The sequence below is a fragment of the Lynx rufus genome, unplaced genomic scaffold (genome assembly GCF_022079265.1).
Source record: "Lynx rufus isolate CCGP_SWC_20201006 ecotype Redwood Valley unplaced genomic scaffold, mLynRuf1.p SCAF_2, whole genome shotgun sequence".
NCBI classification, from domain to species: Eukaryota; Metazoa; Chordata; class Mammalia; order Carnivora; family Felidae; genus Lynx; species Lynx rufus.
Genome location: NW_025814834.1, coordinates 204055485 through 204157981, shown reverse-complemented (window position 1 = coordinate 204157981; position 102497 = coordinate 204055485). Strand labels below are relative to the sequence as shown.

Below are 102497 nucleotides of genomic sequence, written 5' to 3'. Positions count from 1 at the left end.
GGATCATGAGCTGAGGCGAAACCAAGAGTCAGACGTTTAACCGACTGAGCCACCCAGGCGCAAATAAAAGAGAATTTGCTCTTTGTTCCTGTCCACTAAGGAACCATTATTTGGCTGCTTGATAGTGATTTGTGTGTTTGTATACTCATCTCCTTCACTAGATTATTGGGTTTCTGGAGGACGAGACCTGTGTATGATATCTTTTTCTTTTCTCAGTGCCCAGTGCCTGGCGTGGCACGCGGTAGGTGCCCGAGGAATTCTTCTGGACTGATCTGACTTGCCTTCAGGCGGGGTGGGCGCGGCTGAGCGTTGGCGCTGTGGGGACGGGGCCCTTTCTCTGGCTCTACTACGAGGCAGCTGTGCGGCCCATTCCCACGTCAACCTAACACGTCTGTCTCCCTTCAACCCCAAACCCTGCTCATCCATCGGGGGACTCTGCCCCCAACGTGTGACAAAGGGCTGCTTCGGGAGTCAAAGGGATTTGAGTTCAAGTCCTGGCTCTTTTATGTGGCACCTGAGTGAGGTGAGCCGAGTCACGGGGCTTCCTGGAGCCTCGGTTTCCTCAAAATAGCAAACACATAGTGCTCATTGGTGTGCTGGGCACTCTTCGAAGTGCTTCCCGTGTCCTCATGCTGTTTTCTTACCCACCCTGGGAGGCGTAGGTGCTCTCATCGTCCTCTTCTAGCGATGGGAAAACTGAGGCCCAGAGAGGGTAAGAGTTGCCGGAGGCCGCGGCCAGGCGGTGGCAGGGCTGGGGTTGGAACTCAGGCTGTCTGGCTCCAGAGTCAATGCTCCTCACGCTCAACTGTCCTGCCCCGTGCAAGATGGCGCTACTCCCAGAACCTTCTTCGTTAGGTCCTAGTGAGGCCCAGTCTTGGCACGATGCGTGTGGGAGATCCAGCCGAGCTGAGCACCGCTGTTACCAGTGGGTGTTCCGAGCCTGGCGGAGTCCAGTCGTCCCAGAGCATCCTTGATCTTGGGGTCCGGCTGCAGGGAGTGGGGCTGCGGCTGGTCCCGAACAGCAGCCGCTTGGCTCTGGCTACATTCTAAGGCTCTCTCTCCGCTTGGCAGACGGACCGCACTCATAATGCGCATTTGTCCAGACCGTGGTTCAGTGGCTTCTGCATTCTCTGCACGCGCTGCCCTGGGGCCCGGGAGGGACGGAGGGCAACAGGACAGGCTCCAGCCAGACGGGGGGAAGCTGCTGGAAATCAAGAGGGCCGGGGAGGCGGGAGAGCCTAGTTTTTAGAAACCCCAGCTCTGCCACGGTCTTGTTGTGAGAACTTGGGCAGACTGCATACTCTCACCCGGGCCTCAGTTCCTTCATCTGTGAAATGGGCACAGTAATGGTACCTACTTCGCCGGGTGGTATAAGGATGAGAAGATGACGTATTTTGCAATACCGCTGGGGGCTCTCTGTAAACGACAGTTAATTATTAGCTTTGTCCTGCTGTTTGCTCAGCCAGGCTGCCTGGGGGTCAGTCTTGCCTCTACCCCTTCCTAGCAATTTGACCTTGAGCATGTTACTCAACCTCTCTGTGCTCAGTTCCTCACTTCTACACTGGGGACAAGAACAAAACACTGATGAAACAACCCTCCGTCTGGGGCATTGAAAGCGCTCCCTAAGCTTTAGCGCTTGCTGTTACCCTCCGGCTGTAACATCTTGGGCGACAGCCTGCCCCTCCCCGTGCCTCAATTTTACCACTTGTTCAGCGAAGTTTGTTTATTTATTTATTTATTTATTTATTTTAATGTTTTATTTGAGTTTTGAGACAGAGAGAGAGAGACAGAGCATGAGCGGGGGAGGGGCAGAGAGAGAGAGAGAGAGAGAGAGAGAGAGGGAGACACAGAATCAGAAACAGGCTCCAGGCTCTGAGAGGTCAGCACAGAGCCCGACGCGGGGCTCGAACCCACGGACCGCGAGATCGTGACCTGAGCCGGAGTCGGACGCTCAACCCACGGAGCCACCCAGGCGCCCCGCAAAAATAAATCAACATTTAAATGTTTACTGAATTTATTTTTCTCACGAAACACCGGACGTAGCGCTTTTTTATGTGCCAGGCACTCTTCTGACTGCTTTACACAGATTAAAGCATTCACTCCTCACCGTCTTGGCGGGAGGGACTATTGTTACCGCCGTTTTGTTTTTGTTTTTTATAGATGAGGCAACTGAGGCAGAGAGTTGTGCCCGGGGAGTCAAACCCAGGTCATCTGGTTGCAGCTCCACCTTCTGACCTTCTCTGCCCCTGTCCCCTCTGTTCGGGAGTTGGGGTGCACAGTGGACCCCACTCATCCGTGGGCATCCATTACTCATCTCCTGGGACGGGGTTCTCCCACCTTTGGGGTGACGGGTGGGGGCTGGCGGTGGGATGCGGGGAACTGAGCAAGGAGCCTTAGCCTCTGCGGACGGCCTGCCAACACCTGCCACTCGGTCAAGTCCAAAAACGGCTCAGGCGCAGTTCACATCCTGTTGTTCTTCCGGAGCCTGGGAAGAGAACAGGAAAGGCCGAGAGGCCCGGCTTCGGGACTGCCTCTTGGGGAGGCGGGGTGAGCCGCCGAGTCGGGAAGGGCCAGGAGTGCCTTAGCTGGGTCTTCCTTCCTCGGACACTCCCTGCAAGAAGACTGGGCCCCGGAGCCAGAGGCCTGAATGCCAACACGCTCACAGACTTGGCAGGGCGAGAAATGCTAGATTAAGACCTGGCCGCGGCACTCCTCCGGGAAGATGAGGCTCTTTGCGTGGCCACGTACACCGATGGCCACCTCGGGTGTGAGCGGCACTGCCCTCTCCCTGCCCTCAGCCTCTCCCTGCCCGTGAGAGGAAGGCTTCTTGTGAGCAAAGGAGGGGAGACTTGTCACCGAAAATGGGAGCAGAGAAACGGAGCCTGAAGATAAAGGCAGCCTGTGTAGAGTCCCAGGGTTCCCGGGGCGGAAATGTTTGCTGGGCTTTTAAGAAGAAGGCTATTTTTTTTTTTTATTTAAAAAAAAATTTTTTTTTTAACATTTATTTATTTTTGAGACAGAAAGAGACAGAGCATGAATGGGGGAGGGTCAGAGAGAGAGGGAGACACAGAATCGGAAGCAGGCTCCAGGCTCTGAGCCATCAGCCCAGAGCCTGACGCGGGGCTCGAACTCACGGACCGCGAGATCGTGACCTGAGCCGAAGTCGGACGCTTAACCGACTGAGCCACCCAGGCGCCCCAGAAGAAGGCTATTTAACAATCAAACTTCAGCTGTTAAGTGGTGGCACCCCGCACTGTCACCGCTAACCCTCCAGACCGCCTGCCACACCCCAGCCTTCCCACCACTTTGTGGGCGGTGGTGTTCCACGACCGGAACTGGGGGTGTGGACAGCACCCCTGGGGCGCTAGACGTGTCTGGAGATGGCCAGTTCAGTGGATGCGGTCCTGGGAGGCCGATGAGACGGACTGCCTGTAACCTGCACGTCTCCTGGGCTTTTCTCCCCAGGCGGGCACTGGGGCTTTGAACCCTGCAGTTAAGACTGCAGACCATAGAGATAGATTATGCGGGTTTGACACACTTACTGCAAGTGTAAACTTAGGTCCTGTCATAGACTCTCTGAGCCTTGGTTTCATCTGTAAAATGGGAACAATAACATAAAGACTAAGTTTTTCATCACTTACTAGGTACTAGGCCCTGATACAGGTACTTTATGTGGATTGTCCTATTTTATTTTATTTTTTTAATTTTTTTTTTAACGTTTATTTATTTTTGAGACAGAGAGAGACAGAGCATGAACGGGGGAGGGTCAGAGAGAGAGGGAGACACAGAATCGGAAACAGGCTCCAGGCTCTGAGTGGTCAGCACAGAGCTGGACGCGGGGCTCGAAGTCACGGACCGCGAGATCATGACCTGAGCCAAAGTCGGACGCTCAACCGACTGAGCCACCCAGGCACCCCTGGATTGTCCTCTTTTAAACCTTACTACAACCCTATGAGGTAGGTGCTATTTTCAGATGAGGAAACTGAGGACTAGGAAGTGTAAGCAGCTGGCTAAGTTTATACAATCGGTAGCAGAGGTATGAAAACCCAGGAGGTCTCGGTCCAGAGACTGTGCTATTAGCTGTGACCCAGATCACATCTACTTATGAAGGTAGCTGTGAATGCTAAGTGATTTTCTGCATGCAGAGCTCTCAGAACAGTGCCTGATGCGTCGTAAGTGCTCGAGAAGTTCAATCTGAGCTCTTGTGGTGTGAGAAGTGATGTGGACACCCGACTCAAGCTTAAACATTAAGGTAATTTATTATTTCACCAACAGGAAGTCCCGGAGCATTCCTGGCCTCAGGATGGATTGATTCAGTGGTTCCACAGTGGCCTAAGGACCCAGGAGATTTCTGTCTCTGACTCTACACGTTGGATCCAGTCCAAGGTTAGCTACCTTCTTGATGACAAGATGGCTGCCCGCAGCCCCTAGACAAACATGCTTCCTTACTCTTCTGGCAAGAGGAAGAGGCTGTGCCCCTAAACCAGACATCCAAGGGCTTCCCTTCAGTCTGACTGGGCAAGCTGTGTCATGTGGTCATCCCTGGACCAGTAACGGCACTGAAACAATGCCAGGAGCTGGTTAGCTTTGCCTTCTCTGCCTGCATGCTTGGAACTGATACTGGGGCAAGCTTTCCCAGAATAAGGGGGATGGCCAGAGGAGGGATCTGCTGGGAACTCATAAAACGGTTGTGGACGCAACTTTAAAGAACTAGTGACCCCTGTCAACTGGAGGGTCTGGGGGGGATCCCTGGGTTACACAAATCATTTGAATACAATGTGTTCGTCCATTGTGCGGTGGTGCCGGATCCAGAGGAGGAAGAGGTTTATTTGGACTGAGGGTGGAGGTTTATTTGTGGGAGGATCCCTGGAGGCTTCGCCTCTGACTCCTGGAGTCTGAGGAAGATTTCCTCAGGCTGGAAAGCCTGAGAAGAGGGTCAGAGGGTACGGCATGAGCAAAGAGCTATACGCTTCTGGGAAGTTGGGGCTTAGGGGCAGATTAGCCTGGGAGGGAGGGAGGGCGTGTGGAGACATGGCCCTCAGAACACGGAACGGGCTCCTATCCACCTCACCTTCTGGCCGAGAGCACCGGAATGATAAAAGCATTGAGTGCATGCCGTGGGCAAGCACTACTCGGGCAGGAGAGAGAGGGAGATACAGAAACCTTAAGTGATCTGCCTAAGGTCACACAGCTGGCCAAGGGCACTCTGACCCCAAAGCCGGGGCTCGTAACACTCCTTGTACCTCCCTCACCGGGTCCCCATCCCAGCAGCGGGAGGAGGGAATGGCAGACCAAGGAGGGAAGTCAGGTTTTGTCTCTGGTGGGCAGGGAGGTGACCCCCCTCCTGAGGCCTGAGAGACAGGGAAAAGGTGGGGGCCCCGAAGTGTAAGGGGGCTCTGGAACCGGGAGATCTAGCGTCACAGGCCTAGTTCTCCCAGTCCTCGTTTTCTCGTCTGAAGTAATAATAATCTGCATGATTCCAAATATCATGCCATTGGGAGGGGGCAGCTGGGAGGGAAGGCGGAGTTCTTTTTACCATGCCTCAAAGGTTACTTGTTTTTCTTATTAAAGCAGAAATCCTGGGGTGATTGAAAACGTGAGCGGTGATTGCCTTTGCGGCTCAGCTTTTGCTCTGCTTTTCTCCTTTTTGTGTTTTTTCTCCCCCCATGTTCTTTACAATGAACATATTTTACTTTTTAATGGACTCCCCGCCACCACCAAAGAAGAACATTAAAATTCATTATTAAAATTCCTCCCTGGGACGCATCTACATAAACCTATGCATATATGCATAGAATGTCTTTGGAAGGCAGTCCAGAAAAATGGTCAAGCGCAGGGCTGGGGGGAGGGGAAATGAGAGACCAAGGTGGAGGGAGGGGGGTGCCTCTGGGCTTAGGCTCCATGGGACTGCTTGAATTATTATTTACTTATCTTACCATATGCTTGCATAACCTTTCCAAAAAAAGTGTTTTATGGGTTTTTTTTTTTTTAGATTTTTTTTTTTTTTAAGGTAATCTCTACACCCAACATGGGGCTCAAACTTAGAACCGAGATCAAGAGTCACATGCTTTACCAGCTGAGCCAGCCAGGGGCCCTCAGAAAGTTTTGCTTTGTTTCATTTTTAGTCAAGAATATCAACCAGACCCAAGCCCCAGATTTCCATTAGGTCCCACAGTTGCCATCTCAGGGACCCAGCTATGGGCTCCCCCTCTCATTCTCTATTCTGGTTCTTTTTTTTTTTTTTTTTTTTTTTAACATTTATTTATTTATTTTTACAGAGAGAGAGCAGGGGAGGGGCAGAGAGAGAATCCCAAGCAGGCTCTGCACTGTCAGCACGGAGCCCGACGCGGGGCTCGAACCCACAAACCGTGGGGTCATGACCTGAGCCAAAATCCAGAATCAGGCTCTTAACTGACTGAGCAACTGGCCCAGGTACCCCTGTTCTGGCTGTTTAGGTGACCCCCTTTTGGAGAGACCCCGGGTCCGACTAGGAGTCCCCCGGCCAGGTGGCTGTTTCTTTCAAAGTGGGCACCTACCAGCTCAGGGAGCAGAACCGTGGGGGTGCCCCCCTGCCCACTCCACTCAACCTGGAGGACCCCCACCAGGACAGGCAGCCTCTTCACCGGCTCCTCATTGCACCTCCACACCAAAGAGAAAGGCCACATCTCTTCGGACGGTAGAAAGTCCTCCCTGACCGGCCCTGCCCTACTGTCCAGACTCATCCTCTCCGCTTCCTCATCTCAGACTAATAGCTGGGAACCACAACGGCCTTCTCTCTCTCCCCTCGGGCCCACGCACAACCTGAACAGTCCTTCTCCCCAACTGCCCAGCTACTATCTACCCATGATGCAAACCTGATCTTCGATGGGCCCTCCTCCAAGAAGCCTTCCCTGATCAGTCCTGTCAGGGGCCTCCTCGGGGCTCCCGTAACACACTGGGGTCCCCTGGTTCAGAATCCCAGCTCTGCCCCTTTTGCAATGCCTCTAGCTTTGGGCTAATTACCTAACCTCTCGGAACCTCAGTTTTCTCATGTGTGAAAGAGTGCTAAGCTCAGAGTTGTTGTAAAAGATTATATGACTCAACACAGATAAAATGCTCAAAATAGTGCCTGGTACACGGTAAGCACTCGATAAGGCTTGGTTCTCATCACGTGATATTCGGAATTGCCTGTTTATCTGTCTCCCCCTCTAGACGGTTTTGAGCTTGAACGCCGCAGTTGGGCTATATCACCCTGATACCCACTCAGGGCCTAGTACACGTTAAAAACTTCTCAAGAGATTCTTGTTAAATAAACGAGATGATCCATTCAAACAAATACACACTTCTTGAGCATTTACAAAGCATGTAAAGTATTTAACACTCTGTCTTAAACACCGAGCACTTTTTTTTTTTTTAATACTTATTTATTTTTGAGAGAGAGAGGTCATGAGCAGGAGAGGAACAGAGAGAGAAAGGGAGACACAGAATCCGAAGCAGACTCCAGGCCCTGAACTGTCAGCACACAGCCTGATGCGGGGCTCGAACTCACCGACCGTGAGATCATGACCTGAGCTGATGTCGGATGCTTAACTGACTGAGCCACCCAGGAGCCCCTAAGCATTTTCTATACATGACTTCACTTAATCCTTGTGATGAGGGTGTGAGTGAGATACCTGTAGATACCCCATTTCACAGATGGGTAAACTTTCCATCCCCTTAACTTACTTTTTCATCACAGCACATGACCTCCTGACACGTTATGTATCTATTTGTCTCTTCCTAATAGAACCTGACTCCCCACTGGAATGGAAGTTCTGTGAGAGCTTCTGTTCTATTTTTATGGCATTCATGAGGCCTAGAGCAATGTCCGGCACATAGCAGGTGCTCAGTTTATATCTGTGTTAAACATCCTTGCGTCTGGGGGGTGCCTGGGTGGCTCAGTCGGTTAAGCGTCCGACTTCAGCTCAGGTCATGATCTCATAGTCCGTGAGTTCGAGCCCCGCGTCGGGCTCCGTGCTGACAGCTCAGAGCCTGGAGCCTGCTTTGGATTCTGTGTCTCCCTCTCTCTCTGCCCCTCCCCTGCTCACGCTCTGTCTCTCTCTGTCTCAAAAAGAAGTAACTGCTCACGCTCTGTCTCTCTCTGTCTCAAAAAGAAGTAAAAAACATTAAAAAAAAATTTTTTTTAAAAAAGGTGGTTTCTCGATCGGCTGATTCTCAGCCCCACTGGAGACAAAGGGAGGTGGGGTGCTAGGCTTCTGTCATCATGTGGAGGAATCATGTGCAGCCTTTTCTTTCTCCTTACTTTCCACGTGGGTCCCAGAGGCTCAGAATCTCTGCCTTTTCACTTTGGAATGACAGGGGGGTGTGCCTGTGCTCCCCATGCTTCTCACCTGGCCCACTTGGGAAGCCCAGCCCTTATGGCCAGACTTGGTGGTCCCAGTGGTAATGATCTAAGAGGGCTAGGGGCATCTGGGTGACTCAGCTGGTTAAGCATCTGGTTCTTGGTTTCGGCTCAGGCTGTGATCTCATGGTTTGTGGGTTCAAGCTGTCAGGTTCTGAGCTGACCATGCGGAGCCTGCTTGGAATTCTCTCTCTCTCTCTCTCTCTCTCTCTCTCTCTCTCTCCTTCTGCCTCTCTCTATCTCTCTCAAAATAAGTAAATAAACTTAAAAAAAAAAAAAAGAAAAAAGTCTTTAAGAGGGCTAGAGTGTTTTCCTGGCTCTTAGCAAAAGAGGAACCAACGAACCCACAAAAAGTCCTTCAAAGAGAGAAGTCATAGAATGTTCTGTTACTCAAAGAGGAGGGGGAAGAACTCCCTGGATTTCAATTGGGGATCCAACTTTTCCCCCCTCTGGACTCCTATGATGTTTATTTTAATTTAAAATAATTTCAGGGGCGCCTGGGTGGCTCAGTCGGTTAAGCGTCCGACTTCAGCTCAGTTCATGATCTCACAGTCGTGAGTTCGAGCCCTGCGTTGGGTTCTGTGCTGACTGCTCAGAGCCTGGATCCTGTTTCGGATTCTGTGTCTCCCTCTTTCTCTCTGACCCTCCCCCGTTCATGCTCTGTCTCTCTCTGTCTCAAAAATAAATAAACGTTAAAAAAATAAAAACAAAAAAAATAAAATAATTTCAAACTAACAGAAAAGTTGCAAGAATAATACAAAGAGCTCTTAAATACCCTTTACCTAGATTCACCTTTTTTTTTTTTTTTTTTTTTTTACATTTTGCCATGTTTATTCTCTCTCCCTCTGTCTCTCTCTTTTGATGATAGGTAAATAGAGACAGATAGATGGGTAGATATATAGACATATAGATAGATACATATAATTATGGAATACACATTATGGTTTCTGAACCATTTGAGAGCAGATTGCAGACATTGATGCCCCTTTCCCCTTTAACGCTTCAGTATGCGATTTTTTTTAGGTTTATTTATTTTGAGAGGGAGAGAGAGAGAGAGAGAGCACGAATGGGGAAGGAGCAGAGAGAGAGAGAGAATTGCAAGCAGGCTTGGCACTGTCTGCGTGGAGCCTGACGTGGGGCTCGAACCCGCGAACCGCGAGATCATGACCTGAGCCAAAACCAAGACCCAGAGAGTTAACCAACTGAGCCCCCCAGGCGCCCCATTATGTACTTCTAAAGAACAAAAATATCCTCTTACTCAACCACAGTACAGCTATGAAATCCAGAAAATGTAACATTGACATAATACTTTAATCTACTCTCCGTATTCCGATGCTGTCAGTTGACCCAGGAATGTTCTTTACGGTCTTCTTTTCCCTCCAGTACGAGATCTGGCCAAGTTCACGCATTGCATTTAGTTGCCTGACGTGTCTTTCTAATCTCCTTGAGTCAGGAACAGCAAGCCGCCTTGCCTTGCCTTTCACGACGCTGGTATTTGGAAGAATACAGACCAGTTATTTTATAGAATGTTGCTCGATTTGGGTCTCCTCTTGACTAGATTCAGGTTGCGCATTCTCAGCTGGAATATTTGCAAAACTGATACCATATGCATCACTTCCCCGCCCCCTCCCACCCCTTCCGCCCATGTCTGTCTGCCTGGAGAGAGTGGTGCTCAATTTGAGCAACAGTTAAGAGGTGGTCTGGTTTTTCTCCACCGTAGAAGTTACAATTTTCCTCCTTGCAAGCAATAAGCAATCTGTAGGGACACTTTAAGGTCATGTAAATATCCTGTTCCTGCTGATTCTTGTGTTTATTTCTGATCAGCAGGATGAGGCGCCCGGCCCCCTTTCACCTTCCTTGTTCTTGTCGCCCTCCCCTGTTGAGGGACTGGGATGGGGCCTATATCAGCATTCTGTGGGATTTGGACATGCCCACTCCTGTGGGAGCCCCGCTGGGTGAATCCAGGGGTTCTGGTCCTTGCCCTGGTGGGGTGTATCCAGCAGCTGAAGAGAATGGCAGGGGAAGAAAGGATTCCTTCCAGAATCTCACCTGAAAACTAAGAGGTAAACCAAATGGGAGAAGAAAATAGTATTGGGCTCATCCCTCAGGTCCCTGGCCGTGTATGTGATCAGCTCAGGCAAGGCTGTTGTCCTTCTGTTGGGGACCGTCCCCTGGGTGTCCAGACGTGGACATTACATTAGCTCTGTGTGCCAGCAGGTATCACCAAGCCTCCAGCAAGCGAGGAAGGTGGCCCCCCCAGGGTGTGGGATGCAGCTGCGAAAACATCAGCCTACTGCTTTTCCTTTTCCCCTTTTGCAGGGCTCCTCCGGCCACTGGCATTGAGCACGAGCACGAGCACGGCTCAGCACTGGGGAAGCGTGAAGGACACTTCTCAGCTTTGAAAAAAATACAGCTGACTGCTTGAATTTCAAATAGTTTAACGCCCCCTCTGCTACCTAGCTGTGATCTAAAGGACTGATTGTTCGGGCCTCAAAGTACCAAATAAATGAACTGTGAATGCCCAAGGATGGACAAGAGACGTCCTTATTCAAGTCCAAATGTATGGCTGGAGAGGACTGTCGACGTTTGCTCTTATGTAGCAAGGAAACAGCCGGGAAGTAGGCTACCCAGGCCTGGGATTCTCCCGGGGCAACCGCTTGGCATCCTCTGCACCTTCAGACAGTAGGAAATGAGCTGCTCATCTGACTCAGGGCCACAAAGCTCTGGGTGGAGACCCTCTGTGGTCAGAGCTGTTTGTCTATGTTGAAGATCGCAGCCATATTCTTGAGGCAAAGGGCAAAGGGCAGAGCAGGCGTTTAGGGAAAGACTGCTGAACACAGAGTACTGCCCATGGGATGGCGGTGGGTGGTGGGAGAAGGATGGACGGTGCAGCAAAGCACCATCTAGGGTCAGAAGAGCCTTGGGTTCAAATTGATTGATTGATTGATTGATTGATTTGGGCAAGTGATTTAATCTCTCTAAGCCTCAGTTTGTCCTCAGCAAAATGGGGAGCACTAATAATACTCAAACTCAGGGGCACCGGGCTGGCTCAGTTGGCAGGGCACGTGACTCTTGGTCTCGGGGTGGTGAGTTCGAGCCCCGCGGTGGGTGTAGAGATCGCTTAAAAGTAACATCTTAAATAAAAAAGAATACTCCACTCGTGTCGTAGGTATGGCAGGTCTTAAATGAGGTTGTAGGTATTAAATGAGACTGTATTTGTAACCCACTCAATCAGGCGCATATTGAGTGTCCCGTAAACCTCCCCAGATAGTGTCCTATCTAATAATAATAGTGATGATGACGATGGTGATGATCACTATTGTCATTTCTGAGCCTCCGGGCTGCTGTGTTAGGGTTGACTAGGAAATTGGAGCCAGGGTGAAGTAGGAGTGGGGTATGGGCTAAGAGAGTAGCCAGTGGCACTGAGCGGAGGCCAGAGGTATAGATAGAATGCCATCACCCCGGTGGCCAGACCCTGTCCGTGGATCTATTCTCAGCAACCCTCAACATCATTTTAATGACTGTGTATTATTCCATTCTATGGATGAACTATGTCTTATTTAAACAAACAATCATTTTTTAAAGTTTATTTATTTTGAGAGAGGTAGAGTGTGTGAGCAGGAGAGGGACAGAGGGAGAGGGAGAGAGAGAATCCCAAGCAGGCTCCACGTTGCCAGCGCGGAGCCTGACGTGGGGCTCGAACTCATGAACCACGAGATCGTGACCTTGAGCTGAAACCAAGCGTCCTGTGCTTAACTGACTGAGCCACCCAGCTGCCCTAAGCAAACAATCGTTTTAACAGCTGCAGAATAGTTCAATGATTAGATGGATCACATTTTAATGGGGAAGCCAAGTGGTATATTAGAATCAGAACAGACTTTGAAGATAGAGATCATCAACCACATAATCAGCACTTTTGTCAGCATCGACTCCGGGCCAGGCCCTGTGCTTTGTGCCAGGGTAAAGAGGACAGACATGGATGGGCCCTCACAATGCTCACGGGCTACAGGGGAGACAGGCATATAACCTGACCCGCATTCAAACCCCGGGCTGTGTGGGCTTAAGCAAGTCACATGTCTTCTCTGAGTCACGGTTTCCTCCTATTGAAAGCCCAATGTGCAGTGTTACAAGCATAGTACTCAGCTAAAAAATGCTACTTCTCTCTTCTAATGAGGAGTACTTTTACACGCACACACACACACACACACACACACACACACATAAACCATTCATTTGGGTGGAATGTGTGTGTGTGTGTGTGTATATATATATATATATATATATATATATGTATCATGTGTGTGTGTGGGGGGGTTATTTATCATCCTGGATGATTTCTGTTACCCAGCTAAAGAAAATTTTCTAAACCCTCTGCTAATCTTTAGGGTTCACTAGGCAGAGGAGTGGGTAAAAGCCACTGAATTGGTCAGCAAGCAAGTCACCAAACTGTCCAGACATGGGATTTCTTAGCTGCCTCTTTACCATTTCTCCAACACTCTGAGGAGATTCCTGCCTCAGTGCCTTTGTGCTTGCTGTTCTATCTGCCTAGAGCACTGTTTGCCCAGATATTGTCCTACCTCCTTCAGGTCTTTACTCAAACGCCATTTTATCAGCGAGGCTGTTCCTCCCTGCCCCCAGCACCCCTCCCCATCCCCTTACTCTGCTTTGTTCTTCATGGTAGCTCTTATTACCTCCTGACATGGGCAAATTGTCCTGGGTCTTGGCTTATTCTCTGTCTTCGCAAATAAAATGTAATCTTCGGGAAAGCCAAGATGCTGTCTGACCTGGGCCTGGAGCAGGTGCCTGACACATAGTAGGCCCTCAATAAAAATATGTGGCATAACTGAACGAAGAGATCAAAGGAGACTCCTCCTAACACGGCGGTTGCTAGTGCCTGGAAACAGTAAAAAGCTGCTCGAATGGAAAGGAGGATCATAATAATTGGAAACTTAATACAGGACCTTATTTGGGTGGTAGGCCACTGAAGATCTTGGCTGGGGCGTGTGCAAGTGGGGCCTGGGGTGAGGGAGGAAATATTTCCTCCCTGCCAAGCTGCAGCAAGAGGCTAATGGCCTCCACAGGGATCCAATCCAATTAAGGCCCTGGCTCCAAGTCAACTCGGGTTCCCTTCCTGGCTGCTGCGGCTTCCAAGTGACAAAATGAAACCTGTAACTTTCCCAAGACGAGACAGTCTCCAGGCCAGCAGGGCAGGAAGGGGCTGAGGGTAGGGTTTCTGTTCCCAGGGAAGCAGATGTGCATTGCACCCAAATGGTTTTAATACTGTGTGTGTGTGGGGAGAGAGAGAGAGAGAGAGAGAGAGAGAGAGAGAGAGCGTGCTGGGGCCAGGATCAGAGGCTAGATCACCACCCTCAAGATCAGTCCTTGCAGGGAGGGAGCTGGATGCAGACAGTGGAAAAGAGATGCGAAGCAAGGAGACGTGAGTTCTCCCACTGAACTGTGGCCGGGCTGGAAACCTAGACTGTGAAAGGGCGCGCCCTGCTCGAGGTCCCTACTGCAGAAGTGGAAAGGCAACTGTCCGCAAGTTTAGGCTTAATTGCACTCAGAATGCTCTTTCAACTATTTATTTCTTTCCAAAAGAAATTTTTGGGGCTCCTGGGTGGCTCTGTCGGTTGAGCTTCCGACTTCGGCTCAGGTCATGATCTCACAGTTTGTGGGTTTGCGGGTTCGGCCCCGCATCAGGCTCTGTGCTGACAGCTCGGAGCCTGGAGCCTGCTTCCTATACTGTGTCTCCCTCTCTCTCTGCCCCTCCCCCCACTTGTGCTCTTCTAGGCTGTTTTTCTCTGGAAGTAATGTTGAAGGCAGCCAACCCAGTAGATCCTGTGAGCATGTTAGTGAATTCTTTTCAATATGAATAATGGTCTCTCACATCTGTGTAAACTTTCCCTTCCTTCCCTGATTCAACATAAGCCTCTGACCCTTGGCAGAAGAAGAAACTGAGGCTCAATAAGGTGGAACTGTTTGCCTAAACTGGTAAGTGGCAGAGTTGGAATTTGAGCCAAGACCTATTATGCAACATCTTTTGACCTCAGGACCATGAGGCAAAGGAGAAATTGAGTTGAGGAGGGGTTTGTGCAGAAGAAGCAGAAGATGATAGTTTTTGAATGTCTACACCGTGCTAAAAACTTTATGTACCATCTTTTCTTCCCTTCGATTTGATTTTCTTTTTTTAAGTAATCTCTACATCCAACACGGGGGCTCAAACTCACAACCCCAAGATCAAGAGTCACATGCTCCACCGACCAGGCCAGCCAGGCGCCCCCTTTTTTAAACACCCTTAAGAACCTGAAGACCAGCATTATGAGCAGATGGTTGGCCAGGGTATGGGCAACATGGATAAAGAGATCTGGGTCTGATTATTGGCTTTGCCACTCATTGGCTGTGTGACCCTAGGCAAACTGCTTAACTTCTCTGAACTTCAGTTTTCTCCACGGTACCCTGGTTTCCAGTGGTACCTGGATGGTCCTTTTCCTAATGAAGGTCCATCTACTGGGGCTTGTGGCCAGGATGAACATGTCCGTCCTTGGACCCACACACTGGAACTCTATCCCTAGAGCCTGGAAAGGCCTGGAAAGGCTGTGTCCAGCTCCTGTGTTTGTGGAGTGACTTTGATGCCTCCAGGTGAACCCAGATCTATAGAGAGGCTGGACAGGTTGCTGCTCCTATGGACACAGCATTCAGGTTAAACTTTAGCCAGAATTATGGCTAAGTGGCAATTAGTGAGATTTTATAGGACCTAATTCACAGTATGGGGACATAGCTGAAATTCAAAGCTGCCTTGGGATTTTCCATAGCTGGGTTGATTGACATCACCGAAGAATAATTGAACACCTATTATACGTGCAGTGAGAGAAAGAACAATATGAACTTAGGAGGGGGGAAGTTAAAAAGCAATGTTTGAAATTTATGTGATTGATTCTTTCACTTAGTCTGATGATTATTATCCTACATCATATGCCAGGCACTGAGGGAATCAGAGCAGAGCATTCATAACCACTAGTGTTTACTGAGCACTTACTATTCGCCAGGCACTGTGTCAAATGGTTTACATTTATTAACCTGTATAATCTCCATAACAACCTTATGAGGTAGGTATTGTAATTATCTTCATTTTGCTTATTTATTTTTGAGAGAGAGAGAGAGAGAGAGAGACAGAGGAGAGAGAGAATCCCAAGCGACCTGGGGCTCGATCTCACGAACCAGAGATCATGAACTGAGCCGAAACCCAGAGTCGGATGTTTACCCGACTGAGCCACCCAGGTACCCCAATCGCTAACATTTCTTAAATGCTTCTTAACTAAATACTTTGCACCAATGTTGTCTCACCTAATCCTCACAGTGACTCTAGGAGTTAGGTTCTCTTATGTTGTCTGCTGTAGTGACGAGGGAACGTACTTGAGTAACTTACCCAAGTTGATTTTTAGGTCCATTTTACAGATGAGAAACTGAAGCGCAGAGAGATTAAATAAGTTATGCTGAGCTAGTCGACGACAAGGCAAGACTGGAAAGCGGACGGTCTGGCCCCAGAGTCCGCGTGCATAGCACCCCTGTCTACTGTCTAGAAAGTTATAGAAAGGGGGTTGAGCCCGTCAGTCAATAACGCCACATAATCAAGAGTGGGAGGAGGGAAGAGGAAGTCATTCGGGGAAGTTTTCTGGAGGCGCCATCTGGTCCTTTGGAAAACCTGACTCCTCGTCAAGTGGCAATCGTAACAAACACAGACCACCTGGCTTTTCAGGCTGGGCACACGCAGGACCCTGCAAAGGGTAAGCCAGGGGTACAGGAAACTGTAGATCAACTGGGCACACTCACTCATCCCATAAGTTTTTATTGCGTACCATGAGCAGTTCTACGAGCTGGAAATATAGCCATAAACAACATGGAACAAAAATCCCCGCTCTCATGGAGTTTATGGTCTAGTTGGGAGAGCCAGACAATATGCGAATAAGTGAGTGAAATATATGACCGAGGGTGGTAAGTGTTCCGGAGAGAAATGGCAGGGGGTAGGGTGAGATAGAACGGAACAGCTTGCACTGGCAAACAGGATGCTACTTGGGGAGATCTCTGAGCGGGTGACAGGTGATCAAAGGCCTGAAGGAGGCAAGGGAGTGGGAGTTGCGGGAATTCTGGGGGAAGAATGTCCCACAGAGGTAGAATAACAAGTGCAAAGGACCTGAGGCAAGAGTGCGTTTGGCTCGTTCAAGGGATAGCAAGGAGGTGGGTGTGGCTGGGGTAGAGAGAGCAAAGGGGAGAGCAGTTAAGATGAGGTCAGAAGGGTGTGGGGGGAGGTGGGAAAGAGAGCACATCTCCACCCGTCTTTAAGGTTTGTGTGTGTGCTACCAAAACAAACATGAGTACAGAATGCAAAATATGCATACATTTCACAGTTGGCAAACGAGACTTGAATACAATGTGCTCAGGGAGCCTCCCTGCAGAAACATCCCTACTCACCCCCTCTCTACCCATCCCTGTGAGCCTATGGGGTGGAAATGGGGCGGGGGGGGGGGCTGGAGTAGGAGTGACTATGACTGGGTTTCTAAGCACAGGCTCAGGGTCTGGGTCTTAGAGACTATCGCTGCCTCAGCGTCCCAAGGAGAAGAATGGTTTCCTTTCAGGTAAGAGCTGAGTGTAGTCAAGGAAGTCTAAAGAGCCCTGGTCTTCTCCTGCTTCCCCGCCTTCCCCATCTCCTTGTGTCCTGGTGCTAGGATGCCAGCACGTGACTTGCAACAGACACCACAGGGAATGTTCGCTGATTCAAACTGAATTCGACAAACCCTCAGGCACGCCTTAGAAAATAGGATGTCTTGAACTGTTCCTTGGCCCCAGGGACAGTTTGGGGCCTTCTTTGAAGTGCCATTTGATCCTTTTAGACTTGGAACTGCTTTGAACTGGAGGTCCATTTTGGTTGCTGTTCCAGCAGGGTGGAGGGGGGCGGCGGGAAGGGAACTTTGGTTCAGTTCATAATTTTGTGAAAAACTAACACTGGGTTCAGTTCAGAGTCCACACAGGCACTCCAGTTTGTTTTAGGTTCAAGTCCCTATCTCGGGGGCAGCCTCCTAGCATTTAGTCCTTTCCAACAAACGAGCTGGTCACGGAGGGAGTTGGGAGTTGAATATGACGCCATCCTTGCCCGCAGGGGGGAACAGGGACAGTATAAGGCCCAAGGCTCTGATAACAGCCACCGCTGACGGAGCAGCACACATGGAAAGGCAAAGACTGGTAACAGGGCCCCACCGCGCCATAGTGAAACTGAGGCTCTGACTCTAGAGCAGTGCTCCTAACCTCTGGGGTACACTGTCTCTTTAACAGAGTCCCTACAAGAACACTTGAGCAACTTGCTACGGGCTGGGAGAGGAAGAAGCTGCGGGTTTCACTATATTTTCATGCATACATTCAATTTGTTCCAACACCAACGTGTGTTAATACGCTAAGGGTGTAGAGAGACAAACCTCCCACGTCTGGCCTTCATCATTCAACTTAACCTGGTAAGTGAGAAGTAGTTGTGAGTCAAGCATTTCCTAAAGCCAGAAGAGGGAACAAGTAACTCTTTCCAGAGGGGGTGACATTTTCCCCAAGTGTTCAACAGTAGGAAACCTGGACTGGGTGCATACCTTCTGCCTGGCTCAAAGTATCACAGGGGCTCCTGGGTGGCTCAGTTGGTTAAGCGTCTGACTTCAGCTCAGGTCACGATCTCACGGTTTGTGATTTTGAGCCCCGTGTTGGGCTCTGTGCTGACAGCTCGGAGCCTGGAGTCTGTTTCGGATTCTGTGTCTCCCTCTCTCTCTACCCCTCCCCTGCTCGTGCTCTCTCTCCAAAAAAAAAAAAAAAAAAAGAAGTATCACAGTTTCTGTCTCCAGGGGCTTAAGTTTCCAGTTTGAGGACCACCTACATCAAAATTGTCCTGATGCTTGTTAAAATGTGAATTTCTCCCTTCCCCGGAGAAGGAGAATTGGATGGGTAAAGCAGGGCCAAGTGTAGCATCCAGGTGATTCTGATGCACTCCAGGTGAAGGGGGGTGAGAAATCAGTCCAGGCAGGAGGAACACAGACAATGGCTTGGGAATCCTTACTAGCCTTCCGGCACTGGGGTTGCAGTTCCAGACTGTAGATTCTAGGAGAGGGATCCTGTCCGTACTGTTCACCACCGGGGGCCTGGAACACACGAGGGCCTCATAAATATTTGTCAATATGCTGGCTCCCGAGATAGAAGTGACAGGAGAGTCAAAGGAAAAAGGAAGAAGTCGGAGGAGAAAAAAAAAAAAAAAAGGCGTTTCTAAGGGGATGAAAACTTTCCGAAAAGTTGTCCCTCCGGAAGGCAGCTCCGCCTAACAGAAAGACTTGGGGAGGTGGCCGCTGCGGGAAAGGGGGAAAGGGCTGTGAGTCGAGTGGGCTGCAGCGCGGGACAGAGCGGGAGGCGCCTCCTCGCCTCCCCAGGCCAGCCGAAGGCATGAGGTCACCTGGCAGAGCGCCAGCGGCAGCTGCGAGGACGCGCCCGCGCTGCGGCGGGAGGCGGTGTCAGGCTCCGACCCCCGGGGGAATTTCCCTCCCGCCCCCTCGGGAGGCGGGGCTCGGAGTCCCGCCCACCTACCCGCCGAGCCTGAGCTGCTTTACCGCCCCAGCCCCAGGCCACGCCCCCCAGCTCCCGCCGCTCTTTTCCTCCCGAGTCCGGAGGCGCCGGGCCTTGGCCCCGCCCCCGGCCCCGCCCCGCGGCTTGAAGCGGCTCGGGCTGGGGCCGCCTCCGAGTCGCTCGCGGGGCGTGGGGCGGTGCTGGGCATCGGCGGCTGAGGCGAGCTCGACGCCGGGACTGTCCAGGGAGGCGCAGCGCAGCGCGGCGGGAACCCTCAGTCGGAGTCACCCGGGAGCAGGAGCAGCCGCCGCCGCCGTCCGCTGAGCGCAGTCGAGCCGGCCATGGCGTTGTCGATGCCGCTGAACGGGCTGAAGGAGGAGGACAAAGAGCCCGTCATCGAGCTCTTCGTCAAGGTGAGCGCTCGCCCGCCGTCCCGCCGCGCCGAGCCCCCGGCGCCCGTCCGCCCGACCGCGGGGGGCGGCGTCCCTGCGCACCGGGCGCTCCCCGGCCGCGGAGCCCCCGCTGCGCCCCCGCGCGGCGCCCGCCTCCCGGGCCCACAGAGGCTGCTCCCGCGCCCCCAGCCCATTGTCTCGGGCCCACCCGCGCCTTCCCGCCGCCCAGGCCGGTCGGGGGAGCCGGGGCGGGACCGGGACCCCCGGCAGCCCGCACGCGGGGCGGCGGTCACCGCCTCCAGCTGCGCCGGCTCCGGCCGACGCCAGACCGTCGTCCCGCGTCCGGGTGGGAAAAGCGGCTGCGCTCCCGGCCCCGGGCGGGGGTGGGGCCCCGTCGGCCCCCAGCCCCGCTCCCGCCCTGGCGCCGGCCCGACCCCACCCCACCCTCGCTTCCAGGTCCCCCCAACCCGGGCCGGGGCCGCAGCCTCCCAGTCGGGAGATGATGGACCCAACTTCGTGGAACGCTTTCTCAAAGAGCATTTCGCTTCCCGCTGGCTTGAAACTGTAACTTTAATTTTCGATGCGGTCTTAAAAAAAAAAAAAAAAAAAAAAAAGCAGACATTCTTAGGCTTCCGGGAAAGACCGAGATTCCCAACTTGGGTTTTCCTGTCTTAGGTGTTTTACCACCATCTGGGTTTCTTGTTGCTCAAACTCGGAGTGGATTGTATGATGCAACATTTTGGCTGCTCCGCTCGGTGCTGCTGCCTCGGGAAAGATTGTGCTCTTTTGTTTTGAAAGAAAAACTGATGAGGGAGAGAGTTTATAACTTGCTTGGGCTTTAAAGGGTTGGTGTTCCCCTCTGGTCTTTTCAGTGTTTATATCCTACCACCACCTTACTTGCTTACAAATACTACCCCTGTCTCTTTCGTCTTTTCTTTTACTATTTTTCATTTTAGCAGAGGAGAGAGAGTAGAAGGTAGGAACATCTGGCTCCAGCTGCCTCCCTCAAAACTTAAATCCTTGAGATTCTCTTAGTCACTTACTTAAGCAGACTTCTTCAGAGCCAGGCTGTGAATTGGAAAGTTAATAGGAATCTAGAAGAATCTTGTTCCTTTTTTTGTTCCCTCGAGTTTTTATTTTAAAGAAGGGGACACTTCGAAGGGTGTGTTTGAGAGATGGGAGGGAAAAATGATCAGAACAGTGTTTGTTTTAGGATTTTCTTTCAGTGACAGGGTTAGAAGCATTTTGGTTTGGGGAACTGAAACAGCGGACCGGTATAGAACCCCCAGAATATCTTCAAAGATTCTGTTCGTTTGGGGGGCAGATCTAGAACTTTGAAGCACCGAGGATGTTGGAAGGAACCTGACATAAGACAAAGTAAGAGGGTGGAAGGCAGCATGGAGTGGGGAGAAGGGAGAAGGGTGGGTCGCAGATCAGTTCAGTGTTCAAAAAGTTTTCCTGAGCTAGGAATAGGAAGGAATTCCCATTGACTCCAAAAACAGTGTATCTGTTAAGTTCTAAAAAACCCCATGATACTTAACCTTGAAACTTTAAAATTTTTTTTTTTCAACGTTTTTTATTTATTTTTGGGACAGAGAGAGACAGAGCATGAACGGGGGAGGGGCAGAGAGAGGGAGACACAGAATCGGAAACAGGCTTCAGGCTCCGAGCCATCAGCCCAGAGCCTGACGCGGGGCTCGAACTCACGGACCGTGAGATCATGACCTGGCTGAAGTCGGACGCTCAACCGACTGCGCCACCCAGGCGCCCCAACCTTGAAACTTTAGAAGTAGCATTAAATTTAGAATCAGATAAGGATACTATCAGTGATGGTTTCTTTGTAGCTTTATACTGTAGGACCTAGCCAATACAACAAGACAAGAAAAAGAAATGAAGTGTATGAATTAGAGTGGAAGAGATCAAGGCTTCGTGCTCTGCCTGCTATTAATTTAACCCTTCAGTTAGGAGAGGGGCATGTCACTTTGTTTCTGGAACTGGAGTTACTTCCTTACTGCTCCCTGGTTGTCCATGTTTGTGTTGGACGTGTATTCTTGTTCACTAAAACTTGCAGTAACATCTGAAACGGTGGGTGAGGTGTGGTGATTATATTTCTTCTATGCATAACTATTAAAATAAAAAAGGTTGTGATCCACCTACAAGAGTTCAGCTTACCACTCATTGTCAGCCTGTCTCCCAGGACTTGGTGGCAGAGACCCAGGGTTCAAGTCATAGTTCTGCACTCACTGGGCAGTTGTTTTCCCAACTGGAAGTTGTTTACTTCCTTCATTTGTGAAGCAAGAGGTGAGCTGTTTTCTGCTGCCCTGTGATTCCGCGTAGGTAAAGCGGTGTACTGATATCAACCAGGATAGTTGTTTCAAAGGGGAAAAAAAGGGCCGGGTAAATGGTGGTAAAGAGTCTTCTTTTTCTTCTTTTTTGGTAAACAGTTCTCTTGATTTCTTCTTGAAACCTATATATGGGAAATGCAAATGGGGGAAGATACCCTTGTAAGTATAGTTATTTTGAAAGCAGTGAGGGGGCAGAGGCCAGGGTTGTTCAGCATGGTATGTGAAACAGCGTTAATTATTCTGCCAGGAGGTATCCGAGTGTGTAGGCAAAAACTGTTATCTACACTTCAGGCACATGAGTGAAAAGGATATTGAGCTTACCCGTTTAGGTAGATTTAAATTTAAGAGAAATAGGCCAGGACCTTCCCAGCTAGTGTGACTGGACTCACAGCTACATTTTCTTTCTGTTTTTGGAGTTGTCTGCCCCTGAGCCTAGAGGCTCCTCATCACCTGTATAAAATCACTTCTCCATTTGGGTTTGTTGACCTCAACACGCAGAGGATAGGACATCCTCCCAACTCTGGGAGGGCCTTCTTCCCCCACCAAGAGGGGCCTGGTGCATGTATATTTTGATGTACCAACACCAGTTGGGAACCACTAATCAACAGGAAGAAGTTCAGACCCTTTAGCAAAGGCATAAGGTCCCTTATAATTTGAATATAATGAAAATTTCTAATCCAATTTGTTCACTTACTAATTGTGTGTCTCAGGACACATTACTTAAAACTCTCTGTGCCTCATCTGTGCAGTTAGGATATTAATAGACCAAGCTCATAGGAATAAATTAGTTGATATATGGAGCATGTAATAAGCTTAGAACAGTATCTGATATGCAGAAAATAAATGCTAGTTGGGTGTCATTTTGTATGTGTGTATTTATATGCAGATCTCCCGTACTAGATAGAGCTTGTTTCTTTTTAAGATAAGGTCTGTATATTTATTATTCTAAGTGCCTGGAACATAAGACGGTTTGAATGTTTGAAATGAGATTGTTTCCTTTTTTTTCTTAGCACTTTGCTGTTTGTATACGTGTTGATGTGCTTTGGAATTGGGAACTACTTACTTAGATCCTCATAGTCTGAGTCTCAAACCTTGGTCCTTTGCCTCCAAAACCCTATGTGGTTTTATTCACTTTTCTTCCCCCTCCAGTTGGTAGTACTTCTAGTCTTTTCTTGTGTCTTCTGTGTTTTCCACCAGTATTTCTTCTTGGCCATGTTCAGAATTTGGGAACCAAGATTTCTGTATTAAGTAAAAATCTTAATTATTGAATCACGCAATGAGAGAAATTGAAAAGAGACTGGGTTTTTGTTTTTTTTCTTTGGCTTGTATAAGCCCAACTCCTATTGGCCCTGCTGTCTCCCCAGTCCCCACTGGTGGCTTTGGTTTGCTGTGATGGTAGTTCTGATCTCAGCGTAGAAGGAGTCCCTTTGTAGAGTTTAGTTTTGTGGGCTGGAATTTAAACTTGGTGTACGATTTTGAACTGGGACAGTCACTGTTGGCAATGGTCGCTAAACTGCTGGGATTGGGGTGGTGGTTGTAAAAAATTAATCTGGTGCAGGGTGACATAACACACAGGAATAACTGTTTCTTTTGAGCTATTTGGCAGGGTCTCCAGTGTGTGTGGACCCTGGAGCCAGACTGCTTGGCTTGAATCTGGCTTCTCGTAATGTATCAGGCAAGTTTCTTAAATTCTCAGTGCCTCAGTTTCCTGACCTCTAATATTAGGGTAATAATAACAACAATTTTATAGGGTTACTGAGGGGATTAACTGCTAATCTCTGCGTATTAATTAGGGTAGTCTGAGCTGCCTTCCTAATAATGTTTATTTATTTATTTTGAGAGAGCACGAGTGGGAGAGGGGCAGACACAGAGGGAGAGAGAGAATCCCAAGCAGGCTCCGCACTGTCAGCGCGGTTGATCTCATGAGCCATGAGATCATGACCTGAGCCAAAATTAAGAGAGACACTTAATCGACTGAGCCGAGCCACCCAGGCATCCACCCCAAGGATAGACTATTGAAACCTAATTTAGGTTTTTGCTCATAAAATTTCTCCAGCCTTGTTTATTTTTCCAACACTTCCCTATTTTTTGGATTGCTGTCTATTCACCAACTTCTCAGTGGCATTTGGGAGGGTGTAGTTGAGTATACAGACGGGTAAACTGTCAACTGTTTTGCCAATATAGAGTGAGTTCTTTATATTTTGTATCAAAGGCGGTCTTCAACCTCCTTTTTAAACGCACATCAAATATGTTTTCTGTAAGAAGTGATGCGGAGAACTTTGTTCTGATAATTGAGCAAAAACAAATTCAACATTAAGACGGTGTCACCTTGGATCTAACTGGTTTGCCATTCCTCTGAGGTTTCCAGAGGGGAAAATTCAGGAGATAGAAATGAATGAGAACTGTATTCTTTTTACATGTTGTGTGACCTGTTCCTGAAGACTGAACAGTGCTGCTCTCGGCAAAGGCCAAGGTCACGATTCTGGTTAACTGTAAAATTCTGAGAGAATGGGGCCCCAAATGGGGAAGAGACAGGAGACTGCTGAGGCAGGGGACTGGACACGTGAGAAGCTGTACGTAGTATGAATCATGATGGGAAGCAGGCAGTGGGGAGGACCTGGCTGTCACTGAAAGTTGGTTGGTTTGAAAGGATGCTTACAGAGATGCCTGGAAGCCAGTAAAAGGATGGTGAGCAAGACTTTCCCACTTCCTGTCTCATTAGTGTTGTGGATCCTCATGTCAGGTGTCTCCTGGATAGGGAATTAGTGAGTCCATAAAAGGGAAATGTGCGAGGCAGGATGGGAAGTGTGATTAAAGCCTTAATTAAGATTTTGATCAAGTTAGGGGTAAGTTAAGATGAGTTTGCTCATTTCAGAGGCTCTGGTAGAGAATGGAAAGGGAGTTTCTCAAGGAAAATAACACCAAGGTCATGATTACAAACCATCCAAGTATGAATTAACAGGAATCTAAATTTAATTCAGGGCATCGGTTTGTGAATTCTCTTGGAACTTTTAATCCTCTTGTCTATTGAGACTTGGCTTTTATCCCTCAGTGCTCAGTACTCAGTATTGGTATAAGGAATATCAATTAGCCTTGTTTGGTTTGTGGTCCCCCCCCACCTTTATTTAAAACCAGGAGACTGTATTCGTTTAAATTTATGAAAATAACAACTTAACATAGATAAGCAAGACAGTATTTGAAAGTTGTGCCAAAGGTGGACTAGGAGTATTTTAAACTTTAATGGTTAAAGTTTTGAAGAAGTAACAATATTAGAACCACGGCCAGATACCGAACTGAGTTCATCATGCATATATTTTGTCTCCTAGATTTTTTGTTTGTTTGTTTTTGCTTTTCTTGAAGTTGAAATACATTGTGGCCCTAAGTAAGGGGTATAACAAATTTCTCCCCCCGCTTCTCTTTTTGTGATCAAATCATTCCAGCTTTACATGTGCAATAACTCATCCTTACGAAAAGGATTTAGCTCTCATGATAGAGTTCTAAACATGTCAATCATCTGCAATAATTTGCACCATGCCACATAGCTATTTATTTGTATGAGTGAGAGAAGAAAGAGAATCTGAGCAAACGTTGGAGAATAGAACAGCAAGTAATTAGGTGAAAGCTGGAGTAATTAAGAACTTTTAAGGGTATGTGAGTTTTGCCACCTGTTTTCCTCTGCTAAGAACCGGTTCCTTTATTTTGGGGGTGGAGACCTGGTGGTAGGTGACAAGAGGGAAAGCTCTTTAAAAACTGAACACGAACTGAAGGAGGCTGTCGCGCTCCCAAGGAAGCTGGCAGCGTGGTGGGGTGTCCGTGACAGTGGACTGACAGAGAAAAGGAAGGTGTTCGGACTTTAGAAATGAAATTTTAGCCTCAGACATACAGATGCCCAAGACAGAATTGAAAAGTGTTCAAAGACACACGCTTAGGAAGAGTGTGCGGTTCTAATGCACAGCATGTTTTAGTTAACATGGGGATCCAGAATTTTGGCTTGAAAGTGTTTAGGGCTGTTGATCCTTCACTAAGTCGTGTAAAAACTGTGGCTAGCCATCAGTAACACAAGCTTTATTTACATTTTGTGGTTTTTGGCAGTACCCTTGGTTACAAATCCTGTTTTTTAATCACTTAGCATAAGTAGTATCTAACTTTTGTCTGCTTCAGTTTAAATATTGACCCAAAATTTGGAAAGTAATGCCATTTCCTTTCTGCTTCCTAGTATATTCGTTTTATACGTAATGCGCTCTTTGAAAAGTATGTGTTTTTTTTCGGGGCATCTAGGTGGCTCAGTCCATTTGAGCACCCAACTCTTGATTTTGGTTCAGGTCATGATCCCTGGATCATGAGATCGAGCCCCATGTCGATCTCATGCTTAAGATTCTCTCTCTCCCTCTGTCCCTCTCCTGCTTGCAGCACTCTCTCAAATTAAAAAAAAAAAAAAATGTGTTTTTTTCCCAATTATACAAACCATATGTGTTTACTGTAGACAACCTAGAAAACACAGGAAAGCACACATAAAATAAAATTACTAAATAAATAAAATTACTAAAAAAATTACCAAATAAAACCCTTCCTTCTGGAAATGGTTGCTGTTTCTATTTTGTTATATATCGTAGTCTTTTCCATAAACTTGCAAGAATTATTGATGAGAGCATTTTAATGTTCTTCATGACAGCAGAATACTCGGATGAATGAAAAATGGTATGTAACATGTATTGAGTTGTGAGTTGATTTAAAGGAAATATACTTTATTTAGTTTTTTTTTCCAAAGAAACTCAGATTGTATCTGGATTTATCCTTCTAATGACCCTAAAAGAGCATTTACTCTGATTTCTGCTGCAAGTAAGCAAGCCCTTTTTGTTGTGAAATTTGCCAATACCTAGAATTGCTCATAGAAAAGATACTGATTAAATGGCTTGAAGGTAGCCTGCCCCTTTGTGCTCTTTAGGAGAAATCTGTTCTGAAAATCCAAATTATATTTTAGTATTAATTTTCCTCTTTAATCTTGTAGTAGGTACCCATTGTACAGCTAGAGGATATAAGATAGAATCTTTGCCTGGAAATGGTCCAGCACAATATAGAGATATTAATAAAAGCAAACGTTAGTTGAATACATTCTCTGTAGTCAGTGCTGGAGACATAAAGGCGTGAGAGCAGGTTTCTGGTCTTTAAGGAGCTCCCAGTATCCCCTGATGGAGAGTTAGACGGTGAGTAAATGAGCCCTGGTTGATGATGGCATTTTCATATACAGTATAGTGACTTTTTGGCTTGTGCTTTTTTTTTTTTTTTTAATTTTAATTTTTTTTTTTAATTTTAATTTTTTTTTTCAACGTTTATTTATTTTTGGGACAGAGAGAGACAGAGCATGAATGGGCGAGGGGCAGAGAGAGAGGGAGACACAGAATCGGAAACAGGCTCCAGGCTCTGAGCCATCAGCCCAGAGCCTGACGCGGGGCTCGAACTCCCGGACCGCGAGATCGTGACCCGGCTGAAGTGGGACGCTTAACCGACTGCGCCACCCAGGCGCCCCTGGCTTGCGCTTTTTAAAGTGCAGTTGAATTAAGACCTTAAGAAATGATTTATTTGGTAACTAACTGACTTAGACACGAGTGACATGTTTATGTTGTGTGCTGACAGATGAAAGGTACTTAGTACTCTGGAACCTACTAAGTATGGTATGTTATTAGCTGTTTAAAGAAACTTGAATCTTTTCCCTCAGTAACTTAGTTATGTGTTAATATTCTGTAATTTTTATCTATCTAAAATGAAACTGATACTTCTTGCCTCAAACGTTAAATGGAGCCACTTTCTCTAGTTGTTTATTGAATTAGATACACCTCCTTGATCTGGCAGGCAGAGCCTTTCAGATCATGACCCAACTGGGTTTCCAGTCTTATCTCCCACAGCAGCTGTAAATTTACCCCAAATTCTAGCTAGACTCATCCTGAATATGCCCTGTACTTCTGTGTCTCCACTCAAGACTTTTGCTGGGGTTTCCTTCATTTGAAATATCTTTGACTTCTCCAGCCCCTACCCCACCTCCAATTTCTGCCTGCCCAGAGGAATAAATTGTTACTTTTTCATTCAGTCACTTTTTCATTCAGTCAACGTAACAGATAGTGAGGTCGTTGCTGTGGGGCCTTGGCTACATCAAGGAATTTCATGGTTTTCATATTCAGTTGGGGGAGGCAGACCATAAATTATGTCCACTAGTGTTAAGTGCTGGAAAGAAAACTCAAGTAGGGCACAGAGTACAGAATAGTAGGGGGTGCTATTTTTGATTTAACAGGACCTTTGGCTAGCCTTGTGGAGAATAGCCTAGAAGGAGGCATGGTCAGAAGCAGAGAGTCCAATTAGCTATTTAGTAATTCAGGCAGGAGATTGGTGGCTTGGGCTAAAGTGAGAAGTAGTCTGATTAGGAGATTTTTGTTCTGAAGAAATTACAGAATGACGAAGTTGCCACTGATTGAGACGGGGAAGGCTGCGGAGAGCTAGTTCTGACCGGGCGAAGATCAGGAGTGTCGTTTTTGACGTGATAAATTTTAAGACCTCCTGTAATCTTTTGTCTAGTGGGAGAAGCTTATGTTAAAGAAATACACAAACACAGACAGCATATAATTACATTAAAGACAAGAATAGGGCATTTCTTGAGAAGAAATGCCAGGAAATCTAATTTAGATGGAAGCTGAGTGGGGCCTTCTCTGAGAAATGACATGTAGGACGAATAGTAATTAAGAGAAGAATGAGGGGAATAGGATTCCAGGCTGGAAGAATTGATGCATGTAAAGGCTGGAAATACTCAACAAATTGAGAGTGTGACTGGAATAGAGGGAACAGAATTGAGGTGCAGAGTGAGATGGAGATGGGCTACATCATGGAGGTCTTTGTAGGTCATGTGACTTTTATCCTTAGTAAAAAGAGCAGTTCTCAAAACATTTTAAGCAACGGAGTGCCACGGTTTGATGTGCATTTTGATATGAGTAGTCTCCCCACTCTGGAAAATGAAATGCGGAGAGGCGAGAGTAGGAACAAGGCAACCTATTTGGAGGCCATTGTAGTCGAGACAGATGATGATGTGTGGGTGGTGATGGGGAGAAGAGAGTGGATTTGAGATACATTTTGGAGGTGGAGTCAGTAGGAAGCTAGCAAAGGAGTTGTATGTGAGTTTCTAATCAGATTCACTGGTTGAGAGCGGTGCTTTTTATTGGAGGAGGAGGAGCAGACAGTGTTCATGTTTTGCCTTCTTGAGTCTGGAATGACAGAGATGTCAAGTGGATATGTCTAGTAGAAAGTTGGATATACAGATCTCATGTTCTTTTTTTTTTTTTTTTTTTTTTTTTTTTTAAATTTTTCAACGTTTATTTATTTTTGGGACAGAGAGAGACAGAGCATGGACGGGGGAGGGGCAGAGAGAGAGGGAGACACAGAATCGGAAACAGGCTCCAGGCTCTGAGCCATCAGCCCAGAGCCCGACGCGGGGCTCGAACTCACGGACCGCGAGATCGTGACCTGGCTGAAGTCGGGCGCTTAACCGACTGCGCCACCCAGGCGCCCCACAGATCTCATGTTCTGAAAGAGGTCTAGGGGCACCTGGGCGGCTCAGTTGGTTGAGTGTGTGACTTTGGCTCAGATCATGATCTCTTGGTTCGTGGGTTCGAGCCCCGTGTCAGGCTCTGTGCTGACAGCTCAGAGCCTGGAGCCTGCTTTGGACTCTGTGTCTCCCTCTGTCTGCCCCTCCTCCGCTCGCCCTCTCTCTCTCTCGCTCTCTCTCTCTCTCTCTCTCTCTCCCCCACTCTTAAAAATAAATAAAATGTTAAAGCAAACAACCACAACCAGGAAGAGGTCTGGGGGTGGTAGTGCCTGGGTGGTTCAGTTGGTTAGGCATCCTACTGTTGATTTTGGCTCAGGTCATGATCTCACAGTTCATGGGTTCGAGCCCTGTGTTGGGTTCTGTGCTGACAATGCAGAGCTTGCTTGAGATTCTCTTTCTCCCTCTCTCTGCCCCTCCCCTACTCATGCATGCCCTCTCTCTCAAACTTAAAAAAAAAAAAAAAAAAGGTCTAGGCAGGGTAGAGAAAGTTGGGACTTGTTACATATAGCTGCTTATATAGTATTTAAAGTGTGAGACCATTCACTGGGTGAATGAGGAGCAGTAGGGAAAAATGCCCAGGACCAAGTTCTAAGAAACTCTCAACACTTAGGGGTTGTGTAATAGAGAAGCTGAAAAAGGAGAACAGGGAGGAGTTACAATAAGGCAGCGTGGGGAGAGGAAAGCTACAAGAGTGGGGTACCAAAGAAGCCAGGAGAGGCTTTTAAGAAGGAGGGAGTGACCATTTGTGTCAAGTAAGATGAATGTCTGTTTGATTTATTGCCTGGAAGTCGTTGGCAACACAGCAGCAGCCTTGGTGGAGTCCTGGTGGGAAAGCCATAGCAGAGTGGGTAGAAGAGAGAAAAGAAAAGTACCAGCAGAGCCCATGTGTAATGCCAGCTCTAACGCGAGACCTGGCTATGCGGAAGGAACAGGTTGGTAGTCAGAAGAGGAGACATTTTAAGGGGAGGCATTTCTAAAAATTATGTGCTGAAAGGGCTATAATGTTGGAAAGAACACTACATCATCATATTGGAGGGGAAAATAGTTCCCATGAGAGTCTCCTCATTCACCGACTGGGAGGCCTTTTTCAGTGAGGAAGGTCTGTTTTGTGTATATTTAGAATAGATGTGCTTATTACCACTGACTTATTTTTGGGTTGCATTTCCCAAATGCATGAGGTAGAATAAGTATGTAGAAGATTATTTCATATTTAATTGAAATAATATAAACATGTATGGGCGCTTTCTATGTGCCAGGCACTGGGCTAACTGCATTACTTGTGTTGACTCAATAAAATGTTTGCTGAAGGAGTATACAGAAGCTTCCTCCCCCTCCCCCCCAACCCCTGTGCTCAGGGTTGATTCCAGAGGAGGCTGGTGGGAAAAGAAGATATAAAATAGGTGATTGGGGAAAAGCAAATCCTTATGAAATTCACAGAAATTTTCAAACAAGAAGCCAGAGAAATAGACTGTGATGCAGATCACTGGGCTCAGTGCATTATGGCTGTTTTGATTTAGTGCCTCAGAATGACTCTTATTTTAGGTTGAAGTGAACAGATTTACTTTTTTCCCCTCATACAATAAAAAAGAGCGAGGGGAGAGTCCGTGACTGCGTCCTGGCCCTGAGTATGTGGCTTGACAGCCAGAGGGCTGAAGAGTCGCCATCACTGTCTCGATGACTGAGCAGGGACCCCTGTGCTAGATTATAGTGCTGCCTTTGGTGTTGCTTGTAAATGTTCTTTCTATCCTTGGTAATATTTGAGATTTGAGAGCCCAGAGTCAGAGCCAGGGGATGATTATCGACTTGAAGTTTCATTTGTATTTTCTATGTGGCACTAAATAGTCTATTTCAGAGTTGAAGATGGTTAGAATAAATATTGCAAGTAGGCAATTGAGTTGTCGATCGGAGGACTGGATCTTTATGTTGTCGTCGCATAGTGGTTAAGAGCATCATCTCTGGAACTCGTGGACTGTGTCGATATTGGTTCTGCCTTTTGCTAGCTGCCTTAGTGTCTCTACTAGGGTAATGGCATCTACTTCTTGGGCTTTTGTAAAGATTACAAGAATTAATACAAGGAAAACACTCAAGGTCTGGCATATACTAAGCATTATTTGCTTACTATTATTACATGGGCCTTTGGCATGCTGAGTTGAGACTCTACTGGCTCATGCTTGGTTTATTTGTTCAACACATGTGGTTTCAATCTCCGGGATGTTGCTAAGAGAAGCATCTGCCAGGCTGCTACTACAAATAAATAGGTGGAGAACTTTCCATTCTTTATCAGAAGAGCAGATATAATTAGAAAAAAAATTCAAGATTAGTCTCAAATTTATTCCTGAATTAAGTGAACCATGATCCTGTTGACACTTTCTAGATAACTAAAGGACATTCAGATTGGACTCGGCCATCTTAGACTCTGCCTCAGCAGCTGTTTCTGGACTAGTAGCTAAAGTTTTAAGAGTTTATTATTAGTAGGAGTGTCTTCCTCCCTCCCTCCCTCCCTTCCTTCCTTCCATTTTTTGTGAGAGCATAAAAGAAGTGGAGGAATAATCTGTGGCTTATTGAATCTGTCTAGTGGTTCTGTGAATTATGGATTTGGTATCATAGTGCCTTGTGCTACTACATTTTCACTTACAAAGTTGAACTGGTCGTACATTAACTGACATTTATCTAATGCTTTCTTTCTTTTTTTTTTTTTAATGTTTACTTATTTTTGAGAGAGAGAGGAAGAGAGAAAGCAAGCGTGAGGGAGGGAAGCGGAGGGAGAGTGAAGAATCTCAAGCAGGCTCTGCACTGTCAGCACAGAGCCTGACATGGGGCTCGATCCCACGAACCACGAGATCATGACCTGAGCCAAAGTCAGACGCTTAACTGACTGAGCCACCCAGGTGCCCCATTATCTAATGCTTTCTTTATGGGAGATACAGACATGTTTAGGAGAGATTAGGTTCTATTTAATTTGTAGCAGAAGAAATTGAGCTAGTGTAGATTGACAGGTTTTCTGCTTAGTAATTTTTAAGGGGGTAAGAGTAGAGAGAGTTGAAGTCTCCTAATTCTTAGTTTATTTCTAGACCCTAAGATTGTTATTGTTGTTGTTTTTTAATTCCACTTTAGACCACAATGGGATAATGATAAAACTTTAGCATGGCTGTAATTAATAGGTGATGTAAGGATCGTAAACTGATTTTAAAACCCTTCATTTTATGATAGTGTTTTAAGCTCCTTGAAACCACTTAATTTATTCCTGTATAAGAGTACACTGATACATGAAAATGAGCAGTAAGTTTTTGTTTTTCTGTTAAAGTCAGAATAAGAGGCATAAGATATTGGAGAGCAGTGTATATTTACTCTGGTCCAGGCACGGTGTGCCACACCCTTTACATGTTAGCGAATTTAATCCTCCTATAAACTCTGAAATAGGTACTATCAATACTGTTTTACACACGAAGCTTAGAGAGGCCATTGCTTGTGTGTGGCTGCAGGGCTAGTAAGTATTTGTACGGAGGTCTTTGTTATCCAGAGCCTGACTCTTAACCACTAAGAGCTTTTGTGTTTATATTTTTTCTTTATTTGAAACTTGAATGTTTACCTAACGTAGTTTTGTTTTCACTCTTTGCTGTATTCAGTCACCCTGAAAAATAAAAAAATAAAAGAAAACATTCTGAGAATGTTTAAGGGTATTTCTAAAACATACTGACAACCAGCAAGTCTAGATGGTTCGTTAAATGAGTTTGGTTTCTTTCAGTTCTCTTGGTTAAATTTGAAAGGAAACTAAAATTTCCATTACCTCACCTCTGTGCATTTTGGGGGCCTGGTTAATTAGTATTGTAAAGTTCTGTAAAGGGTTTATTCATAAACTTGTTAAGGAACTTGACTGGAACATCACATATTTGATTTTAGGATTGCTTTACAATTTAGATGTGTCCAAGCAGTCTGAGTTTAACAGAAGTAACATACCAAGTTGTTAATATTTTTCTTTGTGTTCTTCTTTTTTTTTTTTTTAACCTCCTCTCCCTTTAGAGGAGCCTACAGTAATCTTTGCATTGTTAATAGAAAAAAAAGCAAGGAAGTTTCTTTTTGTGGAGAGAGGAAATGACTGTTAGTTCGGGACTTTATCCATATTAGGTATAAACTAAATATAGAAGTGTAATCCAGGAGTGAAGTCACATCTATAAAGTTTCTTAAGCAAAGCTAATGAGATCAGCCAGTGCTTTTGGATTTGGGGTTTTTTGTTTGTTTCATTTGGTTTCGCTTTTTTTTTTTTTTTTTTTTTTGGCTCACTTAAAAGGCTATGAAACTGATTAATCCTGTGGTCTGTCTTCTTTTGTCCCTCAAAGAAAAACCAGACCATTTATAAGGAATCTTTCTTTAAAACACACACACACACACACACACACACACACACACACACATTCTGCTTTCTGTAGAAAGAATAGTTGCTTATATCTTTTTTGAGGGAGGTTGTAAATATGTTCGTTTCTTTAGTTTCTTGACCTTGTTGCCATTTTCCTATTCCCAATTCTTTTCTCTAATCTTCTCTTCTCTTCTCTTCTCTTCTCTTCTCTTCTCTTCTCTTCGGTGATTTTAACCTTAAGTCTTTTTCACATGTATTTTTACTGTGAGGCTAGACTCTTTCGTCTTTTTGTAAGAAGCGTCTGTCTTACATGGTATTTTCTTGGGTTTATTCGGTTTTTAACCATGAAGTCAGATCCCTGTGTGGTCAAGTGGTATTAGACTCTTCTGATTGGCTGGTGGCAGATATTGTAGAGCAGAATGAAGGAATAAATCTGTTTCTGGCCAGAGCACATGTTGTTCACAAATAAAGACTCTTAAAAGCCCCCCAAAACATTCTTACTGACAATAACTGTTTTCAGCTTCTGTGCTCCTCCTCAGAGCTCTTGGCAAGCATGCGGACGCATTCAGGCACTTAGGAATGTGCTGTGCTTCTGGAGAGAAGAACGATGCATGCACCTTTATGGTGTATTTCATTATAAATATTTTGGAGTACACCAAACTCTGTAAAAAGTGTAGCTTAACATATAATTTCAAGGGTTTTAGCTCCTGAAACCAAATGCCCTCCAAGGTTTAGCTCCTTCTCTCACCTTGTGCCTCCCTCAGCTGAGCTAATCCTTCCTCCTGTCTGTCTGGAACATTTGGTGTTTGTATGTTTCTGACCCTCATCTCAGTCATTTCTCATCATATCTTTGTTGCGGGCCAGAATGTGAATTCTAGGAGGTCGAGGATCAGGGACTGTTTACTTCATCTTTCATATTTTCCACCCAACACAATCTTTATATAGGGGAAAACTCACTAATTCAGTAAATATCTATGAGAGTTTTTGGGCAAATTGGTATGTGTAGTCTGGGGATAGATGAATGCAAGAGAATTTTAAATCTGTTTTTGGTGTTGGGTTCTGTGTTACCTCATAGTAAAATGGCAGAGATAAAAATAGTATTCAATTATTGAGCTTGAGACCTGTAATTTGGGTTTTATGATTAGGGCTCACTAGATAGCCATTGATCTAAACTTAATAACAGATGGGTTTAAAGGCCTAGAGTCTTCAAATTACATAACTGGAAGACCAGGTTCAAATGTTGTTCTCATCTGTAAAGTGGGTGTGTTTCTGACAACCGATGTCCAGTCTAGTCCAGATTTATTTTATATGCCAGAGTAGCCTTAGTCTTGGGTATTTAGGTCCAGACAGAAAGTTGAGACCTGAGATTTCAAAGTCTGATCCAGATAAGTGAATTCTCATAATTAGATGCAGTTTATCAGAAAACAAATACAAATGGAGCTAATAAAAATTCTCTTTAAATAAAAAATTCTCAGTGACAATGAGGGCAATTTGTCCGAGAAATGAAGAATATTTCATGAGTGAATTCTTTGACTAGAAGTATGTTCTATTTTCCAAATGAACTACCTGAAAATCAGCTACTTAAAAGATAAAGGGAAGGTTTTGTTTGTATGTCTAAAATAAGACAGATACAGAACTCTTGTAAGTTAGGATTTGCCTTTATCATGTTTAATGCACCTGTGTGTTGAAATAGCAAGTAAAAATTTCAGTAATAAACATGCTATCTTGTACTATTCAGATATTTGATATTGATTTTAGGCTAGCCAGGAAGATAGACAAGAATCCCAAATGTTCACTTTTGCAGCTACGGTACATTGTTGAATGATAATTTTATTTTTTTATTTGTAATTTTTTAAAAAATGTTTTATTTATTTTGAGAGAGAGAGCGTGAGCAGGGGAGGGTCAGAGAGAGAGAGGGGGACATAGGATCCGCAATGGGTTCCATGCTGACAGCAGAGTGAGCCCGATGTGGAGCTCAAACTCACACACCACAGGATCATGACCTGAGCCCGAGTCACATTCTCAACTGACTGAGCCACCCACGCACCCTGGGTATATATAATTTTAAAAATTTTATTTTGTAAGATATTTTAGTGAAAACTTTAAACACAGATAATCCCAAATAAAATACCAGAGAATGATTCATTCTTTCATATGTTTATTGACTGCTAATATTTTACGTTAAAATTCTGTAGCACTTTTATGAATGCGCTTTTTCATTGTTCATTGTTATTATTATTCCACTGTTCTTAGTCATTTACAGGTCCAAAATTTAGCTATTAAGCAGTACTGTGATGTATATCTTTATAGCCAATATCCTGTGCATAACCAACCGTATCATGTAAGTCTGTTGTTAAAGTCGCTCACATACCTTATGTATTCTCTGAATTCTTTATTTTTATTTTGTTTATCTAAAGTGTAATCTCTTAAAAAAGAACTTCATGGAGAATTCATATTTTTTACAAAGGGAGAAGTTGGATTTTTGACCCTACTTCCGAACTCTTACTGGAATTTCTAGGTCTGGGAACTTGTTGATGAAGAGAAATACCTCTCATCCACTAAAATCAGGTAGCTGCCATACACAGATGGGGGAGGAAGTTTTCTTTTACTCTCAGGACTCTTTCTGAATGTAGTTGATACTACAGCGTGTGTATTTTAAAGCCCTTAGTGAAAGTGGGCTGCTGGATTTTGACTAGCATAAGAATTTCACCCCTCCCTTCCCCGCTCCCCCCAACCCCAACATATTTGTCTTCAGCTGATAGAGGAAGACTCTGGAAGTTAGTGAATGTATCTTTGTTGTTTTTTGTTTGTTTGTTTGTTTGTTTTAAGTAGGCTTCACGCCCAGCATGGAGCCCAGCGAGGGGCTTGAACCCACAACCCTGAGATCAAGACCTGAGTTGAGATTAAAGAGTCGGACACCCAACTGACTGAGCCACCCAGGCGCCCCAGTGAATTTGTCTTTGTTTACAATATGTTAAAAGAATGAGTCTTACAATGAAAAAGGTGGAGATTCATTTTTTGTATGTGACCAAAGTGCGAATGACTAATTGTAAAGGGCACGTGTTTCTTTTTATAGTAATATAATCATGACAATATTAATAAGCACAAGTTAGTTTTCTATATTCCAGACATTCACTTATTTAAATGTCAGACATGCAAATTCTACATAGTTTTATCTGAAAATGCCTTGATTTTATTTCCATTCTTTAAAGATATTTTTGGTGGATATAAGATTTTGGGGTGATTTTTGTTGTTATTTTTATTTAAGCATTTAAAAAATGTTCCATATTTTCTGGCCTCTGTTATTTCTGATGAAAATTCCACTGTCATTCCAATCATTGTTTGTGTGCAGTGTGTTTTTTTTTTCCCAACTATTTTATTTTTTTTATTTTTTTATTTTTTTGCTTTTTAGCATTTTAATTGTGATTAACCTCGCTGTCACTTTCTTTATATTAATCTTGATGTTCATGAAATTTATTGCATCTGTAGATTTGTCTTTATTTGGGAAAAGTTTAGCCATTTTTTTCTTGAAAATTTTTATGCCTCATTCTTTTTCTTTCTCTCCTTCTGAGACTCTAATTAAAAATGTAGGCCTTTTGATATTTTCCCATGGGTCTTTGAGACTGTTGATATTTTCACCTTAAAAAAATTCTTCTGATTAATTTCTTGGATCTGTCTTCCCATTCATAAACCTTTCTCTTTCTTTTCTCTGTTCTATTGTTAAGCCCATGTAATGGTTTAAAAAATTTTCAGATAGTATATTTTGTAGTTCTTGAATTTCCATTTTCTTTTCAGTCTTTACTGAAATTTTTTATCTTCCTTTATGATGAACATCTATATTTTGTTAAGTTCTTGAGCATAGTGATAATAACCGCTTGAAAATCCTTGCCTACAAATTATACCATTTGGGTCAACAAAGGGTGTGTCCATGATTATGTGATTATTTTTTTCTCTTGAGAATGAGTTGTGTTTTCCTGTTTTCTTCCTGGGAATAATTTTGGATTGCATTCTGGATATTGTGAATGGCAAGTTGTAGAAGCTTCGGATTTGGTTATGTTCCTTTGAAGAGTATGGATTTTGCTTCTTCTTCTTTTTTTTAAAGCAGGAATGAACTGAACTCAAAGTGCAAAACTCTTTCCCCCATGATGGGTGGCAGCTCATATTTCAGTTCAGTTCTGTTAGCTGCTCTGCTTGGATTCTGTACTGTGCCTGTGTGTGCTGGGCATTAGCTAGAGATTTAGGCAGAGTTTTATGCGGATTTTAGGGCTCTGGTTCTCCCGCTATCTTTTTTATGGTGTTCTGCCTTATTTTCCAGTGGTGCTTTGAATGCTGTTCTTCAAGCCAGCAGAACCTTTTGGAGTTTAGCTGCCCTGCATGGCACAAGATTAAAAGATAAAAATTGGGGAAAATTGTGCAGCGTCTTTCCTTTCTTCCAAGTGTCAGCTCCCCTCCGATGTCTGCTGCTTTTGTTCACTCTCCAGTGCCCACAAGTGGTTGCTTTTTTTTTTATTTAAAAAAAAAATTCTTTTTTTTTTAACATTTATTGATTTTTTGAGAGACAGAGACAGAGCACAAGTTGGGGAGGGGCAGAGAGAGAAGGAGACACAGAATCCGAAGCAGCTCCAGGCTCCAAGCTGGTCAGCACAGAGCCCGATGTGGGGCTCGAACCCACGAACCGTGAGATCATGACCTGAACCGAGGTCGGCTGCTTAACCGACTGAGCCACCCAGGCGCCCCAACAAGTGGTTGCTTTTGTGTGGAAGTTATCATTGTTATCGGGGTAGAGGGTTGATTTGTGGGAACTATTTGACCATACCAGAAGCCTCAAACTGTTTTTTTTCTTTTTCTTTTCCTTTTCTTTCTTTTTTTTTTTTTTTTTAAAAAGGTTTATTTATTTATTTTGAGAGAGAGAGGGAGAGAGAGAGAGAATCCCAAGCAGGCTCCATGCTCTCAGCGCAGAGCCCAATGTGGGGCTCAAACCCACAAACTGTGAGATCAAGACCTGAGCCAAAATCAAGAGTTGGACACTTAGCCAACTGAGCCACCCAGGCACCCCTTCTTTTTATTTTTTAAAAGATTTTAAAGTAAACTCTATACCCATTGTGGGGCTTGAACTCATAACCCCAAGATCAAGAGTCACATGCTCTACTGACTGAGCCAGCCAGGCACCCCTCAGAAATTTTTTTTATGTTTATTTATTTTTGAGAAAGAGAAGTGGGGAGGGGAGAGATGGGGGAGGACAGAGGATCTGAAGCAGGCTCTGTGCTGAGAGCAGAGAGCCCAATGTTGGGATCGAACTCATGAACTGTGAGATCATGACTTGAGCTGAGGTTGGATACTTAACCAACTGAGCCACCCAGGCGCCCCTCAAATTGTTTTTTTCAAGGTAAGTTTATAATTTTAGGGTAGTTTTAGATTTATAGGAAAATTGCAAAGATGGTACAGAGAGTTTTCAAATTGATTTGTTTTTTTTAAAGTTTATTTGTTTTGAGTGAATGAGAGAGAGAGAGAGAGAGAACGAATCCCAAGCAGGCTCTGCACAGGCAGCACAGAGCCCAGTTTGGGGCTCGAACTCATGAACTGTGAGATCGTGACCTGAGCCAAAGTTGGATGCTTAACTGACTGAGCCACCCAGGTGTCCCTTAAAATGCTGAATTTAACTGCCACTTAATGCCAGCATTCTGATGAATTCCATAATGCTGCCATGTCCTGGGGAACTGTTGAGGTATGGAAGACTGTTTTTGCCTTTTTGCTAAGTGTCATCAACTGTTACGGTTTTTGAACCTAGATCTCCTTTTTATGTGTGCACGCCTGTGTGTATTTATGTTGTGTGTTTTCTGTTTCTTCCTTTGCCCGCTCAGCTGTGTTCATGCAGTCCATTTCCTTTACTTTTCTGTTGTCATCTGTTGTAGTTTGGTAAGTCAGGTAGACAAACTTGTTAAAATTTGTTTGGAATAAGAATAAATCATTTCTGAGAGCTTGAATGTTGATTTGATGAGTTCAGGTACATGACCTTTAGTATGTGGTCTTGGTGACCTTGGTGTTGGTTATTCAGAGGCTTTTTCTCTAGACATCTGCTGACCAGTGTGAGAGCCACTAGCCATATGTGGCTTTTGAGTGCTTGAAATGTGTTTCGTTTGAATTGAGATGTACTATAAAATATATACCAGAATTCAAAGATTGAGTACAAACAAAAGAATGTAATATTTTTTTGTGTCATTTACGTGTTGAAATAAGGTTTTAGATACATAGAATTAAGTAAGATTATTTAAAGTAGTTTCACGTGTTTCTTTTTTACTCTTTAAAATATGGCTTCTAGAAAATTTGAAATGAAATTTGTCAATTACATTGTATTGATTGTAAGTCAGGGGATTTATCTTGGTAGTAATGTGCATATGAGTGAGGTGGTGGTTGTACCCCAAAATCATGAGATTAAGCAGGTAGGAGTCCATCGTCTCTTTCTAACCTTGGTGTAAGAAATTATGAGAATGGTTAATAGCATGGACCTCAGCCATCAAACTCGGTTCTGCTACTCCTCAGTTGTAGGACCTAAGACGGGTTACTTAAGCTTCTCAAAATCTGTTTCCTTATCTGAAATATGAGGAAAATAATACCTAACTTCATATGGTTATTGTGAGAATTACTATATATAAAGCGTTTTCATAATAGTGCATCTCAAGTGAGAGAGAAGCTGCTAAATGAAACAGTAGCTTTTAGCTTGTTCGTAGGCCACTTGTGACGTTTCATTTGTTGTGTTTGATTCCTGTGGGGAGTAGAATCCACTTTGATCCAGATGGGAAAAGGGGTTCTACTTTTGGTCGTCTTTTTTTTTTTTTTTTTTTTTCCTGACTTGGCATTTAGTATTTTTAATTACATGTGGCATATAATTTTCTCTGAAGAGATAATAGACTTTGTTCCTCCTATCTTAGGCTTTTGATGGGTGAATGTAAATGAAACATTGCAGCAGAACTTGTTTTTGTTATAGTTTTGTTGTGCTTAGATGTAAAGTCTGGTCACTGTATATCTGACACTTTGTTTTAGCAAACGATTCTAGCTGAGACATTTCAGATTTGATTTGAGTATAGATTAGAACTTTTGTTTTCATTTTCAGCATATGTTTCCAATATGTAACAGAACAGATGTCCTCAATAGAATCTTTCTCAACTGTCATTAATTCCCGATTACTTTGCATTCAGCATTTTTTCAAGCATTATGAAGAATTCTAAAGAAGTTCTGTCATCTTTAAGCAGTTTAGTATGTTGGCAGTGGTTAAGGGACAGGAATAAAATGGGTAAACATTTTGAACATTTTCTTTTAGAATGTTCTTAAATCAAAAAAAAAAAAAAAAGGAGAAACCAAGCAGTGCAGAAGTGTATCAAGTCATAACCCTCCCCCCCCCCCCAAGTGTGTCCTGAGGTCAACAGGGTCAGTTTTGGTTTGTAGCCTTTCACACTTGAGAAATATTTCCAAGCCGTGGTGGTAGTTGTATGGTCATCTCTTGAGGGATTGCTCTGTCTTCCAGCAAAGTAAAGGCACACCCCCACCCCTATCTTGAGGCTTTCCTCTACCCAGTTCCTCAAACCAGAAATCTAGTTCTTTGATTTCTTTTTTGACTTCACTTCCCACATGCAGGTCATCCATCCACAAGTCTTTAGGGTTGTATCCTCTTGGTTCAGTTTAATCCACGCATTTCTCTCCAGCTCCATTGCCTTGAATCCAGGCCACATTCTAATTTTTTTTTTTTTAACGTTTATTCATTTTTTTGATAGAGCGTGAGTGGGGGAGGGGCAGAGAGAGAGGGAGACACAGAATCCGAAGCAGGCTCCAGGCTCCGAACCAACGGCACCGAGCCCGACGCGGGGCTCGAACCCACGGACCATGAGATCACGACCTGAGCTGAAGTTGGACGCTTAACCGACTGAGCCACCCAGGCGCCCCTAATCCAGGCTACATTCTGAATCTCCCAGTGTACGTTCTCCACCAGCTCCATGCCCCCAACCTGCTCTCCATATGGTAGCAAGTGTTACTTACTGTCCAAAAAGGAAGTTGGATGTTGCCCTCATATGCCCCTACCCTTCAGTGGTATCCCATTACCCTGCTCTCTGGCATTTCCCCCAAGCTCAGTGAAGTCTGGAAATTGTTCTCTACTTAGCACATACTTTGTTACTGAGCACTAACCAGATGCTGGGCAGTGTTTTAAGAGACTGTCATATTAACTCATTTAATCTCCTAACTATGAGGTAGTATTATTCCCCATTTGACATATAAGGAAACTGAGTCCCAGAGAGGTTAAGTAGTGTACCAATATCACACAGCAGGTTAAGCAGAAGGACCCATATATCAAACCAGACACTCTGCTTCCAGAGACCTTGCTGATGAACCATCGTGTGCAGTGGTTTCTTTCTGCGCGAGAGGCGCTGGGCCAGCATTTGTTACATGGGAGAATAAATTGTTCCCTTTGTAAACGTAAAATTCAGACTCCTTAATTTGGTCTAGAAACTCTCATGATCTGGCCCCTGCCAATACCACTTTCTGTCGTACTCATGCTGGCGCTTTGCATGGCGGACTCCTTGTCTTTCTTTAGCTCTAAGAGAGCTCTTAGGACCATCCAAAGTCGGAGCTCTAAGAGAGCTCTTAGGACCATCCAAAGTCGGTGCTCTTTACCCTTACTCTTAGTACTTTGCTTTCCTCTTGGCACTTACTGCAGTATACAGTTTTTCACTTGGTATATTAGCTGTTTATTCCACACAAATCTGCATTTCTCAGTTCTGCTCTTTTTTGGGGTTGGTTGCAGCCTCTGGCTACCGTCAGGTTGGCCACAGCAGCCAGAGGTTTCACATTCAAGGTTTCCTCTTCTGGTGTCTTTGTTTTAAGAGCAGGAAACTTTTCTCATGCGACTCTTGTCCACCAGAACTGGGGCTAGTCACCAGGTCTGCCACTAATCACTGGCAAGAGGAATGGAGCTACCATGACTGGCTTAGGATTAGTCAGGATTTATTCCTAGTATTGGGGATTGGGTCATCCTCCCCTGTGTCCCTTGGGGGAAGGACAGAATGGATACCTGATCAAAAATGGGAATTCTTTCTTTCTTTTTAAATGTTTAATGTTTCTTTTATTTTTGAGAGAGATAGAGAGACAGAGGGTGAGCAGGGGAGGGGCAGAGAGAGTGAGACACAGAATTTGAAGCAGGCTCCAGGCTCTGAATTGTGAGCACAGAGCCCAACGTGGGGCTTGAACTCAGAAACTTCGAGATCATGACCTGAGCTGAAGTCCAACACTTAACCAAATGAACCACCCAGGTGCCCCTCTTTTATTTTATTTGTATTTTATTTTATTTTTTAAATTAAAACTTTTTTTAAAAACGTTTATTCATTTTTGAGAGTCAGAGAGACAGAGCATGGGCAGGGGGAGGGACAGAGAGAGAGAGAGAGAGGGGGACACAGAATCCGAAGCAGGCTCCAGGCTCTGAGCTGTCAGCGCAGAACCCAACGCAGGGCTCAAACTCACAAACCGCGAGATCATGACCTGAGCTGAAGTCAGACGCTTAACCGCCTGAGCCACCCAGGTGCCCCACTCCCGTTTTATAAATGGGACTTCTATCAGCAATAAGAAGTAGGAGAATGGATACTGGGCAGGCAATTCTCAGAGTTTGCTATAGTGGCTTCTGTAATTTGCTAGCTGTGTTCCAAGTTCACTTGGAGAACTAATTTAAATTTTTGAGAAGCATTAATCAAGAAGATTTGACTTTAATAAATATATTTTTTTCTATGCTAATAACGTGGAGCACATTTTTTGTAACTCAGAGGCTTTCATTGTTAGCAATCAATGGAAAGCTAATAAATAGTAAAGCATCTGTAGCAGATGAGGTCCTATGGTAAGATGAAGAAAATGTATGCCATCTCAGTGAAGTTACAGGCTAGCTCAGGAGATAACTGTGCAGGGATATGAATAGGAAACTGATAATACACAGTAACAATTTAAGAGATCACAAGGCAACTCAGTATTCACTGTTAAGTAAGCGGCACAGGCTTGCTGTGCCCTTGGAATTTGTAAGAGATGGAGAATCTTGAGCCCTACCCCAGATCTCCTGGAGCCAAAGCTGCATTTTGACATGATCTTCTGATGATTTGTGTTGACATCAGAGTCTGAGAAGCCAGAGTAGAAGGTGAGAGGACAGGTAACTGGTTTGGGCTAGAGTGATCTAGAAAGATTTCTTAAAGGTGAGGCTTGAGCTTCACCTGAAGGACAGGTGTGGCAGTGGGCATTTTTGTGGAAGATGATGTGATTTGAGTCACAAAAGTGTCTGATTCACGTGGCCTTATTGTACAGGATGAACGGGAGGGGATAACGGAATCGTGGTGTGGGGTCCTCAGGGACACGGGTTGGTAAATCATCTTGAGGAAGAAGTGAGAACTGTGTCAAAGACCTCATTTTTAAAGACAATGGTACATGTTTACAGGCTTTTTTTTTATCTTAAGTTAAACTATCAGCTACATTGGATAATTGAATCGTAATGTGGTGATTTACTAAAGGAAATAAATAGCCTTAGAAACTACTGGAAAACGAATTGTTTGCCTTTCAACAGGTTTAACTCTCCATCGTTGTGGGTAGAAGAAGCAGCTTAAAAAAGGAAGATTTATCATTAAACCCTGACATGTAGCTAAAACAGTGGGCTGAATTGTGTATTTCAGTGATTTCCCCCAACTGCCTTCAAGTAACTTTGAATCTCGATGGCTTTAGTAATAACTGTAAATTTTAGAAGGTTATTTTAGATGGTAAAGTATGATAAATTTGTCTATTCTTCTACCTGCTCCCTCCTTTTTTTGTATTTGAGAATAAAGTGAAAAGACATGTTTTTGTGCAGTTTTGAATGCTTTCTCAGTTCAGTGATTCAGACTAAAGCAGAAGAACATCAAGTCTCCTGTTAAAAGCTGAATCACCAACGCAGAGGAGCAGCCATGGCAAAAGCCCGTAAAACTGAAACTCCCAGAACCGTGATTTATTGGGGGATGTTTATGACACTTTTGAGAAAATGTTGAAGTGCTATTTCAGTTGTGATAAGGTTGGGGAATGTATTTTGAGTTTCACTGTATCCTGTTTTGATTTTCATTTTTTAGTGTGTTCTAACATTCTTAAATTATTCACATTCAGCTCTGTAGACCATAGGTATTACAAATGTAGGGACAGTCTTTTCTTATCCAGCACCGGATCTCCAGGATTTAGTGTCGGTCCTCGTATGGTTGATGAATGATTAAAAAGCAAAAAAATTTAATTTAAAAAGATTGATTTTTATCTACCCTTGGAGATAATATATAAATGGTACATTAAAAATGAGTTATAGTTAGAAACTATTAGGACAGAAGTGGAAACTAAATGAATAACTTAAAAACCACTAATTTGGAAATAATTTCAAACTTTCAAGTTGCAGGAATAAGAACAGTACAAAGACCATCCTTTACCTGGTTTACCTATTAATATGTTACCCCATTTGCTTTATCATTTGCTCCTTTTCTTGAAGTTCCATACATTGTGCTCTCTAAGAGTAGGAATATATTCTTGTATCACAACCTTGTAGTTTCCAGCTTCTGTAACTCAGTCTCCACCCCCAAACCCCTACGCTAGGACTGCCCGTTACAAGAGAAAACTAAAGGCAAAGCCGTTAAGTGACTTGCCTAGTGTAAAGTTACATGGCGTCTAAGTGGAAAACCCAACCTGTTCTTCTTTTCTTTTAGTGTTTTTTATTTATTTTTGAGAGAGAGAGAGTGCACGCGTGCGTGCGAGCACATGAGTGGGGGAGGGGCAGAGAGAGAGGGAGACACAGAATCCAAAGCCGGCTCCAGGCTCTGAGCTGTCAGCACAGAGCCCGACGCGGGGCTCGAACTCATGGACTGCGAGATCACGACCTGAGCCAAAGTTGGATGCTTAACTGATTGAGCCACCCAGGCGCCCCCCCCCCCCCAATTCTGTTTTTCAATTCAGGTATTGGTCCTTGTCCCTAACATTATAGTAGAATCTTTTTTTTTTTTCCTCCTGAGAAGTCAAATCATCTAGTAATGTAATATAGTAATTACAATTATAGTTCTTTTAAACCAGATCTAACCATCCCACAGCATAAAGGACTTGATCTATAGAGGACTCCTGACACCATTATTTCCTCGACATTGTTTGGCTGTGAGACAAACCCTTAGAAACATTGTTGTTACCTTGTTTTGCTTCTGCTTAGTTTGTGTAAATAAGAATGTTCTTGGGGCACCTGGGTGGCTCAGTAGGTTAAGCATCTGACTCTTGGTTTTGCCTCAGGTCATGATCTCATGGTTTCATGAGTTTGAGCCCTGCATCAGCTCTGTGCTAGGGATTCTCTGTCTCCCTCTCTCTTTGTCCCTCTCTGTCTCTGTCTCTCTCAAAATAAATAAATAAACTTTTTTTTTTTTAAAGAATATTCTTGAATGTGAGTGTTTAGGTTTCTAAAAGGCTTTAGGTTTGGTTCGTTTAAGTCTTGATATGCCCTGGTTTGAGGCCAGATAGCGTAGTATTCCTTTAAAATATGGGAGGCGGCTGTTATGTACCCAAACTGCCTCTAACAAATAGTGACCAGGTTGCTGGCCTACAAAGAGCAGAGTCCAAAAGGCATCACGAGGAATTCAAATTCAAAGTCTAACTGTGGAGTAAACTTCCTTCCAGTCTTTATTTCTTGGCACATTTTTCTTCTGGGTCAGTGTTTACCAAAATGTGGTCTGCCCACCAAATGCATCAGAATTTGAATTGCTTGACGCACTTGTTAAAAATTGCAGATTCCTGGACCTCACCAGAGACCTACTGAATCTGAATGTCTGGAGGTGAGGCCTGGAAATCTGCATTTTAAACGCACTTCTTGTGGACTTTTCCGTAGCCTGAGATGTGAGAATGCTGCTCCTGTGCATTCTGTCACATCTCTGTCATTCATCTTCAGAACTTTTCCACGTTCATTCTGTAGCTTTTGTTTTACTTCATTTTCACATGTTTGGGGTGGAAGGCTTTTGTTTGCTTGCCTCTTTTTTTTTTAAACTTTCTTTATTAATTTTGAGAGCGTGAGTGGGGGATGCACAGAAAGGGAAAGACTCCTAAGCAGGCTCCGTGCTGCCAGCACAGAGCCCAGTGTGGGGATTGAACTCAGGAAACTGCGAGATCGTGATCTGAGCCGAAACCAAGAGTTGGATACTTAACCTACTGAGCCACCCTGGCACCCCCACCCTGGCACCCCGCCTTGCTTCTTTTTTTTTTTTTTAAGACGAAAAGATTCATGTGCATAGTACAAATATCAAAAAATTTGAGAGTGTAAAAGGTATGCAGTGAATAACTCCCTCCCAGTGTCTTGGCTTTAGAGCAGTTGTGCTGTTCTGAGCCCTTTGGTGTGTTGTCTCATTCAGTTCCCCTCAACAATCCAATGGTAGGTCCTGTTATTGTTTCCATTTTATGCCCGAGGAAGACTGGCCCAGAGAGGTTGAGTCACTTTTTCAAAGTCACACAGGAAGTGGTGGCTTTGTGTGAGTCTGGCTCTTAATTAACCACCGTCCTCTGCTGAATTAGAGAATGCAAGGATCAACTAGGTTTAATACATGTAAAGAGCTTGTTTTGGGAGAGTAGAGAGTTCATTTTCAGTAAGGTAAATGTTTTATGTGAACTCAGACAGCCTAGCCTGGAGTTTCATCTAACCCTGGTAGTTGGGTATCCTCATGTAATTTCACACGAATCAGTTCTTCTCTAAATTGCATGGTGGACTTCAGGAGTTGGTGATACTGAACAAGAAAATGGTAGCAACTGAGGTCTTTCCCAGGCCCTGCCATTGGCTGCTCTATTTACATCACCAGAGCTTGGGATACAGGAATTGTCCCACTCCATATCCTTTGGCTTTATTTGTAGACTTAGTTCTGTGATTCTTTTCCCTCTCTCATTTTCTGGAAGAATAAAGTGACTGGAGATTCTAATGACTAAGTGCTCCAACTTAAAAACCTGTTGTTAGGGCTTGAGTTCTGTGCATGAAGTGTCTTTAAAGTCAAGTAACATTTATTGGGGTGCCTGGGTGGCGCAGTCGGTTAAACGTCCGACTTCAGCCAGGTCACGATCTCGCGGTCCGTGAGTTCGAGCCCCGCGTCAGGCTCTGGGCTGATGGCTCGGAGCCTGGAGCCTGTTTCCGATTCTGTGTCTCCCTCTCTCTCTGCCCCTCCCCCGTTCATGCTCTGTCTCTCTCTGTCCCAAAAATAAATAAAAAGCGTTGAAAAAAAAATTTAAAAAAAAAAAAAAAAAAAAAAAAATAAAGTCAAGTAACATTTACTAAACTCTCACCATGTGCCAAGAACTGTGTGTACCCTAACAGACTTGACCCCCTAATAACATGGCATAGGAAGTCCAGTTTCACAGATGTTAAGTAACTTACTAAAGATTACACATCTAATAAGTAGTGAAGTCAGGATTCAAAATCCAGATGTCTGATTCTTTCTTTTAATTTATTAAAAAATTTTTTTAATGTTTATTTTTGAAGAGAGAGAGAGAGACACAGAGTGTGAGTGGGAGAGGGGCAGAGAGAGAGGGAGACACAGAATGGGAAGCAGGCTCCATCCTCCCAGCTGTCAGCACAAAGCCAGACGTGGGGCTCGAACCTGTGAACCATGAGATCGTGACCTGAGCCTCAGTCGGACGCTTAACCTACTGAGCCCCCCAGGCGCCCCAGATGTCTGATTCTGAACCCTGTTTCTGACATGCTCTGCAGACCCTATAGACGAGTGAAGGCTTGTTAAACCTCAGGACTCTAAACCTTGGTTCTAGCATGTGTTTAGGAAAATCTCTGAAGAAATGAATAATAGAAACCAGGTGACTTTGCCCATTTATCATGTTGTTTTGAGACTTTTAAGTTAATCTAAATCAAAGCAAGCCATTTAGTGTATTCAGATAGCAAATTTAGGTAGAATCCACAGTAAAGGTAAATGAAGCCTTAAGGTTTTTAAGTTTACTCTTTTAGCAGCATATTGTTATATACATTCCGTAGAAAGTATGTCAAGGAAAATAATTTAATGGTCAGGAGCACAGGTTTACCTTAAGTTCCTAGTTTGTCTTTCTTACCCTAGTCACCCCCTGCGGCCCCCCCCTTCCCCCCCCCAGTCCCTTGGTCACAAAGGAGGAATGGAGTTCAAACTTGCCTTCTTGGGTGTTTTAAAATGACTATTCTAACAACTGATTAAACTAGGTTTTCTAAGTGAGCCATTCCTTAACCTTGAATTAGTAAAACATTAAAATATTTATGGCATCTACCACTGACCCCTATTTAGCAATGTAGGAGTTAATATGGAAGTTTCTGATTAAATACTGGTATTAGGCAATTCAGGAATTACAACAGAGGCCTGGAGGGAGAAGGGTGAGCAATAGTGAGTGTGTAAGAGGAGCCCCAGATAGCAAGTTAAGCAGAACTGCTCCTTTTTTTTTTTTTTTTTAACGTTTTATTTATTTTTGAGACAGAGAGAGACAGAGCATGAACGGGGGAGGGGCAGAGAGAGAGGGAGACACAGAATCTGAAACAGGCTCCAGGCTCTGAGCTGTCAGCACAGAGCCCAACGCGGGGCTCGAACTCACAGACGTGAGATCATGACCTGAGCCGAAGTCGGACGCTTAACCGACCAAGCCACCCAGGCGCCCCAGAACTGCTCCTTTTGTAAGAACATTTGAAATGAATGTTTAGACCCAGCCTTTACCTGGAAAATTGGTGGTCATTTCTGTGTCAGTGGGATTATTCAAGTTTTTGCCTTATTTGGGTTTTCTGATTTTTGAGAAAACATGGACATGTTTGTTTTTTAATAAGAGATCATAATATTAGAACTATATATTCCAAGTTAACATTTATCTGGGATGTATATATTTATATTTGTAATTTGTGCCTGTGTATGTATTTAAATTTTTTTTAACGTTTATTTTTGAGAGAGCATGAGCGAGGGAAGGATGGGGGGGGTGGGGGACGGGATCGGAAGCAGGTAGAGCCTGATGTAGGGTTTGAACTCATGAACTGTGAGATCACGACCTGAGCCAAAGTCTGACACTTAACTGAGCTGCCCAGGTGCCCTTTGTGCCTGTATATTTAAAACCGCTTTTTTGAGATAATGATTCATATAGCATATAGTGCATCCATCTAAAGTATACAATTCAGTGATTTTTAGCATATTCACAGTGTTGTGCAGCCATCACCCCAGTCTAATTTTAGACTCAAGAAAAACATCCCTTTTTATCCAAACTTTCCTTCCTTCCTGCTCCACAGAAACCCTAGGTAGGTAACCACTAATCTACTTCCTGTCTCTCTACATTTGCCTGTTTTTTACATTTCATATACATGGAATTATACGCTACATGGTTTTTGGTGCCTGGCTCCTTTCAGTTAGCATAATTTTTCAAAGTTCATCCAATTTAGAGTGTGTATCAGTACCTTATTGCTTCTTCTTGTTGAATAATACTCCATTGTATGGATATACCACATTTTCTACATTTTTAATTTTGCCTTCTAATTTTAATACTTCTGAGAGACTTCTGCTTCTGGAAAGATAGAGTAGATAAATTGGTTTTTGTCTGTTTGTTTTTTGTTTTTTATTTTTTGTTTTCTGTCTCGATATATCCCAGACCCGGAGCTATAGGAGCCGGCAGCCTAGAAACACCAACAGGTGCAGACAAAAACCTTTCTAACAGAAGCCTGCTCTCCCTGGCCAAAGAACCAGGAATGGGCAGCCTAAGCTTAAGACGGAAAGTTTTTAGGGGTGCCTGGGTGACTCAGTCCGTTAAGCATCCGACTTCGGCTCGGGTCCTGATCTCACGGTCTGTTCGAGCCCTGCGTCGGGCTCTGCGCTGACAGCTTGGAGCCTGGAGCCTGCTTTGGATTCTGTGTCTCCCTCTCTCTGCCCTTCCCCGCTCGCTGTCTTTCTGTCTGTCTGTCTGTCTCTCTCTCTCTCTCTCTCTCTTAAAAAAAAAAAAAAAAAAAAAAAAAAAAGCTGTGACCTTGCCCCTACCCATAGCAGCAAAGGCCAAGCGGTTAGCCCAGACATCCCCTCTGGTGGTGGCCTATAACTTAACAAGTCCTTTATCGATCTGCATTGGGTGGTCTCCGGTGGGTGGCTGTTAAAAACAGTGCTTCATTGCTCCTCTGTCTCTGGGCATCTGTATACATGTTTCTACAGAATAAATTTATAGAAATGAAGCTGTTGGATTAATAGCATAAACGAAGCCTTCAAACATAACTGTTTGATGGATGGCATCAAAATATGGAAACATATAGGAAGTAGCACATTTTCAGTTTACGTTTTCTCTGTTCAGAGGGAGTGATTTCTGTTCAGCCTTTCTGTCCAGTGATTCTGTCCTCTGTGCCTTCCACTTGGCAGTTTAAGCTCATCCTTTGAGCTCTTTTCTTCTTTTCTTTTTTGGTTGCGAAATTTCCATCTCGTTCTTCTTTACACCTTCTACTTCTTGGCTGAGTCTGTGTTTTCACTTGTTTCAGGCTGGTCTTCATTGCTCCTTGAAGCACTTTTATTACGGCTGCTTTAAAATGTTTGTCAGCAAATTTTAACATCTCCGTCATCCTGATGTCCGCGTTGTTGGTTGCCTTTTTTCATTCAGTTTGATACAGTTCTTTGTATGACAAGCGATTCTTGCTTGAAACCGGTACCTTTTCATATTATGTTAGGAGACTCTGGCTCTTGTTTAAACTTCCCTAACACTCAGATAAGACTTCTGTGACACTGCTGTGGAGGGGGCTGGGAGGGGAGAAGGGCAACAACACTGCCTGGTTACTGTCAGAGACTGAATGTCTACAGTGGCCTCCCCTGATACCCCAGTGGGGTGGCCTCATTACCTCTGGTTGATGGTGAATGTCTGACTGCTCTGTACTGGGCCTCCTCTGACGTGCACCCGAGCAGGGGGGAGTAGGGCTTCCTCTTCCTGGCAGGGTTGGAAGCCCTGGCGCCCCCCTTGACCCTCTTGGCCACCATCCTGGCGAGGGCATGACAGCCTTCACAGGGTTGATTACATTACATTGGGAATAAAAATGCAGATTATAAAAAAGTTATGTAGGGTGCGATCACATATTTTTAAAAAAATTTTTAACGTTTATTTATTTTTGAGAGAGAGAGAGACAGAGACAGAGCACAAGCGGGGGGGGGGGGGAGGCAGAGACAGAGAGAGACACAGAGCACAAGTGGGGTGGGGGGGAGGCAGAGACGGAGGGAGACACAGAATCCGAAGCAGGCTCCAGGCTCCGAGCCCTCAGCAGAGCCTGACACGGGGCTCGAACTCATAGACCGTGAGATCATGACCTGAGCCAAAGTCAGACACTTAACCGACTGAATCCCAGGCGCCCCAGCAATCACATATTGGAAAAAGAAAAGTAGTATGTTCATAGAAAATAAAAATTCAGAAGAATAAGGAACAAACTAGTGAATGTTTCAAAGGTAGAGGAACTGACTTTCTGTAGTGTTTCAATTTTTATTTATCTTTAACATCATGAATATACTGTTAGAAGCAGTAAAAAGCAAAGTTTTTTTTTTTAAACACACTTTCTTAGATGCTATTGTTAGATATACCTATGTGTTAATTTTTATTATTATAATAAAGAACTGGGTATGGAATAAAGGTATCTTGATCTCCAGCATATAATGCATTCCACTATACCACAATGTCCTCCTCAGTCCATTGTACCAATAGGTTATGTTCAACGTAGTTCATATTGAAGAGTGTAATTTTGATCCTTTAACTTGAATGAATTTTATTGAAATGTTTAAATGGAATTTTATTACAACACGGATTAAAGGAGGAAGTCTTTGATTTGTGACTTCTAGAAATCCAAGTTTTTCCAGTTTCACTGTATGTATACTTGATGAAAACATCCTTTTAGTAGCTCCCAATCTTATGCTGTTAAAAGTTCAGAAAAACTTGTAGTTGGCAATATTTCTCATTTGAATTGTCCTGAGTTTTGGCCTTAGTTAATGAAAAGCAGTTTTTCAGATCTGCTTTAAAGAGCACACATACTTTTATTTGTGTTTGTATAGAAGAATCGTATAAGGAGCGCGGGATGCGTAACAAGCGTTAGACATGCCCGAGAGGGAAGTAGGTGCACGAAGGCAGAGGGGCATTCGTGTCCTGACTGGGTCTTCACGCAGCGTCCCCGTCCCAGGGTGCTTCTGTCTCTACTGTCGCATATGCTCTGTGGACTGTCATAGGGGTTATGGTGCGGTGTTTCTGATCTGTAGCCAATCGCTGTTTACATCCAGCTTGCCTTTGGTTGAATATCTTTCCAAGTGGCTCTATGTAACATCTTTATTACAACTTCTCTACCAATTTAATTATTTTACACTCCTATGGCAGACTTTTTGGGAAATTATAGTTCATTTCATAGATTAAACAAATGGAATAGGACAAAGTGAGTCAGACTTGTTCTTTGGCTACCAAACTATACTGCTTTTTTAGGAAGTCTGAAGTTTGGTATACTTTTTCTTGTAGTTATATATTTAAGTTTATTTATTTTGAGAGAGAGAGCGAGCAAGGGAGTGGCAGAGAGAGAGGAGAGAGAGAATTCCAAGCAGGCTCTGCACTGTCAGCACAGAGCCCGATGCAGAGCTCAAATTCGCAAGCTGCAAGTTCATGACCTCAGTGGAAACCAAGAGTAGGATGCTTAACTGACTGAGCCAGCCAGGCGCCCCTCTTGTAGTTACTAAAAGCATGTTAAAACCAGGAGGGGAAGGGGCGCCTGGGTGGCGCAGTCGGTTAAGCGTCCGACTTCGGCCAGGTCACGATCTCGCGGTCCGTGAGTTCGAGCCCCGCGTCGGGCTCTGGGCTGATGGCTCGGAGCCTGGAGCCCGTTTCCGATTCTGTGTCTCCCTCTCTCTCTGCCCCTCCCCCGTTCATGCTGTCTCTCTCTGTCCCAAAAATAAATAAACGTTGAAAAAAAAAAATTAAAAAAAAAAAAAAACCAGGAGGGGAAGACAAAACCAAACAAGAATGATAATAAAATTTGAGTATCTAAAGCCACAGCCTTGTGTAAAAATATTAATCCTCAACATATACAGAAAGAGAATACCTTAACTTTTTATTATCTGTGATAAACTCACTTTTATGTTATCAGTGTTCTCTGTGTGTGGGGATAGCCAGCATCCTCAAAAAAGCAGCTTTGTGTACCATTTTGTTACATTGTATCATTGGATGACTTAGTTTTATGAACTGACTCTGCTTTGTCCAAGGAATATCACCCTGACCCTTCCCACACCAGTGTTTCTCAGTGTGACTAGCAGGTGCTTTGCTGTGTGATCTCCTTGGGTGCCTGTAACAAAATGAGGATTCCTGGGCTCCACCCAAGCATTCTTCTTAATCACAATCCACAATCTCTGGGTATAAGGCCCAGAAATCTTCTATCCAAACTGTCTTATTTAGGTTATTATTATTGTTTTAAATTTCATTTTAGAGAGAGTGTGAGAGCAGGGGAGAGAGGCAGAGGAGAGAGAGAAAAAAAATTTTTTTTAAATTTATTTTGAGAGTGAGAGAAGGTACAAGTGGGGGAGGGGCAGAGAGAGAGGAAGAGAGAGAATGCCAAGCAGGCTCTGCAGCATCAGGAGAGAGCCTGATGCCGGGCTCCAGCTCACAAACTGTGAGATGATAACCTGAGCCCAAGTCGGACACTTAACCATCTGAGCCACCCAGGAGCCCCAAGAGAGAATCTTAAGTAGGTTCAGTGTGGAGCCTGACACGGGGGTGCAATCCCACGACCCTGGGATCGTGACCTGACCTGAAATCAAGAGTTGGATGCTTAACTGAGCCACCGAGGTGCCCCTTATTTAGGTTATTCTTAATCACCTTAAAGTTTAAGAACTAGACCTTCTGCAGGAAGTCAAGATTTGTGCAAGTTGCAGTACTAGAAATTAACATGAGTCAGTCTGGTTATAATTCTGTATATGTTTTGTTTCTGATAAAGAATGATTTTTATTATTATTATTATTTTTTTTTAAATTTTAACGTTTATTTATGTTTGAGACAGAGAGAGACAGAGCATGAATGGGGGAGGGTCAGAGAGAGGGAGACACAGAATCTGAAACAGGCTCCAGGCTCTGAGCGGTCAGCACAGAGCCCGACGCGGGGCTCGAACTCATGGACCGCGAGATCATGACCTGAGCCGAAGTCGGATGCTTAACCGACCGAGCCACCCAGGCGCCCCTGATTTTTATTATTATTATTATTTTTTAACCAAGCTTAGTTGTAACTCTCCCATGCTGATGAGGGAAGGGTTCTGGGATCCTCCTTTTATACCCGTGTGTTTTGTTAGTTGTGTTGTGTTTAATCGGTTAACGACTTTATTATTTTTTTTTACTCCACCCTATTTCCCCATTAGTTTAGGAATACTTTACTAATGTAGCATTTTACTGAAATGGCTTCTGAATATTTTGAGAGTTACTTTAGGATAATAAATAGTACTTGAATCATTCATCTTTGAATGAGTTGTCGAAAGTTATTTCTGGCTTTTTCCACCCTTTGTGGTGAAGAGGACTGTGTTTCTCCCTAGCAAGTGTTAGAATGTTCTCTTCCAGTATGCTTTCTTTCCCCCCTCCTGTTTCCTGCTTCCCCTGTCCCTGCTTTGTAAACTTGGGGGCACATGTGATGGAATTAAAGATTTGTCCCACTGATTTTTAGGAAAATTCTACCTCATCATTGAGCTTGGGGAAGTCCTAGTCATCAGCTGCTCCATTCACATTAAGTAGGATTACAAATAGCTTATTATAAAGATATCTTGTTATTCTCTTGCTCCTGAATGTGTAAAACAGGATATGGGATTTTTATAATGAGTGTTTTTTAAATGAGGAGGGGTTGGTGATGATTTTAACTTTTTGGAAATAGACACACCTGTGAATTTCCCTCTTTATGTTGCCTTGTAAAGAATACTGTCTCATAGAACAGGAAATGACTTACGTTTCATACAGTTAATTAAAAGCAAATGAAAAGCCTCAAACTAGCTACATTTTAAGCAGTCATTTTAGCCATATGTCACAAACGACTGCTGTGTCGAACAGTGGTGATACAGATCATTTCTACCCTTGCAGAAAATTTTCTAGGACGGTGCTATAGTAGACTGGCCATCTTTAAGAAGAGAGGAGGCAAATGAAAGAGCAAAATAACAGAAACCTGAGTTTCCACTCCTTCTGTAATGCAACTTTTGCTGTCTTCTTGGACCCCTGATTATAAGTCAGAAGAAAGTCTTTTGTTTTGAATGTCACCCCTCTGACCCTGGTTTTCGGTGTTGATTTCTGTTTCCTAGGCTGGGAGTGATGGTGAGAGCATAGGAAACTGCCCCTTTTCCCAGAGGCTCTTCATGATTCTGTGGCTCAAAGGAGTTGTATTTAGTGTCACAACCGTGGACCTGAAAAGGTAAGATTTTGTTGTGGTTGGAAATTAACTTGAGTGTATAGTGTTTTCAGTTTGAGCCTCTCCCCTCCCTATGTATGTATATGCTCTTTAAAGGAAATACATTTATTAAAGTTCAGCTGATTTGTGGACAAATTTAACTTGTGAAGTATTATGGATAACTCACAATATCAGTAAATTGCATTTACTGGCCACTCAGTCTTTTTAGGAAATTACTGTATCCTTACTCTTAACTTCAAGACCAGCACCAGGATCTTTGACTTCCCAGTGTAAACGTGGAACTATGAAGAACTTTCTAAGCAGACAGCTTCTTCATTTAAAAGGTGCTAAACTCATGGTGTATATTATCTGGATCCTTCAAGACAAGAGTGGGATTTTAGGAGGACGAATACGACTGTGGGCTATTTTATTTATTCTCCTTTACAGGGAACTGTCTGTAATATGATTTTAACCATATTTGGTTAAATATAATTGTGAAATAAGAGCCATTATCCATGGCCCTGTGATTATTCTTGCTCGGTGAAGAGTTGTTTCTAACTCTGCCTCCACAGGCCCAAGTGGAGAGGACTGGGAAGGGCCCTGATAGGTAATAGGCTCCTTGTGTTCAGGAGCCCCTCTGTTCTTCCTCAGCAAATAGGCTCGACGTGAAGAACATTCATACTTAGGGGAAAAGAAGAGATTGGTTTATTTATTAAAAAGAATTTTTTTTTAATGTTTACTTAGAGAGAGAGAGAGAGAGCGAGAGCGAGCGAGCGCACAAGTGGGGGAGGGGCACAGAGAGAGGGAGATGCAGAATCTGAAGCAGGCTCCAGGCTCTGGGCTGTCAGCACAGAGCCCAACGCGGGACTCGAACCCACAGACTGCGAGATCATGACCTGAGCTGAAGTTGACGCTTAACCGACTGAGCCCCCCAGGCGCCCCAAAAAGAAGAGATTTAAATCAAGGGTTAAGAACAGTTATAACAAAAGGAAATCTAGGATTGGGCAGTGGAAATGTATGCCTCTTGCACACATGCAACAACATGGCTTGTTGCTCATTTTTTTAAGCATTATCAGTCATGAACAGCGTCCAGGAAAAAACATGGGTGGCAGAAGTCATGCATGTTATCCCTCTGGGCGTCACAAAGCGAGACTTTTATCATCCCATTTCCAGTTCCAGGCTAGCATTCCCTGCATTTCTGTCGGTAGCTTAAACTTTATTCTTTACTTACTGCTAGTGCCCTTATTTGAGATTTTGGAGTCTTAAAATTTATTTACTGAAAATAATCCAGGAAGTTGTCCAGGAACCCGTTAATTATGTATATGAAGGCAGAGGTAAGGTAAGCCTTTGGGGACGGTAAGAGTTAAAACTGTAGTCTGTTTCAAAGGTGTGCCACCTCATATTGGACAGAGCTGTTGGAAGAATGAAATAATTCAAGTAGTTCTCCTTCTATGACTGTTCCCCCCCCCCCCCACATGCATTCAAAAAGCAAGTTTCCCAGTGTAACTTCTAAAAATAGACCATGCTACCAGGCACACACCCTTACTGTGTCTTAAAATACACGGATTTCTCCTATTCCATTTTTGGCTTGGAGCAAGTGAGTTGGCGGCCGTGCTTCGAAAAAGCCTTCTTTGAGCAGCTCAACACAGTGCGTGATTGTGGCACAGACCAGCAACAGTGCCATAAACGAAGGGAGTCTGGTTCAGGAAAGGAAGTGAGCTCATAATGGCTCTTTCACTCTTCCTGTACAAACTCTTGACGGCATTATTTCTGTACGTGGATTGATATTTGAGGATGTGTATGTGTCTCAGAGTGATATACGCTGCGTGTGAAAAGTGACACGTGGCAAGTAGGATTGAGGGATTCAAGGCTCCCTCATTAGTGAGTATTACCCCCCAGAGAAGATGTCTGTTTCTTTCCTAGGCTTTGTGTGAAACCAACAGCACTTGACACTGGAGCCTGTATTTCATAGTTTCCTTCAGAAATCTTGGGTCTACAGTACATCCAAAACCTTCTCAAGGGCAATTACACATGTATATATAAGGAGTACCTGGTAACGAATCCGTGCCACCTCCAGCCCCTGGTCAGCAGCTTCCGCTTCACAGATACCGTCGCATCTAGGTTTGGTCTTTATCCTTCCAGACCTTTTCAGTGAGTTAAGACACTTAAAGTCTTGAGTCAGATTTAAAGAGAGTGAACGCTGGCTCAAAACATCGTTGTGAAATGAAGTTGTCACAGAGGAATCAAGCATCCTGTAGTAAAAAAAAAAAAAACAAAAAAAAAACGTACCTCTCACAGTATGTTCTTAACTTTAAAAACTTTCGACAGGACTGTTTCTAAAAAGCTGCGGGGGAGAAAATGCCTACGGTGCTGATTTTCCTGCTTTTCCCGGTAATTGTCTATAATTCCTTGGTGAAGACTGCCGACCGCCCAACAAACCAGTGGAGAGCAGTGGGACTCAACTGAGAGCTATTTCGGGGCCCACTCTGTGCTCTGAAAAAATTATTGTTCCATGACATTTCATCCATAAGAACAAGCCAGTTTCTCGTTCTGGCAGTGTATGACACGTTCTCTTTGAATCTCAATTGATGTTAATGACTGTGCTGGTGGTATTCATGAGCCCCTGTGAGGCTTAGAACAATCCCCCTCGGCTTGCCTGCCAGTGCTGCCTTAATGCTTTAGTGGGAGTCATTCCTAAACCTCATTTTCTGTTCATGCTGCAATTGTATTGCAGAATTGGAGATTAAAAAAAAAAAAAAGTGCTCAGGCTTCAGAAGGAATTTGGGCTTTACATCAGCCACCATTTAAGCAAGATCTTCAGATGAATAGAAACGAAAATATTAAAATTGGGAGCATATTTAAAGGTGTTATCACATGTCATCAAATGGGGAGCAATGGATTAGGGATAGAGACCTGGTTCCGTGTAGAGCGAGCCCTGTCACTTATTTCCGTGGGACCTCGGGCAAGATGCCTCGTCTTCTCTGGAGGTCAGTTACCTTGTTTCTAAATTCAGGAAAAAGGAAGGAAAAAATAAGATTTCCCCAGTGTCTACTGTGTACTCAACACTGTTCAGGGTACTTTTTACTACTCATCAAACCATTTTCAGACACTTCTGTTGAATAGAATTCATTGTCTTATATCATACTGGCTGGACAGGTTTGTGGCAGTGATGAAAATCTTTGAAGACTTCTGCTACCTTCATTATACTTAATTATAAAAATTTTAAATCAACGATTAGCATCTTTGGAGCACAGATAAGCCTGAGAGGCAGGCAAGAGGAGGAGAAAGAAGGAAGAATGACAACAGTAGACTCCCCATCCCCTGTCTCTCTATCTCTGTCTCTGTCTCTCTCTGTCTCTCTCTCTCTCTCTCTCTCTCTCTCTCTCTCTCTCTCTCACACACACACACACACACACACACACACACACACACACACACCCCTGTTCACATGCTGAGACCCTGACTTGGATATATCTAAGTGTGGCCATATTTTGTCACATATTTGTTAGGTAAGCTTTTCTAGTTTTGGGGAATGAGAGGAGAAATGATAACGTTAAGAAATGAACCTTTTTTTAAGTTTACTTATTTATTTTGAGAGAAGATGCACGTGCGGGAGGAGCACACAGGGAAGTGGGTGGGGGAGAGAATCCCAAGCAGCGGAGTCAGATGTGGGGCTCAAACTCATGAACCGTGAGATCATGACCTGAGCCCAAATCAGGAGTTAGACGCTTAACCAACTGAGCCACCCAGGCGCCCTAGAAATTAGCTTTTTGTTGTCAAAGTGGTGGTATATTACCAGTGAATAAAATCCCTCCTCTGTGATGTTCTCTGAGAAAATAAATAAATTGGAGAAGACTGCTTTTAAAAATCATGGGAGATATGGGGCGCCTGGGTGGTTCAGTCGGTTAAGCATCCGACTTTGGCTCAGGTCATGATCTCACGGTTTGTGAGCTCAAGCCCTGCATCAGGCTCTGTGCTGACAGCTCAGGGCCTGGAGCCTGCTTCAGATTCTGTCTCCGTCTCTCTCTGCCCCTCCCCTGCTCATGCTCTGTCTCTGTCTCTCAAAAATAAACATTTAAAAAAATTTATTAAAAAAAAGTCTGGGAAATACATGTTTCCATTTTCCCATTTCCACTGTAAACTCTGAAACTTGCCTATCATTTGCATTGTCATAAATGATTTCCTTCTGCTTCACATGCTGATACACCATTCGTAAGGGACTGTGTAAGACTCACTTGTAAGTTGGCATAATAGTAGCATAAAGTTTTGGAAGATTATTATGACAGTTTAAACTTTAACGATTTTGTAATCATTTAACAAGTTACCACGGAGCTATAAAACTGATAGTTCTGCGTATTCTTGAGAGGCATTTATAGACTCAGAACAAAATCTGATTTCTAGATTCTTCAGGTAGTTTGCTTTTGTTATCATGTCTCTGTGATTCTACCCTTCTGAAAACTGTCCTCAGCAAGTTGAGAGGTCAGTTTGGTTTCCAGGTGGTGACAGCAGTGTGAATGACACATGCAGAGAGACTAAATGGAATGAACAGGCCAGCCTTTTAGAGAAATCATCCATTGCCTGCTACTGGCCAGTCAGGAAGGTACAGACTCCATTCTTTCCCTTTGTAAAGTTGACTTGAGCGACACGAAGCCCTTGTTACCACGACAAATCAAGATGTGTGTCTCATGAATGCATTATGAATCATATATACACCCCATGTGTAGTGTTTTGAGGGGGGGGAAGGGTCAGAAACACGGAGAGAGAGAGACAGACAGCCATAGACAGTCATACAGAGAGAGAGAGAGCTTCACTGCCACGTCTTTATGTTCTTTTTCAAAATGACTTCAAAGATGGTAAATCCTGTTGAGGTGGTTAAGAGCTGAATTAGAAAAATGGATTAATGGTGGATGTTCTTCTAAACTTAGCGTCAATTCTATAAACTGTGTTGATGAACTCTCTTAAGAATTATTGAAGTTGGGTTTGAAACCAGTTCGTGGGTGCTGTTTTGTTTTAACATGATTGCTCCACAGACTGACACTAAAGTAGACGAAGGTTTAGCAGCATACCACATTTAATCAAAAGAAAATCCTTTAACTGGTTGAATTGGGACACATAGGGAAATGCTTAGTAACTGGGACCTTGGCGTGTATGTTTTGGTGAATCCATGACTCATTCATTCAGTTGGTGACGTTAGTATTAGACTATAGCAAACCTAGAGAAGAATAATCAATAGGAGTACAGTGTTCTGAAACCAAGGATTTTTGGTGTTAACTTTTTTCCCCCATACTTGCCATACAGTGTTCAATATTCTCTTGATTTGTATGGATGAATTTTATGTCTTGAAAATCAGTACCTTCAAAAGGATCTCAATTAAGAATATAAGGTCTGTATACTTAGTATTTTTGTTTTCTCCATTTAGTGGAGTCAGCTAGTTACAGATAGGTCACCTTTAAGAACCGGCTCCAGTGTCCTAGGACTATACTGTGCTCATCTTCTAAGAAGCAGCTGGACCTGAGTCACCTGCCCGGTGTTCTCCAATTGTTGCAAGTGTACTGAATTAACTTTCAATTGAAGTTAAGCCACTTAAGTTGCTTAAAGTATTAGGTCCTATGAGGTTCCTCCTCTGTCTCTTGTATTCGTTTGTTTCTCTTTATTTTTCCTTTTCTTCATCTAGAAGCAAAACGGGAGAGAATAGAATATGTTTGTTCATCTACTATGACAAAGAAAAAAAAGACTACTCAGATAAGTAACATTAAAAAAAAAAAAAGAAAAGACACCTCAAACATTGAAGAGTATTTGTGCTCTTATCTCAAAGCACGAATTGTATGCACTTTGCTTTTTCTAGATGTCACTTAAGGAAAACATTTGAATGGGCTTGAATGAATCATTGAGGATTTATTAAAGGGCTTTTATGAAATAAGCCAAGGATGGCCTGAAATGTTGAGCCGTTGCCTGTGTTTCAGTTTCATGTCTGTCACGCTGCGCTTCTGAAATGTTAAGTTTCTGTGAAGCATCTGTAAGGTGAACCTTGTGGATCAAACAACACCTGAGGCCTTGGAGTGCCAGGGGAGATTCTGCTTGGTTGATGACCTGATAAAGCTTCTAAGTCACCTCAGTGTTTGCAACTTGAACATTTATTTGAAGTCCACTATTCCGTTGAGAGGCATTCAAGTTTCTTCTCAAATTTACTTTCACTTGGGGTAAGGACCTAACATGGTTCTCCTTCATGTCAACTCTTAATCCTGGAAAAGAGTTTCGTCACCTTTGGTTTTTCAAAATCTAGATAGGCTTTTGGCAGAAACAAAACGACTACCCACTAGTCCCTAATATGAACAGAAAATTGGTAATCGCGTGCCTGGTTTCACTTTACTTATAAGCCTCTATTAATCAGATTTCTTATTACCAGTCAGCTAATGCTACATAACCGGTTCTGAACCATCAGACTCAAGTAGAGTTTAAAAACCGCCTGTCTCATCTCCTGCAGCATGCTGTGTTAGTGTGCTACTGAAAGCCGTCATGGATTTCCTTTGCGTACTTTGGTTTAGTTCACTTTCATAGGCCTTATTTGATTTGATCTTCACGGGCAGAGCAGGGCTTATGTCCGCAGTGCAGAGGAGGAAATCCAGAGACCGTGATTTCCTTAGTCACATAGCTGGTGGGTGGATGGCAGAACTATTCAGTTTGAGACTTTAACCACATCCTTCTGATTCAGTCTTTGGCCCTTTCTTCTCTGCCATGCCAACTTTATCCCTCCTCTAATAAATTTGTTTGGAGAGCTAAAAGCTGTTACAATTTATTATAGAAGTAATAGCTGTTACTTATTTTGCTGCCCTCCCTCCATGTTGTTTTAAAGCATCAGCCCCTTTCTTCCCCTTTGTCTAACTCTACCCTGTTCATGAAAAAATTATTTGTGAAACACACAGACGTATGTTGTTATTACCTTACATTTAGGCATTAATCGACTGCTAGTCATAAAAATGCGGATGGATAGGTTTTATAACGTGGGAACAAAACAAGTCTTTTTTTTAACTCTAAAATGTTAAGATTTGAAAATAAATTGTTTAAACCCTGAACTGTTAGGGTTTCTGGACCGTTGGTAATGTACAGGGTCTTCCCGAGTTGAGCAGGAAATGGAGGGTAGCTGGGAACAGTCGTGAGCTGTGAGCTGGAACGTGAGGGGGCTTGAAGACCAAAGGTGACACGGCCGTGGACCTGCCGGGCCCGTTGGTGACCACAGATGAACAAATGGTCAGGGTGAGGCGTGAAAAGGGATAACTGAACAAACCAAAGAAATGACACCTGGAAAAGGACCTGCTCCGACCTGGATACTTACATGAGTTCGGGAGTCTCACAGGGTCCACCACTGTTTAAATATGTGTGCAGCCGGAAGACTGCTCAGCTTTCGTGATTCCAGTCATTTTGTGCTCAGCTTTACCTTTTCAGACCAAAGTATGCTCAGGAAAGGAATCAGAATTGCACATCAAATCAGATTTTGACTTTTAAAAGTCCTCTTTTAGAGCTTCGGTTCTTACACAAGTCATAGAAAATACGTCTTCTTTTTCTTTGGCTTGAAAGGGACGTGGGCTCTAGAGCTCAGGTTGAGGGGGCTTGGAGTTAGAAAATTTGGACTAAGCAGACATTAATAAGTCTCTTTGTTTTTGGAATGTAGTCATAAGGAGATGAAGTGCTTTCTAAACCTAAATGGGGGTGTAGGGAGAAAAAAAAGGAGAGGGACAGAGAAGGAATATGAATAAGACCAAGGGAAATTGATAAGCTGGGATGAGACATTGGGGCACACTCTGTTTTAAACATTATTTTCAGTGACAAAGTATTTCACCTTCATGATGCATTAAAAGACATCCTTTAAGGGGCACCTGGGTGGCTCAGTTGGTTGAGTGTTCTACTCTTGATTTTGGCTCAGGTCATGATCTCACAGTTCATGGGTTTGGGCCATGTCTCTCTGTCTCTCAAATAAACATAAAAAAAAAAAAGGGGTGAGCTTTAAAAACAAAAGATATCCTTTTAAATTCTGTGCATTTGTGATAGGGAAGGGCTATAATAGTATGTGGGGGAAAAGTTGCTTGAAGCAATATATTGCTTTTTTAACATTTAAGTTTCTTAAGGTTTATCTTTTTAATTGTGAAACTTTTCAAACATACACAAGAATAGAATAAACTTCCCCACAACTTCAATTCAGTTATCAAGATTTTAACCATTTGCTGTGTCCCTATTTTTTCTAATAAGTTTCAAAGCAAATCCCACTGTCATTCCAACCCTGCACCCTTCACTGTATGTCTCCAAACAGTAGGGACATTTTCTTACCCAGCCACAGTGCCATTATCACGTCTAGTCCCCAGCATATGATCCGATCTCCCTGGTTGTCTCCATAGTATCTTTTTTCTTTGACTGCTTTCTTCAAATCAGGATCTAAACAAATTCTACTCATTACATTTGGTTGTTATGTCTCTTAAATTTTTCTTAATCTGCAACAGTCCTTTCCAGCCCCCATTTGTGACTTTTTTCCCTCATGCCATTGACTGGTGGAAATCCATTCCATTGAACTGCAGAACGTCCCAAATTCTGTATTTGGCTGATGGCTTCTTTGTGGTATCATTTAACTTTGTTCAGCAACTCCTCATGTTTCCTGCAAATGAACTTTTTGGTCTCAGAAGTCCTTTATACACTTAAATTATTTGAGGACCTCAAAGAGCTTTCAATTGTGTGGGTTGTATCTGTCAACTTTACTGTATTGGAAATTAAAGCTGAGAAATTCAAAAAACATTTACTAGTTAGAACAAATATGTCTTAAAAAATGTATTTTCCAAAACAAAAGAAGAGTGGCATTGCTTTCCATTTTTGTACATCTCTAACGTCTGCCTTAACAGAAGACAAATTCTCATATCTGTTTCTGTATACGTTACCTTGTGACATCACACACCAGGTAGTGTATGGATAACTCTGTAGGCATGAAAGAATGAGGGTGAAGAAAGTAAGTGACGTGTTAGTATTATGAGAATGGTTTTGACTTTATGGACCACCTGGTTGAAAGGGTCCCCTAGACTGCATTTTAAGAGACAGCTGCCTTAAGAGACTTGATTCTAGATTCAGGGTCAACTTTTTTGTAAGGATACCTCATAGATGGTGATGTACGCTCCGTCTTTTATCATTAGGATCACACTGTATTGGGTCATATTATTGATTCTAGGATTCGCTGATGGGTTCAGGCGAGCCACTGTGATTTTTAATAGGGTGGTACCAGTGTTCTGTGGTATTAGTAGCTGTAAGTATCCAATTTTGCCGTCTTTATCAGTGTTCTGTGTATTTTCAGTTTTCCCTAATTAATAGGAAGGAAATGTCGTCACAGTTTCCTCTTGAATTTCTTTGGTAATTGGTTTTTTGTTTTGTTTTTACATTTTTCCACGTGTCCACTTACTTTATCTATTGTGTATCAATTTCTTTTGACTCCTACCTGTTTGACTTGTTGATGGCTTTTTAATGAATTTGGACAAAATTCTCATCTAATACGTATTTTAAGCCTTTCCTGTTCACTATCCTGTTTTGCCCTTTCTGTCTGTGTTGCATCTTACTTTTGGTTATGCTATCTCTTACGTACTGAAGTCATTTTGACTGGTGATCTCTTTCCTCGCTGAGAGTAGACTTCTAGGAAAGTGGAAAATTGGTAGCACTGAATTGGAATCTTGCAGTTGGAAAAGGCTGTGTGAATCAGCTGCTCTTGTTCCGTGTTTTACAAAAAGAAAAGGAAGACCTAGAAAAGTTACGGTTTACGCCATGTCTACACAACGAGTGGGTGCCAGAGTTGAGACGAGAGACCGTTTTCTCTCAGTTCTACCACCGTTTCTTTCTTTTTTTGAAATTTTTTTGAAATGTTATTTATTTTTGAAGGAGAGAGAGAGAGAGAGAGCACGAGTGCGGGAGGAGCAGGGAGAGAGGGAGACACAGAATCCAAAGCAGGCTCTAGGCTCTAAAGCTGTCAGAACAGAGCCAGACTTGGGGCTCGAACTCACAGACTGTGAGATCATGACCTGAGCCGAAGTCGGACGCTTCACCGACTGAACCACCCAGGCGCCCCTCTGCCACTGTTTCTAATAAGCACTTCCGTTAAATTTGGAATGAGAATGGGGGACTTGTCTTTTGGTTAAAAATCAAAGATTTCTGATTTTCTCACCATGAATTTTGTGCTTTGTGAAGGTTCGTGTCTTATTAGAAGAGCAGTGCAGGTGTTGTACTTAGTGGAAAAAGTACTATTTCTTACTCATTTTTACATACTTTAACATTTAGAACCACTCTGAGTATTTAAAGTATTGTTGCCTTCCCAGAGTAGAAAATGATCCAGTTTTGACCACTGTTTTGCCCAACAGGAAGCCTGCTGACCTGCAGAACTTGGCTCCTGGGACCCACCCACCATTTATAACTTTCAACAATGAAGTCAAAACGGATGTAAATAAGATTGAAGAATTTCTCGAAGAAGTCTTATGCCCTCCCAAGTGAGTATCAAAGAAAATGCGCACGGAAGTATTGCCATCTCTTTAAAGTTTGGTCTCTTCTGGCCCTTGGGGCCCTTTCTCCGGATGGTCCTGGGGTCAAACTCTTACAGCAAGCATTAAGGTGCAGTGGCTGGGCTTCCCTTCATTCATTATAATTCAGCTCCACAGATGTCAGAACTGGCTTCTGGCTCGGCCAATAAGCCTAGATAAGAGTACACACTGAAGGCGGGTTTGAGACGTGGGAGCTACGTTAGGTTAGCTCTGGTAATTTGAGGGGTAGTGGTCCCAAACTGAGAAGTTTGGGAAGGAGAAGAGATGGAGAGAGAGGTTCAGATGCAACCTAGCCAGAATGGCTAAGCAGGAGTGTGGAATACGTTGCCGGGGGATTCCTCATCAGGGCATTTTAAAGGCAGCTGTCTAAAGCTGTCACCCAAGGGAATTGACTCTTCAGACTGTGTCCCTGGGATTCAGTTTTTATTTATGTATTTCTTTGAGCTGTTATAGATTCCCAGGCCCTGCACATTAGCCCACGTGGTTAATGATTTTGAAGTACTCAACTATATTTCCTACAATGTGAGGTACACTTGAGGGACAGATGGACTGTGGTGACAGTTACCCGCATTGCACGTGTGCAGTGTTGCATCCTACTATAATCCTAGCGTAGGTTCAATGCATCATGGATTTCTTTTAGACTTTTCTGGTGCCATCATCCTGAAAACAGAACTGTTTTTCTTCTGGCCTGGGGCTTTCTTGCTAGTTGATCTGACTTTTACTCGCCATGTCCAGATAAATTTCCCAGGAATGGGATTATTGGGTCAGAGGGTTCTAAAACAATTGTTTCCTCAGAACTCACTCGCTCATTTATGCTACAACCAAAGCCCTCCGAATACAGTAGTGAGTAAGACACAGTTCCTACCCTCAGGAAGCGCGGTCCCTTATGGATGGAGAGGGGGTGGTGGCATGGTGAAGGGAAGTGAGTGGAGGCAGGAAAGGCTTTAGAAAAGAGACAATACCTGGCTTAAGCTTTAATGAACAAAAAGTGGCATCCTGCAGGTGAACGAAGGAGAGAGATGGGCAGTCTAGGCTTTCCACAACTGTAGCGACGATTTTCATTATTCCTTCTTGTTGTTTTTCTCAGAGGGAATAGACATTAAGATAATAGATAATAGTAGAACTAATATCAAAAATACTCAAGTTTCTTAGCATTCAGTGCTCTGTGAGACATCACAGCTTCTTGAATCGGACCTGGAAAATAAACATTTTCACTTTGCTTTTTATATACAGAAATTTCAGCTCCATTTTGTTTGGGCATGTTCACAGAGATACTCTAACCAGAGATGGTCTTTTCTTTCACTTTAAACAATTTAAAACTTGGAAAACTTTCTAAAAAAAAAATCAGTAAAGAAAAAAAAAAAGTATCTGGAGATCTTTCTGTCCTAAAAGGTTCACAATGTGCTGAATTCTAAGGGTATTTTTTAAAAATCATTTTATTTTTTTTCTTCATGCTAAATGTACTCTTCTTTTTTTTGAAATGTTTATTTTGAGAAAGAGAGTGAGAGCGCGCATGTGCACAAGTGAGCGGAAGAGAGAAAGGGAGAGAGAGAGGGAGAGAGAAAGGGAGAGAGAGAGGGAGAGAGAGAATCTCAAGTTGGCTCCACACGGCACGGAGCCCAACACAGGGCTCGATCTCACAAGTGTGAGATCATGACCTGAGCTGAAATCAAGAGTTGGACACTTAACCACCTGAGCCACCCAGGGGCCCCCTAAGTGTACTCTTTAATCCCCATGCCTTATTCCCATTATATTCCTTGTTTTTATGCTGTAGTTTATATTCTGAAGAGTTTCTTTTTTTAAATTTTTTTATTTTTTTCAATGTTTACTTAATTTTTGAGAGACAGAGAGAGGCAGAGTGCGAGCAGGGGAGGGGCAGAGAGAGGGGGAGACACAGGATCCCAAGCAGGCTCCAGGCTCCGAGCTGTCAGCACAGAGCCCGATGCGGGGCTCAAATTCACCAACCCTTGAGATCATAACCTGAGCCGAAGTCAGCACTGAACCGACCTAGCCACCCAGGCGCCCCTCTTCTGAAGAGTTTCTTTAAATTTCACTCTGTAGAAGGGAGTATGTTTTGATGTTGCTGATGGCTCTGCTGTTAAACTTAACCAACGTTCAAGTGCCAATTATGTGCCGTGCACTGTGCATTATGGATTATGTTTGTGGATGATCTCTGTCCTCTCAAAGACTTTATGGAGAAACTGAGGACGAGTAACCTACGTAGCCTGTCCATGGTCTCACAGTCACTGGTGGCAGAGCTGGCTCCAAAGCCAGGCCTATATGACTTCCAAAACCTGTGTTTCCTCTATTTTCTTCCTTCTAGTTTTCTCCTCTTTGTGTTGTTGAGCTTGACTTTTATAAAAGAGGTGAAATGTAAGTCTTTAATTGGATTGTGCTTTAGCGAGTATAAAATTGTAGGCTAGTTCAAGTTGGGAGGAAGGGCAGGAAAGAAATCAAAGATAGCTTCCTGTGATGAGCCAGTGGGACCGAAGGTGTTTGTCAAACTTAATTCAATGAATCCTGTTTAAGAAATAGGTGAGGCTTAACTTGTGATGAGTTTTTATGTATATGCATTGGAAAAGCACGTTTGGATGGGCAGGGGCTTCCCCTTACTGGGCCCTGCGGCCCCTACTGTGAGGTGCTGATGAACAGCAGAGTCTCTGTTGGGCACAATTGTTTCTGGAAGATGAGCAGGAGGAGGAAGGAAGTTCTTTCTCGGACCACCACGGGCATCCCTTTCCCTTCCTGTGGTGTTCTAGGGCGTTCAGGGACTGCCCTGGCTCACTGCCTTTCCCCTCAAGGACAAGAAGGTCTTTAGTCCTTAACTACTGCTGGCCCTCCTCACTCCCTGATTGAGAGCCTTCGTGTTTCTAGACTGGATGAAGAGAAAAGGCAGAGGAGTTGCCCAAGCTGGCAGACCAGAAGCTAGCATTTCTAATAACATGTTTTTGGCATTTGATGGTACTGAGAACAGAGTGTTTTTATGCGAGCACTTCTGATTCGATCATGACAAGTATAAATACAGACAACTGCTTGTTCTAGAGTTGTTTAGAATTTAGAGACTAGTGAAAAGCTTAAATCCAGGAATTTTTTTTTTTTTTTTTTCTGGTCTGTGTAACCAGCATACATAGAAGAAACTTTCTCTTTCTTTTCCTCTGGGGAAAGTATTGATAAATATATAACTAATTCCCCTTGCTTGAATTAAGGAACTATTTTGCCAAAAAAAAGCTTTCAAAAAAGCTTTGAAACTTGGGAGTTTTAACTGAAGCAGACCAGTATACTTGGCTAACTTACTGATAAAAAAAAAAAATAGAAGGATAGAGGAAGTTAGATAATTTTGGAGATGAGCTCTGTAAAGGGTTATTAATCCTTTTTTTTTTTTTTTTTAAATGTTTGTATATTTTTGAGGGAGAGCGAGAGAGAGCAGGGGAGGGACAGAGAGAGAGGGAGACATAGAATCTGAAGCAGGCTCCAGGCTCTGAGCTCTCAGCACAGAGACCGACCTGGGGCTCGAACTCACAACAGTCGAGGTCATGGCCTGAGGCTGAGGTTGGCCGATCAACCAACTGAGCTGTCCGGGCACCCCTAATCCTGTTTTTGTTGTGTTTTTTTTTTTGTTTTTTTTTTAAGTGAGAAATACAATGAAAGTTGAATTTACAGGGATAATTTAATGTGTTGTATACTCAGACTTTATTCTTATGTTCGCATGAGAAAGAAAATGCCTGAGATCTTTCCTAAAAGGATGGGAGTATTCTTAGCTAGTCTTACCATCCACAGTCTGTGATGTAATACAGAATAAAGGACTGATCTGAAAGTCCTTGTACCCTGGATGCTCATCCCCGTGGTGTTGCTGACGGGTAGCCTTTTGTTGGTTACTTGCCTTCCTTTTTGTTAAATGTTGAAATGAAGGTTCTCAGTCGAAGTTTTGCTTTATCAAGCTGTTTGGGAAAGTGAATAATGATGAATTGTTAAAATCCAGTATTTGAGGACATGCAAAATGAACTGGCAACTGATTTTGGACCTCCTGGTTTAGAATTTGCTTTATCTTTCAGAGACCCCAATCTGTCCTAAAACAAAAGCAAAAACAATACTGGGAGACAGGAAACCTGGGTTTTAGTTTGGCAATACTTTTAACTCGTCTAGGGTTTTGGGGACCAAGAATGTAAGCTTTCTGGAATAGAATTTCCTTTTAGGCAAAATGAGAATTTGAGGTGGTCTCTTGTAAGTATTCTATCGATTAAATAGTACAAATTTAATGGTTTGTCTTGGAGAAGAGTAGGGTATGCCTAACCTGCTTTAGAGGACAGTTTTTATTTTTTAAGAATCATAATAGCATCTGTTTTCATATGGTTAAGGATATGCTGATTGCAAATCCTTCTTCATTCTTCCCTGTTCATTAAAATAGGTCTTTAGGGGCGCCTGGGTGGCGCAGTCGGTTAAGCGTCCGACTTCAGCCAGGTCACGATCTCGCGGTCCGTGAGTTCGAGCCCCGCGTCGGGCCCTGGGCTGATGGCTCAGAGCCTGGAGCCTGTTTCAGATTCTGTGTCTCCCTCTCTCTCTGCCCCTCCCCCGTTCATGCTCTGTCTCTCTCTGTCCCCAAAAAAATAAACGTTGAAAAAAAAAAAATTTTAAAATAGGTCTTTAGTAAATATGCCTCTGTGTGCTCATCATTATATCCCCTACACCTAGAATAATGCCTGACAGTGCAGGCCCATAATAATTAGAATAAATGAATATATGTGAGTAATGAATATATAAATGATCTACAATTTAAGCCTACCTTCACGCCTCTTATTTTGAGAATTAGGAAGTGAACTTTATTAGAAAAAGTAGGTACAGCTAAATATTGGGTGGGGAAAAGAAGAATAATTATGGAAACTTGGCTAGAGGAAAACATAGATGTATTGAAGAGGCATGTAGGTTCCTTGCGCTATTTTTTGTTTGGAATGAATCAATGAAGTTACTGTATTACAGGCAGTAAAAACATTTAAACCGGAGGCTGTTGTTTTTATACTCGAGGGGACTTCAGGGAGGTGAACCTGGAATTAACTCTTTCAGCCCAAAGCCGGGGGCAAAAAAAGAGAGAGAGAAAGAGAGGGTAAGGTTTTCTATAGTTAAGAGAGGAAAAAAAAAATTATATATTATTAATGTAGTATACATTATACTGTATGAAATTCATCGTTCATTGAAGAATCCTGTAAATATTTCTGTTTATAAGAGAAATCTTTAAGCTTCACAATTGAGTTAGTAAAATGAAAGACAAATGGAGCCTATGAGTATTCAGTAGATACTTTATAATCTCCTTACCCATGTAGTCCTCTGTCCAGGTTTTTATTTATTTATTTTTTTTTAATTTTTTTTTTTTGTCCAGGTTTTTAGATGTACCTGTCCTTGATTTCAGAATCGCAGATGTAAGAAAATATGAATATAAAAGCTAACCAGAAACTATAGCTTGCAAGTAAATTAAATTTCTACCTAAAAATACCTCACCTTCATTTTTAATTTTAAAGAAGTGGAAAGACCGCATCCTACAATATCTGAGGAAATCAAAGTTTGCAGTTTCATGTCAGATTTTTTCCAAAGTCTTACTCCCCCAGGCCCACTTTCCAGGGAAATTTGGCAGGGCGTTTGAGATGAATCTGTCTTCCTACTGGGGTGCTGATGGTCTGAATTCCTGTGGCCACCAACTCCCTGAGTGCGTGCGACTCCGCCCAAGGGAAGAGGGAGGAGCTGAGCCTTTTCACATGTATTTTCCAATTTGAGCAAGAAATAGATACTGAGTATGTGTGTTTGGGATTTAAATATGCAAAATACACATCTGTGTGTGTGTGTGTGTTTAAAGCTATGTGTCATGTCAAAGTAGACCAACTTTGTAACAACACAACAGAACACTTGTTAGCAAAATTACGGGCAACTTCTCTTCCTGTTGCCCAGTGCCACCCTTACAATGTCTAATACAGGGAAGGTTTTGGAAAATCCCGAGCGTGGGATTGAAGTGAGTGGTCCACTTCCTGCTGTTTTTGTCTTACCAAAATGCCTGATCTTTCCCGCTGTCGGGATTCTCTGGCACTGCTGCATGGGGTGGTTCAGGGCAGGGCACACACCAAGAATCTGGTTGGCATCTCTGTTTTGAGAAAGCTCCGTAGTTAAAATGTGGCTGGCGCAAGCGGAGGAGGGGACTTTTTAACTTGACGTAACACTGGTTTCTTGAAATTCCTGTCCAGATAGCCAGCCACACATCACTAGGGGCCACCCTACTGGGAAGTTCAGATATAGAATACTTCCTTCATTACAGAAAGTTCTTTTGGACAGTGCTGCTCTGGAGCTCTCTTTCTAAGACCCTCATTGGCTTGGCACCCACCTCCGAGCAAGCAGACTGTTTCCCCAGCGTTCTAATTTATAAAATGGAAGTGAGCGCGGATGCCCTTTGCTTGCCAAGAATATTAATATGCGAACAAAAACACTGTGCAGAGCTTTGTTTCCTAAGGAAAAAACACATCTTAAAAATACCATAGAAAACAGATGATGGCATTTCTTAGAGTCATAACTGTTAGAAGATGTCTAGTAACTGCTAGCACGATGGTTTGTGGATTGAGAGAACTCAGCGCTAACAGATCTCTGGAGGATCTTTCTAATCCTTTATCACCTTTTCCCGCCAGGTACTTGAAGCTTTCACCAAAACACCCAGAATCAAATACTGCTGGAATGGACATCTTTGCCAAATTCTCTGCATATATCAAGAATTCAAGGCCAGAGGCTAATGAAGGTAAAAAAACAAAACAAAACAAAAAAACCCCATAGACGATTGGATTACCACTGCAGATAAACAAACCAAAAAACCCCCTCGAATAAATCCAAAAAATCCCGTTATACGGTGATTATAAATGGTTACTTTGGAGTCCAGATAGTCCCATTAAGTATTAAAAACTAGCTTTCCAAGTTGATTAGAGGTTGTTGTTTTCCTGTCTGGGGCTAGTGGTACAGTGCCTGCCATATAGTGGATGTGTGATAAAATGTTTATTGAACAAATTGTTTTCGCAGTCTTCTGAGAAGTTACCATGAAGGGGAACTATGCAAAGACTTAATGGTGCATCAGAAACCATGGATTCTGTGGTTGTGGTGGTTTGGAATAGACTGATTTAACTTCATTTAAATTATTACTAAATCTTTTGTTTATTCTTGGGTGCTGGCAGCCTAAAGTCAGCCTGGATGGATTTTGGTGATACTTGTCCTTTTTAAATTTTTTTTTATTTTTACTTTAAAAAATTTTTTAAGTAGGCTCCATACCCAGCATGGGGCTTGAACTCATGACCCTGAGATCAAGAGTTATGTGCTGTTGCCACTGAGCCAGCCAGGCGCCTCTATGATAATTATCCTTAAAGAGCAATTTTGGGAGGGACTCTTAAGAGGGCATTTATACTGGGGAGTATAATTCCTAATTTCTTGCATCCTGAAATGGAATTTTAGTTTTAAGTCATTTTCATGGTGAGTATTGTTTAGGGTAGTACAGATATAAATTCCTTCTTTTATTATTACTTATTTTTATTTTTATTTTTTTAACGTTTATTTATTTTTGAGATAGAGAGAGACAGAGCATGAACAGGGGAGGGTCAGAGAGAGAGGGAGACACAGAATCTGAAACAGGCTCCAGGCTCTGAGCTGTCAGCACAGAGCCCGACGCGGGGCTCGAATTCATGGGACCGTGAGATCATGACCTGAGCCGAAGTCAGACGCTTAACCGACTGAGTCACCCAGGCGCCCCCAAATTCCTTCTTTTATTTATTGAAGGACATTATCTTATTTCATTTACCGAAACTATATATGGTGAAGGGAAGTCTTTTTGAAAGAGGGCCCATTTAATGAACCTTGTCTTAACTACACCATTCAGTAATTTTTCTTTTTCTTCTCTTTGAGAGGCATCAAAGCATCCAGCATCGTTCTCTCTGGATAAAACTCTGTGGAGAGAACGTTAGTGTTTATTAATTAAAAGTAATCACAATACCCAAAACGCCAGCTCCTAAAGACACTTGAATCCATCATGGTTTTAGACAGTTTGGTAGCCTGGGTGTGGTTCTTTTGGGTAGAAGTTTATGGCTACAAATGAACAAGAACACCAAAGGGGGGAAATAACAGTGCTGGTTAAGCAAGAATAAACATCTTTTAAAAAGTTGAAACACTTGCTGATTTTCTGATGTTATTTCAGTAGGCAGAGTTCCAAGCTATTCAGGCTTTTTTAAAAATTATTATTATTAAATTTTAAAATTGCAGCAGTTTATAATTTAGTATTGAATTTCAATGGTTTCTGGGATAATATTCACTGCATGCGATGTTTTCCTACAAAGGGAGGGAGGGAACAGTCTTAGTGTCCAGCCCTGGCTTGTAGCTATTAAATGTGTTCCAGTAATTGCCTTGGGTTTGGGAGCACTTTTCCTAAGTAACTGGCTTTTTTTCTGATGGATGTTTCAGTCTAAGCCTTTTAGATACTAAGTAAACAGTTACATTGGAGCCCCTCCTGTCCACACACAGTATCTTCTGTTGTCCCCTTCCTTTATCCAGGTGACTCTTTCCGTGAAACTGCCCTTTTATATCCAGATGCTCTTGCCCACATTTCTTTGAACTCTCAGAGTTAAATTCATAATGTTTTTATTTCTCCACGTAGCCTTTGGAAACTGGAGGGTGGTTGAATTTCTTTTGACACTTGGTGGGGAGGAAAGGGGAAAAAATATATTTGCTTAAACACACACACACACACACACACACACACGCACACTCACGCGCACGCCAAACAATTGCTTTGGGGGATGGGATGGAGGGGAGAGAACAGGGGAGAAAGTGACTCACTTAAGTATAACTTTGTATTCTATTTTTTCCTATCAATTTGTTACTGTCTTAAGTAGCCACCTACGCTTACTGTCCTTAGAATTGTAACCACTAAAAACAAACAACATAATGGATCAGACAGTGAATAACTTAGAAGGCTTTATATTAAATTACCTATTGGTAAATAAGAATTCCAGTTGCCAAGCAACCTTCCCCCATAGGGCCTGTCACTGCCCTGGGACTTTAGAAAACAGTATTTCAAATTACTATGGAGCTTACTGAGTATATGTATATATGTGTGTGTGTGTGTGTATATATATACACGTTTCAGATGTCTTATCTGTCTGTTTAGTGCAATAAAATGCCTTAAATAAGCCTAAGAAATTAGTGCTTCTCCTTCTTCCCCCAAACTATAAACTGCTTACGTGGAGATGAATTTGTCATTTTTACACAGTAAATCGGGGTAGGCAAGGTTTTGATTAGTTTTACCAGCCTATTAAGTATTTTACAAAACTCCGTATGTTTGAACAGTTTTAAGACCTTTTAAGACCTAATTCTAAGTGAGGGATTAGATGTCTAGATACTGCAGTATTGGGCCAGTGAACGAGAAGGGTCAGCACTTAGATTGGGTAGAAAATAAACAAATAGGGTTTAAAGAATACAATAAAGGGAAATATGGTAGGTATGGAGAGAGGGAGGAAGGGAGCAAGGAAGAAGGAAGGAAGGAAGGGAGAGAAAGGTTAATTCTTTTGGTAACATGTCCAAGTTGATTGGGAGAAGATTTGTGTAATCTTTTGAAGCATTAAAAGAAGTTAATAGTCATTCCTGTCATGGGAATGAATTAGGTAGGACTTGTGCAGATCTACTTTTTTTTCCTTCAGTTCTGGGATTTCATTAATTTATATAAATTATTAAGTTCCCAAATGTAACTATTTAATAGGTAATTTATTAGGGTGTTGGTACTTTAGACAATAGTCTTATTTTAAAAAATGTTTGTTTATTTTGAGAGAGGGAGAGAGAGAATCCCAAGCAGGCTTGGAACTGTCACTGCAGAGCCTGACGCAGGGCTTGATCTCACTAACTGTGAGATCGTGACCCGAGCCGAAATCAAGAGCCGCTTAACTGACTGAGCCACCCAGGCACCCTGATATTTATAATATTCTTAAGAGCTCAATGAATTGGCAGTGATGAAACCCACCATTATATGTTCTGAGGCATATTTCATAGTGTCCAAATTCCTATTTTTAAATGGAGGCAAGGGATCTCTGTAAGTTCTAATTAGTTCCTTTTTATTCAAAATTCATCTTTCCTCCCCTCTTCCTTGGCTGTGCACCCCCCCCCCCCCCAGAAGTGTTTGGAATCAGAGGGTGGTTCTTTACCATTGTAACTATGTAACCGAATTGTAGATCTAATCATCTTTAAATACTCATTACCACTCCCTATTTTCTACTTGGCCTTTAAAAATTGTTTGTGTAAGATTACCCTTTATTGAAATTAGCATGATCGTGTTACATTTCATGCTTCCTGCCTTGCATTTACTCATTCAAATTATACAGTGATTGAGTAATGTATGCTTACTAAAAAAGTTACAATAGTTTAGAAATAAATTTAATGGAATTTCAGTGTCCTTCTTAATAACCTTATATAAATTCTTCCCCAACAGTTAGTATTCATCCTTTTTTCTATGTAATTTTGCAAACATTGTATATGAGTGTGTATTTATGTGTGTTTTACATTCTGCTATTGTCTTTTTCACATATTATGTTGTAGAAGTCTTCCTTCCCATATCAAAAAACATAACAAGCGTTATGTTTCAAATGTTGTAAATTTAGGATATTTTATTTTTCTGTTGGATACATTTGAAAACCAGTTCAAGAAAAGGATGAACCTAGAGTAGCTTGGAGATCATAGATCTACCTCAGTTTTTAGAAATGTTGCTTAATGTGTTCCATGATAAGGATTTTTATTTAATTATTTCCCTGTTGATAGTCATATAGATTGTCTCAAGTTTTTTGTTTTGTTTTTTATTATGACAAACAGTGATGCCAGTCACAGTGTCCTTGTGCTACATTCTAAATAGGTCAGAAGGTTTTGTTCCTCAAAAGTCCGCACTAGTTTATATTCTCACTAATGTGAGAGTATTCATTTCCCCACACTTCTGACCCTGGCGTGTGTGTGTGTGTGTGTGTGTGCGTGAAAACTTTTGCTATATTTTCTTTTTTTTTTTTATTTTTTTTAAATTTTTTTTTTCAACGTTTATTTATTTTTGGGACAGAGAGAGACAGAGCATGAATGGGCGAGGGGCAGAGAGAGAGGGAGACACAGAATCGGAAATAGGCTCCAGGCTCCGAGCCATCAGCCCAGAGCCCGACGCGGGGCTCGAACTCACGGACCGCGAGATCGTGACCTGGCTGAAGTCGGACGCTCAACCGACTGCGCCACCCAGGCGCCCCTACTTTTGCTATATTTTCATAGGCAAGAAAGGGTGTTTCGATTTTCAGAATTAATTTAAAACTAATTGTATGGCCTCTATTGTAATTAAGTACTAATTTTTTTTGGAGAGCTTTTGAAATACCTTCGTAGAGATATCAGCATTACCACAGCAGGGGTATCAGAGAGTAACAGTGCTAAGACAAGAGCTACTTTCTCATGGCTTGCTATTGCCTTCTAGTGGTTAATGTTGACGTTTTCTTTCTCTTAACTTTAGATTCCTTTGTGGTTTGTCTTCAAAATTTCATTATATTTATTGAATGATGCTCTGTAGTACCTCTCGGCACCTCTGTTTTTCTTTGTTTTGTTGGGCTTCCTTGTGTTGTTTCATAAAAAATTGAATCGAAGTAATTCAGCATTCTTTGTTTTCATTACTATACCCTTTTTTCTGAGATTCTTAATGAATAATCACATTCTAATGAGGTCCAGCAGTTCAACTTCATTGTGGATGCTTTACTAAGTCCAAAAGGATGGAAAGAATAGTAATTGTAATGTTTGGCTAGGTTCTTACGTGTAGTCTGTGCCTTATTATCTCTGGGACGATAAGCATTATGTTCCAAATATTGTAGATTTAGGATATTTTATTTTTCTGTTGGATACATTTGAAAACCAGTTCAGGAAAAGGATGAATTTAGAGTAGCTTGGAGATCATAGACTTGCCCAGACTTGTCATTCCCCTCAAGTGCCATTGGAGACATTGTTTCAGTGTTTGAATTCAGGCAGTATTCTCCTCCATAGAGGCGGTGACTCTGTTCACTATAAACCCATCAAAGAACAAGTCATTGTATCTAATGTGTATTTATTCTGTATTCATTGATTTTGATAGGAAGCATATTGAATCTTTGTTTTTTATTTTTATTTTTATTTTTTACCGTCCTGAGATTCTGCTGGCCCGTCCCCAGCCCTTTTAAGTATAACCGTGAAAACTTTTCCATCAAGCCCTGGACTCCTCACGTTATAACCCGCCTATTTCTCACATTTCATTCTCTTGTTAATTTATAAATTTGACATTTCAGATGACTGTGTGCATGGTGATAACTTGGATGTAATCAAAAAGTTATATTAATTGCCTTTGTATTTTTGACCTATTTTTAAATGGCTTAATTTACCTTGTCACTTCCATGGTTGCAATTGAGTTCTGCTAACTCCTCAACTTTATTTTACTGGGTTCTAGTGCCCTCCTGCTTAACTGTTTGCTCTAAGAAATACACTAACTTCATTCCGGCTATGGCTGGAGTGATCTTTTATTAATAAAATAGGTAGTTCTTTGTTCTGGAGCTTGTCCCCTATCATTTGACATACATACATTCCAATTTGATATTTACCTAAGTAAAAAATTTTTACCGTTTCTTCTTTACATTTTAAAATGGCTCTAATGTTCCTAGCAATACGCAGTTCCTCCCTCTGTTTTCAGCTTCCCACAAAGATGTAATAGATACAAATATCTCCACTTGTCTGACTTTAAAAGTATCTATTCTACATTTTCACATGATTTCCTTTTGAACCCTCTCCAGACATTTAAGAAACTCTAAACTTTTATACTTCGTTGTTAGCCTTTCTCAGTCTGGGGCAGATGTTGAACAGGCATTTAATTTGTGCTTGACTAGAGTGCCATAAATTTTAGACGATATACAGAAGCATAAGACACGGACTTCACCTTCAAAGAGAAAATAGTGTGGTTGGGGAAACAAGAATAACGTATTAATTGAATAACAAGAATTAGAAGGAAGGAGTTCAGGATTTAGTAGACTATTAGTTTAATATAAACCAGCCCCGAATTAAAAAATTTAACAGTTCTAAAAAATCTAACAATGCTCATGTTAAAATACTGAGCATCACTAATACATATTTTTTAAAAGCATATTAAAAAAATGGGTGATGGGCACTGAAGAAGGCACTTGTTGGGATGAACACTGAGTGTGTATGTAAGTGATGAATCCTGGGAATCTACTCCCGAAGCCAAGAGCATACTGTATCTATACGCTGTATGTTAGCTAACTTAGTGATAAATTATATATTAAAAAAGAAAACGTTTCAGGTAGAGTGGAAAAAAAAAACCATATTAAAAACTACAAGGTATACAGTTGTCAGATACTGACTTTAAAGTAACTTTGGGGCGCCTGGGTGGCTCAGTCAGTTGAGCATCCGACTTTGGCTCAGGTCATGATCTCGCGGTCTGTGAGTTCGAGCCCCGCGTCGGGCTCTGTGCTGACAGCTCAGAGCCTGGAGCCTGTTTCAGATTCTGTGTCTCCCTCTCTCTGACCCTCCCCTGTTCATGCTCTGTCTCTCCCTGTCTCAAAAATAAATAAAACGTTAAAAAATAAAATAAAGTAATTTAAAAAAAATGTTTATTTATTTATTTATTAAAAGTTTTTTTTAAGTGTTGGGCGCCTGGGTGGCTCAGTTGGTTAAGCGTCCGATTTCGGCTCAGCTCATAATGTCACGGTCCGTGAGTTCAGCTCAGGGCATGATGTCATGGTCCCTGAGTTTGAGCCCCGCATCAGGCTGACAGAACATGAAGCAGGCTCCAGGCTCCGAGCTCTCTGCACAGAGCTCGACATGGGGCCCGAACCCACTGACTGCGAAATCATGACCTGAGCCGAAGTTGGATGCTTAACCGACTGAACCTCTCAGGCACCCGTCTGTCCTTTCTCGATGTACAGTTTTGTTTCCAAGCTCTGTTGGTTTTTATCTCCTAAGTACCTCTAAAATCCATTTATTCCTTTGTATGTCTACAGCCCCTTTTATCCAGCTAAGACTGCCATCTTTTATCTGGACTGCTAGGAAGGGACCAAGGGATGAGTGGGTGGGACTAATGTGGAAGAAGACGTTTTGGGTTAGGACATACTTATGTTGCTGGTGAAATACCTAATATGTAGCATATGAAAACTTTGTCTTTTTCTCTAATGGAACCAAGTTTATTCAAACTTATACAACCGTATTGATTGTCACCTCAGGGTATTTAACTTTCTTTTATGGCCAAGCACTGTAGTCATCAGTCTGAGCTCGTCCATTCAGGGTGTTGGGGGGTGGGGCGGTGAAGGTAGATTGGGAAGGCAGAGGATAAGAAGGGATAATAGGAGACCTGTCTGTGTTATTCCACAGTCCTCTCCAATGACATTCCCACCCCCTCTGCTGAAGGTCCTTAACCTTGATCAGGTATACAGGGGTGGCTCTGTCTCGCTTAATTTCTGAATTATAACAATCATAGCATCTTAATCTGCTTGGCTGAAGAGCCCCCTGATTCAGTATTATAAATTGAACTCACTAATCTGACCTCTGTGTTTCCCATGTTATTATAAAATGTGCTATTCTTGGCTTCTTGTGTGTTACATGACAGTGCAGAAACTTCGGGTTTTCTGCTTGGATTGTCTGTATTGGAGTTTCTTAACACGTTTCTTGGTGATAAATCCAAATATTCCTGGGGAAGCAGGCGTTAAAATTCAGGGCAAGAATCTCTGTCGTGGCAAGATTTTATTCCCTAGATTTGAATTAATACGTTTTGTCTTTTCTCACTCACTTTTCTGGTTTAAACCTCAACTGTGTTGGGCCACAGTGTGTTTGTAAGTGGGGCGCTTAGTTATTAAGTTTTACGGATTCCGGTTTCTGAAACTGTCCCACTTGTTTCTGTATTTATCTGAACAAATGTATTTGTCTGTCTCATACTGGCCCCATGTAAATAAGCTCCAGGAGAGCAGGAACCTTGTCTGTCTAGTTCGACAGTGCTTCGTGTCAGCGTAAGTAAGCATTTGATAAAGTAGTTACGGGCTGGAAGAGTAACGCTTCTATTTTGGGGCTCTGGTGGTTTTCCTTCTTACAGTATCCCCATCTTTCTTTCAGCATTGGAGAGGGGTCTCTTGAAAACCCTGCAGAAACTGGATGAATATCTGAATTCTCCCCTCCCTGATGAAATTGATGAGAACAGTATGGAGGACATTAAGTTTTCTACACGTAAATTTCTGGATGGCAATGAAATGACATTAGCTGACTGCAACCTGCTTCCCAAACTGCACATTGTCAAGGTAGGTCTGTGGGATGTGGTGTCACTTTGCAGTTAGGGGGCTCTTCTCTGTTTATTGAGATAGCGCTTTCTTTGTGTGTGAAATTTCCTCGATCTTCTGTATATGACCAGGAACCCCCGGACAGTAGAAATTAATGCTATTTAGGCAACGGTTGAAATGCCTTAGAGTTAATTAAATGGAAAATTATGTCTTAAAATTGAGGCATATGAGAAAGAAGAATATTTTTTCCTATGACTGCATAAAAATTAAAAAAAGGTAGCAGGTAACTTGGAATTGGAGTTTGCTACACAAACTTACATTGTCAAATTCTGTTCTGTGATCATCTGGTACAAGGCAAAAAATATTTACTGAGCATTTCTTGTGTAAGACATTGTGCTAACTAGAATAGGAGTAAGCACTAGTTGTGCAGTAAAGGTCAAGACCAAGGAAAATGGACATCTAAAATAGCATGTGCGCTTTAAGGTATTTGTCGAGCAATGCCACTTGGCTGTCTCCTCCCTGGATCCCCAGAGCAGGCGTTTACGGTCACTGTGACACTGCTGAAGTTCTGATGTCGTGTGCAGTCCTGTCATTATTTAAAACTCTAGTTAGGACGAAGGTGACCTCTTCTCCAATAGAAGCAGTTCTCAGAGATTGTTGGAATTAGTTTGTCCCCAAACTGGAGATATGTCTGGTGTACAAGTCATGGAAAATAAATGTTCACTTTCGATCTCTTTGTGTTTTCAGGTGGTGGCCAAAAAATATCGCAACTTTGATATTCCAAAAGGGATGGCTGGCATCTGGAGATACCTAACTAACGCTTACAGCAGGGATGAGTTTACCAATACCTGTCCCAGTGACAAGGAGGTTGAAATAGCATATAGCGACGTAGCCAAAAGACTCACCAAGTAAACTATCACTTATGAGAGAGATGACTTCACGTCTTCCCCTAAGAACATGCTTTTCCTAACAGACTGCTCCTGTTCCTATAAAGTAGAAATCTTATTTTGCACGAACATGCAGTTATTCAGGATTAGGATCAAGGATAGACCAGGTATAGTAGCTGTCTTTAAGTACACACTCCTAAGCAGTATTATGTTAAAATTCTTCACCCTGCCTCCCCTTCCTGCCCCTACCCCTTCCCCTGCCCCCCATTTGGGGACACTCCATCACGCTCTTTTCACTTTAGAGGTCGTTTGCCATCCTTCCGGAATCCTCACTGTTGTGTCTGTTCACTTTGTGTAGACGGCGGGACTTTGAGTGTTGATGTGTGAACATAGTAACCGTGACCTCCTCAGTCAGCCCCCAGCTGGTGCACAATGCGTGGTACAAGGAATATTTATGTATGTTTGGAATTTTAGAGTATTTCGTATATGAAGGGATCGCCACCATATCAGAACACCGCCGTATCCGTCAGTTTTGGGATAATCTGTCCCGGGTGTGCTCCCACCAGTGAAGAGAGCCTTCCACAGAAAGTCACTACAAACTTTGCCGTTTCACTTTTGTACGTGGGTTTTTACTTTTGCCCGAAAGCATTTATCCCTCAAACCAGTTGTAACATCTGACACTATGTAGAAGCTAAAAGTTTAGAGAGAGAGAGAGATGATAATTCTCAAGGTCTTCCTCAAGTCCATATGAGAAAAACCAGTGGGCACCTGCTCTTCTGTCTAAATGTGTGGTGGGTTTTTTTTGTGTTTTTTTTTTTTTTTTGTGATTTTTTTTTTTGTGTGTGTGTGATTTTTTTTTTTTCTTTTTTTTGGGGGTATGTATTTTGCCCAGTGCCATTCATTTGGAACCATATTGCTTTCCTCCTTTATTTAAAAAGCTCTTTTTTAGGTAAGCATAGACCTTGCTGTCTGTAGATCTTTTGAGCAACACTACATAAACTGATCTTTAGTTGATTTTGCTGTCGCAGTACAACGATTTGTAACGATTAACCCTCACAGATATTAACCGAAGGAATGTCGGGTGGGTTTGTCAAAATGGCAAGTAGAATTTTGTTTCTAAAACATATTTAATTAATGTGGATCATCTAAACAATGCACTTTCCACCCTATATTAAAAACAAGATAAAACACACGTTACGAGCTTTCCCATTCCACTCCCGTTTACTGTTAAACTTTGGGTTGGAGGATGGTTCGCTCCTTTGGGACTAAATTGTAGTTGTGATGGTGAGAACGCATTTACCGAGTTTTGCCTAATCTCAGTCATTGTATGCCTTTCAATTAAATTTTTCTAAAGCCGCACTGAGGGATAGCACTCTGCATGCTTGTTTTTTAGATTGAAGTCCTAAACGAGGGATGGTCTGTGCTCTGACAGGGGAGGATGAACTTGGCAAAAATAAAACAAAAAGTCTGCTATGTATTTATTCATTTTTTAAAAACGTACTTTATAAATACTGCTCCAGAGACCATGGCTGTGACTCGAATACACTTTTGGTAATTTTTTATACATAACTTGTTTAAGAAGTGCTATTTCTCAGAGGCTGTTTTTGGAAATTCAAGTATATTATTGCTTTAAAGTGGCGGTGTTTCCCCCCACTTTGATGTGGTAACATTCAGTAAGCACTGGTGTTATGGAAGCAGCCTGATTTTTATAAATGTACTGCATTTTTATCAGTAATTGCTTGGTATAGAAGGATGAGCTCCATATTGTCTCCGTTCGGCTCAGGGAAGTTTCTTTGCCTTACCTTTCTTAGAACTCCTTATTGGTGATCGAAAGTTTGGGCACCCACCTTTTTATAATTAAATACTGGATGATGACTTACCTGGTTCCAAGAAGAGCACTCAGGTTATCATTGAGAGGTTCTATAGCCTCAGTGGGTGAAAATGTCACATCTGCACCGGGAAGCACATTGACAATTCTCACCTACTTTCTAAGTGGTAAGTTGGCATTCAGGTGATACTGAGCTGGGCCTCGTAGCCTGAAGTATGAAAAAGATTCAAGAGAAGGGGGTCTGTTCTTCCAAGTGAATGGTGGCCTCGGTGCAGAGGAGAGGGTAATGAGGACAGAGGCACATTCCTCAAAGTAGAGCGATGGAAAACACATTATGAAATTCAGTTGTGAAGTATTTCCACTTTCGATATTTATTCTCTTCAGTGTCTTTTAAAAATTTATCCCATGATTATACTTGGCTATCCCTCTGGATACCTAAGGAAGGCAGGTTTCTCTCTTCTGATTTTGATGTAGAAAGACCTTACTACTTTATCAGGGAAGATAGATAAAATTGAGATTGGCAAATGGACAAAAAGCTAGTAAAGAGAATAATCCTAGAACATTTTTTTAAATCCCGTTTTGTACTTGTGGAAAGGTCATAGCTTAAGATATTGGGAGATATTAGGACATAAAAGTTTTCATGGCAATTAGTGTATGATTTGACATAATGTGGATCATCTGATATTTATTTCTACAACTACTGAATCATTTCCCCCTTCATTTAAACCCCTTACCTTCCCCTTCAACAAGATTAGATTCTGAATGGAAACTCTGTTTTCCAAGGAATTCTGAGACATTTTTGTGTTTAACAGTTGGAAAGCTCTTTATTTCAGCAGATATAACTTCCTTTTTTTTTTTTTAATGTAGATGCAGATATTCTCTAGCCTTCTATCTTTTATTAGGATTGTTGGCTTTTGTGATGAAAATCATATAAGATTTGATTTCTTGGTAACTCAGCTTACACAATTTATGTTTAAATTCTTGAGCAATCTGTATGCAATTAAGAGACTTCTGACATTCTTACACTAAGTTGATCAACTCTAGAGTTTAGGCATTTTAACTTCTGTTGAGTTTTGAATCTCTCCAGAGTTATGTAGATAGCTTTTATTTCTGTACATTTAAAATCTCCATTTAGAAAATATCTGCAAGGTAAAAAAATGGGAAGAAATAGCAATGTATTTTTTCATGAACATTTTGATACACATTTCATCAAGTTTATTGATTGACCATTTTCTTATACTGGTTATAGTCAGTATTTGATTCTGAGAGGGAAGTATTCATTATTGATACACTGTATGGGCTTTTTTTTTATTCCATCCTTTACAAATGATCAAGATTGGAGCCGTCAAAATTATATTTTTATCATGGAAAAAATTTCAACTCCCCAAGTCATAATGTTGAACAGAATTGGAATATTTTCTTTAGAATTACTTGAAAAGGTAAATGAAAGCTTATTATAGAATGCTTGTATTTTCTTTTCTCTCTAGAACCAGTATATTGCTGGCAGCTATTGTATTAAAAAAATAAAGTATATTTTCACTATCATAAAAGGTTCTTTTTTCCCCCCCTCATGAAAATAAATAGTAACCTGGGGTAAAAGTGTTTTACTTGAGACTACTTTTTTCCATGAGTGGGTGATTCGGCACATTTAATAGATTAAAGGGGGAAAAATACAGTCCTCTCAGTAGGTGGATAAAATAATTTGATAAGAACTTTCATAATTCTCATTCTTAGCAAAATAGGACCAGCGGCAAAAAAAAAATGTTTAACCTGGTGAAACCATCTAAGAACCTATAGCAAATTTCATACAAAGGTTGCCTTTTATCATGGCTATTATCCAGCTACTTTCTACAGCTATTTTATTAGAAACATTCTAGCCAGTGCAGTAAAATCAGTAGAAAGAACAGGGGATGGAAAAGAAGTGACCAAATGGCTGCTCTTTGCAGATGATACATACATATAAAGGAAATCCATAATAACCTGTTAGAAATAAGAAAATTAAGCCAGCTTACTAGATACAATAATGAAGAAATATAATTACTATATACTAATATTAACCATATTAAAATTAATAAACTAGTAACACTGAGTGACAATTCTGGAAAAACCTGGGTGACAGGAAAATTGGTAGGAAATTGTCAGTGTATACTTTTTTGAGTTTTGGGAAATTTGTAGCAAATATATTACCTATTCCAAAAAATAAAACTGTTTTAAAAGATAAACTATAAGCTATTTAGGATCAAAATGTGCAATTCTTTATGAAGAAAAGTGCAAAATATTATCAAAGGACCTAATAGAAACCTGCTCAATGGATAGGTATACCATGTTCACGGATAGGGAGCTTAAGAGTCTTTGAGTTTCAATTCAGTCTCAAGTAATTTATAAATTCAGTATATTTTCCCACAAAATCCCAACTGTGTGTGTGTGTGTGTAAACTAGATAAATGGATTTTAAAAAAATCATATGGAAGAATTAATGCCCCTCAAATAGCCAATATATGGAAAAGGGAAGGTAGCCTAGTAGACTTGCCTGATAAGATATAAAGACTTAAAAGCTTACAGTAATTGATGGGTAGGTTATAGTAGGTCACGACAACACAACATTCATACTACAACTAGTAAAAACACCAAAATAATACTTTTAAACATCAGAAAACTGTGGAAGCAAGAAGAACTAAATGAATTGGAATTTCAGAGGAGGAAGCCCTTCTGAGGTGAACTGATGGTCTGGTAATTTTCTTCCCTGGGGGCATTTGCTGATTCTGGGCCTGGGACTGAGGGCTGGGTTTGGCCCATGCAGAGGGGTTCTTCTGGGGAAATGAAAATCACAAGGCTCTTGTCTACAGGGCACACTGGAAACCTGAGGTACCCCAAATACATGACTGGATTTCTCACAGGACACTTGCTGAACTCCAGAGCTGTCCGGGGCATGCTAAAAGCTAAGCCCAGGGCTTCCAAAAGGCAGAATGAGATCTCCCACAATCCCACCATATTTAGGAGACAAAATTTCATTAGCTGGAGGGGTTTACTCAAAACACAGGAACGTAATGGTTGCCTGGCACTGGGGGTGGGAATGGGAATTGCAAACAAACATAAGGGATCTTTAAGATGATGGAACTATTCCAAATATGGATTACAGATAAGGGTCTAATGTCCACAATATATAAAGAATTCTTATAATAATAAAAGAGCAAGGATGTGAATAGACTCTCTTTAAAGAAGATGCAAAGATGGCCAATAAACACACGAAAGAAGCTTAATATTAGTCATTATGGAAGTGTAAATTAGAACCACAAAAAATAGCCTCTAGTGTGGCTATAATCAAGAAGACAGACAATTATTAAGTGTTGGCGATGAGGTGGAGGAATTACAACTCTCATACATTGCTGATGGGAACATAAAATGGTGTAGCTGCATTGGAAAACAGCCTGGTGGTTCTTCAAAAAGTTAAACATAGAGCAACCACATGACCCAGCAATTTCACTCCTAGGTTTCCTAGCCAGGAAAATTAAAACTGTCTGCACATCTTGTACATGGATGCTCATGTCAGTTATAATAGCCCCCAAACGGAAACAACCCAGATATCATCAGATGAATGGTTAAAAAACAACAAACCCAAACCTGTAGATCTCTATATATCTATGTGTTCATGTACTGGAATACTATGCAGCCATTAAAAAAATACAGATACAAGGCACAACATGAATGAAGCTTGAAAACATTATGCTCAGTGAAAGAGCCCAATCACAAAAGGCCACGTATTTATGCAAAATGGCCAGAAGAGGGAAATCTTACGGAGACTGACAAGTTACTGGGTTGCCGGGAGTTGGGGGAGGAGACAATGGGGAGGGACTGCTGGCAGGTCTGGTGTTCCTTTCTTGAGTGATAAAAGTGTTCCAAAACTAAATGATGGCGATGGTTGTTCAACTTTGTGAATACTAAAATATAAAAAAAACACACTGAATTGTGTACTTTAAAAGCGTGGACTTTGTGGTATATAAGTTGTATCTCAATTTTTTTAAAGTGCATGGAGGCAGCTCTGCCATGCTGAAGTTTTGGATAATCAGCGTTTTGGCAGCTTAGTTGCCAGAGTTAGTCACTTGGCTTTCTTTTGTGTTTGAATTAAAGTTAACAATTTAAGGGGCGCCTGGGTGGCTCAGTACGTTAAGCCGCAGACTTCGGCTCAGGTCATGATCTCGCGGTCCATGAGTTCGAGCCCCGCGTCGGGCTCTGTGCTGACAGCTCAGAGCCTGGAGCCTGTTTCAGATTCTGTGTTTCCCTCTCTCTGACCCTCCCCTGTTCATGCTCTGTCTCTCCCCGTCTCAAAAATAAATAAAACGTTAAAAAAAATTTAAAGAAAAAGAACAATTTAAATGTCATCCAAAATGTATTCTTAAAAGGGAAAAAGGAAAAAAAATGAAAATAAGTTTTGTTTGTTTATTGTGAGAGGGAAAGAGTGAGTGAGCAGGGAGGGGCAGAGAGAGGGAGAGCGAGAATCCCAAACAGGCCCTGTGGTGCCAGCGCAGAGCCCGACGATGGGCTTGGACCCATCCATGAAACAAGGAGATCATGACCTGAGCTGAAATCGAGAGTTGGACGTTTAACCGACTGAGCCACCCGGGCGCCCTGAAAAAAAGAATTTTTGTATAAACCATTTAGTTTTGTTCACCTAAAATGGGTGAATTCTACAGCCTATAAATTATGCTTCAATAACATGGTTTTTTTTTTTTAAGCTAAAAAACACAAATCTGAAATTCAGAATTTATTTTATGGGTTTAAACAATAGGATAAACACAGCAGAAGACACGATTAGTGCTCAAAGGTAGGTCAACAGAAAAGCAAAACTGAAGCAAGGCAGTAAAAAGAATGCAAAAACAAATCTACAAGGAAAGAACACGAGAGAGAACACAATCTAAAGATAGGTGTAATTGAAGTCACAGGGAATGGGGTAGAAGCAATATTGGGTGAAATAATGGCTGAGAACTCTCCAGACTTGTTGACATCAACCCACAGATTCATTAGCCTCAGCAAACCCCATAAGGAATCAAAACAAAGAGACCACAACATAGAATACTAGTCAAACTGCTGAAAACCAAAGGCAGAGAAGCCTGAAGACAGCCAGAGAGAAATGACCCATAACCTTTGAAGGAGTCACAATGAAACTAATAGCTGACTTCTCAGCAGAGATGTTGGAAGCCAGAAGAAAGGGGAATCTTCAAACTGCTGAAAAGAAAAGGAAAGGAAACCCTACCAACGGAGAATTCCATACTTTCATGAAAGTATTCTCAAAAGCTAAGTCAAAAGGCGTTTTCACAGAGACAAAAGCCGAGAGAATTTGGCAACAGCGGACCAATGTTACCAAAGATACTGAAAGAAGTACTTCAGCCCAAAGGCAAATGACCCCCAGACTGAGGCACAGAACCAGAAGGAGGAATAAGCAATGGAAATGGTAAAATCTGTAGGCAAATGTAAAAGAATATTGACTACTTAACAACAACGTCTTGCAGATACGCACTGTCGTATATTTTATTTCTGTGGAAGTAAACATTTACATATCTATGTTCTGCAGAAGTATATTTTATGGGACATATAACTGGCTTACAGAAGTAAAATGTAATGAAGTAAAATAGATAACGTGCAGTATATAGCTGTTATATATTATAAATATATAACATTGACGGAGGTGTAGTAGGAAAGTAAGCGGAGTTAAGTACTTGTAGGATCCTTACATTAAATACTGATTTAAGAAAACTACAAAACCACAGATAAGTTTTATAATGCCTAGGGTAGCTATTACGATAATTATAAGAATAAACATCTAAGATTCAAGGGGAAAGGAATTTTTAAAAAAGCCAATGAATCCCAACAAAAGGACAAGAGGACTAAAGGAATAAAGGATCAGACAAATTGAAAAAATAGAAAAAGGTTAGCTATAAACCATATACCATGAGTAATTATATTAAATATAAGTGCACTAAACAATCATTAAAAATCAGAAAGTGGGAAGTGTTCCTCTGTCTCCATCTCTCTCTGCCCCTCCCCTGCTAATGCTCTCTCTCTCTCAAAAATAAACATTAAAAAAAAGTCAGAGAGTGTTGAATGATTAAAAACAAAGTCAAAACCCAATATTTGACACATACAAGAAACCCACTATAAGGATACAGAAAGGTTGAAAATAAAGGGTGGAACAGTCAATCTGTCGACACATTAATCAAAAGAAAGCAGACATAACCATTTATCATACAAAGGCTTTGAGGCAGAAAGTATTACTAGAGCCGAAGAAGGACATTTTATAATACAGGACATTTAGGGTATCCTTTTATAATGAAAGGCTTATTTACTCGGAAGATACAAAGTCCTAAACTTGTATGCATCTAACAACACAGTCTTAAATACATACAGCAAAAGTTAACTAAGCTAAAAGGAAGAAATAGACAAATGCACCATCACAATCAAAGATTTTCATCATAGCTCTCTCATAACTGATAGAAGAACAGAACCTCCCACCCCACTCAATAAGGAATTTGAATAACTCAGTTAACCAACTTGACTTGACTGACATTGGAACCCTATATCCAACAACTGCAGAACACGCATTCTTTTCAAGTACTTGCTTTTCGAGTACTTTGCTTTCAGCAAAGTAGACCATATGCTGGCCTATAAAGCAAGTCTCAACGAATTTCAAAGAAATCCTCCAAAGTATGTGCTCTGACCACAGCAGAATTAAAGTAGATATGATTGAAAGACAGCAGGAGAATGCTGTCTTATTTTGCAAGTGCAAAATAAGACAAAACCTGCACTGAAATTAAAAAAAAATTAACAAACATGTGCCTATTATGTGCCAGGAACTATTCTAACCACTTTACATACACTCACTTAGTCTCCCTAACAATCCTATGACATGGAGACTATGATTCCCATTTTGTGGATGAAGAAATGGATGCACAGGGAAGTTAAGAGAGTTGCTCAAGGTCACACAGCTATTAAGTCACAGAGCCAGAATTAGAGCCCAAGGAACGTAGCCAATAGGCGGATTGTGAGCTGCAATCTGTACAAGTGTTCCTGCTTTTACTAGCGTAGACTTGGCTCCCTGAGTCCCGCCAGCCAAGGTCATTGGGTTGCCAGGTCAGCAGAGCTCCAGCAGGAGCAAATCTATTCTTGTCTGTTCTCTGGGGCAGGTCTCCGGCGAGGAGCAGAGGGTCGAGGGCCCCGGCCCGACAGGCCCTGCCTCTCCTGGGAAGGCTTACTGCCTCGTGCTGGAGGCAACGTTAGCCTTGCCCTTGCTGGCTTTCGGGGCGCCCGTTGGGTGCTGATCTAGAAGGACCAGCAGGGGGCGCAGGCCCCCTTGCCGTCGCTCCCCGGGCTGCAAACCGCCCGGCAGCTGCAGACCCGCGTCAGTTTGGGGAGCTGGCAGCTCGGCTCCGCCGCGTCGCTGGCTTCCTTCCTCTTTATCAGATCTGTCCCGGCTGCTGCGCGCCGTGAAGACACCTCCGGCCTCCGCCCCTCCTTCCTGTGCCGAACGGCCGCTCTAACCTGCAGCGCCGCCCCCCCCACCCCCCGCCCCGCTCGCACCCCGGGGAGGGGGACACCCCGCTTGCAAGTCAGGCGGCCCGAGGGCTTCCGCTCCCCGCGGGGGCAGAGCCCGCGAGCGCGCGATCTCCGCGCACCCCAGCCCTTCGCGCGCCCTCGGCGGTCGGCCGGCAGGCGGGAGGCTGCAGGGAGCGCCTCGGCCGCGACCGCAGCAGGTGCGGGTGCAGGCGGGTGCGGCGGGGGGACCCAGCGATGCTGCCACGGCCGGTCCTGGGGGGCCCCCTCCCCCCTCCCCGCCGCGCCGGGACGCGGCTCCGCGAGCCGCCAGGTGGCGGCGCAGGGGACGGCGCAGGGGACCGTGCGGCCGCGGGGCGGGGGCGCGGGGCAGGCTCCCCGGAGGAGGGGCCGCGCTGAGAGCCCCAGGGCGTCGTCGTCCCCGGGAGGGGGTGCAAGGTTCCAGGCCCGCCCGGAGAAATTCCGTCCCCGGCCGGAGGAGTGGCCTCCAGTGGGAGAGCCGCGGGGGTCGTCCTTCGGCAAAACGAGGGACAGCCGGCGACGTTTCTGATTCTGTGTCTCATACAGGAAGAATGGGCGTACTTCGGTTTTTTCAAGTGATTCTTCTTCCTCGGACGTCCTCAAGTGAGAGTAAATAATTTTCCTTCAACACTAGGTGCCCGTTGCTGTGTTAAAGCTTATCCCGAATGTACGTATAAATATATATATTTATTCATAAATAAACGTTTCAAATCTTTGAATCTTGTCAACAATCTATTGAGTTAGGGGTGATTAATAACCCTCCCCCACATTTTTTTTTTTTTTTTGGTAAGATAACTTCAGCATAGAAAGGTTCAATTATTTGCTCAAGGCCACATGTCCAGGAATGTGATAGAGGCCATCTGGTTCCGAGATTTATCTACAGCGCTCAGTTCCATGCTGTCACTTCCCCTGCGTTGGGAGGGGCTCAGGTGGGGCCTCGGGAAGGCTGATTTCTTGGCCCGGCGATGGAGCCGCCCAGAGTTCCCCTAGGTGGACTTCTCCAGTGGGATCCAGAAGGTTCGCGGCTGTACCACGCCCGGCTCCAGCCCCGGAGCACAGTCGGGTGGGCGCCGTGCACGCGGAGCTGAGAGGTTCCAACTCTTAAGGGCCAAGTGCACTGGCGCTTTGTTGTCTGTGAAAAAGACAGAGGGTGAGACGGGACTCTGGGGGCCTCCCCGGAGAGCAAAAGGGGCCTGGCCTCTCCACCTCCTCGGCTCAGAAATAGGCGTGCAACTGCCCGCTGCCTGCAGAGGTCACTGTAAGCCAGCAAAATCGTCCTGCTGAGGCAGAACGGGAGTTTCCCCGTCAAGGGAGCGGCAGGAGGCGAAAGGCCTGGGTACCTCCGCCTTCCCTTCCCTGGAAACACCGTTAGGTCTACGAGGTCATGTCATTCTCTTAAACAGTTGACTGCAGAGAAGTCGGTCCTCGTCTCTACAGATGCTCCAAGACCCCTACGGTCCTTAGCAGACTCCTAAGGTTGCCTATGGTAACTATTTTTTCAAATTGGACCGAAAGATAAAAATGTAAATAAACTGGAGGGAAGCCCCGCTCACTGATTATCAAAAGAGCCTTTTGAAAAAAAGTTTATTGATTTGGGGGCGGGGAGGGGCAGAGAGAGGGAGAGAGAGAACCCCAAGCAGGCTTTGTGCTGACAGTGCTGGAAGATTTTGAGCCAAAGTCAAGGATTGGATGCTCAACCCCTGAGCTCCCCCCCACCCCCAGCACCCTGATTAAAAAAAAAAAAACAAAACAAAAAACCAAACTCTTGCCGTGTTCTAAAGATACCTTTCAACTTGATATTCTGACTCAACTTTCATTATCAGATGCTTTTCAGAAGATGATGGTGAGGGCAACCTGGACATACTCCAGCACCCTTGGCTCATCAATGAAGGAACCAAGGATGAGGGTCGTGCCCCGCTCCTTAGTTAATTAGTTGCAGGGTGGGGACCTCTAGGACAGTGGTCTCAGGTCTCAACAAGGTGGTGACTACCAAGCAGACCCAGAGTTGCCTCTAGAAACATCTTTTTTTTGGTAAGTTTTCTAAAACATTTTTTTCTTAACGTTTATTCATTTTTTTTTTTTTTAAGAGACACAGAGAGAGCGTGGATGGGGGCAGGGCAGAGACAGAGGGAGACACAGAATCGGAAGCAGGTTCCAGGCTCTGAGCTGTCAGCACAGGGCCTAATGCGGGGCTCGAACTCACAAACGGTGAGACCATGACCTGAGCCGAAGTCAGACGCTTAACCGACTAAGCCACCCAGGCGCCCCTAGAAACACATCTTGATCCCCTCTGCTTGGTTCTCAGGGAGTTCCCTGACTTCACAAGAAATGGGTTTTAACAAATAAATTTCCGGGATCCAGAATCTTTATCTTCTGTTAAAACACGCTTAAGTGTATGAGATGCCCCATTCATTAAAAAAAATAACTGAAGTGCCTCCTGGGCGCCAGGCACTGGCTGATGGTGAATAAATGGAGACACGTGATTTCTGCCTTCTAGGAGCTTCCAGGACCACAGGGGAGAAAAGACATAAACACAAATAACCAGGCAATAAAAGCAGAAGGTGAGAAACTATTCACAAGAGACTTAAAAGCACTATTCATTCATTCACTCCTGCCTATTTATTGAGCCTACCTTGTTCTGATTTGTAAAGGGAAAATTGATTTTCGCTAGGAAAATCAATAGTATAGCAAATACGTTTATAAAAGGTTTTTAACTGTTCAAATGATTATCAAAGTAATTCTGCTCGCTGTAGAAATCTTGGAAAGTACAGAGAAAAGTAGAGAAGCACATACACAAATTTCCCCCAAATTCACCACCAGACGCAACCCATTCATGGTGTGTTTTCCCACCAATTGGTCAGGATTTTTTTTTTCTTTAAGAATTTTACAGCTTACTTTCCATCACAAATCTATCATATCAGAAGCATTTCCCGCATCATCTGGAACTCTCGATCATTATAAGGCTATTTGCCCAATGCTTTCCGTCACACGGATGCATCATAATTGACTCACTTATTCCCCGACTGGTAGGGTGTCGAGGTTGTTTCCAGCTTTCCGTTATTACACATTTACATCGCCGTGGGTATCTCTGTACGTACATCTCTGGCTGTATTTCAGCTTCTACGTTTTGGGGGAAATAATCAGAGATGTGAACCAAAAGTATGACCATCTCCAGAGGATCGATGCATATGAGCAAGTTATTTGCTGGGAAGTTTCTGAGGATGTGGTTTAAAAACATACATATAGACAAAGAGGAGGACCATTTTTTCAGGCTTTTTAAAAAAATTCCTTTTTAACATTTATTTATTATTGAGAGAGAGACACAGAGCGTGAGCAGGGGAGGGGCAGAGAGAGGGGGAGACACAGAATCTGAAGCAGGCTCCAGGCTGTCAGCACAGAGCCCGACGCGGGGCTTGAACCCACAAACTGTGAGATCATGACCTGAGCCGAAGTCGGACGCTCAACTGACTGAGCCACCCAGGCGCCTCTCAGGCTTTTGATAAATATCACCCAGTGGCTTGCAGGGAATATCTCAGCAATTTACACCCCCCGACCCCCAACACCGGGGCTAATGCCACCTCTGTGCTCCAGCTAGGAGGGGACAGTGTCTTTGCTAACTTAATGGTATCTTACTGCTAATTGCATTTCTTAGGCCTTTAGATAGATTGAGCATCCTTTTATCCCCCCTCCCAGTGTTTATGGGCCACTTATATTTGCTTCTTATTATGTCCTTTGCCTTTTTATCCATGAGTGTCTTTGTGTTTGTTTTTATTGATTTATGTGGGTTCTTCATAAATTAAGGGTTCTAACCATCTGTCTGTGGTATTCGCTGCAAATATTCCCTCTAGTCGCTTGTCTTTTAATTGTGCTTATATTTGTTAATCACACCAGAATTTTTTGTTGTTGTTGTTGTTTTTGGTAGCACGGATCTGTCAGACATTTCCTCTGCGGTTTCTTCCACAGCTTTGAAGCTTAGAAAGCCCTTCCCATGTACAGGGCAGTTGGGGAAGGGAGTTCCCAGGTGAGGGATACCAGGGGGCTTGGCCTGGAGGCCAGAGGTGACCCATTCGTGGGTGCCTGGACCGGACTTGTGGTTTGGGGCCGGACCAAGGACCCGTGTTAGGGCTGTGCTGTAGGGTCACAGGCAGGGGAGCCACTGACAGTTCTGAGCTGGGAGATGACCCGTCCTGGAAAGCTATTACGCCAAGCCCGAAGTTCACAGCTCAGTGAAACTTGAGGACTCTCGCCTCTTTCTTGTGAGTCTGCAGCCATTTTGGGATTTGAGGGTGATGTTTCTGTTCTGATTCTGCTGCTATCAGCCCTGGGGAGGATCCCCCGGGCCTGCCGGAGGCAGTTATTTCCTTACTTCACGGCAAAGTGATACTTCCTGCTCTGTTTGCCCAGCATGTCGTCGACTCCTTCCCTCTCCTTCTCTCTCCTCCTCTCTCCTCTTGGCGAGACTCCCCGCCAATCCCCACTGGGCCACGAACCTTGCGAGTAGGCCTCCGCTTTTCTGCCTTTCATTAAAACGGTAGTTGTAATAACCGATTCTGCTTAGAGAAACCGCACTCGAACGATTTGTATAATCTCTGGGAAGGAGCTCTTCTGGGTGGCCGGATTTTTGGTGACTGAAAAGCTTACTCCTTAGAGGATTGTATTTTAGTGTCTGCTTAGACACCCTGCGGAAAATTGTTTTACCACTTGGCCTTGTAGTTCATTCCTTTGACACCACAGTATAATGCATTCTTAAATGAAATAGTTGAAGATTTAAAGATGGCCCAGGGTCCCTGCTTCCCAACACAAACGTTTCCTTTCCTTTCCACCCTGCCTTCCGAGGCATGTGCGTGCTGCGGGATGAAGATAACTGTACAGGCTCCCCTAGGGTTCTGCCCTTTTCTCTGAATAGAGCCTGCTCATAGATTTTATACAGTGCATTTCAGGTTTATGTATTTATTTTGAGAGAGATAGAAACTGCGCGAGTGGGGGAGGGGCAGAGAGAGAGAGAGGGAGAGAGAAAGGGAACCCCAAGCAGGCTCCATGCTGCCAGCACATCGTCTGACGCGGGGCTCGAACTCACGAACTGTGAGATCATGACCTGAGCCGAAGTCGGATGCTCAACCGACTGAGCCACCCAGCGCCCCTAAAATGATCATTTTAAAACATTTTTGTATTGAGGCGCCTGGGTGGCTCAATAAGTTAAGTGGTTTTTTTTTTTTAATGTTTCTTTATTTTTGAGAGAGAGAGAGAGAGTGAGTGAGCATGAGCAGGGGAGGGGCAGAGAGACAGGGAGACCCAGAATCGGAAGCAGGCTCCGGGCTCCGAGCTGTCAGCACACAGCCCTACGCGGGGCTCGAACCCATGAACTGTGAGATCACGACCTGAGCCGAAGTCGGTCGCTCAACCAACTGAGCCACCCAGGCGCCCCAATAAGTTAAGTGTTTGACTTCAGCTCAGGTCATGGCCTCACGGTTCATGGGTTCAAGCCCCGTGTCAGGCTCTGTGCTGACAATTCAGAGCCTGGAGCCTGCTTCGGATTCTGTGTTTCCCTCTCTCTCTGCCCCTCCCGGACTCGCACTCTGTCTCTCTCTCAAAAATAAACATTAAAAAAAATTAAAAAAAAATTTTTGTATTGAAATATAGGGTACATACAGACTAGTACACAAATCACGAATGGACAGCCTGATGAAATTTTGCAAACTAACCACACTTATAATCTGAACTAAAAAGCCACCCCAGATGGAGAAGTAGACTGCTTTCAGCACCTGGGGACCCCCTCCTGACCGGCCCCAGTCACTAACCTCCCTCCCTCTCTCAAAGAGAACCACTACTGTGATAGCATAGATTAATTTTGACTGTTTTTTTCTTTTTAAGTTTTATTTATTTATTTTTAAGTAATCTCTATACCCGACTTGGGGAATCAAACTCATGACCCCGAGATCGAGTCGCATACTCCACTGACTGAGCCAGCCAGGTGCCCCATTTTTGAATGTTTTTGACCTTCGTATCAATGAAATCACAAAGAATGTCCTCTGCTATCTGGCTTCTTTTGCTCAACATTGTGAAATTCGCCCATATTGTTGTTTGTAGCCGACTGGTTCACGTTCATTGCTGCCTGGTATTCCACTGCATGGGGCATTGTTGCTTTTAAAAATTTTTTAAATGTTTATTTATTTTTGAGAGAGAGAGAGAGAGAGAGCACAAGCTGGGGAGGGGCAGAGAGAGAGGGAGACAGAATCCAAAGCGGCCTCCACGCTGTCAGCGCAGAGCCCAATGCGGACTCAAACTCATGAACCGTGAGACCATGACCTGAGCCAAAGTCGGACGCTTAACCGACCAAGCCCCTCTGGCTCCCTGCATGGGGTATTGTTTTTTCACTGTTGTGGGACAAGTTATCTCAAAACCCAGTGACGTCAAGTGACAACCTATACTTACTTATTTTTATTCTTATTTTTATTTTTATTTTTTCGTGATCAAACCATTCCATGGAAGGGTTTCGGGGAAAGGTCAAGGGCTGAGAAGACAATGAGATCTGATATCCTTTGCCTGGCCAGGATCTCTCCAGCTTCACGGACACCCAGCAGCAACACTTCCTCTCTCGTCGTTTCTGCGGGCTAAGAATTTTGGGAGCCGCTTAGCTGGGCGGTCCTGAGGTATCCGGCGGGTAGCTGTGTCGCCTGAGGGCTCGACCGGGGCTTGGGTTTCTTCATGACGCGATGCCCGGCTTCCCCCCGGAGTGAGTGATCGATCGCGAGACTGAGGTTGAAACTGCAACGTGTTTCACGGCCTCTCCCTGAAAGCCACCTGTGGTCACTCCCACAATATCCTCTCCATTACCACGTCAGCCCTGCTCGGTGGGAGAGGGGACTTCGCAAGTGACGACGAGGAGGCAGGGGCCTTTGTGGGGCCTTTTGGGGGGTTTGTTGCCACCCATGGCTACTCTGCCCCCTGCAGAAGGTCAGGTCCTATGGCGTCTTCTGTCACATCGTTGTGCTGTAAGTGGTCTGCTTATTGCCGTTAATATGGACACAGAGCTCTTTATGCACCCAGGTTCCTCTTCCTGCTGAAGTCCTTTTAGAAACCCGTCCCTGGGAAAGGAACTCCCGAGTCAGAGGACCTTAACGTGCTTAGAGCTCTTGACCCATCGTCATCTATTGCTTCCGAAAGGGTGGCTCCAGTTTTCAGGGCTGCTGGCAGCCAAAGGGGAGCCTGAGTCCGCTGCAGCTTTATCTACATTAGGTGTGCGTGACGCCAGACAAAACAGCGCGTGCGGAACACAAAATGTTCTTCCGTCATCAAGGGAATGGCAAATGCTAGCCATTGATCACCGTTGTGCGTTACGGTACAACGATGCCCGGAGAGGCACCTGGGTTGTGAAATGCGTCGTGGACCATCACCTGTCAAATGGGGGTCCTGACAGCCGACTCCCAGGGTGGTTGTGGATATTAAAGGGACCTAGCGGTCCCAGCACCCTGCAGAGTGGGCCATCCCACGAATGCTTGTTCTCTAGCAAGGGTCACAGATGGAAGTACGTGCTGTGATTTGTCCTTGGTTTCTCCTGGAGAGAGAGAGAGAGAGAGAGAGAGAGAACAGCATTCTTTTTCGAATGATCACAGTGATACACGGTCACCAAATAAAAATTTGGAAACCGTGGGAAAGTACAAAGAAGGAAATAAACATTACCCGCAATTTCACGCCCCAGATCTGCCCCTGCTAACATCTGGGCATGTCTCCTCCGGGGTGTTGGGTCACTTCTTATTCTCAGAATTCTAAGGTGTGGCTCTGGGGCACTGTGACACCTCTGTCCAGGCCCCACGGAGGCTGAGGATGGGGGGGCGGGGGGCAGGAGCCATCGGGTTCCAGCTGCCTTCCTGGAGGCGGCTCACCTTTTGCCACCCAGGTGAGGCCCACGGGACTCAAGACTCGGTCCTCACCATCCACGGAGAGCAAGACCGGGAGCCCCTGGAGGACGGGATTGGTCTTTATTCTCCCCCCTTCCCCTAAAAGGCCCTGGCCAAAACTCATCCCGACTTTGGGCTCTTCCTGGCTCTGAGCCTCAGTTTCCTCATCTGTCAAAGGAGCAGCAGGGCCTTGGTTTTCAAGACGAATATTGTGTGGCACCAGAGGTACGTGTGAAAGAGAGACGGCTTCGGAGATCGCAGGGTTTTACACCGAGCGCATCCTCTTTACTCCTCTGGTGCCCTCACTGCCTCCCTCTTAGAAGAGGACGAACCTCCGACCAGCCCCAGATGGTGTCAGTGCCGGGGCCCTCGTGGGTCAGCCTCCTCGGCTGCTCTTGGACTACCGGAGTCGGGCAAGGAGGCCCCCTGAGAGCTTTGCGAGGGTTACAAACAAGGCATGAAGATACGCCTCCGAGGGGGATATAGTCGGCTTGTGGCACCGCTCGTAGAAAGGGACCGCTCAGGTTCAAGTCCCAGCTCCCCCACTTACTGGCTGTGTGACCTTGGGCAGGCTGCTTAACTGCTCTGTGCCTCCCTGGTCTCTAAATTGGAAAGATGATAAGAATAATGTGTGCGGGGTAAGTGGGTTAATAGGCATGAAGACCTGAGAACAGCGCATGAGGCGTAGTAGGCGCCCGTGAGTGCTGGACATTGTTGTTACGCTTCTCGAAATGCTCTAAGTACCCCGAGACGTGCTCTTCAGAATTGTGAACAGATCCCAAAAATGCAGATGCGTTTGACCCGAAAGTGAAAGTTTCCCTTCCTTTACCTACTCTCACTCTCCAGAAGTAACCACCGCGAACAGTTCAGCGGGCCACCCTCCAGATCATTCTCTAGACGTACACAGTGATCATATATATCTAGAGTTTTCTTTTAAGAGCAACAGATCATACGTGTTGCTCGTCAACTTGCTTTTTCACCCGAATGTCATAGACGTACGATCACGTCCGTGACCCCAGGTACGCAGCTGTTCAGTTTATATGCCTCTGATCCGCTACTCGTGGACGGTTACGCGATTTCCTTTTTTTTTTTTTTTTGACTATGCAAAATGCAGCAGGGAACATCCTTCTCTAGAATCTCTTACTCCAAGAGGAGGATCCTGAGGGTGTGGGGGTGCGGGTGTCACGAGCTGCACATCTGAGCTCCTCTGAAGGTCAGAGACGGTGATGGTCCGCCCTTCTCGGCGCTGGCTTCTGAGTGGCTCTAACGCGTCGCCCTGGGAGGGTGCCTCCCACATGCCCAAAGGAGGCAAGGGCCTGTCCAGAAGGTTCTCTCCCGGAAAGGAAGACAACCGTGCAGGTGGGGGCGGGGGAGGCCAGACAGAACTCGGCTGACCCTGGGGCCCCTTTCTCACCATTTCCTTTACAGGAGTTATTAGTGAAATGTATTTATTATGAGAACTGTCAAAGGTACAGAAAAGGTACAAGGAAGGTCCCACAGATATCTCTATACCCCCCATCTGGATATAATCGCTGTTGACACTTGGCCATACTTGGTTTGCTTACCTGTATCATCTCTCCGTATCTATATTTCTCTATATTTATAGGCACATCTGGATCTATGTTTTGGGGCCCAGGCGTTTCTTTTTTCTTTTTTTTTTTTTCTAATTTTTTTTTAAGTTTATTGATTTTTCAGAGAGAGGCAGAAAGAGTGAGCAGGGGAGGGGCAGAGAGAGAGAGGGAAAGAGAGAATCCCAAGCAGGCTCCTCGCTATCAGCACAGAACCCGACGGAGGGCTGGAACTCACAGACTGGGAGATCATGACCTGAGCTGAAACCAAGAGTCGGACGCTTAACTGACTGAGCCACCCAGGCGCCCCTGGACTGAGTTGTCAACGTCATGGCACATCGCCCCTAAATAATCCAGCCCTCATCTCCTAAGAATACGGACGTTCTCCTACACAGTGCGATGCCTAAAATTAACTACCATGTTCTAATCTCATATAATAATAAATTGATTTTCAAATTTCCCAAGTTGTCCTCCAAATATATATACATCTATACATACACTTTTACAAAACAGTGGATCACTGTTCTCCTCCTGCTTGGGCCTGTCAGCTAGAGACATCAAAGTTCCTGCAGCCCGCAGGGTGGGGCTGGGGACAGGCAGACAGACATTGGCCACCACCCTCTCCCGGTGGCTGAGATGGGGCTGGAGTGGCAGCACTTGGTAGACACTGATCAGGGTCCCGTGCCCAGCAGTGGCTGGGGAAAGCTAAGTCAGGGGTCTACAACACCTGCTGCTGCCTGTGTGGGGCTTTTGGGCAGATCGGAAAATGCGTCCCTTGTGGCCACAGCTCATATGCCGCTGCGCCTGGCTTAGCAGCAGAGTCAGGTTGGATTTCAGCCCCGGTTCCGGCGACAG

General features: G+C 43.5%; 1 protein-coding gene and 1 long non-coding RNA gene across 2 annotated transcripts; both read left to right on the top strand.

The window, feature by feature from the left end:
- The first annotated feature begins 3856 nt into the window (after positions 1-3856).
- Positions 3857-10840, top strand: LOC124514893 (uncharacterized). The gene is made up of 3 exons (XR_006962692.1): positions 3857-3956; positions 4276-4386; positions 10700-10840. It is a non-coding gene; the product is annotated as an uncharacterized LOC124514893 (long non-coding RNA).
- An 8307-nt stretch (positions 10841-19147) lies between these two features.
- Positions 19148-86156, top strand: CLIC4 (chloride intracellular channel 4). Its single transcript, XM_047083273.1, has 6 exons — positions 19148-19377; positions 55944-56053; positions 66409-66534; positions 73245-73351; positions 81736-81917; positions 82644-86156. Exons 1-6 carry the CDS (start codon positions 19306-19308, stop codon positions 82806-82808), a joined length of 762 nt encoding a protein of 253 aa, XP_046939229.1. The 5' UTR covers positions 19148-19305; the 3' UTR covers positions 82809-86156.
- Positions 86157-102497: the final 16341 nt, after the last annotated feature.

Excerpts from the sequence above, each read along its gene's own strand:
- CLIC4 (XM_047083273.1), top strand. The coding sequence starts at position 19,306 with ATGGCGTTGTCGATGCCGCTGAACGGGCTGAAGGAGGAGGACAAAGAG. Across the intron at positions 66,535-73,244 it reads GAAGTCTTATGCCCTCCCAA|GTACTTGAAGCTTTCACCAA; the intron begins GTGAGTATCAAA and ends TTTTCCCGCCAG. Across the intron at positions 81,918-82,643 it reads CCAAACTGCACATTGTCAAG|GTGGTGGCCAAAAAATATCG; the intron begins GTAGGTCTGTGG and ends TTGTGTTTTCAG.